Consider the following 144,179-nt stretch of genomic DNA (forward strand, 5'->3'; position numbering starts at 1 on the left):
AGAGATTATTTCAATATGTCACACTTCAGAAAAAAAATCAGATGTTAGAGAGATTGATTTTTTTGCTTTAGTTTTCTCCAAAATTGCTTTGCATATTAGGTCATAAAGATTTCCTAAAGCTAAAGCAGCCACAGTCAATTTTGTATGGTTATCATTCTTTGTTCTAGATAAGTATTATCTATAGCAATAGAAATATGGTTTAAATTATTTGATGATGTCCTGAGAAATTATATCCATTGTAGCATCAGAAACAATTTGGAATTATTCAGTTGAGTTCATGGGTTAGTTGTTGATGTTTGTTTGTTTGTTTCTTTTCCCTCCCCCCTTCCACAGTCCACGAAACCAACATCTCTAAACAATTATCATAATGAATACAATGTCTGATTGTTTCTGCAAGCTTTATTTAATTCTGAAGTATATACACACATCTCATACTTCTGAATACTACAGAGTCAATACTGTTAACTTTTAACTTTATAAGACATACTGCATGCGATAATTCCAAACATGTCTCAGGAATATTTGGAAATATTTATATTTTGATTTATTTGTTAATGCAAACTAAAGCCCTCAATATGGAATACAAATCATTCCACCATACTCTGAAAGGTCGAGTTAATGATCCAAAATCAGTATGATTTGTTTTTATTGCTATCTTCTGATTTTACCTATTTATCCAGTAAGAGTGTGTAGGAAATCCTATGGTAATCAAAATAGGGATTTTTGTTTTGTTTTGTTTTGTTTTTTGTTTTTTGGTCAGTCTTGGGGTTTGGCCCATGGGCCAAGCTGGTCTGGGCCTGGGCAGGTCTGGGCCTGGGCTTTGTACCTGAGCTCTTCAACTCAAGGCTACCAGCCTACCCCATGAGCCACAGTGCCACTTCCGGTCTTCTAGTGGTTAATTAGAGATGAGTCTCACGGACTTTAGTGCCTGGGCTGACTTTGAACCACGATCCTTAGATCTCAGCCTCCTGAGTAGCTAGGAATATAGGTGTGAGCCACAGCGCTTGGCTTCTGTTTTATATTTTTATTATCTTTAGGTAGTTGTACAAAGGAGTTGCCATTGAATAAAGTGGTCATCCCTTTCAAAAATTTCACCCATCCCTCATACAGCCCCCTTCCCTTACTTCTCTTAAATTTGGTAAGATGTACATTGAGTTTACTACATTCTTTCCCCCTCCTCTTCTCTTCATTCTTCTACCCCCTTCTATTGGTAACTCCACTGTATTCCATTCTGGTACCTACTTCCTGGTCTTTATTTTGTTGAACTATGATTTTGACTTTCTAAGAAGTTATATTGAGTTTTCTCTTAAATCTACCATATTTCTTTTTTTTTTCTTTTTTGCCAGTCCTAGGCTTGAGCTCAAGGCCTGAGCCCTGTACTTGGACTTTCTCAAGACTAGAGCTCTATCACTTGAGCCTCAGCACCAATTCCACCTTTTTCCTATGTATGTGGTACTGAGGAATCAAACCCAGGCCTTTGTGCATGCTAGGCAAGCACTGTACCACTAGGCCAAACTCCCGGCCCCAGAATCCACCATATTTCATTGGATACATTTATATATACTTGCATACTATCCAAGATATTTACTTACAAGTTTATGAACCAAATCTAGCTTTATGAGAGAACATTCATAACCTTTAACTCTTTGTGTCTGGTTTATTTAACACACTTTTTCCCCCAGGTCTTTCCAGCATAATCACATTTATTGCATCACTATTTCCTCATAGCCAAGGAATGAAATCAGCCCAGATGCCCCTCAGTGGAAAAACTGATCAAGAAAATGTGATACATACATACAATGTTGTTACCTTTCCAAGTTTTTTATTAATTACTTTTTAGTTTTATTAGCTTTAAATAGTTGTACAAGAGTTTAAATTCAACATACCCACTTATAAATACAAAGCATGCTGCTCAAGGTTACCTCTTCTATCTCCTCCCCCATTTTTCTTAGGAGAACTTCTATTTCAAAACAACTGATGTTGGAACTATGATGCTGTGATGAAAGAAAAGGCCAAAGCAATGATAGTTTTTTAAATTGAATTGCAGAGGCTATTAACTGGGTGCCTTTTATAAGCCAGGCATTCACCTAGCTATTTAGATGCACTGATAAATAAAATCTCTACCCTCAGTGACTTTACAATGGACGCCATAGACCATAGTCCTCGTAATTAATAACTTAAATATGTAGAGTATTACAGACATTTAAATGCTGGAGAGCACAGAATTACAAGAGATACAAAAGGCTGTGGAGTTTTAGTGGTGCAATTTTAAGTAACATAGACTTGACTGAGATGATGACACTTGGGAAAAATCTTAAAATTGAAAAGGGGGTGAGGTAGGCAACATAGTAGAGGGACCAACCTGTGTGCAGGTCAAATGGAAGATGTACTAGGCTGCCAAGAAGCAAGGAGGCCATTTGGTTGAGATGTAGAGTGGGTAAGGGAACCCACTGCATTATACCAAAATACTTTTCTCCAAGTTGGTTATAGCTGCTGCTGAAATTTGAAAAGTTTACCTAGCTCCTCCTCCTCCTCCTCCTCCTGCTCCTTCTGCTCCTGCTCCTCCTCCTCCCTCTCCCTCTCCTTCTCTCCCTTCCTCTCCTTCTCCTCCCCTTCCTCCTCCTCTTTTTCTTCTTTTTTGAAGCAGTGTCTCACTACGTAGCCTAGGCTGGCCTCCTGTGCTTGTCTTCCTTTCAGCTTCTTAGGATCTGAAATTACAGGTGTGCATCACCATGCCAGGCTCAGCTATTACAGTTTTTTTAATGTCCTGTGCTTTATTAAAATAATTTAATTAAATATGTTGGGCAATTGTCTACTTTGGTTTAAATATATATATGTGTGTGTATGGTATATCTTAAATGTGCTCAATTTAAAAATCTCATTTTATAAGTGAGTGTAAACTGTTTCCTAAATTGATAATTCTCCCAGGAAAATAACATTTTTTTAATGATAAGATGGAGTGATGCAGAACTTCACCCTGCCGAGTGGACCTGGCAGCTCCAGGCTAGACAATGATGGAAAGGTCACCTTCCGGTCACAAGATGTTCCTGGATGTAGATGACCAGAAGTAATCTCCCTCTAGTGTCCAAGGACAAAACTGTACAGAACTAACAAGTGCAATTTGATGGGAAAACTATTCATGTATTCAAGGAATCAAGTTCAGTTTGGGCTTGGGGTCTTGGATACCTGGGGCCTTGTGGAAAAATAAATCTTCAGAATCTTCAATAAATACAGTGCTTTTATTTGCTCTCATTTTAACTTATTTGATATTAAAATTGATCTAAGGTCAGTTCGCACTTAAGTGTGTTTGTTGATATGTGTTAAAATATGTATATAGTTTATTTTATGAACATTGAACAATATCAACTTCTGTGGATGAAGATATATTTTTAAACTATAAGAACAGAATTGGAAGGCTGGGAGTTTGGCCTAGTGGTAAAGTGCTTGCCTAGCATGCATGAAGACCCGGGTTTGATTCCTCAGTACCACATACACAGAAAAAAGCCGGAAATGGTGGTAGAGCTCTAGTCTTGAGAAAGTCCAAGGGCAGTGCTCAGGCCCTGAGCTCAAGCCCAGGACTGGCAAAAAAAAAAAAAAGAACAGAATTGGAGTGCCTACTCTTGTATACTGTATTTTGAATTTCCTATCCTGAAAAATGAGTCCTGACCTATTGTTGCTACACAATTTGTGGCTTCTGTCTTTCAGGAACTGTGGCTGTTTAGGAACCAGCAATTTTTTTTTTAGTCTAAGACAACCCAAGAAAGCAAGTCTGTGAATGGAAATAATATATTGCTTGCCCAAGTGTTACTTATGCCATTAGTCACTTCTCAATAGTAAGTTGAGAACTGCTAGGAAAAAAACTAGTGATAGATTTTTAGATCTTCTTTTACTAGTGATTTTAAAGTTAGACATTTTTCCTCATGGCCATTCAATTATTAGTATTTAAAATATTAATATAATATTAGAATATGAATAATAAAAGTTCACAGGTACCATTCTCCAGCCTCAATTCCTTTGCTTCTACCTCCCATTCACAACTTCAGTTTCCATTCAGATCTTTGACATGTTCACATACCTGCAACTGTACTTGTCTGTACTTTATCCATTGTGCTCTTTGCTTACTTAACTCTACAACTTGGATATGGTTCCATTCAATAATTATTTACCCCTACCGCTACATTTCTGTCTCCTTTTATATTTATTCCTCTGTATGCCAGCCCATCTATTCCTGCATCCATCTCATTTGTTATATGATCTAGTTAGCCATTGTTTGTATCCTTTACCTCTATATCTTTCTACTCACTTGCATTATTCTGTCTCAGTAATGGCACACTTTTTCTTCCCTTTCTGCTCATAAGATAAAATATAACCACTATCTAAAACAACAACAAAAATTTCAAAGAATGAGTGTGGTGGTTAATGTTTGTAATCAGAGGTACTCAAAGGTTGGAGGTTGAGAAGATCACTGCTGGACAGTGCAGGCGGAAAAGTAGGGAGGCCTGTCTCAATTAGATATGCTAGATGTAATAGCTAATGTCTATAATCTCAAACACAGGAGGCATGGATAGGAGAGTCACAGTCTACAGCTGGTCCTTGCAAAAATTCGCGAGTCCTAGAGGCATGACTCAAATGGCATAATACTTACAATGGCCAAACCCTGAGTTCAAAACCCCAGTACAACATACATACATACATACAGACAGACAGACAGACAGACAGACAGACAGACAGACATATGCTATTCCATATTTTTATGTATCATGTTTTAGTTTCATATGGTCAGGATTTTCTTGACTTTATCTTCCCGGTGAAATCACATTCTTCTGTTTCCCGTATCTTTGACAATTAATATTCTGAGCTAGATGCATGGTCAGATTAAATTTCAATGGTCTCTAGGTGCTGTTGGCCATACTTGTAATCCTAGCTACTCAGGAGGTTGAGATACAAAGAATCTAGTTTGAAGTCAACCTGGGAAGAAGATTCAGTGAGATTCCATCTTCAAAATAAGGAGCAAACATCCCATCTTAGAGATGTGGAATGCCTGCCAAGCAAGGAAGCTGAGAAACTTGGGGCTCTGACTTCAAAACCATGGTGCCATTAAAATAAAAGAAGCCCTATCAGATTGTGTGGAAGCACCAGGCGGTCTCAGCCTCTGCGAGGTAGTCACCACTGAAAATGATGACCTGGATTCTATTAAGTCACTAGGGATAGAGACATGGCCATATTCTGCCATTTATCTTCATCGGGAAACCTCTCAACAGTTCGTTCCGTTGTCCTGATGTGAAGCCATCTGCTTTGCTTTCCTTCTGTCATCATCGCATGATGAAAATAACTTTTTATTTTGAAAATTGACAGAAAGAAAAATTTTAGTGGATAACCAGAAAGGTTATATTCCAATCCTGTATAATTTAATGAGGGAAAAAAAAGACAAAATAAGAACTAGAAAACATCACTATCAGAAAATTTTAAAAACACAAATGAAATAACCTAATATTTCAAAGTAGTATAGAGTAAATTAACAAAAATTTAAAATTATTCATAGATATCATAGGTATAACATAGGTAGACAAGTGGTGTGCTTCAGTGTAAAAGACGTGAATTCCCTAATTTTCATCTCGTCTAATATTTCCTTTAAAGTATTGTTTTATGTTCTTTCCAATTAAATTTTCATTTCTGAGATCGTGTTTACATTATATCCCCTTCCAACTCTGGTTGGAATTAAAATTTGCTTATTAATACAAAGGTGGTATACAGAGGGGCTACAGTAACGTAAGTCAGGGAAAGACTACATTTCTTTTTTGGGCATCACCCCCTTTCCTTAATCCTAATTTCTCCCTCCCATCTTTGCCCACAAATTGGGTAGTCCATTTACAACATAACGTCTAGTGAATACCTCTGCTGCATTGATTCACCTTTTGTCCCTCCATTTCTGGGCCCCCACAGATAAACAGACAAACAAGACAAAAGGAAAATAAAAAGCAATGATAAGAAAGACTTGAGTCAGAATAACTTTTCTATCTTCATTATTCTTGGTTCTTCCTCTTAAATTATTATTTTTTGTGAAACATTTTTAAATGATTTCATGTTTTTGAGAACCATTCACTTTTATTTATTTTCCACTGGTTATATTTTCCTTGGCTCTCTCAAAATTGGATGCTATTTCTAACAGTTATTCTTTTATGAAGGGCTTTGTTTCTTGATTTAGAGCTATTATTCCCTGCATGGCAATGTGACTTTCAGGGTAGACCAGCTGAAGGTGTAAGAAGTCTCTTGTTCTTGGAACAACATGGGTTTCCTTCACAAAACTAGATACCATGGAAGCTTTAAACTTGATTTTCACTCCCTTTTCTTACCCAATTTAACTAAGATAAATACACAGATGACATAAACGCTGTAGATAGCTCTGTGTGTGCTGTGTGTGCTTTTCTTCTTGTCTTGTCTTCTTTTTCTGCCTGTTGCCATACAGGAATCATTAAAAATCTACATTGTCATAATTTCACAGATTCCATGCTTTCCCCTCTTCTTTTGCTCCATTTGACCATTCCTTTCAAGCCAGTCAAGTCATGATGAGGTGATTGAGGAGAGCAACAGCTTGATGAAGTAGATTTTGAAAGAATCAGTATAAATGACACAAATATTATTTAGGTGAGAGACATTGCAGGAACTAGAGGAGAAAAAGTACTGAAATGCTTGGACTTTGTTGCTTCTTTTTATTTTGGTAGTCAATAGAATTCAGGGAATAAGATGATTGGTGAGAAGAAGTAATTGTTAATTTCTAGGAGCTTCCTACCGTTTATAGCATCTTATCCCTATCTTTGTTTTTAGTTAGCCTGAAATACATTCTCTGCATAGTCTCCAGCAAAAGAAGATAGTCCCCTCTGATATGGCTGGATACAGGAAAATTTTTTGATACTTTCAATTTTACAATCTTTTATTGAGCAGTATTGCAATAATGTCCTGCGAGTAATAAGAGATGAGTTCATTCATTAGCTCTGTGCTGGATTGACCTTTGAACAATTTCCTCCAGAAAAATAAATAAAATTACATCATAACTATAATCTGTAGCTTTTCATCTTTTTTTTTTACCTAGAGAAGTGTTCATGACTGCCCTCTGCTGCATGAATTTACACCTCTCATGGCATTCCAGTCTGTTAAGAGCATGTATTGGTCTTTATTACATTTCTGACAGTTAATAGTATTTTCTTTTTGTCAGAGTAACACGGCAGTAGGCTGTAATTTTCATCTACTGTGTGTATTGATTTATTTAGAGGGGTTTCCTTAGAGGCATTTCAGCATTTTATGTTGAGTGAGACAGAAAATCAGATGGTCATGCCATATTCAGGAAGTGCTGCTCAAGTTAATGCCAAGTTAACAGACATACTTAGCAGTCTTAGACTCTGTACACACTTGGATAAAGAGAATGAAGAATGTTGAGCTGCAGCGCTGCTTTTGGTGGGACAGAAGCTGTAAGCTTTTAGAATGAATTATCTCCTAAAATAATGCTAACATACAGGAGAAAAAGTATATCTTGCCCTCTGATGTTCAGAGTCTCACTTTGCATTCATGGTCCTTAATGCTAGCTAGCTCCAGTGTAAACAGAGGAGAAAAAACATTTTCAAGATTAGAAAAGATTTTATATGTATTTACAATTTCATAGATATTGAGGTCCTATGCATATATTTTGAAAGATAAAGGCAGCTAATTGAGTATGAGAATTTCACTTCCCTGTTAATTTAAAAAATACAAGACTAATTTTTGGATAAAAAGGCTAGCACAATTTTAGCTGTAGCATATAAACACTTGGGGAGATAGTATTTGATCTTTGGCATATACAAATCTTCACATAAATTCTCAATACTAGTAATCAAAATTCATTTTTGGAGCTTAGAATGAAGGATGACAAAACCTGAACTAAATCTGAACTTGTTCCAACTCAGAGATTTTTTTTTGATAAGTGAAAGAGTAAGCGGTCATTTGCGCATGTTAAAAAAAAAAGATTTCATGAGCAGTTTCAATGAAATTAGATACTCCCACTGCTTTCACATATTTAGGGCTGCCTTGAATTAATTAAAGGTATTGTGATTCCAAGTAGCTATTAATTTACTAAGTAAATTGAACAAATCAAATTAAATAAATGAACAAATTAAGTTAGTAACAGAACAACTTGCTGATTGCTAGATCACTCAATTTTTGATTACCACTTCCTTTTCCTTTGATCTGTGATGATTCATTTTTAAGCCATGTACTCCTGTGTTTTATTGTTTCCATCTTTCATTAACTAGGTGCTTTTTTTTTTTTACAAAAAGATGTAGAAGTGATCTTATCTTCCTGGCCAATAGCACACATTATTTGTTTTCTTAAGATTCCCAAATGGAATCTTGATGATTGCTTTGGTAGCTAAGCTGAGTTCACATTTAGGGGTAAGTCACATATGAGAGAAATTCAGGACGTTAATGTTAATACGTCTGATAGGACTAATGCATAGAATAAAATTACCCAAAGGTCAAATTTGAATAGGAAACACTGAAGTGGTGAGTGAAGCCCAGGCTCTCCCTTTAAGTTTGGGATTCTGGTAGACTGCTTGTTTGACTTTTGTACAGAAATATTGCATTTTAAAGTTTACTTCTCTCCTGCACTGATCATGCCATGTTTAAGAGGTTGACTTACACCCTCTGCTTTAAAATGTATGTGTTGAGGCCATAGCTCTTAGTTCTTCAGAAGGTGATCATCTTTGTGGATAAGGTCTTTAAATGGGTAATAAAATTCAACTGAGGGTTTTTAAGGTAGTCCTCAATCTGTATGACTGGTGTTCATACAAGAAAAAGGTTAGAGTACTCAGAAGAAACCAAACCAGCTAATCTCAAACATGCACCTTTAATCACCAGAGTGACTGAGAAAACAAAACTCTTGTTTCAACAACGGAGTGAACAGCAGTACTTTGTTAGGATAGCTATAGGTAGCTCATACAATAAATCTTAGAACAATGGATCTTTAAAAAAAAAACCTCACTATATATGGTCATTTAATTCTAAGAGCTTTACTAGATTAATTAAAATACCTGTGTAGGCATTAGGTATAATTTAAATACCTGTTTTGGTGTTTACTACATAACTTAGCTTCTGCAGGGGCTCTGTGCTGAGTACCACTGCAAAGGCACTGTCAACATGTTTGATGGGTTGTCTTCTCCTTATGTATATTTACACTGGCAGTACACATGTGACTTCATTGCAACCAACGGAAACCCATTGTTTAAAGATATGAACTGAGTGGTTAAAACAGCTAAGATACATGTCAAGAATTAAACCTAGTGCCTACAGTAGCAAGTACTTAAAATAGTTATTAATATTAGTAGTAGTATTGGTTTATATTCCAGACCTGTTGCCTTTAAAATTCTTTAGGCTCATTGATGTCTACTAAATTGACTTTTTCATATTCAAAACTGTGGGAGATATTCCTGGAATATCTTTATTCCTATTCTTTGAGTATCAAAAATTAAAGTTTAATTATAAAATGAGTTTCCATAGAGAGAAACATTTTACATTTGCTATTACTAAACTCAGTCATGCTTTCAAACACTGATTTTGAGTCACCAACTTAGGAGCTTGTTATTCTTTTGTGAATAGTTTCCCATTATTATTTCCTATCTGCAACACACATTTTTTTTTGCCAGTCCTGGGCTTGAGCTCAGGGCATGAGCCCTGTACTTGGACTTTCTCAAGGCTAGAACTCTACCACTTGATTCCGGCTTTTTTCTATGTATGTGGTACCGAGGAATTGAACCCGGGTCTTTGTGCATGCTAGGCAAGCACTCTACCACTAGGCCAAACTTCTGGCCCTTGCAACACACATTTTTATGTATGGTTTGTGTACAGTACATCAGTTACAGGTTCAGAGGCTGACCAGTAACTGCATATTATAATATGACTGGATAAGTTACCCTGTTCTTCGTTTTGCTAATATTCTGTACTTCAAATGACCAGATCATTTCTGGTGGAAAAATTGGCCAGATTTTTGAATAGTTTCTCCACATGAGTAATGTTTGTTTTGAAAATATGTGTAATAATAACAGGATAGAAATCAGTCCATCCTGTTGTTAGCTGGTTGAGGGTTTAGAGTAGTTTACCCAATTTACTGGGGTTTCCAAATCTGAGCAGTTAGCAGTTAATTAAAACCAACCAACCAACAAACACAATCCTCTCTAGTATAGGGACTGACATAAGGAGAGAGATGATGGGATAAAAGATAGTAAAGGGCAGTAAACATTAAAACAATAGTGCTTTCTTGCTAGGGGCAGTGGCAGTTCATGCCTGTCACCCTAGCTACATAGAGAGTGATATCTGAAGATTGTGTTCTAAAGGCAGTCTAGGCAGACAATCTGAGAGCCTACTTCCAATTAACTAGCAAAAAACTGCATTAGAGTCATGGCTCAAAAGGTAGAGTGCCTGTCTTAACAAAAAATGCTAATCAAGAGAGCAAGGCCCTAGTACTGGCACAAAAAAAAACCCACAAAAAAAACAAAACAAAACAAAACAAAACCCAAACCCTAAACAGTTGTCAGTCAGTGTGTTCACATCCCATACCATTAGGGTTAAAATAACTGCTGAGGAAATAGTGGTCTTTAAAATGACCCCCTAGAAGAACAAAAGGAGGGAATGACAGAGCCAAAAGACACAATGCCTCCAGGAACATTTTCTTCTAGAACAAAGTGTCTTGTCCTTACATCTGAGTAGTCTAGTTTTCATATATTTATTCTCTAATTACAAGATCACAAATGGCATAGAGGTCTGTTATTTAAACTAATATATAAAGCTTGTTTTTGCACTTATATAAGGAGAAAACAAATGGGTTATGACAATAACCTAAAGAAATACGTTTATTCACAGTCAGTGAATTTTTTATGCATATCTACTGTCTACATAGGTTATGTGTGTTTGTGGCTGTCTGTCAAATTTTATAAAAAGCATGCAGCTCAGGAATGAAATTAGATTTTTTCCCTCCTCTTTGGTCTATGGTACAATTTGTATGTTTTAGCATTTGATTCCATGTGTGTCCTTTTATTTTAGATGGGAGAGTATGCAAGTAAATTTCATGCGACCTTTGAGTTTAAACATTCTATAAATATCTAATTCTGGAATATGCGAGGTGTTGCTTTGGCCTCTGATATCATATGTCAATGTCTAAATACACTGATTATTTTAACTTTCTGATTAGCTGAACCAATTAGTACTGTTAGTCTTATATGTGGGCTATAATTTGAGTTAGGGGCATTCAAAGAGAGGAGAGACAGAACTAACTAAACAAAGCATCTTCATTTTTTTCTCACTATTTATTTGAGGTTTTTTTTTTGCCTCAAGGTAGAATCATAGTCATTATCACTTTCAGTGAATAAATGCATGGTGAGTTCTGGCTTACATATTTAATTATATTTTGTCTTTTTTCTTTGCTCCACGATATTCTTCAAATATATTTGAGCCTGTCATGTACTAATGGCTCACACTTGTTTTTTTAATATAATTTTTAATTGTAATTAATAAAAGGGTTACATGATATTTGCAAGATAGAAGGTGCATTAATTCACATACATTGATACCCTTCATATGTCTTGGTACCCATCACCCTCCCCCCCACCAATGGCTCACATTTGTAATCTTAGCTACTCAGGAGGCTGAGATCTAAGGATCGTTGGTGAAGCCAGCCTGAACAGAAAAGGTACATGATATTCTTAATTAACTCAATTAAAAATTACTTCTAGAAAAAAAGCCAAAAAAAGGCTCAAGTGGTAGAATACCAATCCTGAGTGAAAAAGCTGAAGCACACCAGATTATGAGTTCAGGACACACACACACACACACACACACACACACACACACATACGCACACACCTGAACTTGTGAAAATTCCTAACTTATGTTCTCCATTTCTGTAATTTTCTCCACTTGGTAAATCAAAACAAAAGCAAAACATGCAACCCATTTGTATAATCTAAGTGCTGAATCTCCAGTCTTTATTTATAGTATACATAGCATTTCTTACTTATTAGAAAATCAGTTGCCTTGCTTATCCTCACAAATTTGTAAATTCTTTCTGTATAAATATAGATGTGCATGTATGTACATAAACCTACATTACTATATAAATTAATATCATATATATGTACATGTCAGTGTGTTTATAGACATATGTGTGATTGAGGTTAAAAACATTTGACCCTCTAACAAGCCTTGAAGCATAAAATACATTACAATTTACCCTAGGTTCAATGTATGTTTGTGAAATACTAGCTCCAAATCCGAACTTTAGATCTCACAGTATGTAATCTTCTCGCCTAGCCTTTGTTAAATTCAACTCCTGAACAGGCTGCTAGGAGGCTTGACCAGGTGTGAGAGCTGAGATGTGACTGGAAGAGTGCCCTGCTAGATTCTACTCGGTGTTGCTCTGGCCATCACTAAGTCCTGGCTTGGTGCTGCAGGACACCAGTGCCTGAGAAGGCGAAGGGGGACAGCTTTGGATAGCTGCCAACAGTCCGGCATTACTTTGGAAGCTTGTGGCTTGGAGGCCCAACCTCCCCCACCCCCACACCCCCAGCACAGAAGTCCCCTGGGGCTCTTATCTCTGGCCACATTTCCATTGCCTGGCCTGGTGGGAGCCAAAGGCGCCCCCCAGCGCCAGCCGCCCGCGCGTGCCATTCGCTCTCTAAGCAAGCTCTCTAATTTGGAAGAAGTGAACCAGACTTGGGGAGCCTCAAGAGCCTGTGAGAGAAAGGCTTTCCTGGGAATTCGCGGGGTCTTGGAGGCAGAAAGCCAAGAAAGACTGGGTCTCAAAGGCTCTCACGCTCTCACCTCTCTCCATCTCGCGCCCTGCTCAGTGGCGTCTGGGATTTCCTTGCAGCAAAGGGGGCATTTGCTTGGCCTTGTAAAGATGCCCAGTGGAGCTGTGAGATCCATACCCTTGGAGCATATATCAGGGGCTTCTCATTTCCTCTCCGTCTGCCAGAGGCACAGGCATACAGCGCGTGCGTGTGTGTGTGTGTGTGTGTGTGTGTGTGTGTGGTGTGCTTGCGTGTGTGGCTGAGTTGAGGTTGGGGGAGAGACTAAATGCACTGGAGGGGCAGGAGAGCTCCTCTTTCTCCTGTGGTCCTGGCCTCCTTCACCCCCCCCTCCCGCCGCGTTCCTTGCACACCTCCCTGGCGCACCTCTGTGCCACCAGCCACACACACTCCTGGAGAGAAGAAATCCAACTTGAGCGCACACGGAGTGCAGATGTTCCTTTCTCTAAAGCATCCACGAGCCTTTGCCAGCCGTCCTCGCCCAGTCCGGAGTCGTCGCAGGCTAAGGAAGGTTGGTGACCCTGGCCTTTTGTGCATTTACTCCTTGCCTAGTTCCAAGGAGCTGTGGTCAGGCACCAGGAATCCCCCATATCCCTTTGAGGGGGGCGATCCCCTTTTCCCAGTTGTTGCAGGGGTGTGGTAGAGGAGATGCAGGAGCAGCGGCGAGGGGGAGGGGCGGACGGGGAGGAGGGTGGGGTGGGGGAGAAACGTTTTCACTCTTTGTCACTCTTGAATTGGGGGCGGAGGGAAAAAAAAAACCCCACAGTGGAGAGCTATAAAAAGCCAAGAGGGAGCAGGACGCGAGCAGAGCGAGCCAGAGCTGGCGGGGCCGAGCGCTAGCCGCCTCCCGGGGCATCGCTGAGACTCCAGAAGTCTTGGGTGTCCCCATGTGAACCGGGGGGTGGGGTCCACGCCTCGGGTGGAACTTGTGTGTGAGGAGTGGGGGGGAACGGCTCTGCTTGCCTAAGATCTCCAGATTCCCATCGGGAGGCAACTCCAGATTCTAGCATCTCAGGAACGTGTGTCCCGGAAAAGTGGAGACCTAAAGGGTAGGAAAAGAGGAGAGGGGGGACACAAAGTAAAGAGTCCGAAGGCAAAGGAATTGGCACGGACGACCTGATCGCAGGACTGAACCGAAGAGACTGCGGGACGTGAGGACGTGACCACAGAGGTGCGCGGCGAGCGCAGGCGCTGGGCGCACCGTCGGCCTCGGGACCGGGTCGCCGCACCTTGGGTCACGCCTCCTTGGCCTGGGACTGTCACTAGTCACTGCACAGCTTCCTGCCCCGCTGGAGAGGCCAGCGCGTCCTCGCGCGGGTTAGCGCTGGCTCTTTGGGCTTGAACCTTGAGACTGAGTTCATCAAAGGTCCTGGGAGCCGGGACACCGGGACGGCTCGGGGGGGAAACCGTGTCTCCAGGGATCCCCGGCGCCCCGCTGGAGGGGCCGCGTGCTGGGGGGTCTTCTCTCTCCCCTCGCATTCAAGTCCTTTGGGGGCCGGGAGATGGCGGCGAGGATGCGGGGCAAGGATTCGTCCCGCTGCCTGCTCCTCCTGGCCGCGGTGCTGATGGTGGAGAGCTCCCAGCTCGGCAGCTCGCGGGCTAAGCTCAACTCCATCAAGTCGTCCCTGGGCGGGGAGACGCCGGTCCAGGCTGCCAATCGATCTGCGGGCATATACCAAGGACTGGCTTTCGGCGGCAGTAAGAAGGGCAAAAACCTGGGGCAGGTAGGAAAACCCAAATCCCTCCCTTCTTGTCCCCGATCTACTCTCGGGACGCAGAGGCGGGCGCTCCTGCGCGCGGAGGGAGGGAGCGGTGGCGGCGTCTGGGGCAGGTGTGGCGCGGTGTGTGGGCGCCGAGCGAGGGGCGCAGGGCGGCTGCGTGCGGGGCAGGGATGCCTGCGGGGGGTGTGGGGGGGTGCTTTTCCATTCTCTCTCTTATTTGGGAAGCGGGCATGGCACCGAGGGAGACCCAGTGCGTGCCCACGAGAGAAGAGGGGCCGCAACGCTCCTTCCCTGTCGTGTGGGGATGCTCGGGAGGAAGCGGTCCACGGCAGCTCAGTCGCAGCCAGCGCTTTCCACGTCCACTCGTGTAATCTTCACAACTCGGTGTGCTTGGCGCTGTTTCTTTGCCATCCTTAAACGAAGTAATGAGAAACAGAGATGACAGATCGTCCGTCCTTCCTTCCTTCCTTCCTTCCTTCCTTCCTTCCTTCCTTCCTTCCTTCCTTCCTTCCTTCCTTCCTTCCTTCCTTCCTTCCTTTCTTGTTTAGACGGTGGCAAAGTGAGAGTTCAGCCCGGGGTAGTCAGAAACCCAATCTTGGCCCGCCTTTTCCATTTTACACTCCGAAGGCACCACTCCCCCCATTTCTCCATTCTCTTCTCCCAACCACTTTGTCCCAGGCAGAAATCAACTCCAGTAGACGCGAGCGCTGTGCTTCCAGTTCAGGTAGAAGTGTAAATAAACCTTCTGGGAGAAGGAAAATAATGAGGTGACAACTGTCTAGGCGCCGGCAGGCCACACAGCAGAGGACACCACAGAGGAAACTTCCCGCTGGCGCCTCTGTTTCGTGCAGATGTTCTGACAGTCACTTAAAGAGATACACAGGGGGAGTGGAGCGCGCCCTGGGCCCTGCTGCGGTCTGCCAGCGCCCAGCGGCCAGGAGAGGGGGCTCTGTGGGCACTGGAATCACCACAGCTCCTCCTTCCTCTCCTTTTATGGACGGCCAAAACCAAAGGCCTGTGTGCCAAACGCCACAGCTCACTGAGTGGTGGTCTCTGATGGTGGTCCGTGGTCCGTGCCCAGCAGACTCGGGAGCTGTGACCCTGGCCGTGTGCGCTAGGAGAGTCCACCATACAAGCCCATGGCAGAGGAGACGAAGCCGCAGGGGAGGTTAACCCTCAGTCCCAAACAGACCTAGAGCTTCAAGGGATAGTTGGGTTCCTTTTGCAGTTGAAAAAAAAATGCTCTGAAATGTCAATCATTCCGGCTCTTCTTTCGAGAAGGTATGACCAGGTGTGCAATAGGCGGATTAAAAAAATAGAGGGCTTAAGAAAAATAAGGAACTGGACATAGCGATGGGTGTATACCCAGAGCCTCTGTACATAGGAGCCTTCCCCTTCCCCTTTCCCAATGCCTGGACAGTTCCAACAGCCAGGCACCCAGCAATGTGCTGCGAGTCCATTGTGGGTTGGTGGAAAAGGGTTAGAAATGATGTGATCCCCATAGAGGACTTACGTGAATGCTCCTGACAGAATTCTATACACTGTCAGCTTGAAGAGAACCCAATATCCCCAGTGACAGAGGAACCAAGTAATCCTTTGAGATTCCTTTGGTACTAACTCTTCTGGGAGTCTCCACAAAGCACTTGTTGATCCTGTTCCACGTGGGTTTCCTGAGAGAGCCCATGTTTCTCCACTAAAGATTAGTAGGGGAAGCACTGTCATGAGCTATGTCATTACAGAGAGAGAGGACGGCGGGCACAGCCCAGAACTTAGCTTGTCTTTTGTATTTTAATAATATACTTGTGTATAAATAGTTACGAACAGTGGGTGTTTATTTCGCCATCTCTCCAATTATCGACTTCATTATGCTTCTCAAGGAGATAACAATTCAACTTTTATTTCCTCACATTGAAGACTTATTCTGTAAATAAGTTGAGTTTCTGATATGCTTTCTATCACTTAGCATAGAAGTACAAAATATGTAGTACACTCAGCCATAATTAGTAGATCCTAAAACTTTGACCAAATCAAGTTGAAACACATGGAGTTACTGGTAAAGTAAATCGAAATGCTCGGTTGAGTACCAAGAGGACAGCTACCTTCTCAGTTGTCCAGCGGGTAATCTGAAAAGTGTATTGTGGAGAAGCGAATAGATTTTCTTCCTGATAAATATTCATAGGGAAACTCTCAGGTATCTATTCATCTATCTTCAGAGAATCTTAGAATATGGATTCATCTATTTTCTTTCCTCCATCATCATTACATAGCTACCAATTTTTTATGTGTCCTTATTTTTCAAAACCGGATGGAAATTAGAGTCATGTTAAGAGGGAAGATGCTGTTTCTTTTGTAGAGAACTCTCAGTGATTGAGATGTAGCTGTGCTGATTTTTTTATTATCAAAGTAGCAAAGTATGATTGAGAAGACCAGACACAAGCACCAAGCAAATCAAGCTAGCTAGCTATAGAATGCCACCCTTTGAGTTCCTTCTCCTAACTTTACTCAGTGTTGAAATATATGCCTTTCAGAGATAAAAGAATTAAACAAGAAAACCTTAGGCTGCAATTTCAAGTAGGCAGAATAGAAACAATCTTGCATCTTCTTTGTCTTAAATGGAAATTTAACAATTGCCTATTTAAATTTTCCAGGGTAGAAAATTAAAGTAAAAAATTATAGTCATCACAGAAGAAATAATTGAAGAAATTTATTAACCTGTAAAAGCAAAAATGAGTTCAACGTGTACTTGATGAACTATGGCTTGTTATCAGAATCATTCTTATTCAGAGTGATTCCTATTCTTCCATAGGTTAGGTGGCTCATTGTAAATTATGCTTAGAAAATGTGCCCTTAACTTTTTTCATATATTTTTATTGTAATTAATAGAAGGGTTACATTATATTCACCAGAAAGAAGGTGTATTACTTCACATACATTGATACCCTTTCTCTTGTCTTGGTCCCTATTTCCCTCCCCCAGCCCCCATCCCTCATCTTGTGTCTCCCACCCCCCCCCATGTGCCCTTAACTTTTAAGAACAATTTAAAAGATGCAGAGAATAAAACACTGTACTCAGAGTATCCTCCGAAGTGTTAGGATTCTCAGTTTTAGATCTGGTTTCAAAGGTAACCTATAGGTTAGGGTGAAAACTGACAAAGAAATTGGGAATGAGATGTCTGGTACAGGATTAACAGTTACAAGCTTTCTTGTCATGTTTCAAAGGAGTTTATGAATACAATGTTTCTTGGTCAGTGTCATCCCTTTAGCATTCTTATCCATCCCTCCTCTACCCACAGTTTTATATTCATTTCCATTTGAAGTGATTGCTAGTAGATTTGGTAAGGTAGTAAATGTGTTAATAAATGTGAGATAAATTGAAGAATTGTTACTAATATATAACATTTCATACTTGGATATTTATAGGAAAAATTCTAATTCATAGCCATTCATAATTTCATGATTAAAGTCAAAGCAGTTTTAAATAAACTCTTCACTATTATGTGGACAAATGTATTTTGATTAGATATACTGATTTGATTAGACATTGGCTCTGGAGTTTACCGAATGAAATTTTATGGGCCATCATCAAAATGAATTAAAATTATCACTCAAGCAAATAAAAAATCTTCCATCTTTACAATTCACAATTTTGCATATGTGAATAAAATCCTAGGTGTGCAATGTATTCATAAAACTTTGTAAGAATTTCCTTACTTGGCCTTACTGAAACCAGCATGTGAATTTAATTTGAATGTGATGTGGTAGTATTTTGAAATTCTCTCCAAAGTGATGAGTACAACAGTGATAATTATATTTTAAATGTAGATAAGTTTCTTGGCGTGGGTCTCCAAAAAGAAGCTGAAAATCCATGGGTTTTTATTTTAACATGAACTAGACGGGCAATGGCTTAAATGAAGTTCCTTTGTGAGATTAAAAGTGAAGTTGAACTTGAAGGAGTTGGTTAAAGAGCATTTGTATTTCAGGATTGTATTTCCTTTAATGAGGCTCTCTCTATTTGCACACAGAGACGTACATGAACATATTCCCTGAAATAAATCACATACTCTAGCTTTGTAGGCGATGGCTTCATTTTCTGAAATTGTCCCTGACTTTAAAGAAAAATAATAGCCAAAATTTCCTGCACTAGAGAGTAAATTAATTATTTCTGAGTAGCAGTGAAAAGCAAATCGCTTTTCAGATTCAATTTTCCAAAATAGTTCAAAAGATTTCGAGATGGTTTGCATTAAGAGTCCTTTTCTTTCGTTATAAATCGTAAGAATCAATAGTTGATATAAGTGGAAGTTTGCCGACAATATAGATTTTTAAAAATTTTTTAACGATAGTCTAAGTCTGGGAATCCATCATTTTATTTTTTGTGCTAGCCTAGAAAAGAGGAAGAGGACAAGTTGACTTTAACCCGCTCCAGCTGTGGCTCTGACCCTCTTGTAGTCTTTTAGTATTCCCTCAGATACAAACTTTTGCCCTTCTCCTCTTTCTTAACATATTTCAAGTCCACGGTTTCTAAGGACACTCCAGAGTACAGTGTTAGGTATATTTCGTTCTAGGAAAATGTTGCCCCTTGCACTTCTCTAAGTTAAATAACTAATATTAAAACACTTGTAATGCGGTAGAAATGTGTAATACTTAGTACATTGATCATTTAGTCATTCTTTGATATTGAGGTAAGATTAAAGTACATTATAATCTTTTTTTTATATCTGTGTCCTCCTGGCAGTCTATTGTAGTTTTCTTTTTACATCATTAAACTTCAATTTGCTTGTTATTTAAGAAAGACAAACCTGCTTCTTTTCACCGAAAAGATTTATGTGATTTGTATGGCTGCATGAGAATCTTACTAGATCATTTTTAAAAAGAAAACCTGAAATGAGAGCCACAGAGAAATAAGATAAAGAATAATTAGTATATATTGATTTTTACATTCTGTAACATTGCGCTAAGATGACATAGATGAAATATGGAATGCATAATGAAAACTTACTATTTCTATTGAAGGTAAGTGGAGGTCACTGGTCCCTTCCTCCTGGATGCACTCTTGCCAGGGACTAGAACAGGACATAATATTTTTCTCTAATTGTCAGATTTGTTGGGACAAATCTAAACCATTCTCTCAAACAAAGAGGTCAATTGATATAAATTATAAGAGGGTTTTTTTTAAATAAGAACATCTGTACACAGGAAGAAAGTCACCATCCAAATATTTCAAATAGTGGCTCTCCAACGTGTGTCTCATACAGATGACTTTGGGTCATTGCCCACTTTGGGTTAAAACCAATGACAAGAAAAGCATGGATGACACCACTAGCTAATCAGATGTCCTTTTGGAGAGTTTATCCTATGAATTGTTTCTTGCATAATGGTAAACTGAATCGGAGAAGCTTCAAGCCAGATATTTCACCATAATATTGAAATTGTTTCATCTTTCACTCAATTTATGTAGCACTGAAAACAGAATCACCATTCTCATTCTTAACTTATATCATTGAACCTGTACAACTGGTTATACTTGTGGGCTATTTATCACTAATTTAGATCTTATCTATGATCTACATATTATAGATGAAAAAATATAAAATCAGCAAAAATACAAAAGTAGTGAATTCTAAAGTGATTTCTTTCACTACCAAATAAAGTGAATATTGTACATGAATTACTCTTTTTTAATTTAATTTTATTGTTAGGGTGATTTACAGAGATTTACATTGTTGCCCCCTCTCATGCTTTTCTCCCACTTTCTCTTCCCCCAATTCCCCTTCCCCTCAAAGTTGCAAAGGTCATTGTCTATATATTGTCTTGAGATTATCGCTATAACATTGGTTAACCCTTTATCCTTTGTCTTATCATTTTGTTGTTCCCCTTACCTTTCCTAATTCAAATAAACATATATACAATATACCAGATACCAAAATTAGATGCAGTGCCAACAGGGTATAAACCATAGGGAAAAACAAAACAAAAGCCATATAACGAATGATTGTTGTCCTTAATGTACTATGTTGCATTTCTTTTATGGCCAGACATGTTGAGCATTTCTTCATGTGACTATTGGACATTCTTATTTCCTCTTCAGAGAAGTATCTAAGTCCTTAGTGTATTTTTTTTTAAATGGGGTGGTTGGGGGTTTTTTTTTGAGGATATGTTTTTGAGAGATTTAATTTTTTGAGCTGTAGATATATTTTGGATAGGAGGTCCTTGTCTGTTGTATGGCTAATGAAGATCTTTTCCTACTCTGTGGGCTAAGCTCTAAATTTAATGCAGTTCTGTTTGTCCAACCTTTCTTTGATTTGTTGTGTTTCTGGACCTTTACTAAAGTTTCAACCTGTGCTAAGGAGCTCTAGTGTATCTTCTATTCCTTCCTGTATTATTTTCAGGGTAGCTGCTTTTACCTTAAGGTCTTTGGTCCATTTAAAATTGATTCTGGTGCATGGTAACATATAAGGATCTAACTCTAGTTTTCTACAGGTATTTAACTAATACTGCCAGCAACATTTGTAGAAGAAGCTGTCTTTCTTCTATCCTATTTTTTGGTTCCCTTATTAAATATTAGATGGCCATAGATCTGTGGATTAATTTCTGGGTCTTTAGGTCTCAGGCCTGTTCTTGTGCCAGTACCAAGCTGTTTTTATTACTATAGCTTTGTAATCGAGTTTGAAGTTTGTTATTGATTACATGAGTTATTCTTTTAAATATTTAACAGTATCTCTTCTAATTTACTTGTAAATATATTATAATTTGTTACATCTAACAGACTAAGTTTGAATATTGTATACCCCTATTAAATTACAAAGTCAGTGAGTAAGTACATAAAACAGAAAAAGGAATCAAAGCATTATAGTTAAATGAAGTGTCTTCTCAAGATGAGCAATCTGTCAAACTTATCCTAAGAGATATTAACTTTATTATGTGGAGTAAGATAAAGCACATATTCTCCCTCTTCTGAGGATAGAAATAACTGAGTAATCCTTTAATGTAGTCTTTCTTTTAACTGGCTTGCAAAGAGTTCTGGTGTACATTAAACTATAGTAAGATGTATTACTGACTTATCACATGTTTAGTGTCAAGTTTGACTTCCAATGTTTCACTAGCATTAACTCTTGATGTTCTGAGTGGCCTTTTGAAGCTGGTCTCAATATCACAATAAAAACCCAGAAAGCTTATGCAAGTTGTACCATTCATCTAATAGTAGTAAATGGGGTCCACTGAAGTTCAAATCTCTGCAATCTAATAGTTGAACCTGTCTATTTAACCCTCAAGCTATGACACTACACTATTCTGGATTTTATAAGGAACAAAGACTTTTCTTTTACCATTCTCTCTTATATGTAGTAACAATGCGGAGTTTAACTCTCCCATCATTGAAATTCACAACAAAACCCAAAACCTCCTATTGCTGCCAACAACGCTGACATGCTCTGTATATTAGTGTACCAGGAATACAGAGGCTGGCAGTATATCTGTACGTCATTGCCTTCTATGCTTCTTCTAACCACCCCATTGTAGAACTTTGCTGTTGTGTAGGAAAATAAGCACCCAGCTCTCTCCCATAAAATATTGTGTTGCCACAGTAGAAAGGGCTGCTGTTGGGAAAGCTCTCTTTACCTTTGTTTTTCTGAAGCCAGTACACACTCACTCCCATCCCAATCTCTCCAAATTTAGCATCACTATAAGTCTGGTGTGTTCAGGCCTTCTCAATGCCTTCTCTATGATTTTCCTAAATCTCTTTTTTCCTCTTTTTTATTATTGTATTTTCTTTTCCTTTTCTTATTGTCAGAATAATGTACAGAGAGGTCACAGTTACATTCATTAGGTAGTGAGTACATTACTCATGGATACCCCTTCTCATGCTTTTGGCCCCCCCCCACCCTCCTCACCCTCTCATAATCATCTTGCTTCCCCTTCCCCTATTTCAAACAAACAAAAATGTATATGTAGTATACCAGGTAATAAAAATCAGATCGAGTAACCACATAAGCCATGAATATAAAATTTATTTCGATTATTGTAGTGCCAGAGGAATGGGTATTTAATCATCGGTTTAGTGGAGTAATTGAATATGTATAATTCATATTCAAAACCAGATTACATAATACTTCATAATCATTAAATCATTGATAACTCATTATTATTAGTTTGGGGTTTTATTTTGCCTAGTATTTCATTTCTTATACTGTCATGTGGGGAGGGAAGGAGGCAAGGGCTCGTTATATGCCTTGCTCTTGTTTTTGCTCTTTCCAGAATCAGATGGTCAGTATGAACATTATGACACTCCAATTTCCTATCAGGTCCTAAATATCAGTCCATCACTGATTAATGTGATGTCCTTGGAAAAGTCAGTTTTTGTCTCTACTCCTTTTTAAACATAGTTCTATGAAATAAGTATGGCAAGAATACCAACCACTATAACCATCAAAAAACTTGATTTACTGTGAAGTAATGAGATACATGAGCTGGCATATAAAACTCTTTTTAAGCAGGTGCTCAGGCCTATAGTTCTAGCTACTCAGGAGGCTGAGATGTGAGGATCACAATTTGAAGCTAGCCTGGGCAAGAAAGTTCTGTGAGATTCTTTTCTTCAAAAAGCCAGAAGTAGAGCTCAAGCAGCACAGTGTCAACCCTTGAGGGGGTCAATGCTAAGGGAGAGAGCATCCGGGCTCTGAGTTCAAGCCTCAGTACCAACACCACACCCTCCCATCCCCCACCCAATCTCAAAGCATAAACGACATGTACTGATCATTCTAATGTCTATATTGCTGTTGCCATTACAGAAATAAGCCAAGTTCTGTTCCTAAGGCTCAAAGTGATGCTTAATCTTCCCTAAAGGGAGGGAGTAGACTAGAATATGCTAGGCAGGAAGGAAACAAATGAATTCAATTACAGAAAAGCTAAGAGTTACAAAAGAGAACAAGACAAAATAAATACAAACACTCATGCCAGTCATAGCTCCCTTACTGTGATAGACTCTTAAAATGCTTGAATACTTACCACTGCATATGTGCAGTAATTGCAGTAATTGAAGGTGATCAATTATTCAAGGCAGAACCAGTTTTGGATTGACAGAAGCAGGATAACTAAGGAACCAAAGAAATGAACCAAAATAAAGTATAATGTATGGATATTAGTGATCAAATGAGTTCACCAAATAGGTATAACCTTTATTGTTCAAAATGGAAAACTTTATAAATGGCCAAGCTAACCATTTTATCATCTAAATATTTCAAGGATTTCTAAAATAAGTAAGAAGAGGCTACTGGTATCACCTTGATTTTCTAATTTGAGGCCATGCGAGCTTAGAGATGTTTCATGATCTACCAGCTCTGTCATGACTAATTCATAAGAAAAGGGAAAATCTCACTTGCATTTGGATCCTCTGACTCTTCATACAGTTCTTTCAAATAACCAATACAACTCTGTCTTTGAAGTCTGCATTGACAGAGATGTAATGGTGCAAGTGTTCAATTCAATTGTTTTCAGTTGATTAAAAAAGTTGAAGGGAGATAAATTACACATAAAGCTCTTTGGCAAGTGTAAATTGGTAATGCTCAATTACATCATTAAGATGACAATGTCTCGATGACAATTGTGTCAGTAGGTTTTAAACAAAATTAACAAAGGCAAGTGATTTTTATCGTGCTGTCCTTGCTCAGTTACTCAGGCCTAAGATCCCATCAGGATGAGATTGGAGAAGAGCGGGGCAGAGCATGCACCAGAATGCTAGAGACTCAAGGAAAGGGAAGAGAGTAATGGTGGCTGCTGAGAAGAGAACACAGATTGCTTGACCACGGTCCAAGCTTTACTAGGATAGAGGCCAATGGCTTAAAAATTCTTCTGCCAGGGACAGAGCTATGTTTTACATTGTGATTCAGTACTAACCCCCCTCTCACACTCCTGTGAGAAGTTCCAAAAATAAATTATCTGATGATAGTCGGTGCAGTATGTCATTAAAAAACTTTTAACTTTGCCTGTTCTGCTGTAGGCTATTCTCTTTGCTTCTCTCCCTGTCTTCCTCCTTCTCTTCCTTCTCCCAAGTGATGGTCACGACTCCATGAACTGTTTTAGCGAAAGCTAAAACGCAAAAGCTAAAAGTTCAGAGTATTGTATTTGGGGATCTGTCTTGTTTGTAGGCATAGTGGAGGCAAGTAAGGATTCAAGGAGAAAAGCGTACATTTTCTCAGAACCCTCCCCGTTTCCTTCTGCAATATTATCACTTGCATGGATCCCTTTGCCCCATAATCTGCTCAATCTCTTCCTCTCTCTACACTCACAGCAGTACATAGTGCATTTTTTTCTTTTTAGTAAAAAAAATATTTTGGCGTTTCAGGCATGTTTTATCTGAATCTGTCAGGCAATGCCAGTGATATTTCCTCTGGGCACGGCAATGTGTGTAACTCTACTTTGTTTCTAAGAATTTAATATGGGAGCCAGTTAACAATTTCTACATAGAATGGTAAATAAATCCAAGAAAGTATTAGATCTAGATTTTGCAGACCTAATCACTCTATGTTAAGTGTGTGCTGGACATTAAGAAAAATCACTGGACAATTTTGTTTTACAGGTTTTAAAAATAATTCTTTTTTTTAGCCTCTTGGCAATCTATAAAACTTTTTTATGCCTATAAAAATTTTTATAAAACTATAAATCTCTTTGTATTAACATCCTTGAAAGCTATTTTTACCCCAAACAACAAAAAAACCCAGATTTAAACAGCCTTTTTACTCTGAATTTATGGGGACCAAATCTGAATGAGCTAGAATCAACTCAAGAATAATATTTCCTGCTGAAACTGTACGAATGGTCTGCATTTTGATAGATTCACATTTTTGAAAAATTATAGAGAGATTGATTGAAAGTGGGAGTGTTTGTGGTTTTTTTGTTTTTTTAATTTTTATTTTTGCTTGTTTTTGTTTCCTTGAGATTATTTTAGTATTGTAATATCACACTAAATTTTTCATATTTCTGAGAAGTTAATTGTTTTTATTCTTACAGGCCGCAACTGGCCTTCTTGCTGGTAGAATATCCTGTTTCTCAGCACTAGTGAGGGTAGCTAAAGTGGCAGAGCACCTGCCTTGCAGGTCAGAGGCTCTGAGTTCAAACCTGTGCTGCCAAAGGATTAAAAACAATTCCTGCCTGTGTCTTTCAAGCATTTTTTTCCCTTTCATGTTAGGGATGTGTTACTTTCCACATAAACAGCATCCTAGGAAAGTATGATGAGGGACTTGATACAGTAATCAATGTGGTTTTAGGGTTGTAAACTGAATTTGAGGGTTATATTTTGGAAAAATACAGATAATGGGGCTCAAATTGATAAAATTCAGAGAAATGATTCATTGGAAAGCCAACATTTATTGGTGCAAAACCTTAAAACTGGGAGACAGGATGTGTTTTCATCATGACAAATCCTTTGTGCTTTCCCACTCATCTCTTCTTCCTCCTCAACTCTTTTAAACTGTCTTTGTTTTTTTCTGAGATAATTGATATTAGAAAATAAGTGGTGTTTTCTAATTGCTTCCCCCTCCCACATAACAGCATACATTTAAATTTCTTCCATGTCTTTTTTTTGTAAGACTCTGTTTTAAAGTGAAAATTATGTTTCCAAAACAAATCAAGAATACAAATTTAGCTAGCTCTTGGTGTAGTTTTTGACTTCTAATTTTCTTGGTAAAAGGGAAAAAGTCATGAATTTTGTAAATATTTTTAATGAAATGAAGAAAACTTGATAATTTTGAGAAAATTATAATATGGGAGCCTGCATTAGAAAAGTAAAACAAAATATTACATGTTGTTATGTGGTTAGATGCTCAAGGAATGATTTACATGTTTCTTCTGAGGGGTTATAGCCACTTGAACACATGTAAGACAAACCAAATGTTCAAAATAAAACATAATTTCTCTAAAACTTGCTTTCCCTATTAACTTGCTTGTAAAAGTTAGCTTCATCTTCAAGCCATTTGTCCAATCTAGAAACATTTTGGTCTCTGCTTTCTTTTCTTGCCCCTCAGTCTATTTGTCATTCCCTTTGTTCTAACTACCATTATTATTTCTCAATGGAATACTACAAAATGTTACAAAAATTTTGCACTTCTGTAAGTCATCTTTCATAATACTTTTTTCCTCCTTTGATCAGTCGTGGGGCTTGAACTATGGGCATGGACACTGTCCCCGAGCTCTTCAGCTCAAGGCTATCACTCGATCACTTGAGCCATAGAATCACTTCCATAATACTTCTAAAGCAAGCTTTTCTAGGATAAAAATCTAATTAGTCTATTCTCTCTCACTATGCTATTTTTAGAGTATGAAGTCTAAACCTTCCAGCCTGCTACAAAATTCTATTGTTTCTCAATTTTGTCTCTCAAGGTACATAGTACCTGAGTGGTAAAGTGAGCTTGTATAATTCATCACTATGGCATGGTGTCTTTTAAATCCTAAGCCAGAGAAGTCATCTGGAATCTTTTCACTGGTACATTTTAGAATCTAACCTATTATCAGCTGTTCAATGGATCTGAGGTGGATTCTCAACTGACAAAGCAGCTGTCAGATGATTCTTGGTATTCCACTTTATCCTTCCATTTATTATTTCAGCCTTAACTATAGTTCACCTTTTATTTCTCCATGAAACCTCCAGACGTGATTAAAATTCTCACGAAGTCAATCAACTTGCTAATGACTTATTTCTTAGATTATATTAGGAAATGCAATTCCACTCAACAAACAATTATTAGACAAATATCTGTGCTGGGTCCTTGGTATATGAAACAATGAAACAAAGATAGCATTCTTGAGAATCCAGTTGAAATTTGGAAGTTGAAAGAGATGCCCCAGAAATTGTCTAGTTCTTGCTTCTATTCTTATAGAGCATTAAAGTTGGACAACTTCATGAGTTTTGCTTTTTTACAAAGATTTCTAGAGATCAAAACATTGCACTTCTCAATTATCTAGCTAACTTTTTGTTAAAATTAAGCATGTCCTGATTGCTATATCACACTAATAATGAATAAAAGATGAATAACATAAAGTTAAATGTAAATCTCCTTGCCCAAACCCTTCCATTCTCATTAAGAGAGAATGTAATCAGTGTTGTTTTAATTGTAATTGCTCCAGTCATTTATGGATCTGATTGTGGCAGACATTATGGTGATAAAGAAGTTTAATCTGGGAAGAAGAAGAGAAGAAGAAGAAGAAGAAGAAGAAGAAGAAGAAGAAGAAGAAGAAGAAGGAGGAGGAGGAGGAGGAGGAGGAGGAGGAGGAGGAGGAGGAGGAGGAGGAGGAGGAGAAGAAGAAGAAGAAGAAGAAGAAGAAGAAGAAGAAGAAGAAGAAGAAGAAAGAAGAGAAGGAGGAGGAAGAGGAGGAGGGGAGGGAGAAGAGGAGGAGGGGGAGGAAGAGGGAGAAAGAAGGGGAAGCAGCAAAAGCCTGGTCTTCCTTTTATTATTCAAATATTCTAGCAGGAATTCAACTTTGATTTCTTTTCATTTTTAAATAACTTATTGCTTCTTGATGAAGTTGGATTTTAATGTTATAGCTTAGAAAGCAGTAAAGGAATATCAGAGGGGAAGCGGTATGTTTATAAAAGGAATGAGAAGCATGGAAAGAAATAGCAGAGAAGGCATACAGCAGTCATAACGAAGTCTTCGCATATTGCTGAAGAGAGTCAAATGAGGTGGAGATGCATCTTACCACTGGAACATGCAGGAATTGCATACTGAAATATGCTACACCAAAGTATAGCAAAGAAAAATTGATAAAGACAAAAGCTTAAAATGTCACTGACTTTTCAAATAAACACTTTTATATTAATATTTTCCCACTGAATCACTGCTATATTGTAATATAGACCTTTTGGGTTATAGTCTACTTATTTAGTTTATATGAATTTTAACATTATCTTTACGGAGTTAGGCAATAAAGGTAAACACATTGCATTTTTTACTTACCTAGGTAAAATGATGTTAAAATTAAGAATATTCTGTTTGCTCTAATGCTTTAATAAGATGCATAACATAAAGCTGGATGTAAATTTCAATTATGTCAGTTTCAGTTTAGCATGCCAGTTTCTATTACACAGCTTGATCGATGTACCCTCTTCCACCATTCTAGACTTTTGATCTGAAAGTAACTTCAGAAATAATTCAAATGTTTACTTTTCCTAAGCCAATGATCATAAACAGCATGATACCTACTGGTTAACATGCCATATTCAAAATACTTGGTTTGGAGATGCTTTTTGTTGTTTTCATAAGCCAAATATTCCACCAAAGATGAAGATTTAAACAAAATATGATGTCATTTCTCCAAACATCTCCAAAAATGGCAAAAATTCAAACCATTCTGATTCAAAGCAGCGTCATGATTATAATTTTACATATTTTGATGGTAATTACTTTATGATGGAAACACTCTGTTGAGATGATAAAGTCTTAAAAATGAAAAAAGGGAAAGTTTCTAGTAGCCTTTTGTTATTTTGGTTTTCTCCATTGGAAGAAACCAGTCCGAATTTATGTGATATGGTTCCTGTTTCTGAGAAACTTGCCATATTCCAGAAGTTATTAATAAGCGTGGGCCAGCAATGTGCTCCCCACCCACCTCAAACCCTCTCTGTTCTTGAAAGAAGAGGTGAGAACAAACTCATGCCCAGTGCAACTCCCTGCAATCCAATCTGATGACATACAGTACTTCATGTGTAACTTGTTAATTAAAATCCATGCATGCACAACAGAAAAAGAAAATAAGAAAAAAGAGAAATACCCATCAAAAGTTCTTTTTTTTTTGCCAGTCCTGGGCTTGAGCTCAGGGCCTGAGCACTGTCGTTGGATTTTCTCAAGGCTAGAGCTCTACACTTGAGCCTCAGCACCACTTCCAGCTTTTTTCTATGTATGTGGTACTGAGGAATCTAACCCAGGTCTTCGTGCATGCTAGTCAAGCACTCTACCACTAGGCCAAACTCCCGGCCCCCAAAAGTTCGTTTTTAATGTTAACATACTCTTTTGAAATTTAGAAAAAAGACTAAACTTCTTAACATAAATTTAAAAATGCAATTGTTCATATTAACACAATGCTTCCAAAACGCTCCATGGAAAACTGGATACATTTCCTTGCTTGCCTATTTACACTACTCTTATCTTTCTCACACTCTTTAGAAGGAAATGGCTTTTTAACAAGAAAATTTCTTAACGAGGGATTTCTGACTATAGCCTCTGCCAGGCATTATAGTCTCTGTTGGTTATTGTTGGAAACACAAGAGACCAGGGCTTTGGTTTTAGCCCACAAGCACCCCAGTGATTGATGATAAATGAAACTAAAGTATGTGCTGTGAGTTTTCTTGTCAGAAAACACAAGCTTGTAATGCAAAGGGAACAATTATATTTGATGGCCTGTAGCTTATGAAATTAAGATAAAAAATATAACATGGATTCTCTGAAGATACTAATAGTGTTGACCAAGCACACTAGAAATTCTGTGTCTGTGTGTGCACACGCGTGTGTGCGTGTGTGTGTGTGTGCGTGTGTGTGTGTGTGTGTGTGTGTGTGTGTGTGTGTGCTGGCTCTGCGGCTTGAATTCAAGCCCTGGGCACTGTCCCTGAGCTCTGTTTTGCTCAAGGCTAATACTCTCCCACCTGAGCTACAACTATGCTACTAGCTTTCTTGCTGATCAATTACAGATCTGAAGGTCTCCACCTGCTGAGTAGCTAGAATTACAAATGTGAACCACTAATGCCCCAGTTCTTATAAAGTCCATCTCTGGTACAAGTCAGAGACTAACTGGAGAGGGTCCTCTGTGGATCTATACTTAAAATATGTAGGGAACTCATGGAGAATAGCCAAAGTAATAAACAAATGATTGATTACAAGTCCATCATTGTTTCAGGGTCAAAAAGTGCCAGTGATATCTGGCTTCAAGCAATGATATTCTGCAGCTCAAAGGCCTGGAAAGAGAAAGAAGAAAAGAGCAATAGGGAGCCATGACTCAATCAGATGCAAAAGAATAGGATAAGTACAAGCCATGGTAATTGTTTGCCTTGGATAATAGTTTGATCTTAAACAGAGCGTTACTGTACCCTCCCGTATCCCTCCCTAGTGATACCCTGCATCTAGCATTAGTGTCACTGTGTCACTGAACAATACACTTAAGATAGTAGATAGAGACAGATAGCATTTCTTGGAGACCAATTTTATACCAAAGTCTAAAATTTTTAAATCTCAATTTCTTGAGGTTCTATGAGCTCCTCATGGGCAGAACTCTGTATTTCAGTCAGAGAGGAAGGATGATACTCTTAAAAGGTGACCCCAGAGTTTAGAAAAAGCTCAAAATTGATATTGTGATGGTTTGGTATCCTACTGATTCTTACTATAAGGTAGTTCTTCCTTTTAGGGTGTGTGTGTTTGTGTGTGTGTGTGTGTGGGTGGGTGTGTGTGTGTGTGTGTGTCACCAATAAAATAGCTGTTAAATCTCTGGTCATTACTAATAGCCACTGAAAGACACATTAAAGACTTAAAGACAGTTCATACAAACTCTAGCCACCCAAACCTTTGAAACGGTGTTAGTTTCTACTTTTCTAGATATCAATTTTGTGGTTGGAAGGCCATGAATACAAACTGTCCTATGGGGTCTTGATGTCCACCATGTTTTTCTCTAACCAGATTTCCATCGACAGGGAAGTGGAGGTGCAAGTCAGATGTCTGATTGTGTTTTCAAAGTGTTTGGGGAGAGAAAGAGCCCCTTGTTTGCCTGATGCTGGCAAAGGAGCAGTAGGAATATGGAGCAATTTTTTGGAATGTGCACATGCGCAGCACCTGGAATTTTCTCTTTTTTTCAGCATTAGAGTCATACTTCATCCGTCACCAGAGTGAAAAGCCAAATTGGTGTGAAGGAAGACTTCTGAGGCAATTCTTTTGGAGCTCACAGTCTACCCCTACTTGTCATCTCTCAGACATAAGCCTTTAATCCCGTCTTCCTAAAATTGTTTATTTTAAAATGTGAGAAAGTTTAAGGATGTCACAGCCGAGCTGTGTGAGCTTGCTCTTTAAAGAATATCCCATCTTTCAAGCCCATCTTCAGCAAAGAAAGTGGCATGTCATGTGCCGAGCAGATGGTGTTCCAGCAACACGATCTGGCACACAGGTGTCCTGATTTGGACCTTGTTGAAATTCCAACACCACATTCTCCTCCACTGGGAAAGGATGACTTGGGTATATGAAATTGCATTGACAACAGATATATGGCCGGCTCAGCATCACAGCTCTGCCCAAGGTGATCACATAGCCTCCTGACTCAGATAGAACTGGGACCAGTGCTGGATGGTTTGCTCTTAAGAGTCTGGGCCAACATTTTGGTTTTCATTTCCTCTTTTATATGGTGTATTGCCATTCGTGGATCCTCTCAGAATTTTTACCTCTCAGAATTTTGGGTACTTCCCAGCAAGGATGGGAACTTGGCACAGAGGACTGCAATATGACAATCATCAATCAAACCAATAAGCAAACAAAGTTCAAAATGGTACTGACACCAGGGTGGTGGCATTTCTAATCTAAATATTGAATGACCACCTGCAAAAGTGAAAGAAGATTTAAAATAGGCTCTCTCTATATATATCTCTATCTCTCTCTATCTATATCTATATCTGTGTCTCTCCGTTTCTGTCTCTGTGTCTGCCTCTGTCTCTGTATGTGTGTCTCTCTCTGTCTCTCTGTGTCTCTCTCTCTGTCTCTCTGTGTCTCTCTCTCTGTCTCTGTCTCTCTCTGTGTCTCTGTCTCTGTCTCTGTCTCTCTGTCTCTCTGTCTCTCTCTCTCTCTTTCTCTCTCTCTTTCTCTGTGCCATTATTTGGTCATGAACTTAGAGCCTGTGCCACTGATGATATTTTATACTCAAAGCTGGTGTTTTACCACTTGAGCCAACCTTCTATCCATTTTTTTGCTCTTTGTTAGGGCTGGCTTTGAACCACAGTCCTTTGATCTTAGCCTCTTGAATAGCTTGGAATACAGTCTTGAGTCACTGGTATCCAGCAGTAAGGCTCATTTTTGAATGAGAATAAGGAGAGAGAAGTATTAAAATTCTTACAGTACTTGACAACTACTGTGAAAATAAAAGGAGATTTTAAAATGTAGGCAACAGGGAAGAGACTTAGTTGCTGTTCCTTCTACATAATCTTTTACATAATCATTTCAGTCTCACCAAAAATATTTCCCAGTTCAGAGCCCAGATGTTTGGGAGTTTGGCTTATTTTTTTCATAAAGCAATATTTAAGAACTTTCCCATTCCTTTCTATCTTAGTAACAGCTGCTTCTCACAACTGCTTATAATGAATATGGCCAAGTAGAAAAACAATTGTCCACATGTTCAAGGAGTATGATTGTACCACAGTTCAGAACTTGACATTGTGTTTTTGCCCTGCTGTTGATCCTCTTTCACAAGAACACAAATTTGAAAATTATGTGTTATTTAGGAAAATCTATTCATCTTCACTCAAATATGCCTCCTCCCTCAGATTCTCTCCGCCATTCCATTAACAGACACAATTATTCAACTCACTAAGGAACTAAAATTTTATCATTTTGAATGATCCCATCATTTAGATTACTTTAACTGGAATCAGACACCATTGAAGAGAGATTCTGAAATTTGAAATATGGAGATTTATTCTGGAGAATGATAAACTTAATTCTGTAGCATAATACAAAGAAGAGTATAAAATTCAACACACAGGGCAATAGAGATTGCTAAGATCTCTGGATGGAATTGAGGTTTTAGTATCCTCCTATAATCCTAGCATTCAGGAGGATGAGGCCAGAGAATCACAAATTCAAGTCCAGCCTATGCCATGCAATACAAGAAACAAAACAAAACAGGGAAAAGAAACAACATAGGTTGAACAGAATCAATCATAATTGACTCTATTCTTTCTTGAATCTGGCGACTGACATTAATATGATTTATTGTGATCTATAATCACTCCTTCGGCGGTTTAATAATCTCCCACTTTAAAGTATCACTATATTATTCTAGGCTAGTGATATCATATATATGCAAAACCTGTTGTTGGAACTTTAGTGGTTACTTAACATTACAGGGCAGTGCCTACTTAAAATTTCTTCTAGGTGATATTTCATACTGAATGTAACCAGCCCATCTTTCCCTTTTTCTAAAACCACACACATGGATAAAACTACATACCAGGTGCTGGTGGCTCACACCTGTAATCCTAGATATTCTGAGATATGATAATCCCAGTTCAAAGGCAGCATGGGACAAAAGTCCACGAGACACTTATCTCCATTTAACGACCAGCAAACCGGAAGTGGCACTGTGGTTCACGTGATAGAGCACTAGCCTTAGCTGAAGAGCTCAGAGACAGTGCCCAGGCCCAGAGTTCAAGCACCACGACCACCACCACCAACAAAAAACTCCTTGCCCAAAAGTCTTGGATTCATCTTCAAGTATGCTCTGTACTTTCAATCTAAATTTAGCTCATGAGCAAAGCTATTGATGGTTCAAAAGATTTAGCTAAACCCCCCAACTCTGTCTTCAAAACATACTTGGAGGCAAAAAAGTGCATTACTTTAAATTTTTTTTTTTTGCCAGTCCTGGGCTTGAGCTCAGGGCCTGAGCACTGTCCTTGGACTTTCTCAAGGCTAGAGCTCTACCACTTGAGCCTCAGCACCATTTCTGGCTTTTTTTTTCTATGTATGTGGTACCGAGGAATCGAACCCGGGTCTTCATGCATGCTAGGCAAGCACTTTAACCACTAGGCCAAACTCCCGGCCCCGCATTACTTTAAATTTTATGTAGAAAGATAAGATTTCTTAGTAGGTGGCAGGACAGTAACGGGAATTTACATTAGGGTGAATAGTGTACATTTAAGGCAAAGCAGATCTTCCTAAGAGCATCATATAAATATAAAAAGCATCTTTAGAATGGTTATGCGAGCATCTGTTTTATTTTATACATTTAGAACATTTTAAAAATTGGTATTCTAGAATCCAATTAAATCATCACGTCTTCCACTGCCAGGGCAGAAAAAAATATAATTGAAATAGCATTTGTTAACCATACCCTATAAAAGGAAAAAGAAATTTAGTATAAGTTCTTTCCTTTAGAAAAAGGGAATTCTCACACACATTTGTGTGACTAGACTACATCAAAACCCTTATTAGTAGTTTTTTTTAATACTTTCATTTTTTGTATAGTTTTTATCTATGTGGGGTATCCATGGTATTAGAACATTGCTTTAAAATATTCAACTATCAAACTGCAAATGAAAGTATGAATATTGGTTTATCGAATGCATCACAGAGAAACCACAAAGAAAGTAGAAAATAGGCTACTAACTGCAAGATACAAGGAGCGCATATAGCTAAATCAAATCTTGTATGACTAACGATTAGTCTTCAGAGTGCTTCTCATTCTTTGTTAGTCATACATGTGTGGCCTAGTGGTAGTGTGCTTCTATAATTTTCAAAGCATTTCTAGAAACTCTATGTTAAAAAATAGAATGGTACACACTACAAAAGAAAGTTGTGTAAAAGAACTTGGATTTTAGGGAACCTAGTTAAAGATTTTTATGAGGTTTCTTCTCTGACCATAGATAAATCTTTCTTCCATATTCAAATTTCTCTACCTCTGGAATATACCCTTGATCTATGAACCAGAGTTCCTTTTGCTTCTTCTTCACCATCTCTGAGTAATCCTGTTTGAGGCAGTTTCTACCTATCCCTAAAAGAATTTCATTGCAGAAAAAGCATTTATGCTTTCAGAAACACCTGCTTGTGAGAAGCATGTTTCTATCCTTTTATTCTAACTTCCTAGAAATTGCATAAACATGAGATTACTTGAAACACATGAGAACAATGAATTCTGAGTTCTCAATACAGTCACTGACATATACATTGATAACATGTATTTTAATCATATTTGGAAATTATATTATGGAATTGTTCTGCTGAAAATGCTGTGAAAAAATTGTTTCCTTGGTTCCTTTCTTGTATGAGGTGTATGAGGTGATGAGACAGGTTGAAAGTTCTTTAAAACCCATATGTAAGCTTTTCCTCAATAATATTGTATACATGGAATGTAAGTTAGTTCAGAAGTTTAGCTTTTGGCTATTTCGCTGGGAGGTTGTCTAAAATGGATTTTGTTAAATGCTAAGTTTAATCTTTTCAGATGCTTCCTCTCATAAAGATCGTCTTGTTATTCTTTAAGAGAAAAGTAAAAAAAGAAATCATGTTTTCTAGTTTATTAAGTACACAGCTATCTTAGACCAAGTGGTTTTCAAAATGTGGCTCATAAATTTTTAGATGTTTCTGGGAGTTTTTTTCTAGAAAAATCAAAAGATCAAAACTTTTCACTAGCATTAAGAGGTTATCTTCTAGCTTTTCTCATTCTTGGTATTTACATAGTTGGCACAAAACAGTGTTAGGGTAAATTGCTAAAGCCTTAGCATAAATCAAGTTCATAGCACCAATTCTACATGCTATGTATTGGATTCTTTACACAGGATCATAACATTTTTATATCCATTCATGCACCTTCTCTTACTAGTTACTCTTAAGAAATATCCTATTTGAAGCAAGTATATTACATCTTGACCCTTGAGTACACATCTTTTAAATATTTGGTATGATGAATGGAAAACATTCTTTTTCATGCATGAAGCACTTTTTCTCTTGCTGCATATGAACCTGAGCACTAAGCCAAAATGGTGCTCTTTTTCCATTAACACCATTTTTATATGAAAGAATGACTAACAAACAATGGCTACTGGACTGGGGTCTATAGCATGCTTATTTCTTTTTTATGTTTTCAGAAATGGATAAAGTGAATCCATTGCTTTGAGGAAAACAACTCACATCCACTGTTGCCATCTTGACCTAAGTCTTTCATCCAACATTTTCAAACTGACCCATGAATGATGCTACACATTGATAGTTTGCAGTAGACTGGATGGTTTAATGGTCACAGTAAGAAATGTTCATTGGTTTACAATTTCATATTGCAAACAATCTTAAAAAATAACTTTCAAGTTTTGGTGTTAGTTGAAAAATCATATCCACAACTATTAGAAAAGCTATTCAAAGACTCTTCCCAGAGCCGTGTACGGAAGTACATACATATAATCCCAGCCACTTGAGAGTAGGAAGCAGTATGATTGTGAGTTCAAATTCAGCTATTCCAAAACATACTCTCTCAAAACATTGTAAATAAAGTAAAAATGACCAGTGAGGTAATAATGAAATTCAAGTGGTAGAAAGCTCTGAGTTCAGTCACTCACTAGCACAGTTTTTTTTTAAAAAGGGAAAGAAATGAAAAAATACTCAATAGTAGTTCAAGAACAATTTTTCTTAGGAAACTTGTTATTCTCTCTCATTTAGTGATTAGAGGCAAAGTACATTAAAAAAAACTTCCAGGAGTTTCAAAATTTGAATACAAATAAGATAACTTGATCCATTTTTCTTAGTTGGAATATTCTAGCTTTTGAAATTTACCTCTTCTTAGAGATTAGACTCCACATTATTTCTTTAGTATGTATTGAGAACATTTTGTATATTTGGGATTGTCCTAGAGCCAAGACTATGAGTTTCTCTGTTTGAAAAAGAGGGTATAAAGTTCAATATTGGATTTGGATTACATTTAAACTCATAAAATAATCTGTGAAAACACTGGAATGTCCTTTAATTATATCAATGTATAAAACAACTACAAAAGTATCTATTTTAATGGCTCTAATGTTTAGTGGTTTTTATAGAGGGTAAAGTTAATTTTGAAAGAGAATTCCTGGATATTTTAGAATTTTCAGTTGATGAGGGTTTTGCCCAAGAATCAATTTGTAATTTAACTAAAAGCAAACTCCCTGAATACAGACATCACAGATTTACTGGTTTTTTACCTTTCAGGAAGGTAGACCATTGGTAGGTAATTCAACTCATATAACAAAAGGAAAATATATGTTTTTTTGTAAAGTATAAAAAATACAGGCAATAAGTTATGGTAAACTTTACAGATGGCAAAATGTTTTGGGTTCCCCGGAGGAAAATAAATTCTTTTGAAGTACAATTTGTAAAATTAGGGAAGAGTCACCTGGGACCACATTCTTATACTGTGTAATTTGAGGAGAATCCCCACAAAATTAGACATTTTAGCAACTGGTTAGCAATTACTCACTTAAAGGAAAAACTCTGCTTAGTGAAGATGCCAAAAATTGCCTTTTGCATAACCAAAATGCCTGATTCAACTTTGATATTGATTCAAGAATGTCCGGTCCACTGCTGTGTCAAAGTGAAGCTTCATGCATTTTATTAAAGTGATTTCCTTTAAAAATAATGCTGTCCCTTTGCCCGCCCCCAGCTGCAAGTTCCCCTTGTTGAAATATGATTTCATGAATGTTTTCTGAAATAAAAATTTTATTTTTCCTTTGCTTTACTCTTCCCAGCTGCAGACTCCTATCTGGCTTTGTGCAATAATTAATACATGCATAGAATAAGATCTTGTGTTTTCCCTCTTTTTCTTCCCATCTGCAGATTTTTGGCACTTCTGTGTGGTTTGTAAGATATTTTTTTCCTTTTATTTATTTATTTGTTTTTTTTTTTTTGGTCAGCTGGGGGCTTGAACTCAGGGCCTGGGCACCATTCCTGAGCTTTTACCCTCAAGACTAGCACTCTACCACTTTGAGCTACAATACCACTTCTGCTTTATTGATGGTTAATTGGAGATAAGAGTCTTTAGGAATTTCCTACCCAGCCTGGCTTTGAACCATGATTCTCAGATCCCAGCCTCCTAAGTAGCTAGGATTACAGGCATGAGCCACAAGTACCTGGCAAAAATAATTAAGCAAACAAACGAGCAAGCCACAAAATTAGAATGGGTCTTAGAGGGACAGAGTCTAGATATTCCAAATTAATGTCATTTTTGCATCTGATTTCAGCTTTTTATGCCAAGATTCTATCTAAGAGTGCTGGGTCCTAGCTAATTTAGTCTTTCTTAGTTGATTAGAATCTGAGCCAGCCTGATGTTTGAACTCAGAGCCTTGCTCTTGCTTTATCTACTAGCTCTCTGCCACTCGAGCCACATCTCCAGTCTAATATTTTGCTGGTTAATTAAAGATGGAATCTCACAGACATTTCTGTCCAAGCTGACTTTGAACTGTGATCCTCAGATCTCAGTCTCCTGATTGGCTAGATTATAGGTGTGAGCTACTGGAGACTGGCAGTTTGTAAGATTTTTGTTTTGTGACAACTTCAAAAACGACAAATTCTGATACATCTATCCCGACCTCCACTGTGGTGGCAGTGGCTCTGATAACTGCCAGAGGACAGAAGCTCACGTTCTTTCTCAATTGCCATATTACTTTTAAGTGCTATTATTTATTTGTCTAAAACATACAAGTGAAGTAAGTCAGAACCAAAGAAATAGACTCCATGATTTCCCTCATTTATAACAATTAGTATATATTTAAGAATCTCCTAACAGAGGATCATAATAGCTCAATATACATATGTCCATATAGTATGAGGCTAAGTGAAATAAACTCCAGAATGTGGAAGTGACAGGTTTATTTTTGTGATTATTGTTCTTAATGTACTACGTAAAGCTATTTCTTTCTTTCTTTTTTTCCTCTTAAAGTTTATCTCAAGTTGTTACTGTATCTGACCCTTGTCACTTGGTATATTGTAAATAGGTTTATTTGTGTATTTGAAAATGGGCAAGTAAGGGAAAAATAAGATGAGTAGGAGGGGGTAGGGGGAGGGGAAGTGGGAGAAAAGCATGGGAAGGGGTAACAATGTTCAAGAAGTAATATGTCCACTACCTGATGAATGTAACTGTAACCCTTCTATGCATCTCCTCAATAATACATTTAAAAAAACATACAGAATGAGGCTGAACTCCCATGGCTAGGTGGGTACTTAGGACAATGGACTTTCAAAAAGTATCAGTTCAAAACTAGCCCAGGTGGGAAAGCCCATGAGACTCTGATCTCTAATTAGCTACGCCCCAAAATTGAAAGTGGAGCTGTGGCTCAAGTGGTCTAGTGATAGCACAAAGCTGAGGAACAACCACTCAGGCCCTGAGTTCAAACCCCAGCTCCAGTACTAAGAAAAAAAAATATGTAAAGAGCTTATCACAATAAGCAATAAGCACATAATATAATTTTCTAGAGTTGAAATGAAGGAGAACTTCCTTTTTCTATCCTTGAAGATGGTAGGACAGTTTGCCTTTTAGATAATCTGTAAGCAATCTATATTTCCCTCATTTTAAACATGGAAGTTTAGGGCCTAGTGGTAGCATGTTAGCTTAGCATGCACAAAGCCCTGGGTTTGAATCCACGGTACTACATACATTGAAAATGCCGTAAGTGGCACTGTGCCTCAAGTGGTAGACCACTAGCCTTGAGCCAAAAGTGTCCAAGGACAGTTCCTGAGCGAGCCTCGAGTTCAAGCCCCAGGACTGACAAAAAAAAAATAAGACCAAACAAAATAAAAAAATAAGAAAGTTTAGAAAGACATTATCATTGTTGGGAAGGCATACCTTCTTATGGTAATTCTTTATGCTGTATTCATTCACCACACTTGCAGACAGAAAATTTCCTTGCTACTTGGCAATTTATGAGAAGACATTATGAGTAACCAAGTATGTCTGATTGAAGACTGAGGAATTGATAATTTGCGGTTTGGGTTATATGTAATTCTCATCTTTCTATATATCCCTGTATGGAGATTTCTGTGTCCTAAAATGCAAATCTAAGACACTCTTTCATGTTATAATGCCTACTAAAGTCATTTTACTTGACATAAATTTTTTCTATTATCAAGCAGTAAACACTTGGAAACACACGTACATCACTTGATGTGTAAATTCCAATTAATGTGTGTGCTTGTGTACCTGATGTGTGTGTGTGTGTGTGTGTAAGGTTTTCTACATGTAGGAAACACTGAAGGAATGTTGGCCTCTTCCTTTGACCTTCTATACTTTGGCCTTCATAAGTGCAAACCCACTGGGTCTTTAACATAAATGTGAACCATGTTAATCCACGATTTCTACAACTTCTTATCTTTGTGAAGCACCATGGTACATTTTTTTTCCAGTACAGATTTTACTAAAGTAACTCTTACTCATCTTACAGTTTATAATGCTAGATTTCTTCCTACTGCACCTTGAATCTGTGCTGATTTCTTTTGATTAGTATCGTTCCTCATGTCTTCTGTACCATTTCTACAATGCCATGTTACACCATTTGCATTCTCACCACAGACACAGAGTAGTTGTATCTGAAATACTATTTGAATAGGACTCATCTCCTAGACCTAACTACATACCTGACACCACACTGAGGGTGGGTTGATGTAAAATCCAGACTTCACAGCCACCCTGTTCGTAAAGATGACAATGAAACCACTTATTTCAAATCACATTCAAATGACTTCTAGCTGTGATCACATTCTAGCACAGCCACATCTCTTGTGTTTGATATCTTCTCAAGATATTTCTCATTTTCTAGTAACATAACTTAAAAGTATTTTTATATTTTGATACAACACATTTCCTAATGCCACTATCTTAAGTCAAGATGACAAAGAATTTAACATTCTCATAATGATGTTGAGAAAGGAACCAACCTTCCAGATTCCCAAGTCTGCCTACATAGATCCTGTATAAAAATTCCATATTGGAGATTCAACATAAGCACAAATTTAAAAGCCAGTACAATCATGTGTGGGGGAAAAAAAGAATTACTAGTCTAAGGGAAGACACTTTGCTAAGATGGTTGAACTTTGAGATGTAGGTACAAATTTGAAATCTTATCTTGAAGAATGCCTTCTCTTTACATCTGAAACATTGTCTCTGAAAAGTTTTCCAAGTTTGGGGGATGATATTAATTTATCATATTATATGATACAATCTTTTATCATAGTCACAAATTATTTCGCTTCACTCTTCCTCTCTCAAATGGCTACAATTTATAATTGAGATCAAGTAAGTTTTCATTCCCAGCTGACTTCCCAGTTGAACTTTGAGAATGACACAGGTTCTTATTTAGCAATAATGCACTTCCTATATTTCATTTGCTTTCCTTGTATCAATAAAGGACATGAAGCAGAGATCCTCAGCAGTCCATATCCTTGACCTTGTCCTGAGTCCAACTGACAGGCTTTCATGTAGTTGTGAGGCAAACTGAATGACACTGCCAGGGAAGGAAGAAGACGGCCCTGGGGTGGTGGGTCATCTGGTATCTCCATCTACTTGACAAGATGGTATTAAAGGCATTGATAAGGAAGAAGATTTAGATGTTTTTGCTTTTTCTGATTTTTAAAATATTTTCTACATTTTTTTTATTCCTGCTAAAACAACTGACTTCAATTTTGGTATACGTTGAGACAAATGACCTCACCGGTCCATAGGTAGGAAGTTTGAAGCCAGTCTCACAGCATGAGTTAGTAGGAAAGAGTTTCTTGTTAAGTGTCCTCCGAGAGAATCTATTTCCATGCCTTTACCAGGTGTCCTACAGTTTGGGGCTTCTGGACCCCCCTTTCTCCACCTTCAAAGCTACCAACAACAGGCTGAATCCTTTTCAAATTCCATCTCTCTTACCCTTCCTTGTAACATCTCCTTTTGACAACACCTTGGGAAATGTTCTAATGACTCAGTATTAGGTTGCCTCTACTCATACATTCCAGAACAATCTTCCCACTATAATGTCTTTAATTTCATCACATCTGCAAAGTTTCTTTTGCTACATATGGTAATGCATTCACAAGATTCAGAAATTGGGATATAGACCAACTTCAGGGGCCACTCTCTATCCTTCTGTAATATATGTGACATCAGGGAAATATATTGTGTACTATCTTTTCTTTTCTTTTTTGCCAGTCCTCTCTTGAACTCAGGGCCTGAGCACTGTCTTTGAGCTTTCTCAAGGCTAGAGCTCTACCACTTGAGCAACAGCACAACTTCTGCCCTTTTCTGTATATGTGGTAGTAAGGAATCAAACCCAGGACTATGCATACTAGGCAAGCACTCTTCCACTAAGCCATACTCCTGGCCCATGTACTATACATTCTATATTTTAACTTGGATGTGAAATGAAAGGCTGGACCTTGTAGCCATTGCTTCCCCCTGAATGCCCCAAGAGGGCTGATATGTAGGGAAAGAATACAAAATGAAGTCAGAGAGCTATATGATCGGGCCACCAAAGACCGCCAGCAAAGCAACAGGAATAGGGGAGCGTCATGGAAAAGATCCCACAGAAAGAACCAATCTATATATTTTGATGAAAAATATTTTGTTCTATATTTTCATTAAAGTTATCCTTGTAAATTTGAGCCACAAAGAAAAGAGCCATGTTTTCAGTCTACTCATACTTCTGCTAGCTACTATTAACTATGTATAGCAAATGGTTGCTTATCTGGTGCTATGCTAAGCATTTTGTATAGATTAAGTAATTCAATCTCTTGAACAAAATAGAGTCTTACTCCAATTTTATTTTATTTTACTTTATTTTTTTTTATTTTTGGCCCCTTTCTCTTTCTGGCCCCGCTCGCTCCGGCCCCGCTCGCTCCGGCCCGGCTAGGCCCCCTTTCTAGCTCAGGCCCGGCTCTGCCCCGCTTGCTTCCGCCAGGCTCGCTCCAGCTTGCTCTTGGCCCGCTCGCTCCGGCCCGGCCAGCTCTCGCTTGCTCCTGGCTCTGCTTGCTCTGGCCCCTTCTCGCTCCGGCCCGCTCTGGCTCTGGCTCGGCTCGCTCCCGCACGCTCCGGTCCTGCTCGCTCCGGCCCCGCTCGCTCCAGCCACCACTCGGTTGGGCTCTGTTCACTTCAGCTCAGCTCGCTTCTTTTGGCTCTCTGTCGCTTGTTGCAGTCTCATCTCTGCCACTTCCGGCTTGGTTGTGTATGTGGGATACCGAGGAATCGAACCCGGGTCTTTGTGCATGCTAGTCAAGCACTTTAACCGCTAGGCCAAACTCCCGGGCCCTTACTCCAATTTTATATAATAGGAAATGAAGGACACACACACACACACACACACACACACACACACACGATGTGTCCAAAGGCACACAATTCCTAAGGGGCACAGCTAAATTCACAAAAACCTGTAGTATTTCAGGACCAGCAATCATTAGAAAATTAAGTAGACCCAAACATCTCAGGTCAGCAGACATAATAATAGAATGAGCTTGTTTTAAATTCTTTTTCTACCATTTTAGCCTGTACCACATTTGATTTTCACTCAACATTTACTCATTGACTAGTGGTTTTCATTTCTTTTTTCTTCTCTCCCTCTCTCCCCACCCCTCTTTTTCTTTTGGCTGAAGAATTCATGGAGCCAGCAAAGCAGAGGCATGTGAAACCCTGCTTTGATAAACATTTTCCGTTCACTTTTTGAAAAGAATAAAAAAGCCAAATAAAAGAACCCAAATGGCAAACACTGCAAAGCCATTCCTTCATAAAAATAAATTTTCGGTGAAGAGGTCTTTCATTTGAAAATTAGATCCAGCTTCTGCTTATGGAAAAAACAAGTAAAAGGAAGAGACAACCAGTATGTCTGCTAACTATATAGTCTCATAGTGATACTTAGAAATTCAGCAATACTGAAATGAAGGCTTATAAAGATCTGTGCAATTTGTTTGCATATCTGTGTGCTGTGAAATGAGGCATTATGAAGGAGCCATCTCGCAAGGAGTTCAGAATGATATAATTCAGCACAGATTCCTCTCCACCCTTCTAACACATGGTTTTAAAATAGAAAATTTCTTTTCTTTTCTTTTCTTTGAAGGAAGATGGAAAAGTCATTATGTTCCAAGTGCAAAAAATTAAGTTCAGGGCATGGAATGTAAAAATCACTTCCGTCTTAACTTTGACTGGGTAAATATATTTCTTGTCATTAAAAGGAAAGGTTTGAGGTGGTTGTTGGATGATAGAAATATAATGATGTTACTTTCGTATCACCCACAATGATCATTTATACCTGTTGGGAATTCTAAATGTTTGGTTTCTAATTAGTGAAAAAAGAGTTGCTGTCCAGCGCTGGTGGCTCATGCCTGTAATTGTAACTACCCAGGAGGCTGAAATCTGAGGAGAGCAAATCAAAGCCAACCCAGGCAGGAAAGTCCATAAGACTCTTATCTCAGAAGTGCGCTGTGGCTCAAAGGGGGAGAACACTAGCCTTGAGCATAAAAGAAAGCTCAGGGAGAGTGCCCAGCTCTTTGTTTTGTGTAGATGCTATTATCTGTGAGTCATACAATGTACTGAATGGGTAAGAGATGGTACACCAGAGGCTTTGCTCTCTAGGACTTTTAGATCTGCAAATAATCTGATTGAAGTGAAAAACTGAGAATTAACTTTTGGTCACCATATACTTCCCACGCTGAGGAACAAGGACTTTAAATATATTATCTGTATTTAGTATAAGAAACCTTATTGCAGCATTATTCACCATAGCAAAGATATGGAACCAACCTAGATGTCCCTCAGTTGATGAGTGGATCGACAAGTTGTGGTATTTGTACACAATGGAATTCTATGCTGCTGTCAGAAAGAATGACATCGCCCCATTTGTTAGGAAATGGAAAGACTTAGAAAAAATCATATTAAGTGAAGTAAGCCAGACTCAAAGGAACTTAGGCTCAATGGTTTCCCTCATTTGTTATAATCAGTAGAAACCTTGGGTTCTACTAGCAGAGATCTGCAATAGAGCAAAACCTTGATATATAAGGCCATATAGTATGAAGCTAATTGAAAGGACCTCCAGGATACTGAAACAAAAGCCATATAATGAATGATTGTTGTCCTTAATGTACTATGTTATCTTTCATCTCCTTTGCTGTCTCTTGGGTATCTCATATTGTTACAGTATCTCACTTTGTTATCTGATATATTGAATTTATTTGTATTTGGATATTTGAAATTTGATAGGGAAGGGGGGAAAACCAAGACGGGGGGTGGATGGTGGGTGGTGGGGGGGGGAGGGTGATGGGTACCAAGACATATGAAAGGGTATCAATGTATGTGAATTAATGCACCTTCTATCTGGCAAATATCATGTAACCCTTTTATTAATTACAATAAAAAAATTAAATTATAAAAAAACCAAAAACCAAAAACCAAAAACAAAAAAAGAAACCTTAGTTGATGTAAACTCTAGTTCATCCCCTCCCAAACATTCCTTAACTGAATTGTGAAAGTAGAAATATTGTAATATGAGTATTAGATTATTTGCTTAGACAATTCTTATGGACTTGGCATAATGGCGTGTGCCTTCCACCCCAGCTGTTTGAGAGGCAAAAATGGGAAAAATCATAATTTAAGATCAGTCCAGGCAAAAAGTTAGTGAGACCAATCAAGCTCAACATGGTGACACAAAGCTGTATTGTTGCCACATGGCAGTTGAAAGTAGAAGAATCATGAGCTGATGCTTTCCCATGCCAAAAAGCATTAGGTACTACTGGAAGTGCAAATTAAAGTAGAAAGTGTTGGAAATGTGGCTCTGGTGGTAAAATGCATGCTGAACCAGTGCAAAGCCCTGAGTTCAAACCTCAGGGCAGCACAAGCAAATTCATAGAAAAGGTTGTGGGATTATTAAAATCCTTATTATTTTTATAGAGATGCTGTGAAAAAGCACCCTAAACCAAGTAGCTGAAACAATAGAAATGTTTTCTCTCATGAGTATGGAGGAGAGAAATCTGAAGCGTCTTATTCCTGAGGGCCCAGCTTGCTTCTTTCTGGCCTCTAATGTTAGTGGTGAAATTGACATAGGATCATGGGATCACATGTTCCTTTATCTATCTGTACAACTGTGATTCTGGAAAGTTATAATGTCTGGTGTCACGGGGGCTTTCTGTGTGATGATGAGAATGTGTGTGTGTGTGTGTGTGTGTGTGTGTGTGTGTGCGCGTGCGTGCGCGTGTGTTGTGTGTTAACTGAGCAAAACTCTAGCCTTGTAATATGGAAAGAAGTGAGTGGTCAGTCCACCATTTCCCTCTCAGCAACATTAGAATCAGTAGCAGTTAGTGTAGGTCATGTGGTTGCAAATCTGGGAATATTTACCTCAACTCTCAGCGGTTTTGAAGGTAGTAAACTTTGAAGTTGCCCTGTATGACGTAGAATAGGAGAACTTCACATTGCAGTCTCTGCATTCAGAAGATGGAGACAAAATCCCTTGCATGGAATTTTCTGAGATGATGCATTGCATAGTTTGGCATCAATCTTAGTATGTAATAGGTCAATTGCTTGTTTCCTTTCGCTGCTTTCTGACCTAAGTGGGTATCCTACATTTGAAGGGGTTATGTTTATAATCCTGAGGCAGCTGCTTTGATTCACAGATAGGATAGGAGAAACAGTAAAGAGAAAAAAAAGGGATTAGCATAGAACAATATTGAACAGTTACTAAATGCTTACAATATACTGAGACGTGCAGGTTTGAATTGTCTTCCTGCTCTTCTGGTAGAAACCTTCAAAATGAATAACTCATGTTTCAGGCACTCCAAATTCAGTGGTAAGTATGACATACTTGATGCTACAAATTGTGCTTATCTAGAAAACTCATAATCATGTTGTCCAAATGTTGTAAACAACATGTTTTGTTCTAACTGAAATAAGTACTAAGTTGTTGATGAATTCAACAGAAACATTGCAATTTGATCTCCAGACGACAACATTTCCAAACTATTAAGTGTAGTTTGTCAGTAGATAACACCAGCAACGAGGAAATCATAGCCAAAGCAAAAACTGCCATCAATCAAGAAAAAAAGTTGAATAAAAGAATGTATTTGCAAGAAATCTTAAGCCTAAAAATCACAGACTGCTGACAAATCCATGCATTGCTTTAAATGTGTTTCTGTCTATGCTTCTATTTTATCATTCCCTTACTCTCTTCCTTCAGTTACTCACTGTCTATCACTCAATTAAGTATTTTACACAGGACCTGCTTTATTAGCCCTTATTCATTTTTATAGAGAAAAGATTTCAGACTCCTTTGCTTTACAAGCACAGTTCTTCCTACCACAAGTCCTGAAATACCATAATCTTAAGTTTCAAATATTCTAATTTGTTCTGGAAGTTTATATTCTCTATGACCACAGGTACCTCAAAAATTAAAGCAATGAAAAAAAAGAAAAATGATTTTTAAAATTGGTTATTTTTGTGGCTGTGTAGTTTTGCTTCTAATCAAAGAAATAAAACTTGACTTAAAAAAGAAAAATGTACATGGGCTGGTTGTGCAAATGCACACCTATAATTCCAGCTATTCAAGGAAGAAGAAATAGAAGAATTAGGGTTCAGGGCCAGCTTGATAAAAAGTCTGAACACAACCCCAAAGCAAGTAAAGTCAAGGAATAGAGTTCTTCCCTAGCAAGCATGAAGACCTGAATTCAAGTTCCAGGGCTGCAAAAATAATCACTATAAAAGATTTATAGATATATCTTTGTATACATACCTATGTATACATACACACGTTTATTTTTAATAAGAGTCTTTATGAAGGTACTACTAATGCATTATTAAAATGGCATACTCTACAATGACACAAACCTTTTGCAGAGTGAGTTACAAATTTCAGTTACATATTCACAGCAATTCTCGAAAGAAAAAGCCACAATTATCATCAGAAACTAAAGGACCTTGTATGTAACCAAAGCACTAAGCTAACACTAACACTAAGTAACATAGTGAGAAGGGAGCAGAGGTCAATTCACAGGACAGCTACACCTCCCATTTTTCTCCCAGCATCATCAGAACCAAGAACAGTTAGTGCAGGTCACACAGTTGCAAATTTAAGAATATTTACCTCAACCCTCGGCGGTTTTGAAGGTAGTAAACTCTGAAGTTGCCCTTTATAACGGAAAACAGGAGAATTTCACATTTCAGGCGCTTCATCCAGAAGCTGGAGACAAATTTGCAGGGTGATGATATGAAACCAGGCCTTGTTTCCAAAATTTGTGCGATTTCCTTGAATTCTTTTTTGTTTGCTTATTTTAAAGAAGAACTATGCCAATAACTTTAGGATGTTATTTTATGTACTTATTTGTTAAGCCAGTGACTTCCCAATTTTAGTGCCCCAGTTTCTTTCTGAGATCGTTCACATGGTATTCACAATCCAACTTCATCACTTGTAAAATAATTTTAAATTTACAGGAAAACCTATTTATGACATAACCTTGAAAAGTTCAGAAATTCATTGCTTCAAATATGTTCTCTAAGGTGATTTTTATCAGGGAGGATTATTTTATATTTTCTGGAATTGGTACTAACTAAGAAGCAGGTTTCTTTTAGCCAAAACAATTGTATTTTTTTTTATTCTGAGAGGCAGCTGTATTGATATGGCTCTTATTAAGAAAATATGACAACAGATGTATTAAACATGCACTTTGGGAAAATATAGTTATTTGTGGAAGAATTTCTTATACACGAGAGATTTTTATTTGAAATTATTATAATCTAAAAAATCAATATCAATTTTTGGTTATGCCTATTGTCCCTTCTGTCCTTCTTTCTTTTTTCCTTCTTTCCTTTCTCATTCTTTTTATTTGGGTGGGGGTGGCATGATACTAGGATTTGAACTCAGAAATTTGTGCCTAGTAGGTAGGAGCTCTACAACCTGATTCATGCTTCCAGACCTTTTGCACTTTTATATTTATTTGGTTGTTTATTTAAATAAATATTTATTCAAATCAATTTTTAAATACTTTGAGATAGAGTATCCTTTTATTAGACTGGACTTCCATTTTCCTTTTTATGCTTCCTCTTATACGTGCAATGACAGGCCTGTGTTACCATGTCCACCTTTTCCTGTTGAGATGGAGTCCTGAAAATACTTTCACCAGATTAGTTCAAAGTTTTGATCTTTCTGGTCTCAGCCCCTCACTCAGCTATGATGACAATTGTGAGCTACCTTATTGATCGTGGCGGTGTCTAACAAATGGTCTTGTGATTAGCTAGGAACATGAGCAGGAGACAATAGCACCTGGCTACCCACCACTTCTTATGCCCATTTCAGAGATTGCTTTTAGAAGGAATAGGTTGTCCTTATTGCATACACATATATACTCCATGGCTTTCAGTGACCAACATGATCACAACAATTTGACCAAGAAATGTGATTGCACTTATGTACATCTAGAGGGAGTTGAAGCAAAGTAACTTGTTTGGGAGCCAGTTAAGAAATACTACATATTTAAAGACTGAAACAGAAAGGATTGGAGGAGGGGGAAAAAGTCCAATACATTCAAGGTAGATTAGAAAAACATGATTCATTTACTTGGTGGAAAAACAGGACGTCTTGGCAACAGAGAAAAAAGATGGAGAAATCCTTTTGCTTGGACATTTTAAGCTTTCCAGGCCATTTTTTTCAGCATCCGGATCCCTCACCTGTTTTGATGTTGGTAGAAGGGGTGTTTCATATGTCCAGCGAGCACTGGATCATCCCTGCTCTTAAGTAGTTTTGACAGCTTTAAAACTGTAATTCTAGAAACAGGAGCCTGATGGTAAGCATCTGCACATGTTCCCCATTATTTTCCACCAGAAGAAAACAATACTTGGGTAAGATTACACTCTAATGGAATCCATTTTCACTAAATAGGTACATTTAGTCAGTTGTAATTTGGTAGACCATAAAAGAGAGGAAAAAGAAGCTATTTAAAATAAGGAAGGCAAGTGTAAGCCTATTTAAAAAAAACTTGTCTGAGCAACTGATTACAAACACATGCACAAACAATTATAGATCTGAACCTTGATTTTGATATACCTGAAGTTTTGGAGATGGTTGAGAAGAAAATTCCATATTTAAGTTACCAACATCTTTCTGGTAATGTTTTTGTTTGTAATTTTATTATGTTCCTACCCAGTTCACTTTTTTTAAGTAAAATTGCAAGAAAGATTTTCAGTTGGCATGGTAAAAGAAGACTTGAACTGGAAAAAAAATTGGAAAAAACATTTGAGTTCCTACAGAGTTGGTTGACTGTCCACTATCTTATTGACACTACTGAAGATCTCTTGCATTTTGGGAAAAATTTAATCCATTTTCATATTAAAAGAGTAGGCATAAGTGTCTATATGATGGTTATATATCAGGCATATGATCTATTCATTTCTCAAACACACACAACACTTTCTGTTTCTTTCTCTTTCTCTTTCTCTTTTTTCCAGAGCTGAGGCTTTACTCAGGGCCTGAGCACTGTCCTGGGGCTTTCTCAGGGCTCTACCACTTGAGCCACAGCACCATTTCCAACTTTTTCTATGTATGTGGTACTGAGGAATTGAACCTGGGTCCTTGTGAATGCTAGGCAAGCACTCTACCACTAGGCCAAACTCTGGACCCCACACAGCACTTTCTTGATGAAACATCTGACGATCATTTCATAGGATGAATTTCATATCAGAAAATGCACATATGTTAATCAGGAAAGAATAGCAACATTCTAAGCATTAATATGAAATCTTCCTTCCTTCTTTCCTTCCTTCCTTCCTTCTTTCTTTTCTTCCTTTTTTCCTTCACTTACTCATTGCCTAATCACATATTCAGATTTCATTCTTTTTGAGCCCTATATTAGATGTTGAAGATATAGAACAAGCTCCTACTTAGCTTTATTAATATGATGAGAATATTTGTAATATGTCTAATTTACTTCTATTCAAATCAAGGTTATGTTTTTCACAGTTAATGTTAGACTTCTAAGAAATGCTAATCTTGGTATAAGACATCGTTCAGAGAAGGAGAAAAACTACACCTCTAGTTTAATTCCTATCATATTCCCTTAGAAGGAAATTATGTGCAACTCTCTTTTTCTTGTTTTGCTAATTTTTGAACTTGAACAGCAGATCTCTGAGGAAACTGAAGTCCTGACTCTATCCCATAATCTTGTAATTTTGTGCATGAGGTTAATAACCAGGTGTTACCCTTTCTTTGATTTTTTTAGGGCACAAGAGTAGCTGTGGCATCTGAATTCAGTTAGCTTTAAAATCTACCTGCTTTCATGAAGTTTCCCTTAGAATTTTAATCTACCTTAGAACTCTGGTCTCAAAGACTTTCATCCAAAACCCTTCTTGGTCACATACTGACCTTACAGCGTGCTATGGACTAAGCACATTTTATTGCCATTCTTTCCAGGACACAGAATGAAATTCTGATCAGAACACATGAAACAAAATATTTCCATGTGTGTATGGTGATTTTTTATATATTCTTTTGTAAAACACAGAGCCCAAATAGAAAGAATTTATTCAGCACAGTTTCATTAATGACTGTAGCTAAGGAAAAGGCAGGCTACACATTTAATGGCTGATACCATTCTCGAAGGAGTTGTCTTTGGAAATGACACCGGGAGTATTACTCTTTTTTTTTTTTTTTCAGTCATGAGAGTTGAACTCCAGGCCTGGGCTCCGTCCCTGAGCTCTTTTTGCTCAATGGCTTTTGCTGTATTACTTTGAGCCACAGCTTCATTTTCGGGTTTTCTGTTGGTTAAGTGGAAATGAGTCTTATGGGCTTTCCTGCCTGGACAGATTTCAGCCTCCGAATAGCTAGGATGACAACTTTGAGATACCAGCACCCAGCTGACTCATTTGTTTCTGTTTGTGACAGGTTTTGTATTTATCCCAGGATTACCTCAAACTCACTATCTTCCTGCCTCAGTCTCTCAAATAATAGGTTTATAGGCATGTGTCTCTTAATACAATATTTAATAATACTAAGTTTTAGAAATATTTATCAAATTGGATTGGGGAAATTTCTAAGGAAAGTAGTATTTCTAGGATTGTATATCATTCATACTGATCTTATTGCTGTCTATATTGTGGGAAACCATAATTTTATAAAATAGTGTGACTTCCCTTGAAAGTTTTTGTGATTTATTATCAAGATACATAGGACATTAGTTTTACATTGAAAGTATGGGAGTAGAGTTAGCTGCCTGTGTCCCACACTGCGGTGTGACAGGGACCTTTGGATTCTTCTCTAGTATGAGGGGCCTGGGACAATTCCCAGTGTGCCAGGAAACCCAGGAAGAGTCACCGAGTTCCAGACAGGCCAGCATGGGCAGTGAAGGGGTTAACTGGTAAGTTCCTTCCCAGCACCTAGTTATTCCTCCAGAATTACTATCCTGTTGTTTGTCATGCTATCAGATTATAAAACGCTCCCGTAAACTTTTTTCTTCAATAACAAATGCTTTGACTTTTTTGGGGGTGGGGTATAGAATAAGTACTGGGGTTTGAAATTGGGGCCTTATGCTTGCCAGGCAGGTGATCTACCACTTGAAACATGCCACTCCCTAATATTTTATTTTTTACTTTTGTTAGTTTTCAGATAGGATCTTACTTTTCCAGGATTCAGCTTTAGATCAGGGTCCTCTTATTTATAGTTCTCATTTCAGTGGGATCACAGAGGAACTCCATCTTTCATGGTCTATTTTGTTGAGTTTGGGGCTCAGTAATAATTTGTGTCTGTCTACAATTGCCTCTCAAGTAGGTGGAATGGAATTGTGATACTCCATGCTCAATATGTAATTTCTTTTACCATTAGAAGTTGTTTCTTTTCTTTTTTCATGGTATTGTGGTTTTGAATTCAAGGTCTGCTCCTGAGTCACCCTATTAGCACCTTGATTCTTTAATTACAACAATAATTATAAACTTAAAGTATGAACTTTTACCAAGTACCTACTTGTAGTGTGTGTGTGTGTGTGTGTGTGTGTGTGTGTGTGTGCATAATTGTTTTGTAAGACTTCTTGTGGAGGAAAGAATGATGATTCTGTCTAAACCATGGACTAATATTACAAAAGTAAACTGTACAAATTTATTAAATATATACAAGAATAGTTTTAGATATGTTTTGCTTTGCAGAAATAGCACTAAATGCTCCTAGCATGCTAGTTCTGAGAACTGGATTTCTCTTTACAAAGTCATTGTTAGATTGTCTAAAAACTCAGAAGAGGGGCAGGAGAGAGGAGGGGGGGAGAGGGGGGAGGGAGGGAGAAGGAGGGAGGGAGAGAGGGACAGAGAGAGAGAGAGAGAGGTCTCAGTGGGTGTGGTTGGTAAGAAGAGAGCATGTATGTGAACTTAATGACAGAGACCCTACAAATACAGTGTCTGTTGGTAATTTACATAAATCACAAAATGCTCTTTAAGTTCTTCAAGCTAAATTACTTCTACCATAGATAAGGTTACAGTGCATGATATTATTCTGCTGCAGGCTTGCCCCTCCTACCTCCACCTCCAAGTTAATACTTTGTTTGGACTTTGGCTGGGGAAGTTCCTTTGTTGGTCAGTCACATTCCCATTAACTCACATAAATTCCTCATCTCACAGCTCCTGCCAGCTTTCTCCCCACCCAAACAGGACAGATACCATTAGCAGTGTTGCATGAAACAGCTGAAATTACAATCAGTTTTCCCACAGCTTTCAACCACTGCATTGTGAATAACTTCAGTATAATTTACAGTGCTCATAACCCAAGCAATGAAATTAGAAAGACTTTATTGCCAGTAGGAACTAGATCTCCCTGCATTATACTAGAAACTACTGAAATCTATTTTACTAAAGAAAAGAGTACCAGAGTCACTTCAGAGATGGCTTGCTAATATTGTGGAATTCACTTTTTTCTTCTTAATGTCCAGTGCTCTGACCTCAAGCCTCATATGGTCCCTTGTGTCCTGGAATTACCCATGAGCTTTCAAGGGGCCTAATCCAGCTCTCCAGGCTGGCAATATTTTTACTAACTAGCCTCAGGTGTGAAGCCCATTTGTCCTTGTGGATATGGAGGCAGTAGCTTTATGAGTAACATTACTTGGTATTTCACAATTTGAATAAATCAGGGGTGGCGAGGAGCCTGTATTTATTGAATATTTACTACCTATCAGGTATGAAGATCAATGCTTGACAACCATTATTTAATTCCTGATAACATCCAATGGACAGAAATCAAATTCCTAAAATTTTATAGATTGGTAGGCTCAGCTACTGTAAACAAGTTCTCTAATAGAAATTCTTCTCACTAATAGAAGAACAAGATTAAAGCAAGGGCAAAATCATCAGTCCATATTGATCATGGAACAAATTCACACAGAAAACAGATTCATTTTGTCTTATCTCAGAAATAAGCTAGCGAATGTCGACTGCTTTGCTCTTCCAGCTCTCAGAGCTGATGCAGTCAATTCAGCTTCATGATACTGGCCCAGTTTTTCTATAGGGAAAACTCTGAAGTGTTCATTGCTATCTTGATGTCTGAATAGTTTTTCTCTTGCCTTTTGCGATCCTTCTCCAACCAGTTCAGTGCCTCAGGGGTGCTGACTTATAGAACAAATCTCTGGGGTTCCCATGGCTTTGGTAAACAGATGACCTTGGCCAGAGAAGCATCTAGCAGGAGAGGCAGTGATGTTGATGAGAAAGACATTTCTGAATATCTTTCCCCAAGTCTGTTTTCAGTGATATGTGCTCAGCACTACGTTTTACTTCAAGATTTATTATTGGAATAGATGAAGTAATTCAGTTTATTGTTTGAATAGATATAATCTTTGAGCTATAAATGTAAAATGTATCCCAAATTTCAGGTCTTCATGTAAAAATAGATCTCATTTATAACTTTTTAATATTCATTTCCTGGTAAATAATATTTTGGATATGCTGAGTTTTACTAAATGTATTATTAAGATTAAATTATTACTTTAAGCCAAACAAATTTAAATTACTATGAGTTTCCCTGTACTAGATAGTCCAGCTTTAAACTCTATTCCGATTCCTCTGAAGAACCCTTTATTAACTCTCCTCAAATACCCAGTGGGACTAAGCTATCAATACCCTTCTGGGGACGCTAGCCGAGACCATCAAAACCCAAGCCAAATGGAACATTTTACTGTGAGTAATTCATTTCACTTTTTTTGAGCTATTTTTAAAGAGAAGTGTAACAGATGTATTTTGTGGAGTACAATGAATGCAGACTATTGGCTAAGCAATATTTGGCTTCTCATGGCATTTTCGAACAATTGGTAGGGAAAAAAATCCTCAAAAATATTTCCTCAATAGACTAGGCTGGTGATATATGTCTGTAATTTGAGCTTCTGAGAAGGCAGAAATCAAGAGGATTACAGTATCAAGCTAGACTGAGCAAAAAGCCATAAAAATATATGGGGTAGCATATACCTGTGATCCCAGCTAAAGAAAATCACAAAGGGAAGGGCTGTGATCTGATACAGGCCTTGGACAAAACCACAGGACAGTGCTGGAAGTGTAGCCTAGAGATAGAGTGCTCGCCTAGCATGCACAAAGCCCTGGGTTCGAAGTGGTGCTATGACTAGCCTTGAGAAATCTCAAGGACAATGCCCCAGCTCTGAATTTAAGCCCCAGGATTGGAAAAAAAAATAGCTAAAGCAAAAGCAGGCTAGCAGCATAGTTTCAGTGGTAGAGTGTCTAATATATGTGTTCAAACCCCAGCATTGCCAAAAATAATGCTTGAATGGAAGGAAATATTAACATTATAAGGTAGCTACCATGTATCAGTTAATTCAACTCCTCCAATAATCCTGCGGGATAGGTTGGCATATGAAATATCTTCATTTTACTAAGAATCAAGACCCTGAGATATTATTTATCTCAAGCAGCTAATGGGCATAGAGAGATGTACAAATCAAGACCAGGTTTTCTCAGTTTTCTATCTGGAATATTTCTGGAATACCATACACACAGCAAATATTCCCTACTTCCAGGCATTTGAAACAAAATTTATGGAGAAAGTCATTGAATTTATTGGATATCGATTCTAAAACTTTCTTGATATGTACATGGTCTTTATCCCTTCTCCCTTCACATCAGTGCCTCAGTCCACATTCCACTTCTTCCTTGGACCCAAGGGATACCGCCCTGAAATACAACTATCAAAGTCCGGAGCTCACACAGAACTGCCATGAGAAGTTCCTTCCAGAGCTGGCAAGTTATGTCATTTACAGGAAAACTACAGGTTTAGTAGACCCAGCCTAGATTGCACTCACATCCTCATTGAGCCAGGCCAGCCCCAACTACAGGTTTAGCCTTATCCCACCTTGGCTTCTATCTTTGAACTTCAGTGCTGTATGGATCATTATTCAGGGATGAAAACAGGTATGCCAAAAAATAACCTGTACTCAAGTTGCAAATGAGGCCCTAGTTCTTGACCTTAGGATGGAAGACTTCACCTTGTGCTTCCTATCCTTAATTTGAATCTGGACATAATCTGAGCCTTCTACATTTGACCCTGCCTTACTAGTATACTTCTTCATGAAAGTTTAAAAATGACATTTTTATACATGTTAGCACTCTTTAACTGAACTTTGAGTATCTTCCCTTACTGCATGGATGGGAAATGGGAATATTTATTAATATTCTTATGCAAATGGGCTCTGTACTTGAACCCTTTACACTTGGAGTTGTTCACACTGTGACACCAAACACTAAACGGAAAAGACAGGAACCTTAGAGGATCACTGTAAAACGGGTTCTGTGTTTGGACTCCTTATTAAGTTTCAATCCTTTGAGAGCCTAAGAGATAGTGACTGAATGAAACAAAACAATCCATGTGTCACTCTACCCATTTAAAAAATATTGCTCTATAGCTATCTTGGTATGCTATCACTGGAACTCTTGGTAACAGAAACAGAGTCAATGTTACTGGGAGTTTGAAAGAAAAGAGTGAAATCAGAGCTGAGTTCATTCACATCAACTGAGTTGTACCACTGGGCATCCATTTCTTTATTTTGTTACACCTCAGATTCCTCATCTGCAAGAACAGACTAATATGCAAGTTAGGGTTTTTTTTTTCAAATGTGGGCAATAGAAATAAATCCTTCAACAACGAATTTGTTTTCATGTTTTTTTCGTGCCAACCCTGAGGTGCTTTCCTTGAGCTTTTGAGCTCAAGGCGAATGCTCTATTTGCCTCAGCTCTTGAACCATATCTCCACTTCTACCAGAGCTCACAGACTTTCCTGCCCAGACTGGTTTCTTAACTTAATCTTCAGATCTCAGCCTCTTGAGTAGCCAGGATTATAGACAGAAGCCTGCCTGCCTGCCTGCCTTCCTTCCTTCCTTCCTTCCTTCCTTCCTTCCTTCCTTCCTTCCTTCCTTCCTTCCTTCCTTCCTTCCTTCCTGTCTCCCTTCCTTCATTCCCCTTTTCTTTTCTCCCAACGTTCATAGTTTTAGTTAGATGTTTTGTTTTGATGTACTTGTAAATTAATGTGTAAATTAATACAGAGATCAGGGGAAACATCTTGGGAAACCCAAGGACATGGGACAGTATCCCAACTAGGAAATATGAGATAAAGGGATCAAAGAACAGAACTGACCTAGCAATGATATGAGGCTATGGAACTATAGGATTGTAGGGAACCAGAATGTGTTCACATTAAGGCACCACAAACATAATGCTGGTTGAGTTGTATCCCTGTCTCTACTCAAAATATAAATTTGGTAGGAAGAATCTGATTGGCCAATTGGGGTCCTTCAAGCTGTTGAGTGGTTTGGCAACTTCAGGGTGTTAGGTAATTAGACATGTTGAGTTTACTTACATACTTGTGAAATACTCTAAGAATTGTAAAGGTTCCACACCCCCGTCCCCGTAAAGTACTGGCTGGGGAAGAGAAGGCTCTTTAAAGTCTGGCTGGAGCCAACACGGTGATTTGTAAGGCAGTACACATATAAAACCACAGCTCTAATTATATGTTAATGAAATTTCTAGCTGAATTTTGTACAGTCGTGTGCAGATACTTAACAGAAATGAAACAAAAAGCCACAGGGTGGTGGATGTGTAGAACTAGCAAGTGACAGAATGTGGCACAGAGGTGTTAAACCAGGATGTGGACAGAACATAAAACTGAGTGGAGCACGGGAGCTATGGGTGTTTCCAGTGAGTAGCTACTGTTGGGCTGATTCTATCTCCCTGTGTAAGTCCCTCTGAAACAGGCATAGATTCCAGGACAAACCAAAGAAGTAAAAGTATTTTACAGACTCTTGATAGTCAGTGGGATGTTCAAATGAGATAATCAACCTAGGCATACTTTCAAGTGATTGGTAAAGATGATTTTTAAACATCAGTGTGAAGAGCTCATGCTCCTACTGTTTATTATTATCTCCTCACAATGATCCCATCTTCAAAGAGGTTATTTTATGCCCATGCATGTGTTTGAAAAGTATTTATTTTCAGAGCATCCTCATAGATTTCACTTAATAATTTATGAAGAAAGCAGTTCAACAATTTGCTAACGAGACAGAGATAGATGGAAAACAAAATGAGTAATAATTATGCCCCAAGTAGTTAGCATGCAAATATTCAATTTAAAAATCTGCCTTTGCTATTTCAAACAAGCCAACAATAAATCTCACACCATCTATTTTAGTTATGGTAAATCATAGTCATATGTGGTCATGATTATGTCTAATTGTGGGATAGAGGGTTTAATTTTAGACTATGAATGACTATGAATGAAATATGTTCTTGGTGACATTTTATGCATGACTGTCTTGGAATAATAGGAGGAAAGCTAGCAGCTATGCAATATAAATCCCCATACAGAGAAAATTATAAGGAACCTTCAAATCAAGGATTTTGACTTTTTAAATGATCATTGTTAGAAGCCCTGGGTTCTCTATATTTAGAAGATACAGCTGCTTCAAATTGGAGAGAGGCTATAGCGTCATCAAACACGGGTTCGTTGATGTTGATGCTATTTTGTATATAAGTCATTACTGTTGTATATAAACAGAAATCTAGAACAGTTTCCAGAGCCATTATTCTATACAAGTATATATCATCTGCTGACGTGTTCTCCACTAAAATATCCAATCTACATTGAAATGTATGATCTTTCAAGGAACATGAAGAGCGACTGCCATGAAGTACTTGATCTGAAGTTGTTTACAGACTGCATGACAACAACCGGAACTGGGAAGGAGCCAACTCTGTATTTAAAAACCAAACAAATGAACAACAGCCACAACAACAATAACCAAAAAAGAAAAGAAAAACCTTCTGCTGTTCCTTCACAGCCATGTCTTTCATTAAAACTAAACAATTAGTCCTTTCAAAGCCAGGCCTTAAGCAATTAAAGTCACATTCCAAGTTATTCACTTCCTCAGAAATCTTTAGTAAAGAGCATATTCGAACAATATAAAACAAGCTGGAGTATGCGTGTGCTCCCTTAATGCATCTCAACTCAGGGACACCCCAAAGCACCCAAGGTGGGCAGTTGGCCTGACAATACAATCCCTCAGAGGATATTTTTTAAAAAAAAATGATTTCTGGTTAAAGGAAATTAAAACTTATGCCATTCTATAAGTGCCCCATGTGCAGTACACCATAGGTATTCTCATCTCAGAAAGAGCTTAGTGCTTAAACAATGGATTGGAGCCAACAGTTTCCTTTCTCCCTCTTTTTTCTTTTCTTTTTTCCTTCCTTCTTTCCTTCCTTCCTTCCTTCCTTCCTTCCTTCCTTCCTTCCTTCCTTCCTTCCTTCCTTCTTTCCTGTCTCCCTTCCTTCATTCCCCTTTTCTTTTCTCCCAACGTTCATAGTTTTAGTTAGATGTTTTGTTTTGATATACTTGTAAATTAATGTGTAAATGAATACAGAGGTCAGTGGAAACATCTTGGGAAACCAAAGGACTTGGGACAGTATTCCAACTAGGAAATTGACCGTGTTGTGAGGCAGAAGTCATTTCTGCAAGTGGTGTCCCTACATCATTTGTCTTCTGTCCAGTTTGTTTGGAAGTCTCCTCTGTGTTGAGTTTTGAAAGTTGTTTATGTAATGGAAATACAAATTGCATTTCATATCTTGCCATTGTTCATCATTCCATTCTCTCCTGCCCTCATCTTGACATTTTGAATGTCATATAAACTGAGTTATGTGATCTTTTGGGATTATCTTTTCTCAGTGAGGATTTTTTTTTGGAGATTACAGTCAGGGGAGGGTGTCACTTGTGTATTGCTTTAAACTATAAAGTAACATTCTATGTGGTAGATGTGCCCAGTTTATTGAATCACTTACATGTTCAAGGACATCTGGGTTTATTTTTATTTTTATTTTTGTCTATTGAAATAAAAGTGCTGCAGACTATTGCGCATCCATGTTCAAACAATATATTTGTTTGTTTGTGTTTTTGAGTCAAGGACTCTCACTTTTTACCCAAGGCTGGCCTCTGGCACACAATCTTCTGGCGTCAGTGCCTGGATGACAGGCATATATCACCATGCCTGCTTCCACAGTAGCACTATCTACGTTAGCCAAAAGGCAAAATAGACAAAATATTTCAGAATTTGTTGTTTCAACTAACTTTGGTAGAATACACAGGATATGGTAGAACAAGACAACCATTCTCTAGCCATACAACAAATACCTGATTAAAGTTAAGACCTCCATGTTTTTCCCTAAGGAAGAAACTATAGACTATGGACTACAATTATAGAGAGAAGGAATTTTATATGTAGATTGTGGTTGAGAACTTTGCACTTAGGGCCCCAGGGTTCTTGAAGTGACTAGCATAGGGAATTTTACCCAAGTGATCTTATCCAATTGTTTAAAAGGTTTTCTATGCAGAGTCAAAACAAGCAAACATGTGCAAACCGTGGTGCGTGGATAGAAAGAACTGCACCTGTGCCTGCGAGCAGCGATCTGAGGAAGTTGGTAGTAAGTCTGGTAGCCCGAGGAGCAACACCACATCTGTACACTTCGAGAGCAATCCAGAACACGTGCAGGCCCTCACAGTTTGGGCCATAGTCCGCAGAGCTATCCAACAGTGATATGATGCTCCTTCTAGGATAACTCCTGAGTGTGTAATTTACCATGGAAGGGCCTATTTATGAGACACTGGAGGATACCTTGCTGCTTTCTCCCCATAGTTAGTAAATCTTCGTGGCAGTTAAAATCTAAGCTACAATATGACTTTGTGCAACATGACAAAATGCTTCCTATACACTTCTTGTCTGAAAAGAAAAAGAAAGGAAAGAACAATATTAAGGGGTCTGATTAGAAGTCAGGGCATGGAAAAGAATGTGAATTTTTAATGTGATGCATGTGTCTGCCAATTCCAGCTCCTTGTTTTAACCTTTGTTACTGTACTTTAAAAAATTAGTATATCATTTTACAAAATAGAAAAAACCAGTTGTGCCTTATGTGATCATTCAGAGGATTAAATGGTATGATGGAAGCAAATGTGCTTCTGGAACACTGCAGGTCTGTCAGGTGATTATATATTCCCTCACACTCCAATTCCATGCCCTATGTTCAATTCCTTTCTTCCATAGAGATAGTAATAAAAAGAATTTCAAAGTTTTTGTAAATTCCAAAATTTAAAAAGTATGTTAAAAATACTTTATGTGTATGTGTGAAAACTAATCACTGAAGAGTGATGGCTGAGAATGGTGTGGTAAAACTGGGGACTGAGGAGAGAAATATAGGCTTGAGTTTGAACAAGGTGTTTATATAGACACATCAAAGTGGAAACCCCTCCACACCAGTGTACAACTAATTGATGCTATTAAAAATGTGAAAAAAAAAAACAACAGCCAGGCACTGGTGGTGCACATCTGTAATTCTACCTACTCAGGAGGTTGAGATCTGAGGATTATGGCAGGACAGGAATGTCTATTTAGACTCTTATCTCCAATCTATCACAGAAAAAGCTGAAAGTGGAGCTGTGACCAGCCTTAAGCAAAAATAACCAACAGACAGCTCCCGGGTTCAGAGTTCAAGCCCCAGGATCATCACCACCAACTACAAAAAGTAAAAAATAGAAATGGAAACTTTGAATGCTTTCTTATGCAAGATTGATGCTAACTTACATGGTGAGAATAAAGATAACTTTCTCTCATATATTAGTGTTTACAGGGAAAAAGATAGCTATTGTGCTAGGAGCTTTACAGATGGGAGTTAACCTTACACTAATAAGAATCTTATTTTGTAGATATTATTCCAAGCACTTCAAGGATGTATCAGCTCACTTATACTGGCGATAGAGTAAGAATGCAAACCCTGCAATAATAAATCATTTTAGTGCCCTTTATGTTAACACTACCTTATTTTGCACTTACTAAGTAGTTGAGAAATATTCCCACAGCGTTTTCTTTTCTTTTACTTTTGCAAAATATACTAGCTCACGCCTGCAGTCTCAGCTATTTAAAAGGCAAAGATAGAAGGATCACAGTTCAAGGCTAATCTGGGCCAAAATCTAGTACAACATTATCTCAAAGAACAAGTGTGTCATGGAAGTATATGTTTTCGCAGCTACTTGGGATACAGATGGAAGATCATATCTCAGGCTGATCCAATAAAAATGTGATACTGTATCTAAAAAATAACTAAAGCAAAATGTGCTGTAGATATGGCTGAAATGCTACACTGTTGGTCTACCTTAGTTAAGAGCCCTAAGTTAAAACCTCAGTAGTACTACAAAAAATTAATGAAGGAAGGAAGCAGGAAAGGAAGGAAAGAGAAATAAAAAAGAAATATCAATGGCAGATTTATTTTCTTGCGACTTTCATCAGGGAAACCCTAACTCAATTTTGTAATGACATTCTTGAGACTTCTTTTATGTAAGCATTAATCAAGCTCAGCAGTAAACATCTACCTAGGCAAAAATGCAATAGCAAAAGTGTAGCTCGTAATCTGTGACTAACCTAGATAAAATAATTTCTGAGGATGAATTACTGGTTTGAATTAAGATGTAGAGTAGGGGAAATCACTGGTAGGGAAGAAGGAAAGAGAAAAATATTTCTAAGTTTCAGTTATGAGATACAATCACTCAAACGGTCAGATTGCATTTCAGTCGGTTGCACTGGAAAAGGTATGTCAGGAAAAATGAATTACAGTATTAGCAACCAAGCTCCTTCCTTATGCAGACCGATTAGTATCATAAAGAAATAGCTGCTTACAGAAAGTGGGTTCAAGTGACCACATCTGGATTATTTTCAGTGGTGGAAAAATCACATAACAATGATGCCAACTGGGCCACCCACTAAAAAGTCTGGGTGACCAAGTGAGCCAACAGCCCCTCTAAGGAGTATTTACTCCCAAGGACGCTATGTATAATTGACTTCCAGACTGATGTGGTGCCAAGCTTAGAAGAGTAAGCCTGCCCATGGATTTGTTATCAGTAGCCAAGGAGAGGAGAGGTCTCCTTACTAAACATATCAAGAACATGGCTTTCAGACCAGAAGAATGCTGAACATAGATCACAGAATGCTATCAAATAGATGGAAGACAGTAGAAATAAGTAATAACAGTCTCACTCGTGCTCTGGTGGTACAGTGATTTTGTTTAGTTAAGGCATTGTGGGGTGTTTTTCCCCAGAAGACATGAAAGTTTTGCTTAGTACTTTTGTGGTCTGATCTACATTATAGGTAGCTGCATGCTTGTCTTTGATTTGATGTTACTGGGGCGAGGGGGGTATTTCTCTGTTCTATTTAGTAGTGTATTCTTAATCTCATAGTCCTTTTCCCTTTCAGTACTAAGCAGAGTGTATGAGACTTAACATTAAGTTTTGAACTATATTATTGTTATATACGTTTTCAAATATATTATCTAACATAGTTGAAATGCATCAGAGAGACAAGAGTCAGAGCCATCTCCTTCTTAAAATAATTCTGAATGGTATTGTAATTCTGAATAATAATTATAATTTTGTCTGGGTACTGGTGGCTCGTGCCTTTAGTATTAGCTACTTAGAAGGCTGAGAACTGAGGATCACAGTTCAAAGCCAGCCTGAGCAGTAAAGCCCATGAGCCTCTTATTTCTACTTAATTACCCAACTAAGCCAGAAGTAGAGCTTGTCTCAAATGGTAGAATGCCAGTCTTGAGCAAAATAGCTCATGGACAATACCTAGGCTCTGAGTTCAAGCCCCAGGACCAGCATGAAAAAGACATAATTCTCTATGCTCAGCATGAAGAAGAATATAGCATACTTTTTTAGGGAGAGATAGAAAAAAATTACAGTTTTAGGGAATAGTTCAATAACATTTCGAAAGTTAGTGTCTTAAGTTTAGCCTAACTTATGGATCTGTATATATCTCAGGCAAATCATATTCCCACAGCTAGTCAAATGAGAGGCCATAACAAAAATCACATTCTGTATGTATTTATATATAAAGCAAGAAAGTATTTGTACATTGTGATAGAAGTCATTGCTATACTAGATTCTAAGAATACCCCAAAATATGTTTACATCAGTAATGCAAAACAAAGTCAAACAAAACAAAATCTAATTTAGCATAGTTTAAAAGTAAAATACAATAACAGCAGCTGTTTGATTCATTTTTTTATTTCCAAAAGTGTTCCCAATAGTTAGCTAATTTTGTCAGTGATGATTTTCTACAAGCCCAACATGTACTTTATAGATAGATATATTCAGAAACTAGACCAACCCAGTGACAGTGAGGTGAGATTTAGCCTGAAGGCATGAAAAACCTTTTCTCAGATTATATCATCCCAAAGGGACTACTGATGTACATTCATCTACATTGTACTATGGAAAAAGAAAACGGCCTCAAAGCAGCCACCTAATGATAATGGTAGTCACAGAACAGGGCAAAATGCCTAAGCACTCCTGAGAGAGTTAGCTAGCTCTGATGGTGCCCTTGAACCATGTATCTAACCCTGTTTCTGCTACTTATTTTGGAGGTAAAGTCTCACCGACTTTTATGCTTGCACTAGTTTTGAACAATAGTCCTGCAGATTCCACCTTTCTGTGGCTATCACCACAGGAACAATCCACTAATACCAGGCTAGACTTGGTCTTGAGAGTTAGGAGAGCTAGAAAAATAATCATGGATGGGTAAACATATGGGAAGAACCCTGAGCTATATGAGACGGGAGAAGGGTAAAAGGTCCTCAGCAGGAGTCTTAAAAAGTTGAGCCAAAGCAGAGTCAAAGGAAATCCAGTTTCAATTCACAGCAAAGATCATAAAACTGCTTCTTGGAGGCAATTGATTCCAAAATTAAAAACAAAACAAGAAATAGAAATCAGTCTTATTGTCCAGGAACCTAGCATTCAGCTTAATTCCAGAAAGGAACAGAGATTTATCTGAGGTTAAATGGTAACATGCCTTTCTGAGTACTTGTGAGTTTGAAAGTGTCTCTAACTTGGCCAGGTAGTCTTCTGTGGAATGCAAGTGGGTAAAGCGGAAAAGGGTGAATCTGAGCATGTGTCTGGAAGTAGTTTTGCTAACATTTCTCATCTTGGGCAGGGCCTGTTCTCTGGATGCTCTATGTGTGACAGCTGCTCAGAAATGTGCCAACACATTCAAACCAAAATTGCCCAGAAAATATTCCAGGTTTTCATTATCCAGGAAATTTTAAACACAAATAAAATATATATTCAGTGTTAGGTATGCTTTCAGAATAACATTAAATAAAACTAAGTCTAATATTTGCATTCATTTAAAAAGATACAAAGCACTAGGTACCAGCAGCTCACGTCTCTGATCCTAGATTCTTAGAGGCTGAGATGAGAGGATTGCAGTTCAGAGCCAGCTGATTGAGAAAGGCTGTGAGACTCTGATTTATAATCAGTTCTAAAGGAGTTGGGGCTGTGGTTCAATGGCAGAGCACTAGCCATGAGTACGAAAGCTCAGGAACAGTGCTTAGGCCCTGAGATCAGGCCCATTCACTGACATATACACACATACACATATGCCACACACATTTTATCTATCTATCTATCTATCTATCTATCTATCTATCTATCTAATCTATCTATGTTTCATTATGTTGACTCTTATTTTAAATATTGATCAGAAAGCATCTGTCAGAGAAAATCTGTCATCTGTCTATATGTCTCTCTTTCATCTATATGATGTATGCTAAATATGCAAGAGAGAGGTGAAGTGTGAGAGCTGGTTATATCATTGAAGGTAAGGTTATTTTTTATTTCATTGGGGTTTATTATCCCTAGTTATAAAAATAGGACTGGCAACCAAAATAAGTATCTTTGTGACGCTCTGGAAAATGTTTGAGGAGTCAAGCCATAGACATAGACTTTATTTAATTTAGAAAACTTCAGAGCTTACTTATATATCTGTGCCTACCATTGTGAGGTTTGCTTTCTTACACTGCTGCCTTTTCATAGCCTCCATTCCTGCTTCTCTTCCTTACCTTTGTAAAGTATTAATCACCTCTTTTGTGACAGGCAGTGTGTGCTACAAACCAGCGTGATCACACCACACACACACACACACACACACACACACACACACACACACACACACAGCCAAAGATCCTGTCCCTGCCCTCCTTATAGTCCTGTAACTTCCTGTCCCCCAGGATAGAACAATATTAGGATGTGGCTGTGTAAGGCTGATCTCACACAGGCTCCTCCTCGCTTTCTTCCCTCTGGCACTTTTCCTCTTTCCAATCAAGCTGTCTCCCATCTCAGGGACTTTCCAGGAGCCATATCCACACTTTCTGAAACTTGGCCTCTGCTTGGCTTTCCTCCTTCAGATGGTTACCTCCTAGGGCATCCTTCAAGTCTCACCTCAGATGTTACTTCCTCAGAAAAATCTTTCTGTGATCCTTCAGCTATATTAGATTCTTTTGCTCCATTTTTCCATAGCCTTGTGCCACATTTACATAGAGAAATTCTTGGTACCATTTATTTATTTATTTGTTTATTTTCTTTTTTATATTTTATTACTTTCCATTTCGTACACAAAAGGGTGAGACCTGATGTGTTTGTCTTCTCTCATGGCTAATGTCTGACACCATGCCTGACTCACTCATAATAAATGCACAATGTTTGCTAGCTAACTGACTGATTGAATGAGTGAATGAATGGGTGGCTGAATGGATGGATGCATGGCTGAGTATCTGAGTGATGGATTGATGGATGGATGCCTGCATGGATGAGTTAATGGCTGAGGAGGTAGGATAAATGGATGGACTGATGGCTGAGTGGATGGGTGTAGAGATGGATAAATTGAACTACTGAGGAAATTTATTGCCATCAATTCTTTTTCCTATTAGTCGTTGAGAAGCTTTCAATAAAGTAGTTCTTTCCTTCAAATTAAAAACTTTAAAAAAAAATAAAAAAATATGTTGTGGGCTCCCGTAATACACAAACAGACTGTAATAATAAAAATAATTCTTTGAAGGCAGTTTCTAGTTGTACTCTTTCATAAACCAGAAACTTCCACTGCAAAGCCTGGAAGCTGTGAGGCAGTCTCCAAGGAATTAGTACTCACAGGCCCTTCATTAGAATGCATATTGCAGAAAGAAAGAACAAGCCCAGAGGTTCACAATACGCTCCTTCAAACATGACTATTTATGAATAATGATCAAGACATTCTGTTTACTTCCTCACAAATGGGATTTAAATAAATAACACAGGGATATTCTTGGGAAATGAGAATGCTTAAAAATGAGAAAGGACAGAGGGATGGTTATTCAGGAGAAACCTGGAGGAAGTCAATAAAGTTGGGTGTTTGTGGCAGCTTTGAAGGTTGAAGTTTGGAGTAACTGCTACATAAATTGGGGCCTATGGGAAAATTTTTTTCATGTTTTTATTGTAATTAATAGAAGGGTTACATTATATTCACCAGATAGAGGGTGCATTACTTCACATACAGTGATACCCTTTCTCATGTCTTGGTCCCCATTTCCCTCCCACCACCCCTGCCCCTCATCTTGTTCTATGGGAAAAATTTTGTATGTGAATTCTATTATGTGAAATAATACTCTTCCCTAAAGGCAGTCTGATTCCAAAGTGAAACATGTTGGTCACACACCCATCAGTGAGGCCTGTTACCTCACCAAGCTCCTGTTTTGTTAGAATCATTTAAAGGGAGACTGGTCAGTTATTCTCTAATACTTAATTGTTTGGGACTTATTGAAAACACTGAGATTTGAGATCATTTCGAAAGAAAATTGTATTAAAAAATGTACCCAAATTATGCTTGAGCTCTTAAAGTACTCAGTTGTACCCTGGATTTCCACTGGAATTTAAATACAGCTAAAAACTTCTCAGAAGCACTAATAAGGTTTAGGATGAGACTAGAAGGATTCTATAAAAGATGAAAAATAATTGACGTGGGTTACATATGCTAAATTTTATCTCTAGAGCATTGCATGTGGTATTGCTTTATAATGGGGAAAAATCTGTGTAGCTCTTGGCTTTGACACTTTGGGGGAAACATTTCTTCCAAACGTTTAGAAATAACAGAAAAGATGATATTGCCATCACTTTAAAACGAAAAATTACTATTAGCTATTTGAAGAAATATGATGTGTTAATTCTGTGGGTATTAGTAGAACAAAGGTACTTTCATTTTGTGTCTTCAAAATTTCTATCTTAGCTGGTATCTACATATAAAGAAAACTATGTATGCAATATGAAGAATGTAATAGTACAATAAAAATGTAGAAAAATCCAACTAGTTTTCTTTTAACTTTATTTAAAATCTACTAGTTCATAACTAATTTTAATTTTTATACTAAAACTGAAGCCAGGGCCTCCAGCTTCCTAGGCAAATACTCTACCACCGAAGCTGAAATTTCAACCCCTCTGTTTTTAATACTTCTTTCTATAGGTACGTCTCATTAACTTTGCCAAGCTGGCCTGTAACTCAGCAATGCCTTGCCCCTGCTTCTGGAATAGGTGAGATTATGTGTGTTTGCCTCAGTTTAGCCTCCAATATTCTATTCGTTTTTTGTTTTTTTTTTTTGCCAGTCCTGTTGAACTTAGGCCCTGAGCACTGTCATTGGGCTTTTTTCTCAAGGCTAGCATTCTACCACTTGAGCCACAGCACTATTTCTGGCTTTTTTTCTATGTATGTGGTACCAAGGAATTGAATCCGGGTCTTTGTGCATACTAGGCAAACACTCTACCACTAGGCCAAACTCCCAGCCTACCTCCAATATTTTTAATATCCTATTCATTTTCAGCCATTCAAGTCTCATTCTTTCTTAAACTTCTAGAAAACTCTGGTACCTGTGATAATTTTATCTTCCGTAATTTGTCATCTTTATCATTTTGCTTGTATCCTGACACATCCACCTGGGACTCAGAAGTAAGAGTATAAAAAAAAATTAGTAGGATGTGGAGAGGGGACAGGATAGATGGCTTGTACCTGAAATCAGCAGGGAGGCAATCAGAAGAGGTTCAGTTCCAGACTCAATGGTACAAAACTTTAGGAAGACCTCATCTTGACAAATGGGGTATAGTAGTATAGGTCTGCAATCTCAGTTGTGGGGGAGATAGAGGTCATGATTCAAGGCCAGATGGAGAAAAATGAAAGGACCTATACTAAAAATAAAATTTAAACAAGTAGCAGTGGGTCTAATTGTGGAGGGCTTGATTAACAAGGAGAAGGCCCTGGATTCAAATCCTATCCTGGAAAAAGCAAAGATCATTGGGTCAGGTACAATAGGACATGTTCACAGTGTGAGATCTTAGGGTTCTGGTTGTCATAAATAATATCTGTGTAAATGAACAAAACAAAAAGCAGTTCCATTTATATTGAAATGCAACTAGCCAAGTTTGTGATGTAGCAAGACATGTATATATTTATTCATGTCCTAAATACCAAGAATGAGCTGTAGCTTTAATAGCAACCATAACTTTAAGAGGGTGATGAGTGGAAACAATATTTTGAGATTCAGAAAGAATCTGAATGAGACATGGATAAATCTGTTGTTGAAAATATCACAGATCTAGCTCCGCGTATATTCCCAGTTAGAGGACATGTACTTACAGTCAAAGAAAAATAATGATATCGTATCCAGTCAAGATGAGGGACTTCGGCTTGAGAATTAGTCCGATGTTTGATGAGAAAATAAATGATGGTTTGATCAATGGAGAGTTTAGGATTTTTTTTGCACTTACTTTCTTAAGCCATACTCTGATGATAAGAAGAGCAGTAGCTAATTCTTAGAGCACTCTGCTCTAAGTAATCTGCCTGTGTTCTATGTCAGCAATCTCACAAAAACTCCACATGGTCAGATTTCACAGATGCACAAAGAAGTGAAACAACTGTTTGGTCAGACAGCCTTGCAAAGCCTGGATGCAAGTAGCATAATGTCATTGAATAATAGACTGCCGATTTCTTTATCTCCTTGAGTGGTCAAAAAAAAACAAAACTAAAATAGAAATGAAGGAAGAGTAATATTATGTAATATTTTTAGGAGAAAAAACTCAAAGAATATTTTGAATGCTGATAAATCTGCAGAAGGTGTTTGTTTTTGTCTAATTCACAAATGGCTGCAATTCAATTATGGCTATCAGAAGCACTAGAAAAAGAAAGCCCATAAGCACATGCTTCTGAGAAATTCTTTTAACTATTTTTCAGCTCTGAAAGCTTTGCAAAAGAGCTAACCCGCAACATGTACCAGCTTTTCAACAGACTCCAAACATGTTTTCCCCCATGAAAGATTTAATGAGTTTTGAATTGTTATTTCAGAGCAGGCAGTTTAGCCAAGTCTTAGAGTTTCCAGAGAAAAGGGAGGAAAATCATGAGGAACGTGCGCATGGACTTAAAGCCAAAATCGAACACTCTCTTTGATGGAAGCATTAGTTAATCATCAAAAAAAATTTAAAAGTTTAAAAAAATTTAAAAGTTTACTAAGATAAATTCTTTGAAAATTAAAGTACTCATATATTAACTTAAAAAAGAAGAAAATAGAAAAATGGTTAGACTGGCCTAAATATGTATAATTGTAATGAATCATATATATATATATATATATATATATACAACAATCATATCATTTAACCCCTTTCTTTACCTAGAATAGGCCTATAATAGTAAGCTGAACAAACCCAGGAGAAAGAAAAAAATAAGAAAGTACGACAGTCCATTTCATTATTCTCTTACAAATTACTCACCATTACTGACTTTTTAGAAAAAAATAATCCAGCTATTTCTCCTAATTATAACTATTTCTCCTAATTATAAATTATAACTAATAGAAAGGAAAACACACTTTTTGACAACATGAATGAAGTATGAAACATTCTGAAATTTCAGGCTATGTGTTATAAGGCTATATGTTTTTTTTTAGATGTAACCCATTGTTCATAAAATGAATTTATAATAGATACCTAGACATTCAGGTTTTTCATTCTTTGGAAAATTAATTTTATCTTTTTCTTGTTTAAGTCAGTACCTCACAGTTTAATTTTCATGACACTGAGAAGAATGTCAGAAACTGATGATATGGTGAGCTAATTTAGAAATCTTATTTAACAAATTACTTGAATGTTAATCTATACAAGTTCAGTTAAGGATTTGTACATTTTCTGGAAGGATGGATGCCGAAATATGTTTGACAAGGGGAAAATGCACTTGCTGAAGAAATGTATAGATGAATGAATGAGTCACTTAGAAGAGTTTAATTTCTCACCTATAACTTTTAAAATTATATGTTACTGCATAAGATTTATAATTGTGGACTCGCTCATATTTTGGGTTTTTACTGTATTTCTTTATCATACACATTGAAGTTGTCATGAATGTCTGTTTTGTTTCAAAAGTGGAGTTGTTGTGGAAATTTTACAAATTCAGAATCTAAGACTCAGTCAATGTCTAGGTATTCTTAGGAAAAAATATTTTTAAATAGGTGTAAAGAAGCTGAGTGTTGGTGCCTCATGCCTGTACTCACTTCTGTATTCAGAAGTCCAAGATCTGGCGATTGTTGTTTAGAGCAAGTCCAGGCAGGAAAGTCCACGAGTCTATTATCTTCAGTTGAAAAAAAAAACTGTGGCTTAAGTGGTAGAGTTGCTACTCATGGACTTTCATGCCCAGACTGGTTTTAAACTGTGTTCCGCATATCTCAGCTTCCTGAGTAGCTAGAATTACAAGTTTGAGCCACTGTCACCTACTCAAGCTATTTCTTTTTCCTTGTGATATAGAAAGAAACTTGGAAAATCTCATTACTACTAGGCATGCCTTTTTATATGTTTTGAATATTTTTCCTATGCAGGGAAAAAAAAGTATTTTTGAAGGCATGCTGTGATTTCAAAAAATTGAACACAGCAATAGAGCTTCTACTTTTACATTTTCCAAAATATGTTGTTTTATCTCAACAACTACTAAGAAAAGAAATTTAAACAAGTCTGTGTTTATTGTTCTTTTATCTCTTAAGCTCTTAATTATAACTCATTATATAACTCAATGTATATTATATCATATATTTTTATTTTTATTTTATTTTTTCATATATTTTTATTGTAATTAATAGAGGGTTACATTATATTCACCAGATAGAAGGTATGTTACTTCACATACATTGATACCCTTTTTCATGTCTTGGTCCCCATTTCCCTCCTCCCACCCCATCCCTCCCTTCCCTATCCAACTTCAAATAACCAAATACTCATATATAAAATATTTCAGTTAACCAGGTAAAATACTGTAACAATATGAGATAACCAAAGTACAGCAAAAGAGATGAGAGAGATAACATAGTACATTAAGGACAACAATCACTCATTATATGGCTTTTGTTTCTATATCCTGGAGGTCCATTCATTTAGCATCATAATATATGGCCTTATGTATCTAGATTTTGTTCTATTGTAAATCTCTCCTAGGAGAGCACAAGGTTTCTACTGATTATGACAAATGAGGGAAACCATTGTGCCTATGTTCCTTTGAGTCTGGCTTACTTCACTTAATATGATTTTTTCTACGTCTTTCCATTTCCTTACAAATGGGGTGATGTCATTCTTTCTGACAGCAACATAGAATTCCATACTTAACTATGGAGAAAACATGTTTGGAATGGGGTAGATGGTTGAACTGGATACTAAGAAATAAGAAGTAGTTATGCGGGGCCGGGAGTTTGGCCTAGTGGTAGAGTACTTGCCTAGCATGCACGAAGACCCGGGTTCGATTCCTTGGTACCCCACATACATAGCAAAAAGCTAGAAGTGGTGCTGAAGCTCAAGTGGTAGAGTGCTAGACTTGAGAAAGTCCAAGGACAGTGCTCAAGCCCTGAGCTCAAGCCCAGGACTGGCAAAAAAAAATCATAAAAAAGTAGTTATGCTTCAATGTATAAGTTTTATCCTTTTTGATTAAGATTGAAAATGTAGTTAGGTATGTTTGTTAATTTAGACTGATCTCTCAGTGACTACCATGTATTCATTACAGGTAGGTTATTATTATTATTTCATTTCTATGGGGTAGAGAGTAATTATAACAGTTTTACTCTTGTTTCGTAGAAAGAGATGCAAATTATGTAAATGAGAAGAGATGTTTCATTCAGGAATATTTGTATGGATCCCAGCTTTGTGTCTATTTTTGAATGATTACTTTTAGAAAAGGTTGTGCCCAGGATTCATACTTGAATTGGGGATAGTTATTAGCTACTTCATAAAACATTAAACAAATAAAAGATGAAAACAGAACACTGTAAGAGTCTACAAAACAATCTCTACATAACACAGCTTTAAATATATAGTATCTTCCCACTAATAGTGTATCTTGTGGAGCATAGTAATGGCAAAAAAATGTGCAAAGGAGAGAATTCCAAATAGTTTTATCACTTCAATAAATACGATTAGGTAAACTTTTAAAGAGCTCATAGTAGATTTTAAGATTCTATTTGAGCATCATCTTAAAAAAGATTAACTGTGTTTTCCTAATCTTTTGGTTAAATTGTTGCTGGAATACAGAATTAATGTGTGCAATCAGCAGTTATTGACCCATTGTTCTCTTCTTTGCAGCAGCAGAAATTAGTTCACACTTACCTGCTGAGATGAGCTAGATATCTTAGCTGTAATTAGGGAATATGGTAAATTTCCTTAGTAGAATCTGGTGTTACAGGAAAGAGAAAGCCATTGTTCAATGTACACAGAGCTGAGAAATCTATTTCTGGAGCTGAGGTGAAGAAGGAGGGCATGGAAAAGAGGATTCTGGAGAATAGTAATGTTAACTAATGTTCTCTACAAGGCTGTATCATGGCTTGGATATAGGATTTCCATTTATTTCCGGTTTATAGCAAAAAAAAATAGCTCCCCATAAAAGCCTGCTTTCCATTTGCTCCCCTTTTATATTAATGATGGCAAATAAAACTATTTGGTAGATTCAGCTGTGGCTTCAATTTTGCCAAAGGTTTCCATGACATATAGTATCTTTGTTGGCCCTCAGACAAAAAGGGATCAGGTGATTTTACTTTTTTTGTTTTGTGAAGTGTGTAAAGATCAAATGTGAGGAATCCAAAGATGAATGTCTAAAGTGTATTTGGAGAATGCCTGGGAGGAAAACCATGATTGCACAGTCAGTGGAGCGATTTGCCAAGCCCTGTGACTCCCATTCCTGGAATTATTACTTTATACTGGTTCCAGAGATTTGCCCATAATATTCTTTATCTTTTTAACTTCAGATGGATAGAGAAGAAAATATAGACAAAAAATATATGAAAAAGCTACCAGCCAGGCAGCACCAGTGGTTTACATTTGTAATCCTAGCTATCAGGAGGCTAAGATCTGAGGATTGTTGTGAGAAGCTAGCTCAGGCAGGAATGTTTGTGAGACTCTTATCTTCAGTTAAGCAACAAAAGAAGCCAGAGTGGAGTGGTAGCTCAAGTGGTAAAGCATGAGCATTGAGCAAAAATGCTGAGAGGCAGGGTCTAGGCCTTTTTAAGCACCAGATGTGGCACAAATATGTTAATAAATAAAATAAAAAGCTACCAGCCTTCAGCTTTGGGGAAAGGCATCAGGAAAAATTAAAATAGAAAATAATAGCCTACTACATTTCCAGTAAGTTGTTATTTCTAAGATCATTACCATGAAAATGTAGCACACTATGTCTTGTTGTTATTAGTTGATTTATGAATAAAGCATATTTCCATTGAGAAGACATGTGAAGTTGCCCCACTGAACAATTTCTCAAGGCTCTTAACTGAGGCAATGTTATTAATTATGAACTAGCAGGGTCATATTCTGCAATGGGGAAACCCCCGAAATTGTCCAGAAAAGATTCTATTGTGGTTCCAGCAAACATAGCCTTCTTTTTAACAACACTGAAGGTGGTTTCTGTACACCATAAACTGACAAGAATCTGCTTTCCTCTTACATAATAATGGAAAGTTTTTGACATCTGATTTAGGCTGGCCTTTGAAGTAATGGAGTAATGGAGTAGAGAACGTGCTGGCTCTTGATTAAAATGCAACCATCATTTCCCTCTCCTTTTCCGTGAGAAAATAAACTTTTTGATAGGCTTAAAGTAAAAGCACAAGCAAGCAATTATAATATCAGCCGAGGAAAGAATAAATAAAACAACTCACAATTTTGAAATTCTTATGCATATACCATAGGAATATCTTAGTTCAGAGGCCTTTGGAATCTTCTGTATGAAATTTTAGCTGTACCACACAGAAACAACAATTTGAGAAGAAACAAGTTTTTCATCACATAGTCTATTTTCTGTTCCAGGGATTTATGCAACACAATGAATATAGCAAATGCTTTTATACTTCATGATAAATTTTGAATAATACATTATCACATTTGTTTAGTCCATGATGTAGTAAATAGAAGAATAGTTATTTTATATTCATTATATATTTGCAAAAAGCTAAGGTGATCCTGGTAATTTGTAAGAGATAGAACTCAGTTTTATTGAACACCTGTATTTTCTTTTCCACAACACATAGCAGGGTTATATCAATAACTACAAGTCAAGAACTTATATTGTTTAAGGGTCAGAAAATAAGATAGTAGAGGGCCAGAATTATTTCATTACCAGAAAATAATTTGAAATACATTACATTATCATAAGCTTAATATCCTAAGACAGTATGATTTTAGAATGTCAATTTCTTTCTGTAATAAACCTCACAGATAATATTACATAGACACAGAAAAGCTATCTTCCAGCAGCTTCTGAACTTCAAAGAGATGGGAAATAAAAATAGGATGACTTCAAAGCTTTCTGTTTTCTTCCAGTAAGTGGGGTAGCTCAGAACCTTGAACACATAATCACCAATCCAACATATTCCATCCTCTGAGTGATAACATCTAAGGTCTCCTCTAACTCCTCTAACCCCTGTTCTTATTGAACACTTCTTCCATAGAGTAGAGTAAAAGAGGGTAGGAAGAAACTTGCACAGGAAAGGCATCCTAGACTTTAAAAACGCATGCTGTATTGTGTGTTTGTCTCATTTCCATAGAGAAAGGTGGTGCCATTTCCCCTTTGGAGCTGGGAACCAGGGATGGGGAAGGCCAGCAGAGAATGTGAGTTGCCATGGTAATAGCATCTCAACTCTTCCACTAACATCTGGTGTTCTTAAGCTCAACAGCTGGTTGTCTACAGAAAATTCGAACAAGGAGTTGAAACACAAATGGGAATACCACAAAATAAAAGTGGTTACCTAGGAGGAACACTGAGAAATATCTAAGCAAAAGCAGGAAATTAGATGCAACTTGCAAGATACAGAAATATACCAGGGATTAAAAACTAGATAAAAGACCATCACTGCCTTAAAGGAAAAAATGAAGATTGTGCTTTTTAGTTTTTGCATTATTAATAATTTTTATAAGCATGTCAACAAGCACATGTCAAGAATCGGAAAGATTAAGTTTGGGGAGAATTTAGACTAGCAAAATTAGACTTTTTTTTGGAGTCTCTTCCAACTCGATCAGAGGAGGTAACTGTGTAGTTTTGTTATGAATCTTGACCAACCTTGAGAAAGTGTTGGAAAATTATAAACAAAATATATGAGCTTGTATCTAAAATATAACTAAAGTATTGAGTAAGGAATTAAGTGGTAGAGCCTCTGCCCAGAGAGTGAAGGATTTTTGAGTTCAAACTCCAATACACAAAATAAGTAAATATTCAGTCCTTTCCTCAGAACTGATTGACTATTGTTTTCTTTTCTTTTTTCCTTAAGTTTTATTTTCTACTCATGAAATCAAAGACATTATTCTTACAGTTTTAAATTTTTGAGGCTTGTTTTATTTTTGAGAACATAGTTTTTACTTTATGGATTCAGTAAATACATATTGGAGAAGCACCCATCTGAAATTGTTACTTTAAATACAAATGAAAGTTTTAGGCTTCAATATCACTCATCATTTATAAGAACATGAAATTATCAGTTATGAAAATTTATAGAGAGGCACGGTACAGGTTTTTAATATTCATTTATTTTAAGCTGGACTGTTTGCTAATTTGGGCAGCTAAAATATTCCAGACTGTGGGCATGGTTCCAGTGGGAGAGCACCTGCCTACTAAACTTTTGGTTCTTTGTTCCAACCAAGTATCATTAAAAAAAACAATCCTCGTCTATTTATTTTCACAGTATATGATACAATAATAACTAAAATAGAAGTTCTTTCTTGTAGAGAAATTGAGCCAAAATAAGAGGATATTTTCTTTTAATTTAAGATAAACCTAAAAGATTTAACTCACTGACAGTTAAAATATATCTTTAGGTTAATAAAAAAAATAAAACTTTTACTGTGAATCAATCTGCTAGGAAGAACCAGGAAGACTAGATAAGAATTAGTCTTTTACTGTACACTGAGAACAGCGATTTACTTCTGAAATGGAATGGAGTTCATGACTTCCTTCTCAAGCCAAGCTAACGTGACTACATAGCAAAGACACAGAGTAAAAGATAGCTGTCCACTCAAAACTCTGGCGCTGTGGTTCAACATGGTAGAGTACTAGCCTTTGGCTGAAGAGCTCAGAGACAGCACCCAAACCCAGAGTTCAAGCCCCACGGCCAAAAAAAAAAAAAAAGTCTGGCACAATTCACATCCAAATCTGAGATTGTTTAGTTTTATTGTTTGTTGTCAGTGCTTCATGAAACAGCCATATCCAAATATACGCATATGTTAAATGGCATTAAAATAAATACACAAACTGCACTAATTTTCTATTTAACATAAATGATTTTCTAGATTGGGAGCACGCCAATCCTATTGTGCTTACAATGGAGATTTTTGAGAATATATAAAACACTACAAATTTGAAAAAAATAATGATGTCCCTGATTGGCATCAACTAGAACTAAGAACTGGTAATGTCATTCCATATTTGCTTGAAAAAATAAAGCTCTTACAGCCCTGAGGTGAAAGCTGAACAATTAATTCTTTGAACAGGATGTCCCTCAGGGCCACAGTTTATGTAGGTACTTTTTTTAAACTTTTATATATGTATATAATTATTTATTTATTTGCTGAGCCTGCCACTTGCACTCAGGGTCTGTGCACTGTCCTTGAGCTTTTGTCCTCAAGGCTAGTGTTACATCACTTTGAGCCACAGCTGTAGGTACCTTTTAAAATCTTTCAAACCCTTTCTACCTTTTTGGAACAAGGAGAGAGAGAGACATCATGAAATTGAGAGGAAAAATGTGCCTTTGACTGAATCCTAGTAAGTGTGCATGAGAACACATGGCATTTAGAATGTCAGAGGATTTCTGGTGAGCAATAGGATTGGTCTTTAGTCTCAGGAGACAAATTATCATTATTCTTGCTTCAAATGCCAGATATACAAAGCCCTAGAAGTGGATAGAATTCTGGAGTGAAAGGTTTGATACCAGTGTAAGAAACTGGAGCCCAGAGTTTGTGAGAACTGTTGTTAGGAAGGTGAGAAAAGGTGAAGGATATTTCATGACAAAGGTGAAAGCCAGAGTGATGTGTGCCAAAAAAGAGGGGAAATGATTTCCCATACAGGGAATTATGTACAAAATACAGACAGCAAGCCAGTCAAAGATAATTCTTTGCATTGAACCTCATTTAAATATACACAGGACAGAGTACATTTTTTTCCTGAAGTCCTGGATTCCAGATGGGTACAGTTTATATGATTTCAGTAATGCAGAAAGAAACACAGACTCATGATCATGAGATCCCAGGGAATATGGAATTTTTAAATTAAACTAGATAGCTTTTACAACAAACGTGAATGTTTTAAAAGCAGATCTTTGTTTTATAGATGAAAAATGAGACATATACAAATGTGAACTGATAGGTGCCATGTAAACATACCAATGGTTATCAGTCAGAACTTAAACCCTACATCCTGCCTTGTGGCACACAGCCACATTGACCTTAATGTCTTTCTACTCCAATACATGTTACACTATCTATATAAAGCTTCTGTGTGTTTGCAAGCAATTGCTTGTATACACATAAAAGTCATGAGGGTTGTCTTCTCCTGATAATTTGCGCTTTTATTTGATGTATGAGAAGCAAATAGTAGAAATCAGAGCAGTACGACCAGAGCACTTTGTTTTACACAAGGTTGAAAAAAAAATCCAAATTGCCACCCACACACAGAACCAAGATCTAGAAATGTGTCAATAATTCCAGTCACCTGGTACCAACAATGTGGCAGGTGTTTATAACACAGATGCCTTTCCAAGAGAATGGTTTCCTGGTGTGGCATTGAGTCCCAGTGTCATTGCTCAGAGAAGGAAATCTCAGACTTCAAAGGTAGAAAGATTAAAGGATCCCAGCACATTAGAAATAAGACATTGTCAGCCCCACTATTCAACTCTTCTGTAATACTCCACCTCACTCAAGCTCTAACTCAATGGCCAGGAGGGCACACACAAATCTGGTGAGCAGATGTTGGTTATTTTTTCAGGTTTGTCTATACGCATGTATGAGAGGAAGGGGAATAGTTTTGAGTCGGTGCTAAAACATCAATATTAGCTTATATAACAGAGACTGAGAAGAAAAGGGGAGTCCTCGACAATGTGATCTACAGATTTAATTTTTTTTAATATAGTAAGACTAAGAATCTGGCCTAGAACCAAGTTAGATAAGATTCAACAAGCAGATAAAGCACTGTGTATAGGTAGAGTTTTGTAGTTAGTTTCCCAACTACGTATTTGCTTGCTTTATTTATTTATTTTTGAACTCAGGGCTTTGAGCTTTCTAGGCAGGCATGCTATTAATGACCTCTATTCATTCTCCAACCATGTATTCAGAAGTACTTCTAATGCTAAACAAGACCTTTTACCTTTAAAAACAACAGCTGTATATTTTTTGTGTGTGTTTTATTGTCTGGGTAAAGAGGTGTTACATACAGTTACATTCTTCAGGTAGTGGGTACATTACTTCTTGAACAATGATACATACCCTTTCTTATGTTTTTCTCCCACTTTCCCTTCCCTTACCCCTCTCAGTCATCTTACTTTTCCCCTTCTCTTACCTATTTCAAGTAAACAAATAAATGTATACACAATATACCAGGTAACAAAGTCAGGTACAATAACAACATGAGATTAAACCATAAGAGGAAATAAAAGAGAGAAGAAATAACTGCACATAGTGCATTGAGAACAACAATCACAAAGATAAACATATTATTTCCATATCTTGGAGTTCATTTTTCTTAGCCTCATCCTATATGGACATAGGTATATAGCTATTGAGCTATTGTGGTCCTCTGCTTGGAGAATCCTAGATGTGTACTAATTGTTACAAATGAGGGAAACCATGGAGCTTATGTTTCTTTTGGGCCTGGCTTACTTTAATATGATTTTTTCCAAGTCTTTTTTTTTTTTTACAAATGGGGTGATGTCATTCTGATGGCAGCATAGAATTCCATTGTGTATAAATACCACATCTCCTTGATCTACTCATCTACTGAGAGGCAACTGGGTTGGTTCCATATTTTAGCTATATTAAATAATGCTGCAATGAACATTGCTGTGCTAGTACCTTTAGGATGCCCTTGTTTCTGGACAATTGGGTAAATGCTCAGGAGTGGGAATGCTGAGTTATAGGGGAGCTCTATGTTTAGTCTTTTCAGGAATCATCATACTGCATTCTAGAGTGTCTGAACAAGTTTACACTCCCACCAACAGTGTAGTAGTGTTCACTTATGGCCATAGCATCTGTTGTTATTAGATTTCTTGATAATGGCCATTCTAACTGGAGTGAAATAGAATCTCAAGAGTTCTTTTGACCCTTTTAACTTTGTCATTTCACATTTCAACAACCAATTAATGACCAATATACACCAACCATATTGTCAATACCACTAGAGGAAATATTCATCATCTATCATTTTCTTTGGACAATCCTTTGTCAGAGAATAAGATTCTAATCTATATGATTGTTTATTAATCTGAAAACAAACGTACTTTAACACACATGATGTCATTTTGGTAGTGATTTGGACCAAAGAAACCTATGACATAGAGAAAGAAAGTGCCTCTTATAAGCTTACTTGGAGTGAATAAACTTGTGCCAGTCTAGTGGTTCTCAACAATGTTGGCATAGAGACTAACAGCCCTAGGAGAATTTGTTAGAATTGTAGATGCTTCGGCTTCATTTCAGAGGCTTTGAAGGTGAAACCCTGTAATCTGTGTTTCACACATCTACCAGAGGCTTGCCATAGAGGCAAATGTTTGAGGATCTGTTATCTGATAGTGGATTTAGAATTAGGAAACCTATGTTCTCTGTTCAGCTCCAACATTTACTTGCAATTTGTCATTTAATGACCTTTTCACCTATAAATATGAAGTTCACAATGCCTACCACAGCTATCTGGTAACCGTAGGAGTATATGGTAGAGTCATTAAAGCTGTGACACAGTCAGTCACTTGTGCCTCACACCTGTAATCCTAGCTGCTCAAGAGGCTGAGATCTGAGAATCATTGTTCCATAGTGAGCCCAGACTTATGTCCAATTAATCACACACACACACACACACACACACACACACACACGAGTTTTAAAAATGAATAGAAGTAGTAGCTGTTCAACTGCAGATGTGTGAATATATTAAACTCCACTGAATGATTCATTTTAAAAATGGCTAACTTTTTGTTATGTGAAGTTGATGTCAATAAATGTTTTAAAAGGTCAACTCAATTTGCTCTCCAAATGGGTTGAGAGCATGTGTGTGAAGGCTCTTGGCCCTTCAAAGGCTCTATAGAAATGTGAGTTTATGAGAAAGATATTCTAAAAGAAACTGCTCTTGGCAATTTTAAGGTTTTTGAAAATCACTGGACTCTATCATTTCATTTAGAGAGACATTTTGGAAATATGGTCAGCACTGTGGCATTTAAAGAAATCACTATGTTTATAATTTTTGTGGAAACTGTCACGGAGTTAGGATGGAAAGGGGGGGAGTTGCAATAGTTACAAGGGGCATGGTTGTGTAGGTCTGTGTCTTCAGCTCATATATTCTCTTCCAATTGGTCTAAGACCAAAATTCCAGCTATTCAGGAGATTGAGATCTGAGAATCACAGGCCAAAGCCAGTCTGAGCTAGAAAGTACATGAGAGTCATCTCTAAAACTGGAAGTGGAGGTGTGGCACAAGTGGTACAATGCTAGCTTTGAGCACAAAAGCTCAGGGAGAGTGCTCAGGTCCTGAGTTCAAGTCTTAGGACTGGCACAGATTGGCACACACGCACACACACACTAACAGGTCAAGACATTTCATTCACCAAGAAACATTTCTTTCAATCCAGTCTACCAGTTCTCCTCTACAACCTTTGTTTTCCCTCTGCAGCATAGTACAGTTCTGGCCTAACCCCCTAGAAAGATGGGTTAAAGGCATCCTATCATTACTTTGCTTGTGATAGCAGTAATACTTTGTATTCTGTCAGTCTTAAGGGGAGTGACTTTTCTTACTTCTGCTAAGAAGCTTGCATGAGTGAGTCTTTTAGAAAAATAATCAGCAAATCCTATTGGTTTCCAGAAGGGATATTTTCCTCTTGGCTCAGGATAATTTCACCTAAAGGGATTTGAAGGACACAGGCTAGAGTACCAAACAATGGATTGTGAAGCAGAGACATTTCATACCCCATACACCAGTCTTTTCAGCTCAGAACCTGCACTGTCAGATGTTGCCTCTTGGTATTTTCAAGTGGAAAATGGAACTGGGGAAAATTTTTGAGGCTACTTTCTCAGGATGCTGCCCCAAAACTTATGGGCAGGGAGAGCAATGTGAGATTATGTCTGATGATAGATGATAATTGAAGATGAATTTTGAAGTTCTACCTCACAAATAATCTTTTGCTTCTTTAATGTAGATTCCAAGCAGACACAAAAGTAGACAGCATCATATCGTGATCCCTCCTTCATTCAGTTGTCAGGTTCAACAAGTTTTAGCTCATCCTGTTTCATTCACATTTTCCAATTTGTCCTTATCTCCCAGAGAGCATAGTGAAATAAATCCTAGGTAACATCATAATTCATATATGTTTTATTTTATTTATCATTATTTATTTTAATGTTTAGCCCTTATCCTTATTTATTTTTATATTATATTATCCAAATATGTTTCATAATAGAAAACTTAAAACAATAACTTCTAGGACTGGGAATGTGGCTTAGTTGATATGCATGAAGATCTGGGTTTGATTTCTCAGTACAATATAAACAGAAAAGACTAGAAGTGGTGCTGTGGCTAAAATGATAGAGTGCTAGCTGAAGCAAAAGAAGTTCAAAAGAAGGGTCAATGATCAGGCCCTGAGTTCAAGCCCCAAGACTGGCAAAAATGTGATAATAATAACTACTATAGCATTCCCTAGAATAACATCATTATAAATGTAAATGATACCTGCAAATATATTTTTATAGAAGCAGTATTCACAATAGACAAACCATGGGATCAGCCTATAATTCCATGAACCTATGAATAAAACATGGTGTATATATACACAATGGAGAATTATTCAGCCACAAATAAGAATGAAATTATGTGTTTTGTAGGAAAATTGAAGGAACTGGAAATCATCACACTAAATTAAATAACCCAGACCAGAAAGGACAAATATTGTATGTTCTCTCTTATATTCACAATCTATACCTAAAAATATAAATAAAATAAAAATAAATAAAAAGGAAAGATGGGACTGGGAGCATGAACTAGTAGTAGAGTGCTTGCCTAGCGTGAATGAAGCCCTGGGTTCAATTCTCCAGTACCACATACATAGAAAAAGCTGGAGGTGGTGCTGTGGCTCAAGTGGTAGAGTCCTAGCCTTGAGAAAATTCAAGGACAGTGCCTAAGCCCTGAGTTCAAGCACCATGACTGGCAAAAAAAAAGTCATCATAGCCAGGTGCCTGTGGCACCTGCACATAATCCTAGTTACTCATGGGCCTGAGGTATAAGGACTGTGGTATGAAGCCAGCCTGAGCAAGAACATCTGGGAGACTCTGATCTCCTAAACTCCTAGAATAAAGCTGAAAGTGGATCTGTGGTAGAAAGTGGATCAAGTGGTAGAGTGCAAGTCTTGAGCAAAAGTGGCTTTAGGAAAATGACCATGAGTGCATGAGTTAAGTCTCCAGGCACAACACACACACACACACACACACACACACACACACACACACACACACACACACACACACACACACACACACCCCAGAAGTATAAAATGGTGGTAAATCGGGGGTGGGAGGGAGACCATTGAGAGGAGAGAGGGATGAAGAAGAGGGTAGAGGTTAATGAATGAGAAAATAGAACAATGAAAATTGTCAAAGTTGCTTGAAAAGGAGGTGATGAAATAAAGTAACAGAAGGAGACAGAGAACTAAATATTCATTGGGAAATATCCCAGTGAAAATCCCTTGTACAATTAATTTGTGCTAATTAAAATAAAAAGATAGCTGAAACAGAACCATCAAAGTGAACGATTAATAACAGTCCCCTTTGTATCGTTAGATATTTGGTGAATGGGAGAAATCCTGAATTTTTACAAGTTTGGAAATCACCAAGGAAAAGTGGTTGCAATTAAAATTTGTAGATTGTCATAAAGACCAGTGGTTGATTCATATTCCTCTGTCATGTAACGCCAAAATGAACCAATAAGTAAAATGCCTAGGCACATTGTGAAATCATTTTGTAACAGGCACAGCTGCAAAGTATCTGCAGTTTCCAGGAGCCTATTATTTCCAGGATCTCATGGAAATCTGTGCAGTCTGTAGCAAAGCCTGGGCAACAGGGCATCTGTTCAGAAGGAGGAGTCTTTCTTTGGCTGGTGTGATGGTGAATTTCAGAATCTTGACTGGGCTGAGGTTCTGTGATGTCGTGCTGAACTGGAGGCAGAAATATGTGGAACTCATCTTTACCACACCCAGGTTATGCACCCAAATTCCCAGACAGTTTGTCCTCCTCAATGAAAACCATACCCATTCTATCACTTAGAAGATATTTTTGCCTTTGATTAGGTATTGATTGAAGAGTCAGCAGTGAATCAGACAGATATGAGATGCGAATGTTTGTTACCCTCTCCAGGAATATCTAAGCTTGTTTATCTACACATGGCAACATGCCTCTGCAGACATGATAGCACACATGAGTATGGAAGTTCTTAGAACATCTTAGAGTTCTCCAAACATGTGTTGTCTGTTGGAGACAGAGTTCATTTGTTAATGCTTTGAAGGCACAAAGGTCTCTATAAAGTTGTGGTTAAATATTAATAATAACTATTATATAATTAGTAATTGATTCTTCCTCTAAGTGAATCATTCTGTGAATCTGCTTTGAAAATCCCTGGGGTTTTGGGTTTTTTTTGGAAGGTTCTGTAAAAAAGACTTTGTAGTGACTGCTGATCTTTATTTCACTTATTTTACTGGGAAAACATTTCAATGTCTTCTGGAAGCATCATTTACAAGTTGTAAGTGATTTTCAGCATGCCATTGATAGCAGTACAGCTCCATTTCTCATTAGCACAAGATGAGCAGTCTTGCTCTAGCCCATGCTTGGCTATCAAAACCATCCTACTTAAAATCACAGGCAGCATTTGATGTGCTCCTGAAAGGCAGATGTAAACCAGCACTGAACAGACCCTCATGCTTTTGATCTGGTCTCAGTCAAGAGCCTGGCTAGCCCTGGCTTTTGTAATGAAAAGCATTTCATCTAACCTTAACGTGGGCACAACATGACTTGTTTGTGTGCATCAAGTTGATGATGCACCCAAATATCTAAATGATCTCATTTAAACCCAGGAGAAGTTATAGTCAGACTGTAATCCATCCTGTCTGATACCTGCTGAGCTCAGTTGTGGCTGTCTTTCTGCTTTCTAAGGTACAAGGGAATCTAAAAACTCCATTCTCTATTTTCACCAGCCAAACTGTGCAAGAATCTTAAGAAGGACTTAACCCTTTCAAATGCACAGTGACAATTTGGCTTGAACCAATGACATGTATCAAGCATGGAATTTAAGTCATTTAACCTACAAAGCAAAATTCTTTTTTTCCATATATTTTTATTGTAATTAATAGAAGGGTTACATTACTTTTGCTAGATGGAAGGTGCATTACTTCACATACATTGATACCCTTTCAAAGCGAAGTTCTTATTTCTTGCCTTTTGCATAGTGTATCACCTCATATAATCTCTTTAGATATCAAATGTGAATTCAGATTAAGCTGAAAGAGTTTTGACAAATTTTAGCAAAGTCTATACATTTTCATCCTCTGTGCCAAAATGTAAGGTCTTACAAAAGTTCAGACTGTGATATTGCTCAATGACAAATTTTCTGTGAATTTTAAATTTATTTAAATTTTGTATCTTTATTTTTTGGTGCTGGGGATTGAACCCAGGGCCTTAGTCATTGAGCAATATCTCAGTCTGAACTTTTGTAAGACCTTACATTTTGGCACAGAGGATGAAAATGTATAGACTTTGCTAAAATTCCAGTAAATGTGGGAGTAATTATAGGTGTTACACGATGTTTACAAAAATTGCAAACAATATTTGAAATCAATTTGGTTAAACTAAGACAGATATATCATATCAAACATCAGTGTAACTACAAGTAGATTTTGGCTACATGAAATCTTATTTGTTTAACTAGGGTATATTACAAAGAAGATTCTCAGATGTCAGTCTCCTGAGTAGCTATGATTACAGATGTCAGCTACCAGTGCTCAGCTGAGTTAAATGTTATGTATCAATTTTCACAAAAATAATGTAGACAGTATTTCTGTCTTAGTATAAGACTTTAGAATGATTCTAGAAAAGTTGTCTTGAAACTCCATTTTGATAATGTTTTGTTCATTCTGCCTAGCCTCCCTCTTAATGGAGAGTTAAGACCGAACATCCATCTCGATCTCAATCTCTGAAAAGGAAGTGTCATTTGGTGGCTATTCATTTCTTTTTCCCATTCTTCCTCTTCCAGCTCACATATTAAAGACCCATACTTATTACAAAAGTTGCTGGGATGTGAGGTCAGACATGGAGGTATGTGTAGGGGATCCATAAAAGAAACATCAGAAATATGAAGGAGTATAATCTTTGCACAGATAGGAAAGACCAATGGGATGAAAGAAAAGTGACATCAGAGAGACATGATTTCATCTCTTTTTTTCCCCCATCTGGTAACAAATTACTTGACCTCTCTTGCACTTCTGAGACTGTGCTGGCCACCACACCAAAGCAAATGGAGAGAGAGGTGGGTGGTGTGGGGTCCTACCCTCTTCAACGTTCTCCTTGTGATTACTAACACATTGAGTGTGTCATCGCAAGATGGACTGCATTGTTGAGGCTGATATTTGAACACGAGGGTCCCACACATCAAAATATCCATCATCTGGCTCATAATTTCCTCTTCCCCAATCCTCCAGCAAAGCATTGACAGGGAATATTTCTATCGGAATTGGTTTCAATCTGATGAATGATGTCTTTATATCAAGCTACTTATGAGACACAGATTTACCCCTTCTTTGCTGCCCTGTCCTTCCTTTTCCCACGTAGTAAGAATTTAGATGAGGGTAGAAGTCTGAGAAGTAACTTCCTCATGTATACACAGATATCAATGATTTCTTTGGAAAAAATATTTTTATTTTAATAAACATATGGCCATGTTTTTGTTATCAACTTGAAATATTTTCCTTGTGAATGCTCTTCTCCTCAGTCACCTTGAAACTGTCTGATACAAATGAGTGGCCTCAGCCATTGTAAAATTTCATTTGTCAGAAAGTTAAGCAACTTTTCCACTGGGATGCTTTGACCTTGTCCTTAGGTTGAGATTCTCAGGTTGGTTTGAATTTTCTCTCTGTTTCCTGATTCTCAGAACCCAGAAACGATGAACCTACAATCATACATAGACTTCTCCTCACATTGCTGTGTAATCCCCTTTCACTACTGACCACATTTCACACCACAGGAGAACAAAACACAGAAATTGAGCTCAGAGTCTGATTTATTATAGTTGAGATAAGCACAGGCTTGTGATTCCCTAGAAACTGAGGAATCAGACTGAAGAATAGGAAAAAATAAGGATGATCAAATTATGGATCATCTAATATCCTCGTATTGATGGACAAGTGGATTCTTCTAAGCTTAAGAATTAAAGTCTTTGTACTGCTGCAGTTATCATAGCTCAGAGATGTAATAATTATGGTCCCAAAATGTTCACAAGCTTACTTGTGATGGAACCATGTACTACCTTTTTGTTCTACATTGTTAATCAAAATGTTTCTCAGTTGGTTCAATCTGTTTTGAGTAAAACAGATTCCTCTAAAATTCTAATCATATGGGACCAGCTTCTTTCAAGCCATTCATTCTGTTACTCTCCACAAAGCCACTCAAGGAGGGTAAACCACAGCCTAGATTCATGCTTATCTTTAAGATCAAATAAGAATATTTTCTCATTTTCAAGCAATGTTTATCTATGGCTTAAAATATCTTAAAGAGAAATGAAAAGCTCTGCCATTGAAGAATGAATACTGAGAATTATATTTTGCTGTGCTTGCCCTCTGCCAATATTCTTGACTACAATACAGCAATCTCTCAAATTTTAATCTGCTTCCATCATCTGTTTCCTCAAAATCATAATAAAAAGTGTCCAGTGACCACTTGACTATTAGTCTGGCCTAATTCCTAAGGGAAATAAAAAAAGAATTAAAATAAGATTAGAGAATTATATCAGTGAATGTTCTATTCTATGCAAAAATCAGACAACACAGAAGACAGTAGCTCAATTAAATAATCTTTGTAGCAATATATTTTTTGTGTGTATATTTGTCTTTTGTGCAATAGCCTTATTGCACTAATAAAGTTACATTATGAAACAAATCAGAATTATTTTTTGCCAGTCTGGGAGCTTGAACTCAAAGTCTGGACACTGTCCTTGGGCTTTCTCAAGGCTAGCGCTTTACCATTTGAGACACAGCACCACTTCCAGCTTTGTTTGTGCATGTGGTATGAGTAATCGAACCTAGGGCTTCATGCATACGAGGCAAGCGCTCTATCATAGTCCATGCTCCTGACCCCAGAATTTTTTGTTTTTAATAGAAGACTTTATGCAGGGTGTGGATACTTCTTGTGAAAAGGGAATAATCTAGAAAAACCAAGGTCATCCAAGCTTTCTCAACATAAGACCAAAAGGCACAAATGATCAGGAAATAAGAGACATCACACTGACTCTTGTAATTAGCTCTTTCAAAATTTGTATTCATTTTAGTTGGTGATGCATGCATCCAGTGCAAATTTCAATTAGAAATCATATGGAAGTGAAGTTTTTCTCTTTTTTTCTCAATAACAATAGATACATTCTTGCAGGCAAATCCTGTTGCATATTTCTTCAGCTTGTTTACAGATATATCTTTAAACACACACACACACCCAGAGGGACCTCACATGCTCATTTGAAAATCAATGAATTCATAAACATTTAAAACAAACATTTACATTTAGGTCACAGAAATTTTTAGCAACTGAGGTCAGTTATGTAAAGATACTCATTTTTATTTAAGTAGTGCTTAGAAAGCCTGTTTTCATACCTACCTGGATATTAAGTTTTGAATTTAAATAACATTTGCATTGGAAACTAGACGCTGTGCAGTGTATAAATGAATGAAAAATGCATATCTACTATTTATCCTACTTGGTATGGAGTGGAGATGTGTGTTTTAGAAGATTCATGGGATACGAGAAAAAAAGAAAACAGCCAATTATAGGCACTGCCAGTATGACACAGGTGTATTCCACATGCAGAGAGAAAGCAATCCAGCCACAATGCATGTGCTGAAAGCTCAGAGTCCACAGTGGAGTCATCTCAGAGAGCACTGGTTGTTTGTTTTGTGTTATTTTACTTTTTCATACAGCTTTAGGAGTTCTCAAGCCCTCCTCGAAATCTAGTGGTGGTGCAGGAATAAAGATGAATCTTCCTGAAAAACAGTTGTGGTCTCACAGTCTCTTAGATTCATGTTGTCAGGAAACCAATCTCTCACTTAGAATCATGTCTATCCGGAAATAATGTAGAATCTGTCTTATATGAACTGGCATGTCACATGCACAAGAGGCATCATTTATCTTTGTTCATCTGGAAAAAAATAACATTGAAATACAGATTTTTGTGGAGATGGTAGTTTAGCCTAGTGGTACCAATTCCTTGGTACCACATACATAGAAAAAGCCATAAAGTAGTGCTATGGCTCGAATGGTAGAGTTCTTGCCTTGAGAAAGCCTAGGAACAGTGCTCAGGCCCTGAGTTCAAGCCCCCGTACTGGCAAAAATAAATACAGGTTCTTTCATCTTATCCAAAACTATAAAAATAAAATCTCTAGGAAAAAGGTGTGTAAATAAGTAGTTTTAAAAGATATTGTGTAGAATTTTTATGATTAGCTAAGTAGGGAACTTTGCTGAAATTAGGAGTTATATATCCATTTTATCAAGGAGGAAACTGTTTAGGATCACAAACAAAGCAAATTTTTGGAGGTATAATTCAAATTGTAACATCACACCCAAATTTTTCCTATCATATGAACACTTTTGAATGTCATGAGCTCAGGTCAATTTGTAATGCTGCAATGAAAACTGTATGTTATGGAGATTCACAGATTTAGAAGAAAATTGGGGCAGTTTCTTCCACTGATTAAATTAGAACAATTATAGTCAACCAGTCACAAAACGATACATGACTTCATGACTCCATATGAATTACAAAGGTTTCCAACAATACTGTAAATCCTTGGCTACTTCTTTTGAGCATTGGTAGACTGGTGCTTTGTCCTATGTATTTTAAATTAGGGATGATGGGTTAAAAAAATAAACAAAATAGTCAAGAGCCAGGTAAACCATGTCCTGTAGATTTCTCTATGTGAGACAATCATATGGAAAAGGTTAGCTGCCTGCATTTGCTTCATGATCAATAGCAGTAATGTATAGGTCAGAGTTGAAAATGTGGGCCATGTTCAAAGTCAAGAATTCCCTAGAAACTTTTTCTTCTGCTTAATGACATACAGAGAACAGGGTGGAACAGTCAAAGCCAGGGAGTAATGTGTCAATATTTCATAGAGTTATTGTTTCCTACAGATTAAGATAAACTTTGTCAATACATTAGGGAAACTAATAACTCACTGGAAGAAATTCACTAATATTAATTTATAATCTAGGCTATGTTAGTAGATATCTGCTTACCTTTGAACACGCGCATCAAAAAAATATATGAGTTCATATCTGTAATTCTAGCTACTTGAAAGACTGAGATCTGACTATCGTGGTTCGAAGCCAGCCCAGGCCAAAAAAGAAAAAGTTATTCATGAGCGTATTATTTCCAATTAACTACCAAAAAGCCAGAAGTAGAGATATGGCTCAAGTGGTAAAGAACAGCTTTGAACAAATAAGCCAAATGAGAGTATGAGGCCCTTAGTTCAAGCCTTATTACTGCCATGTAAACACACATACAAATACTCAATATGCAAGTACGTTTCTAATGACTTTATAATTTAAATGAATATATGTCAATGGGGTGCACAGGAAGATATATTTAAATGGGATCAAATTCCAGACCTTAACTTCCCTGAATTTTTCTTCTTAAAATTAGTATGCCTATGTTTGTGATTATTCTTTTGTCACTTTATGGATGGTGAAAAGGGGGCAAAACTTAAATAAAAAAGGTTTTGCTCATTTATAATAATTAATACACATCTAGGACTCTCCTAACAGAAGATTACAATAGCTCAAAACCTAGGTACATAAGGTCATATAGAATGAGACTAAATGAAAGGATCTCTAGGATATGGAAACAAAAGCTTTATCTTGTGTACTTGTTGTTCTTAATGTACTATGTTATTTCTCTTCTCTTTTTTTGCCCTTTGGTTAATCTCATATTGTTACTGTACCTGACTTTGTTACCTGGTATATTGTATATATGTTTATTTGTTTATTTGAAATAGGAAAAGGGAGGGGGGAAAAAGATGATTGGGAGGGGGTTGAGAAGGAAAATGGGAACAAAAACATAAGAAGGGGTATCAGTATGTGAGAAATAATGCACCTACTACCTGGCAAATTTAACTGCAACCCCTCTATACATTACCCTGACAATAAAAATAAAAAATAACAAAAAGAACTTTGTGGATGACCCAACAAAAATGAAATTTGAAATTTTGATTTCAACAATGATGTCTTCGAAACTTTTCATGTCTTATCCTTAATTCTTTTTTTTTTTTAGAAGAAACAGTGATTTATTGGTTGGCTAGTGCCTAAGGGGGAGAGTAGCACTAACACAGGGTTGGGCGTGGGTTTTTAAAAAATATTTTATTAGCATTGATTTTTACATCATATTTCAAATATCATGTTTAACAAACAAGTATTCAAGAAAAATCTATATACAACCACTGGCACATAGATTTTAGAACATAATTAAAATTAAGCTGAGGTTTTGTATGTCATAGATACATATTAATATATGCAATAAAAATTACATCTTATAGAGTATAGAGCCCATCATAGATTTTTATGTCTATGTAGTTATGTTTATGTCTCCAAGACCATATCATGAAGTATCTGTAAATTCTCCCCTGTGTAGCTTAATCCTCCAGGCCTCACAATCATGAATCTTCAAAGATACTTTTAATATTCCCCAATCCCTAGAGGTTAATTAAAGACACAGAAAGGGCTGTGATGTGGCAGCCTGTGGTCAGGAGTAGGCACTGAACACAGCCAGATCAAATTACAGATCGCGGCAATCTCTCCACACACACACCGATTTTGAAATGACCGTCTTAAGAGTGGTGTTCCTTGTACATTCATGGTGATATAGATCTATTCTATATTGCCCTATTCGAGGAAATTCATCTTTTCTCGAAGGCATTAGGGCATCAGTCTCTCCAAAGGAATTACCAATCTTCTACTCAGACCCCAGATGTATTAAGATCCCCAGGCTTTCTCAGCTCCTCCCTCTCTTCTACTCAAATGTGTTTATTCCCACAGCTGGATCTTCCCCTGCAGGCTTTCTTCTGCCTGCCCAGCTGAGGATGTTTTCCTGGCTCCAGAAAACTTCCGAGAGATGGTAACAAATAGTGCTTGCGGGGACAAAGGACTTGTCCCCATTGGAACAACAACAAAACTAGGACTGTCTCGCAAGAATCCGGATGGGTGGTCATTCCACATGAACACTGTAATGTTTCTCTTCCCCCCGCCCCTTTCTCTCTCTCTCTGTCTCTGTCTGTCTGTCCCCCCCTCCTCTTTCCCTTGTTCTTCTTAAACAGGAGCAATATCATCATCTTCATAGCTAGGGAATAAAGCTAAGTTTTTGATTGTGGCCAAAGGTCTATTTAATAGTTGATGTTGTTTTGATACTCGGAATTCTTAGAAACAGATAGCTTGGTTTGGGTTGCATTTATTCATGTTTAAAGGGATTGGGCAGCTTTTTAAAGTAAGAGTACGTTTAACCCTAAACGTAAGCCCTGAATTAATAAACATTTTATCCCTGCAGTGCTGTGAATAGTTGGGAAGGGAGGTGGACTAATACTCAACTAGTTCAACACTATTTTGTTTTTCTCGACATTTAATTGTCCTTATTTGCATAATGGGTTTCTGTTTATGATGATGATTTACATTGAGTTAAAATGAGATGCCATGGAATGAGACATGGAAGGAGAAAATATGTTTACAGTGTTCTCAGCAGTTCCTGCCAGCTCTCCGGCTTTCCAACAGCTGCAGCAGGATGTATTATTGCTGGTGTTAAAAAGAAAATGCGGCCAAGTTGACTTTTTCCTAATCTCTGAATTCAGCACATAGATCACCAGTGAATCACCTTGTCTGTGTGTGCATCCAATCTCAGGATGACATGTCACTGCGAGGTCTGAGTACCAAGGCAGGTCCCAGATTCCCTAAAATCACTGCTCTTGAGAGTGTTACTGACACTGTCCTCATGAGATTGGTAGAACTGAAAATAAGGATTCCAAACCAGCACAGAAAAAAAATAATAAATTCAGAAATGCTCTTTGTGCAAGTATGAAAATACCACAGTAAAACCTGTTCATAACACACATGTATATTATTTTCTGTTATACTTGATTTCTACGCCATCCTCAATGTGTTCTGTATTTAGTTCAGGTTCTAGTTGTAATGATCATGAGGATTATTACTTATGGAAATCACTCTATTTTTAACTTAGCAAGCTGGAGAAGTATTGAGCAAGTGCCTTTTGTTGTTTTGACTTGATCTTGGATAGCTCTGATACATTCTTAATTTGTAATGAGTCATCAGTAATAATTAGGTGTTCCATAATGATTTATCTCCTAAATGTGGCCATGGCTGAGGAGTGAATAAACTGAGATTCCCTAGATACTTATAAAATCCAACTTTAGAATCAACTGTGGAAATTTTAGTAGGACAAATGTACTAAGTCTTATACTAATTTCTTCATTTGACTATCATTTGACTTTCAGTCTTCTACAAAGTTTGGCTCTGGTTCTTATACAATAGAGAAAAGTTAGTCTATTTACCTGAAGGCCAACAGAATAAAGAGCTACACAAAATTCATTATTAATAATTTCCCATAGTGACTTTTATAAACCAGTCTTTTAATTCACTTTCCAGTTGTATGCCAGGTAAACATTTTATTGATTTTATTAAATGGTTTTTCTAAAATATTCACACTCACATTATTTTTCTTTTTTTTGACTTATTATTTTTTTATTGTAATTAGTAAAAGGGTTACATGATATTTGCCAGATAGAAGGTGCATTAATTCACATACATTGATACCCTTTCACATGTCTTGGTACTCGTTTCCCTCCCCCCCCACACCCCCCACCCATCTTGGTTTTCCCCCCTTCCCTATCAAATTTCAAATATCCAAATACAAATAAATTCAATATATCAGATAACAAAGTGAGATACTATACCAATATGAGATAACCAAGGGACAGCAAAGGAGATGAGAGACAACATAGTACATTAAGGACAACAATCTTTCATTATATGGCTTTTGTTTCACTATCCTGGAGGTCCTTTCAATTAGCTTCACATTATATGTCCTTATGTATCAAGATTTTGCTCTATTGCAAATCTCTGCTAGTAAAGGCCAAGGTTTCTACTGATTATGACGAATGAGGGAAACCATTGAACCTAAGTTCCTTTGAGTCTGGCTTACTTCACTTAATATGATTTTTTCTAAGTCTTTCCATTTCCTAACAAATGGGGCGATGTCATTCTTTCTGACAGCAGCATAGAATTCCATTCATATTATTTTTCTTTTGGTGTTCTGGAGGTACTCCCAGGACCTTCTTTACACATGGTAAGCAAAGGAGCTACAAGCCTAACCCACTTTCTGATACTTTATTTTGAGACATAGTCTGACTTGTATAGCTTATTTGATTGGCCTCAGACTTACCATCCTCCTATTTCTGCCTCCACACTATTGGGTATGTACTCCTACTCTTGTCTTCAAAAATCATTTTTTATTTGACACAAAATTATCAACAAATGTGACCAAGAAACAACTTTTGGAGGCCAAAGAATTGAAAATAGTTTCTGAATGGGCATTTTATTAATGCAGAGAACACCCACCAACAGCCTACTTGCTGCCACAGTTAACTCTTCGTCAAAGTCTCTCAGAAGTGCTGTAAGCCACATGCCTGCCATTTCTAGTTTGGTCTGTCCATCTTTCTCTTTCTCTCTTCCCTACTGCAGTACAATTCCATAACACTTTAAAGGAATTATTGATGAGAAAAAAACAACTTACAGAGTCATTCTGTTTAAGTTGAAAATGCTTTGTTTAAAATTCTTTATCAAGAAAAAATGCATTACTGCCGAAGACACTGAGAATTGTAACGAATGAAGTACAGGCATATTTTCTCATCTTCTGTTTCATGCTAATGGTGAGGCCATGGAAAGCTTTGTGGCTGAGTAAATCAGTTCAGAAAACAGTGATCTGAGGTGAAGTCTGCCTCTGTATCTCACTGCCTTCCCTCAAACTTGTGCCCATCAATTTACCTTATTCCTTCTCATTTGTATTCATACAAATGAGTTTCATTAGCAAACTAGAAGCCATGTAATGTAAATTTGCATCTAACCTATTGCCTTTTATTTTTTAAATTCCTAAAGTATTCCTCCTAAAATTGATGTCCTGGGATTCAACTCCAACTATGAGTTCACAACAGTCTTAGCTCTCATATTTTAATAAGTTCCTACATATTCTCTTTTCTTGTATCATTTCCACCTTGAGCTAATTACAAGTTATATTGGCCATAATAAAACTACACATTCTTTAATGGATTTTGTCTCAGATACAATGATTTTCCTTCTTAAAGTTTAAATGATGAGGCCATAATATGGTTGAATTCAAATAATGGACTATTCTGTATACCACTTCTAATATTGTCTGCCTTGATTAATTATTTGTCATTTCAATATTTTCCATTTCTCATCAATGTGAATAGGAAAAGTATGATGTATCTTCTATCATTTTTTTCACATAAACAAATGCCCACTTTTAGTCAATGACTTGCTCTCTACCACTTAGGCTAATTTTTTTAGAGACATACTGTTATTCTATAGTCAGAATCATTTAGAGCCTTATTGTTCTAGTTGTAAATATGACATGACGTTTTAGGTGACACATGTTTATTTCCTCTAAAAGGACATGTCCTATTTTTGAAGAAAGGAAAGAAATTTGTAAGACATCAAATGTTTCTTGCAAAACAATTTGATGAAATAGATGTAAATGAATCAGAAACATGTGACTTGAATTTCAATGAAAATTAATGGGTTGAAATATGAAAGGGATACAATATTGTGGGGAAGGAGTGTGGTAAGGCCGGAAGTGACATTTGCTTTGTTTTCATCAGTCTTGGGTTGTTGAAAAATGGATTACTACTCAGAATTCAATTCCATCCAGATTCTCTGTACCCTGGTGATAGAAATGCAGAGAGGAACAGAAACATGCAAAGTGATCTAATAACAGCTTTATCTGGCTCCAATTATAATATGTGCATTCAACACTGCCACTGTGCAGCCCGTTAAAAATCACTTCCAATCTAAAGCTGGTGGTTTTTCAATGTCATTCTTTCAAGGGTAAACAACACATTGTATGTGCTGTCAAAATATATTGTGGTCCCCAGACTCACGTTTAAACTTCGTTTTTATATCTTCTTCCTAACTGAAGATGATCAGTCATAAATGAAATCATGTGTGGGTTGAATGTGAATATACACATGACAGGCAAAAGGAAAAAGTGTTGGAGGGTTGAAGAGAAAAAGAAAGGAGAGAAAAAGAAATGGAGGAAAGAATAAGTATTGTAATACACAGTTCAGCCATCTGATGCAATTTCAAAGGCAAATATCCAAACCATATTGATTATCTGAAAGTCACAAAGATTTCAGCTCAGTTTCGTACTCATATCATTGAAGCTTAATTATATACAGAGTATAAAATATCTGTAAATAACCAAGTACCTATGACTTATTTTGGTAATTCTAGCTACTCAGGAGGCTGATATCTGAGACTCACAGTTCCAAGCAAGCAGGAAAGTCCATGAGACTTAAAAAAAAAAATTAAACAAAACTCAGGGACAGCATCCAGACCTGTGTTCAAGCTCCAGGACCATTACAAAAAATCTGTAAACAAATACACATCATAAAAAATTATATATATATATACGTATACTGTGCTGATATCAACTGCTATAAATTTAGAAATAATTCTGCTAACTATAAAACTATCAGAACAAGAACAAGTGATAAAAGACTTGTAAAATATTGGTCTCCCTGTCTCAAAATATTAGTACATTGGTAGGTGCTAGGAGAGCTCAGTTTCCTCCAACAAGGACATTTTAAATGTTCCAGAAATTTCCAAGAGTCAAAGATTACCTAACCGGGACAAGTATACTTTGTATGAATATTTTAAGGTACTATCTGATATGGATTGTGCAGCTTTTAGGACCTGGCACTTGGTAGAGAAATAGGTGAGGGGCACTATCTTTATTAATTGATGGTGTCCTGGCTGCTGGGCTGTTGTAATTGGAATGGCTGGTATAGTTGGAATCCAGTCTTTTCAGTTGCTCAGAGCCCAACTTGTGCTCACAGAAGCAGAGAAAGTAGGGAGGCCGCTGTTCGTTGGGCTTACTTGTGCCAAATATTTCATTCCTTACTGTGCTGGAAAAGTTTCCCCTCCTTGCTTTTGTGCATGAAAGAAGTTTTAGGATTGCTCTTAAAAACATTTATTTCAAGTCAGGCGCTGGCGGCTCACGCAGAAGGCTGAGATCTGAGGATCACGATTCAAATCCAGTGCAGCCACTAAAGTCCGTGACTCTTATCTTTAATTAATTACCAGAGAACTAGAAGTAGTGCTGTGGCAGGAATCGAGCACTAACCTTGAGCTAAAGAGCTCAGGGACAGCACTCAGGCCCAGAGTTCAAGACCCATGACTGACAGAAGAAATTTACTTATTTCATAATTGGACAGGAAATACGATTTGGGGGGGTATGTCTTTTAAATTAACTCTAAGTAGTTGTGCAAAGTGACTTCACTTAAACATGTCAGTTTATGATCAATGTCAAAGAGATATATGGTAAGTTCTAGCATAGTTCTTGTTCCTGGAAATTAGAGTGGCTAGTATGTCTGTTTTATGAGTACTTTGAATAGTAATAATATAGTAGTTGCAACTGTTTCTGAGTCCTTGATGTCACTGTGTATGTGAGAGAGAAAGAGAGAGATAGACACAGAGACAGAAAGAGAGACAGAGAGTAACACACACACACACACACACACACACACACACACACACAAGGAGGGAGAGAGAGAGAGAAAGAGAAGAGGGAGGGAGGAAGAGAGTGAGTCCTGGGGCTTGAACTCAGGGTGTAGTCACTCTCTGACTGTTTTTCTCAAGGCTAGTACTCTACCATTTGAGCTCCATTCCTGGCTTTTTGGTAGCTAACTGGATAGCCAGGGCTGGCTTTGAACCTCACTCCTCAGAACTCTCAGCCTCCTGAGTAGCTAGAATTGTTACAGGCATGAGCCACCAGCACCTGGATTCAAAATCACCCCTAAAGTTTTACTAATCATCAGCAACAAACTTCATAAACAGTATTGAGTGCATGTTTTGTCACCATCACAATCACTCTCTCTAAAGTCCTCAGCCAAGTGCCACCGGGAGCCATCTAGGCTCAGAGCATGATAGTCCTGGTACAGCTTCGTTCAGGAAGGGCACCTGTTTCTTCGTATCCATCATGATTTTCTGGAGTCTCATCTCTCTCAAGTGTAACAGGGCCTCATCCTTGGCTTTCTGTCTTGTCCCACTCCCTCACAGGCCTATCCATGCAGCAGTGACAAGGAATGTGAAGTGGGAAGGTACTGCCACAGTCCCCACCAAGGATCCTCCGCCTGCATGGTGTGCCGGAGGAAAAAGAAACGATGCCACAGAGATGGCATGTGTTGCCCTGGAAACCGCTGTAATAACGGTGAGAGGGGCTACTGTGTGGCCACAGGCCTCCTTTCCCATGCAGGAAGCCTGTCCACAAGTTGGTCTAACTTCTGACTTGGGCCCTTTAGGATTGGGAAGGAATGAGGGATCATGATTGATGATCTCATGATTTATGACTTCAGAGGTCACCTGGATTATCCCCCAAACTTTATTTTTCCCTGGCTCTGACCACCTTCCGTGTTTTATACTGTATGCTCATCTAAAAATGCTACAGACATGTAAGTCTACACCTGTGAGGATTCCATGAGTGAATACAGGCAAAAGAGCTGAAGAGAGGAACCAGCTGCAACTCGATAATGAAGCCCTGAGCCCTTTTCTCAGTTCTGTAGCAGCTTTATATTTTATTTGTTTCCAATTAAGATATCTCCTGGTATCCTCATCTGGCGATGGGGTGACTGATTCTTGGTTTAAGCCCCAGCCTAGCTTCACCCATGTCAGTAAATATAAGCAGAAAAGTCAGCATACCTGATGAAATGGAGCATCACAGACAATACACAAGAGAAACCTGACTTACAGAAGGTGATAATAAACACATATTACTTAGTCCTGCTAAAGAATGTAAAGAGGCTCATATTCATGCCTTGGACAAGATGTGAAGGAAAGATAATCCCACATCTTTAGGGAAATGTGCAGTATAGATTAAGAAGGTTCCGTTACTGAACAAAACCCTGGATCCTAAGAATAGATGTCTGGTCAGATGATTTAAAAACTCAACAGCTAGTATTAATTCCATATTGAGTCACTATTCCAAGTGTCTCATTTATAACTACCATAACCCAATGCTCTTAATTCTGTCTTCCCTCCCATGTCTATTTATTTGCCCAAAGATTCAGAGTAAACAGGGTGAGCTTCAGAGCAAAAATATTTTATACTCTCAAGAAGTAGTTCAATGAATAAATGGATAGATAGAAAGAGAGGAGAGAGAGGGAGGGAGGGAGGGAGGGAGGGAGAGAGAGAGAGAGAGAGAGAGAGAGAGAGAGAGAGAGAGAGAGAGAGAGAGAGAGAGAGAGAGAGAGAGAGAGAGAGAGAGAGAGAGAGAGAGAGAGAGAGGCTTACAAAGACAAAAAATGATAAATGTTTTCCCATCTTACATCAGAATATGATTTACAGAAGTAAACTGGTTTGGTTGCTTATATCCACATCCCTAGGAATCTGCATTCCAGTCACCGAGAGCATCCTTACCCCTCACATCCCAGCTCTGGATGGGACCCGGCACAGAGATCGAAGCCATGGTCATTTCTCCAGCCATGACTTGGGATGGCAGAATCTAGGGAGATCACACACCAAGATATCGCCCATCAAAGGTAGGAGTGTTTCTCTTTCTAGGTTTCTTTCCTTTTCTCTCCTCTTCTTTTCTTTAGTGGTAGCAGGGTGGAGTCTTTGTGAAGCTTTAGTTCCTTCCAGATAAGCCTGTGAGAATGAATTCCAGCCTTGGATCCTGACTCCAGCCTCAAATGCTACTGTCACCTGCCTGATCGGGTCCTCCAGCTTTTCCCCATTCTGTGGTAATTCTTACTTTGGCCTCTATTCATATAACTAACCAAAGAATTTCTTTTTTAAGTACTCAGAGGTTTCTGTTTTTCTGTCTGGACTCTGATACCTGGTTTTAGATGTCCCTGAGAATTTGTTTTCAATTTGAAACTGAGGTTTGGTTTCATCTGTCCTCAAGGTAACCCATGAATTAGTTTTAAATCAATTTTTTAGTAATTTTGTTCATTCATATAACAGAATAAAAAGACTAATGACTAGGCAACTAGCATGAGAAGACAAAGCCCAGTCTTGCTGCTTATTCATCTGATGTTTAGAAGAGAGGGAACCAGACAGTATGCAATCCAAATATTCACAATTTGAGGGGATAGGTGAGGCTGGGAAAAATGGGGGAGAATGGCGAAAGGGGTGCTGCTGGCTGGGATCCACTGAACCCATAAACTGACATCATTGTACAACTCCTTAAAGAAAGCAAAAATGGAAATTTTGAAAAGAAACTTGATAGTTACATTGCACCCTATGGAAACTTCCCATAATGGATTTCCTTGGCTAAAAGGAGAGCCAATGGATACAAATCCAAGATTGTATTTTGTTTTTGTTTTTATTATAACGGTGGAAGCCCGTAAGATAAGTGAAAGAATTGGACATACTTCCGATCACAAAGTGTAATCGTCTCTAAGGTGTCTTCGGCCATGCTTTCCACAGGGCATGAAGGGGACCCCTGCCTGCGCTCATCAGACTGCATCGAAGGGTTTTGCTGCGCTCGTCATTTCTGGACCAAAATCTGCAAACCGGTGCTTCACCAAGGGGAAGTGTGCACTAAACAGCGCAAGAAGGGCTCTCACGGGCTGGAAATTTTCCAACGGTGTGACTGTGCGAAGGGTCTGACTTGCAAAGTATGGAAAGATGCCACTTACTCTTCCAAAGCCAGACTCCACGTGTGTCAGAAAATCTGACCACCACTGGGGGAACAACTTCAGTAACAGACTGTGAATCTGTGTATTTAATGCATTATGGCATGGTGGAAAATAAGGTTGTGGAATGTAAAGGAATGGCTCGGGGGAGAAACAGGAGAAGAATAGGGAGATCACAGAAAGATAAAGGAAAGGAGGAGTAAATGGACTAGAATGGGCATCTTTCCATTATGCAATTTCTTCCTGTAAATAATGTACACATTTGTGAAAATGCTGTTATTAAAAAAAAGCACACAGTGGAAATTACTGACAAATACCATGTGCCTTCCCAGGAGTTTAGGTTGTGCCAAAAAAGAAAGTTCCTTTACATTGATGATTACCTATACAACTAATGTAAAAGCTATATTCCCATTCAGAATTATAGTTTCACAAAATAAGCCCACTAAAAACATGACAAGCTGATAAACAGGAAGTGGAAACATACAACATAGTTGACTTGTGTAATTAAGTTGAAACTGACAACTCAATGAAAGGTCTTTGGGAAACAAGATTTTTAAAAGCAGTCAATATTTTCCAAATAATATTAAGATCTTGACAGAAGCTTTTTAAGACATTTAAAGAAAATCAAACTTGCTTTTCCTGAAATTGTTTGTTTCCATTTTTATTTTATTTTTTTAAAATTTCACCTGTAATTCATAAGAAACAAAAACAGATCTTAATTGTGAAGGACTAACCTTGTATTTATGCTGATTGGATGTGATTCCTACTGTGAATAGATACATTTTCTTTTCCAAACCTTACACATTAATTGTGACTAGTGCAATATATGCACAGTGCAGAATTTTCAGAGATTGCAGAAAAAATATTAAAAATGTTCAAAATGTATGGGAAGGAAAGCTATTTTTAAACAGCTTTGATGTACCCTCCATTTTATAGAAGTAGACTGGTAAGTACATTTGTGTTTTACATGCTCTCCAGAGGAGTAGGATGAAACAGATTATAGGCAATATTACTGGGCAATAGAGAGTTGTCCCATGAAGAAGCACAGCAAGGAAATGAGAAAAGTTGTCAATGGCAAAGGCTTTGGCAATCCTCAGATCCTTTGTGTGAAGCACAAGCTGGTGTCTCAGCTTTGAAGCCAGAGGCAACACTCCCTAAAATAGAAGTTCTCCATGGAGTTTGCTACTGGAATATTTACTATGCAGAGGAGGTGAGTTTGAGAGCACATACCCCTCTTACCTTCAGAAATACTTATTTTACATTTTTCACAGCTGTAAAATAGCACAGGAGATTTTGCAAATTGGACTCGCAAGGTGGTTGAAATAGGATTTTCCACTGCTCTCCTTAAGCAATTTTTCAGCTAAAATAAAATTTATTGTTATCTTTAGAAATACTATGCACAAAATGAAAAGATTTAGTGCAATTAAAAAAAACTATGGATACAGAAAATCAGTCAAAAATCAACCAAATGACCAAAGTAAAGGGAAAACGCCTCTATCTCATTGATGTTTAATGTACTGATTCTTTACTTGTTACAGAAAAGTACGAATTATTACAGATAGAAGCTTGTAAAAACATAGCTAAGGGAAAAGAATCTAGAAATTTCAGTAGAGTTTCCCATCCTATAAATAAATTTGAATATTTTTAATATAATTTAAAGAATTTTCCAGGGGTATTGCAAGGAGACAGGCTATTTCCTCTTAAATTCATTTATGAATAAATGACTTGGTTATCGAAGTTCTTTATAATGCTTAACCATTTACATGATCAAAGGTACCATCTTACTTTTCTACAAGCACCTATTTTATTGACAAAGATGGAATCAGCATTTTCTGTAGCCATTGGGGTTACAAAAATGTAATGATTTGTTAAATCTAAGTATTGCTAATCTATAGACAGACACCACATGTTCTAATTTTTTTTTAAAAAACTCACTTGACATAAAAATTATCTCAGTACTATTATGCCTAACTTCTAGTTAACCCCTCTCTGAGGCCTCAAATCCATCTCCCAGTTAGACACTGAATCTGAGTCTATTCAAAATTTCATTTTTCCCTTTGCACACTCACTAGAATAATCACAATTTTATGTTTTTCATACCTGTCTGCAAAAACAAAATTTATAATCTAGTTGTGCAAGCAAGTGGCGTTAAATGTGTTGAGATAAAAGCAGAACAATTCAGTGAAATATTTCCTCTAGGATAATTACATTTTGCAATCTATTTTCTATATCACTTCCCTTATATTCATCCTTTCAAAAGTTATTATTTGAAGTAATTTATTTACAGGAAATGTTAATGAGATGTATTTTCTTATAGAGATATTTCTTACAGAAAGCTTTGTAGCAGAATATATTTGCAGCTGTCGGCTTTGTAATTTAGGGGAAATGTATAATAAGATAAAATATATTAAATGTCTCTCTTTTAAAAATTGAATTTGAGTTTCCATGTGTTTTGCTTATGGGAAAAGTGTTTATAGAATCATTCGTTCTCAGAGTGCAACTGTAAATATTTCAGGTTTGGTTGGAGTCTTTCAAACGACAGCTCTATAAATTTCAAGGCATTTTCCTACTAGTGAGGCTGCTCATGTTATGGTAGGACAGCTGTAATTGTTAAAAGTTATTTTTTTATTAAACCAAAGTACTCTGGCTAGCAATTTCCCACAATTTATTTTTTCTTGGCCTTTTGGAATGTTTTAGAAAAAGAACACTTCTAATTTCTTCCAAATACTTGATGACTGGGAGCAAATCCCCGCAGTCTTCTCTCTTGGTGGAAATTTTCCAAAACAGATGTGCCAGCAGGCTTCTGGGAGTGTTGCAAGTCCACATGGCACAAAGTTAAAGATGTCCAGGTTTAGATGCTAATTGACTGCATTACCAGGCCTCCGTGATCTCAGATCTACTTTCAGGGAAATATGTCTTTCCTCTGTTGAGTTACGAGTATTTGACCAAGTGTACTCATCAGCTATGACACTAGGGATGGTTGTAAAAGTTCACATTGTGTTAAGATGTGAAATGTAGAAAGTATTCATCCTATGACATAGTAGGATGAATTAAATGTAGTTAGGATAATTTAACGAAGCCAGGACAGTCCCAGAGCTAGAGGTAAGAGCTGTAAATGCCACCAGTCCCTCTGAGTTAGGTTCACATCAATTTAATTAGTCATGTGGGGAAAGTCCTAGATATTCCCTTCATTGAAAGGTTTGTATCACCTGTTTGATATGTCTATTTAACAATATGACAACCAGATGGGTGATAGTTCTCTTTTCCAGTACACCCGGTGACACACCCTAAGAAGTGAACAACTGTCTTTACTCCCCTCTGAAGCCAAAAGCCGAAGAAACCAAATACTGAGTTGTTTCCATTGACTTTCAGGTGGAAAATACAACTGTATTTTTCCTTTTTTTCATTAGAACTCAGGCCATGTAAGAAAAATTGACATTTTTAAAGGCCAGATGGTAGATTACTCTATTGCAGATGAAACTAATATGTAGTATGACTGTGGACCAGGGCCAGTCCTGACACTGAACACCAGAAATAAGTTCTAATGGTGATAGGAACTTCTATTAGTTCTACCCAATTTTAAAATTTATAATATCAACAGGCAGAACAGAATAAGTTTTTTCTAGTAGTTGGTATCAAAGATGGTGGATTGGAATAAGGAGAAGACTGGTCTATACATTTAACATTCAAGAATTTTCTGTGTGTGTGTGTGTGTGTGTGTGTGTGTGTGTGTGTGTGTGTGTGTGTGCCTGTCTCTGTCTCTGGGTGTCTGTGTGCTGGTATTAGGACTGGATCTCAGAACCTGAGAGCTCTTTCACTGAAGGTTAGTGCTTTATCACTTGAGCCACAGCTCCACTTCTGATCTTTTGCTCGTTAAGTGGAGATAAGAGTCTCATGATTTCTCTGTCTGGATCTCCCCAGGATGGCTTCTGAAATCTAGGATTAGAGGTGTTAGCCACAGTGCAGGGTTTCCTTCAAGAATCTTATTCATATCATATAATAAGACTTTGTGAGGGAAGTAGAAAGACAAATATTGTGATTTTATTAACATTAACACAATCACTGAAGACATCATTCCCCAGATTATTACATGGTGAAGACACAGGCTTAAAACAAACCCTGAGCTGGGCACCAATGGTTCATACTAGTAATCCTAGCTACTTAGTAGGCTGAGATCTAAGGATCACGGTTTAAAGCCATCCTGGGCAACAAGGACTGTGTGACTTTTATCTCCAATTAACTGCCAGAAAACCAGAAGCGGAACTGTGGCTCCAAGTGGTAGAGCATTATCCCTGAGTGAAAAACGTCAGGGATAGTGTCCAGTTCAAACCCTACAACCAACAAAACAAACAAGCAACAACAACAAAAACCCTCATCAGCAAGGCGGTATTCTGACTTCTGACTTGAATATGGTTGTGTCCCCTCAAAAGTTCACATGTAGTGAATCGGGTTTCTTGGGTGAAAATACTGAAGGAGGTGTGGACTTGTAAGAGCTGTGGCATATTGAGAAGTCAGTAGTACACTGAGGATTGTCCTCAGAAGGGATTCACAGCCTCTCTGTTCTGAGATGTATTCACCTGTGTGCTCTTTCAAATGGTCCCAGCATTGCTATTCAGGTCATAAATTGATGTGCCTATAGGACAGACCTCACCACACAACTAATGTTAGACTGTCCAGTTTTACTGTCCCAAAATAAACCTCCCCTTTTTCATAAGTAGCTGTGTCTGGTATTTTGCTATAGTAATGGAAAGTTGGCTGATATAGAAAGTCCCTGAAAATGTCCTCCTAATATCAGCCACCTCTTCTTTATGGATTTTCTCAGACCATTTCCCCCATTCCACATAGATTTTGCTGCCAAGAGTTTCAAAAATGGATGAAAACAGTCTGTTAAATAAATTTCAAGATCATACTATAACGAGCACTGGAAATATTTCTCTATTTTTTAATTTACCACCTCAGTTATATCTGTTATATGTTGCATTGCCTATCAGCAATTCTGCAGTAACATTGGATAACACTTGCAGTATTTGATTGTATAGTGTTTAAATTAATTTCAATAATAAAACTCCATGCCGGGCATGGTGGTTCATGCCTGTAATCCTGCCTACTCAAGAGGCTGAGATCTGAGGATCTCAGTTCAAAGCCAGCCCAGGGAACTCAACTGTCCGTGAGGCTATTATCTCCAATTAATCACCACAAAACCGGAAGTGGTGCTGTGACTCAAGGGGTAGGGTGGTAATCTTGACCTGAAGAGCTCAGGAACAGTGCCCGGGCTCAGAGTCCAAGCCCCATGGCTGATAAAATAAATAAATGCATAAATAAATAAAAAAGTAAAACTCCAACAACAAAAACTTCTTACATAGATCACCTCTACCACTGAAAATTCCCTGGGGAGAAATTAAACTACAAAAATCAAGTCTCCCTATATGGTAAAGTTAAATGAGCTGAAGTCCAAAGTAATTAATGTTTTCAATCATTATCTTTTTAAGGGATAAAACAAAGAAATGAAGGTTCAAATTCTTCAAGTTCATAGTTAAATTTTTTCTCCCTTACTTTTTATTCATGTCTACCTCTGCCAGAGGGTTTCTTGGTGCAGATGTGAAATGAAACTCCTTCAGCAGTGGTGGCTTAGACAGTGACAAGAATGAGTGTGTGTCTGTTGGAACCTTAAAGGATTTAATTAGCTCAACAGTAGCTTTTGATGTAGCTTACTTGTAATGAAGGACAGCAAACTTGTAGGACACAAAAGGTTAAGTCAAAGATGCTATGTATGGTATTTAGAAGAACAAGTCAATGTCTAGTTCTTAGGCGTATGGAAGAGATGCATTGTCCAAAAGCCATAACAGAATCTGAATGAAGGACCCAAACTTTGCACTAAACATTTTCCCTTTTCAGAGTTAGAACCTGCTGAATTTCATTGTAGTAATTCAAAACTGAGTAACATAGCTCCAACATACCATAGTTTCCCAAAGAGATGACGATTTGCTCGCTAGTTTTGTGGGCCTAGTCAATTAAAGCAGAGAGTCAAATCAATGAAATCTACACTCTCATCTTGACATTTCAGCTGTTGTCTTAGTGCCATGAATAGAAAGTAGAAAACTAAATCAAACACCTTTATATGACAAGAAAGTTGAGCAGAAAGAAAACTGAAGGTGAGTAACAAAAAGAAGGAGTTGATTGGTATTGCTTTAGAGTCTCTAGTCAGGGACGTAATCTTAAGAGAAAACAGCATTTGAACAGAAACAAGAGTCAGCCAGGGGATCAGTAATGAAGAAGTCTAGAATAAGACAGACTTTGTCAGAGGAAGAAAAAACTGTAATCATGGAGAATGGAAGATGGTGCTAGGAAGAGCAAAAGACAGAAGGCAAGGCTAGAGAGAGAACTGGGGCAAACTGTAGAACCTTAGCAACCTTCATAAGTTTTACACTAAAAAGATACAGAGCTTTGGCATAGAGAAGCAGCATAAGTTGATTTATATTTTTCAAGGATTGCCAGCACTGCTCTGTGGATGGCACTTAGGCAGAACTTTTGGTGGTTTGGAATAGTGAGAGAAGGTACAGATTCAGGGAAGTAGCTGGACTTAAGTTACCAGAGAGGCAGAGCCATGGCATTTGCTATGTACTGGATGAAGGTTGCTAAAGAAAAGCCGTCTTGCTGTGTCAAGTGGTTCATGCATGTAAGCGTGATGATGCAGGAGGCTGAGAGCTAAGGATCATGATACCAGGCCAGATAAGGCAGAAAGCCCTGTGAGACTTTTATGTCCAGTTAACCAACAGGAAAGCTGGAAGTAGAGTTGAGACTCAAGTGGTAGAGCATCAGCCTTGTGTGAAAATCTGAGGAACAGCATCCACACCCTGAATCCAAGCCCCAGTAATGAAAGGAAGAAAGAAGGAAGGAAGGAAGGAAGGAAGGAAGGAAGGAAGGAAGGAAGGAAGGAAGGAAGGAAGGGAAGAAGGAAGGTAGGTTAAAGAAAGGAAAAAATCAAAAAGAAAAGAAAATCTCTTTAAGTTTAGCATGACAATCAAGAGCACAGAGAGAAATCCTTGATAAGAAAAGTATGAAAATGCCTCTCTGCTAGATGAGGCCCTTGCATTTAGGATATAGAAAAGAAATGCTTGACAAGTCCTTTATAGGTCCTTCACCAGTCATTTTGAGATCCTAGGAAAATCTGTATGAAGGAGCTCTGTATCAACAGAAAGGCTTGCTGGATGCATGAAGGAAGTGGATGAAGACAAATGCAGGGAGGGCAGGATGATATAGAGCCTGTAAGAGACTGAGGTCAGAGCACAGGGACTGAGCGTTACAAGTGAGAGTGCAGGAAAGATGCATCTAGTCAAGCAATGGGAATCCTAAGAGGTGCTAATAGGAAACTTCAATGTGATACATATGTCAAAGGGTGTCAAAGAAAACTTACAGGAAGAAAATAGTTGATTCACAGCAGTAGGTTCAGAAAATTACTTTAGCAAAGGGTATAGCTCAGGCAACACTTACACTGACATCAGGCCAATGAATTACATTAAAGGCCAATTTGTTAAAGTAACCCAAGAGTTCTCTTTGAGTATTAAGTCATCGTAGAGTGCAGGGCCTGGGAATTCTAAAGGAATTACAATATGCAAGTAATTGAAGTACTTTCAGGAGAAATACACTTGCCATTATACCTCTCACACATACGTCATGAATACCACAGCACACAACCTTTTAAAATTTCCTGGAGGGTCAATGTTTCTTATAGATGCCATGGACTTGTTTTATTCGTTCCACACCTTCCCACTTCACTGCACCTGCTACACCAGTCATCATTCTGTGTTTAATGGCCAGTCAACCTCCAGGGCCTGGTAACAGATGGAGAACATCACATCAGCTAGCACATGTAAGATATTCTGAGATCTATTTAAGCGTTTCAGGCAGAACTTCAAATTAAGATCATTTTGTCTTCTTCCATTACATGTACTACTATCATTTCTTCCAGCTGTAGTCTGGACTGTTCCAGCAGCCATTGATTCTGTGCCCAATTGTATGCCCTATTTAAAGCTGATTTTAGGCAACAGTAAGACAGAGTAACATTCAGGCTATTAAACACACACCAATACTTTAAAATTCTCCAAGTTGCAAATATGGTGACACTGTATATTGCTACAGAAAGCAAAGCACTGAGATTAGTGTTTTACATGTTTCAAGGGAGTTCAAATTATCTATGAGGAGAAAACTCCTCGATACACTGTCACTATGGCATTCATTTTGAAAGAGGCAAATACTATTGAAATAGCTAATGACAGATGTTCACCTTAGAAAATAGAAATGTGGAACCATTAAACTGCTCAAAAAAGAAGGGAAGAAAGGGCAATAAAATGGGTGAATTTGATTATATAGTGTATGAATGCATTGAAATCACAATGCAACACTTTTGTATAATTAATATACGCTAATAAAAAGGAAGTGTTGCTTTTCTTTAAGAAAAGCAATAATGTAAGGAATCAATTTTAGAAAAAGGAAACTTTACATATTAACTTTCCTTTGCTACCAACATTAAAGTTTAAACAGAACCTCTCACAGCTTATATGTTAATCAATTTTAACTGGTTTCCATAAAAGTGATTCATATTGGAAAAAATATTTAGTGCTTACTGGATCAATATAATTCTTAAAGGTTATAAGCAGTGAAATGTCCTAAAGATAAAATGTATGTCACTTATGTGAAAACAGCGAAGGTACCTTATTGTGTTGAATAGTGTACCTTTCAGATGTAGAACAGTGAAAGACTGCTTCAGGGGTCTGAGTTTTTACTGCATAATGATCTTCTTGCCTGGTTGGGAGACAGTTGAGAAAATTCTAACAATGAGAAGAAAGGGCACAGAGAAAATGTCCACTTGGCTCTTGCCCTAATCTAACTGATATGCACTGACAATGGTTCTTTATTCCATCCAGATGGATTTTTCTCTGGATTTCAGGAATGGCTCTTCTAGACCCGGTGGTGATGTCTATGAATCTAAACTTGGTTCTTCAACAGTCCCTATTGCCTTTTCCTAACACTCTTTATATCATTAAATTACAAAAATATAGTCTCTCCATCTCTGGCTCCCCACCCAAGCCATCCCTGTCTTTCATTAACTTTTCTGCCCTAATTTAACTTGATGTGTTAGTCTACCATTCCTTCTCACTGCTCTCTCGTACAATCTATGAGAGTCAAAATTATGAGAATGGTAAATAAACAAAACCAGGGCTTCATCTGGCTTCCAAACATGTTTAGTTTTGTCTACAAGTGTTGGCTTATATGGTGATTCTGGGAACATTGGCATTTTTGCCAACATTTAAAAAACTGAAAAATTATTCCACAAAATATGTTTTTTTCAATATTCTCTTGAAAAGCAAAGCAAAGTGAAATACAAATCTGAACTATTGGAAAATTCTGAGCCTGACCTTCTACCTAATACAAAAGTAAGAGTTCTCTCTATTTCCCATCAGCCCTTGATATTTTGAGTATCCATTTTCCTTGATAAAACAATGTGGATCGATCATTCCGTTTGAACATTAGGGGAGAAAATTATCACATCATTCCTTGTTTACAAATACTCCAAGGTCTCTCAGACCTCTGTGAATATAGACCTTTTCAAAGTCCTGTTCTTGACCTGGCTTCCTATCTCTTGCTTTCTCCATTTCAGCCAAGATTATTGTATTTCTGTTTTTGAATTCACCCCTTTGTCTCATCAACTCTATTCTTTTTCTAGTCTTTCAGCCTGGTCAATTCTACATATACATCCTTGCTAGAATTGCCTGGCCTGCTTTCCTCATTATATAAAGGATCATGTAGTGTTGCCTTAAAAAAAGTCCTCTTCTAGAACCTTAAGGCCTCCATTCTAAGGGGAAAATCCTTTGTTCAGTTTCATGTTTCTTCTGATTTCTCTTTCTTCTTTAAACTCCAGCTACTACCCAGCCTCATTCACCAGTAAATCCATACATCCTAGCAGCAAGGGAATGAATCCAGAATGAGGGTTCTATGGTTCAGATTGTAAATGCTTCTCCATTTGACGGATTAAGAGGTATAGGAGTTATTGCACAGTATGAAAACCAGATGGAGTTATTTTAATTAGACTAATGGGTGTTATTCATCATGAACAGTGGGCTAACATGCTAGAATATATTATCTTGATCATTAAAAAAATATTGACAAGGAATTGCAAAGCGATTACTTTAAGGTAACCTTACATTTTTGCTATAGAAAAATCCGTTTCCATTACCATGTACTTGTAAAGATTCTCCAAAATTTCTTTCATAATCTTCCAGTTTTTTCAATGATGAGGCAAAAAGTGGTTATGTCTGAAAAAGTATACAAATACAAACATAGAGATTTGATGCTTCATGTCGTGTGTGTGTGTGTGTGTGTGTGTGTGTGTGTGTGTGTGTTCTATGTGTAAAAGGTATATTTTCCTCAGAAATAAATAAATAAAAGACAAATCCTCCCTTTGGAATCATTACCCTCAAAAGATTCCTGTGAGAAAAGTGAAATTTAATTTGGGAAGGATGAACGGAACAATCTGGTCTCCTAAGTAGTGCAATATACTTAGCTCCTCTCCAATCATTTTAGTAACTCACACCCACTCTTGATCCTTTTCACTTGCTTGTGTTTTTAGCACTTCTATGTACATCTCTAGAGACCTAAGCATTCTTTCCATGTTTCTAACACTTGCGGCTTATACAGATTGAGCCTGCTCTTCTCTACTCCATTAGATTTTGAATTTATGGTATACCAAGAACTTTATAACTCTCCATTCCGCTTTGTGGGCCTACAGTTGAGGATTTTCACCCTCCCCCACCCCTCCCACAAATCCTTCCCCAGCCTCTTCTGACTCTAGGCATTCCTTCACCAAATTCATATTTTTACTGCATCACACTCTACAGATTTTTGCTATAAGAACATTTACTCAACACTTGTTCTATCACACATGCATATACATATTCTCTCTCTCTCTCTTTCTCTCTCTTTCTCTCTTCCTCCCTTCCCCCTCCCTTACTCTCCATATATATAGGAATATCCTTGCTGAATTCACATAGTAACTCTATGCACGAGGTACTGGAGGACACATTTAAATGTTTGCACAAGCTACATATTTAATCATGTTAGCTCTCTTCCAAGTTTCTGAATTGGAACTTTTTTTAATTAAAAAAATGTTTAAGTAGTTATAAAAAGAGATTTAAATTCAACACATCACTTGACAAGTAAAATACATCTTAATGCTAACCCTATCATTATTTTCTCTCATCTTGCCCAATCCCATTCATCTTCTTAAGTTACCCTGGCTCCATTTCTTATATGTATATTGAATATTATGACTGTGTTTGCCTGCCTTTTCATTCTCCTTCTGCCTGCCTTCTCACACCCCACTGACAAAACAGGTTTTGCCTTCCTGGCACACTTTAGCTAATTTATTTGTGTATGTATGCATATGACCCTATAAACATTTTCATGTATGATTATAATTTAGATCCAACTTCCACATATGAGAGAAAACAAGAGCCCTTTGTTTCTCTCCGAGTTATTCTCTTAACATAATTTTCCTAATCTATCTACTTCCCTGCAAATAATATATGATTTTTCTTGCTGGATGAATAAAATTCACATATTTATATGTATAGGCCTATATCTGCCTATCTAGCCTTCATCTATTATCTATCTATCTATCGATCGATCGATCTATCTATTGATCTATGTCTGTCTTACATTTATTTCCTTGATCTATTTATTGTAGGGCACCTGGGCTGTTTTCAGAACGTGGCTGTGGTCGATGGTGCAACAATAAAATGGATATGCAAGTATCTTTACTGTACCTTGCCTTCTAACCTTTTGGATTACAAGAATTAGAGTAATTCTATGATTGCATCGTTTCTGTATGTAAAGCACTCCCACTTTTTCTCACTTATGATGAGAAAGCCACTTGCCTTCCTTTATGAATTTTTAATCTTTTCCCAGTTAGTGATATTTGGTATTATAGACATATATACAAACAGAAAGACAATATAATTATGCTAGCACTCATGCCAGGCAGCTGCAGATCCCAGTCAGCTGCACAATCATTGTTGAGGGGCAACCAATAGGATACCAGGTGCTTGCTCACAATGGGTATATTGGTCATAACCGGTCCTTAGCTCAGGAACCTCAGTACATACTGTATATTTTCACTTACACTATGTCCCATAAATTAGTCGAACCTCAGTCAAACATCATATTGTATTCAAATAACCACTGTATTTCCCAGATCTCTATTTTAAGAGACACTCAATAAATGTATCTTAGTGAATTCACAAGCTGTCAATCTTTGAAATATCTCAGAAATGAATTTATGCTATGCCATTACATGATTACTTTTGACGCTCTAATAAAAAAAGAGGTGAGCCAGCCAAACCTCCAGCATGAACAGGCACACTCATTGCTTTCTGCTGCAAATGAATTGTAGGATAATGAGCAATGTGCCATCTTAATTTATGCTGGGAGAAAGAAGACACAAAAGTCTAACCGCCTGAGTCTACCTGGTCCTTTCGTCTTTGAAAGCTGCACTATAGAACAATGAATGTGAACCACATTAAACTCAGTGTTGCTTTGTCCTTATGAATGAATTCTTAGAAACACTTAAATCTTGTAATAGGTACTGTTTTCTCATTTGGTCCAGGCTTTTTGGAAAGATGAGATCCAAACAGGACATTCCCTCTGCAAAACAGAGTCCACTCCCCCCTGTGTTAACAATCTGAGCTACCCTCTCCACTTCCATGCTCCATGTCCTCTTCTCTTTACTTCTATTTTGTTTACTTCATCTGACTATATTGTATGCATCTTTACAAACTCGCTTAAATCCTTTTGGGAGTAAGACAGAACATAATATTTAAAGATACAATAACCACCAAAAATAACAAAAAAATCCTTAAATTGCCATAAAATTCTGAGATTGAGGCAATATTTCTTAAATTAATTTAGTCTGGGATTTGTTTGTGCTCTTTTTGTTCATTTCCTCCTTCTTTGGCTTTTATTTTTATTCATCTTTTTTATAGACTTTTAAGTATATGAGGGTGTTATACAACATGTCAATTTATGATTCCAATGATCAAGATGCATTGTGTTTTGGATTTTCTTTTTTTATTTTTCTTGTCAGTCCTGGGGCTTGGACTCTGATCTGGGCACTGTCTGTGAGCTCTTCAGCTCAAGGCTATTGCCCTACCCCTTGAGCCACAGTGTCACTTCCGGTTTTCTAGAGGTTAATCGGAGATCAGAGTCTCAGGTCCTTTTGTGCCCAGGCTGGCTTTGAACCAAGATCCTCAGATCTCAGTCTCCTAAGTAGCTAGGATTACAAATGTGAGCCACAGCACCTGGCTTGTGTTTTTTATTTTCTTAGTGCATTGTCATGAATTTATCAGAAAAAGCAGTGACTTTCAGCAACTAAAAACTTGTATAATGCAAAAATTCTAAAGAAAACTATTTGGGTCAACCTTTACAGAGAAGGGGTAACATAAAAATTTCTTTTTGTTTTGCTTTATTTCTCTCAATTATTAGATACAGACTTGAAAAGACTCATTTAGCCTTTGTTATAGATACTACCTCGATAGAATTACAAGCTATTCTATCATACTTTTGTTGTTAATTCAATAAATATTTTGATATTTCTCCTACTCCACTGAGCCATGACACCATTTTCCCCGTGGTTAGTTTTTAATGGTTGATAAGAGAACTAGAGGCCTTGAATGAAAATGAGAGAAACATAAGTAGCCAGTACCTATGTCTATGGACTATTTGTCTCTGGCAATAAAATAACTTATCTTTCATTTTGTGACTGGTAGCTTTCTCTCCCTGTCAGTAGTCCATTGTTAATGATAAATATTTGAAAATACAAGATTTCTCCCATGCAATCATAAATCGGTGTCTGTGGTACTGCCTGATCTCTGTTGTGGGAGTGAATATGACAACACCATCTGAAAATGATGACTTCTCTCAACCCCAAACCAGGATGCAGATGACGACAAAGACAAATTTCTCCTTTGTATTCAGGCAAATGTCACAATTGTGGATAATTCTGTTACCCAAGTTGAGAGGCAAAATGGACTTAGGGTTTACAATCCTTTAATCAGAGTTATCTCATAGGCGATGTCATGGTTTATGTGTTCACTAAAGCAATTGACCTGAACCCTTCCTTCCCCTCCAGCTAATCCGGAGCTGGAGAATGCAAATGTCAACACTATAATATTACAAGTCATGGAAACAACCCAGAAAAGAGGATTTTCCTCCAAGGGTTCAAATCAAGTCCATATTTCCAGGTCCCCAATCACTTTTCCATGTTCTTTCTCCCAACGTTTCCATTGTATCTCACACCTTGCTAGAAAGAGTTTTTAAATTCCACTTGTCAGGATGAGATGAGGCAAAAGTGGTAAGAAAATAACCTGCCACTTACTTATCTGTTCACCCTTCTCTCAACCCCTGACTCTTGTCTAAGTCGTCCACCCTCCTTTCTTGACATTTGAGCTTATATTGGAGACCATGATGTCATGCACTAACCTTTCTGTGCCTAAGAATGCACACAACACCTTGCCGGCAAGACGCCTGGAGCCGTGTTAATCATGGAGACCATCTCTGCCGATTATGATTAACGGTGTGGTGTTCACAGCACCACAGAGATCACTTGGTGATCTGATGGTATTGCTGAGAATAGATGCCAGAAATTCTAAATCTTTATAAAATATCCTAACTCAAAAATTCTCAGCTTCTTTCTTTGGGAAAATAAAAAGTATTCTCTGAGAAGAGACCAAGGATTTGGTTGAGGTAGACATGGTCAGGGCATTTGATCTCTGAGTCATCATCCTTACAGGTGCTTTTAGAGAAGTCCTTGGTCAGGTATGACTTTGCTTTGTCAATATTATTTTTAAATTTTGTAATTGTATTACAAAGGTGACATACAGAGGGGTTACAGTAATGTATGTCAAGTAAAGCATGCATTTCTTTTCAGATAATGTCACCTTTTCCCTTGCTTCTCTCTCTGAGAGTCTCTGTCAGTATTTTTATCAGCACAAAGTCAATGTTTGATCATTGTTCGAGGTCAGTATTCACCTTTTAAGTGAATGTCCAAAAACTAGAGAAGTGCTGCTCTGTCTATAAAGTCCCAAAACTGGCTCTCTGTCCCATAAAATATATTTTAAAATAACAAGTATATACTTCTACTAATATCTGGCAAAAATATGTTCGCCTTTTAGTAATTAGTACATTTTTGTCACTTTACATTGTGTGGGGACTGCAAAAATTGAAAGATTTTGAACTTTATTAGGCCACAGAATCTAAAAGCTTCAATGAACTATTCCTAGGTCTTTCCATTCTTCACTAGCCATCAGAGCCTCAGTAGCACCAAAGGGAAAAACATTCAATTGGTAGGAAAAAAACTTAATTTGTTTTCCATCTGTATGTCTAGCATAAATGGGTTCTTAATAAATATTTATTAACTATAATAACAAAAATTACTGTCAAAACCCTTGCCTCTAAAGGCTCCTCATTTTGTGGGGGGAGAAATGAACCATTATAAAGAAATGAAGAACTACTTGATAAGATCTGCAGCATATTTTGAGAGATTACTTGGGCAGATATGAGGGTTATTATTGAATTTAATGTATCCCTAAACTTGATCATGCTTCCTATCCTGTGTAATTATTCCTTTTCGATGTTGCTCTGCTTAGTCAAGGTAAATGGAACTGCCGTGTATGTTTAATTTTTGTTTTTCAAAAAGGCAAGACTCAAAGGAAGAATAGGAAAGTCTCCATATACAGTATAAATTGAATATATGTGTATATAGATATATGGATAAAGTATTCAATGTGAAAATCAGATGTATATATATATTCACTGTGAGAATCAGATTTTAAAGTTATACATATTTTCTTATTTATTAGGTTTCCTCTACTCTAAATTCACTTAAATAATGTGTACAAATTTAAAGTTAAATACTGAAGGTATATAAACATAAGCAAATAATCAGTAGCCTAGAATCCAGACATATGAACTTGTCTTAAGGAGTGATAAAAATACAATTTAATTAATAACTCAATGAGAAGGGACTAGAGTGAGAAAAGAAAAATTATAACTCAAAGTAATTTTTAAGTGAGTAACCTTTCACCTGACTCGTGTTGGTCAGAATCCAGGACTGACCACAGAGACTGAAATGTGTTCTGATGATGTGATGGTAAAGAGTCATGAGTTCAATGTGTCTGGTGGTCTTGGCATCATTCCCAGAGAACTCAAGTTCCCAGCCTATAAGTAACGGACTGCAACTTTGGCCCAAACATGGTCTTTGTTCTCTTTTTTTTTTTTTAAAGATTCAGTGTGGAAATGGGCTCCAGGGACATATTTTTTTCCTTCTTACTGACAGACTTCATCTCTGGATGAGTGCAAGGGACTGTAGCCATCACCTCTGGAAAAGGGGTGGCCAGAACCCTTTTCTCTCTTACACCACGAGGTGGTAGACTCAAGGTTTGAAGGCATCCTTCTCAAGGCCTAATGATCTCTTTGGGGGAACATAAAGACACATAAAATTTATCTTTTAGAAAAATAGAATGATTGCATTGCTGCCTTCACATCAGAGTCCTCAAGGAGATATGATGAATCAGCTGAGAAATTTTATTCAGCAGATCTATGCTTTTGGGGATAGGGAAGAGCAAGCCACAGCCATCTTTATTAGAAATAATGCACCTGAAGGCTTCCAGACAGTGAGAGAGAGCATGTGCAACTTCAATCTATGACACTGTTAGAGACCTTTAGAATGCATTAGTGCATTCATACTGATTGTCTGGTATGAAAATCCCAGTTGCTCACCTTTAAGAAACTAACTCTTGTCATTATAAAGTACTTCCTCCCTCCCCACACCACATACACTATGGTTTTCCTCTTTGGTTGAATTCATGCCATTACCTAAAGACCTAATGTGGTCCCCATGGTTTCTAAAACTACTACAGGAAGAAAGTTCCCTAAGGTCACAGCACATGTTCAAAGTAAATGACTTCTGCTTGTAGATCAAGATTCCTTTCTGAACATGGATAAGGAGAAATTTTGTATCTATCTCTCCCTAGGTGTCCTTCTGTCTTTCTATCTCTGTCTGTCTAGCTCTACAAATCTTTATCTCTATCTCTCAAGCTGGGTTCTGGTCAAATGGTCTTGGCCAATAATCATTCAGTACAATTACTCAGTTCTTTGGGGGTGGGGTTCAATCCTAGTTTAAAAAAATATACAAGTAAACCTGAAAACAAACCATGAGATAAAATCTATAATACAATGAAGTCTATAGTAATTGAAGCATATTATGTAATAACACCCTAGAAAATTGTCATAAAAGAAAAAGTCACACACATTGAACTAGCAGGCACATGCTGGAAATTTATGCAGGTCCTCTAGCTTGTATCTTACGTGATCATTGGTTTAGTATAATGTGATGTTTCTGCCTTCTGCCTTGAACTCTGTTACAGTGATCTGTTCTCTTTTGGATTTAGATTCTATGTGCTCTCTGATACCCTCTCATTTGGTTAGGTTAGATGCTAGCCCCAGAAATCCAAATAAAAACAATCATTTTTCTTTTTTTATATCTATTTTTTATTGTAATTAATAAAAGGGTTACATGATATTTGCCAGATAGAAGGTACATTAATTCACATACATTGATACCCTTTCACATGTCTTGGTCCCGATTACCCTCCCCCCACCCTCCCATCTTGGTTTCCCCCCCTTCCCTATCCAATTTCAAATAACCAAATACAAATATATCCAATATATCAGATAACAAAGTGAGATATTGTAACAATATGAGATAACCAAGGGACAACAAAAGAGATGAGAGATAACATAGTACATTAAGGACAACATTCATTATATGGCTTTTGTTTCAAAACAAATCATTTTTCTTAGGATAAAAAAATTTACTGGTTCACACAGCTGAAAAATCTAAGCATAAATTCATCATACTTATTCATTCAATGATTTTTTTTACAGAGGACTTACTAAAAGCTAAACAATCTAAACTAACAAAACAGACTTCCCTCTATTAATTTTTCAGATATCAAGGTGGAGTCTACTTCTTGTACAACATATTTGAAATTCTTATCTCTCATTTCTGTTCATCTGGGTTGGCCTTCTCTTCTACAATTCACCTGAGCACTGCTTAGACAATATTTCATGCTATTAATCATGAGAAGTAATTAATATTTAGGTTTAAATCTTATGAGAGTAATGAACATGTCTATATTGGTCATTGCATTTTACTAGTCAATATATCCTATGAATCAATGAATAAGACACTCTCATTTCAACTTCTGAATAGATAGAAGATTCAATGAGATCACACCGAGAACACATTTCAGGAAAGTCTTGTTTTGATAGTTCTGATTGTTTCAGTATATGGAGCTTGTTTCTAGAAAATATTGGATGGGCGTTATTTCAAAGACTGATTTAAAACTGTGAAGAAAGAAGAGAAAATGAGAGAAGAGTTATGATGGTGTGAGTCACTATATCATGATAGGCAAATTTCCATGTTATTCTTTATGGATCCGTTGGGACAGCAGAGATGTGATGAGCATTGTAGGTAATTTATTGTAGCAATTTCTTGTAGGGAATTGTGGGAAACAGTCTATGAGGTGGAACAAACAGCAGGTAATCCAGCAGCAATAGTGATATCACGCACTGAGAGAAAGCCTGTAATATAATGGGATTCATGGACAGACTTTATAGCATCTGTGGAGTCACATACTAGTGACCTGAGACCACTTTGAGCAGCAGGATTCCAAGTAGAATAGATAATGAACCCAGAGCAAAGATAGCATAAATGGGACCTGTTGGGCATCCTTAAATCCAACCTTCACTGTCCTTGCTGGAGACATGCTTCATTTCTGTCTACAACTTAAGTTTCTCTTTCAGGCTATACTAACCTGGACTCATTCAGGAAAGGAAATTCTAGAAAACACATTGCTCAGGTTTAAGAGTTTAACCAATATCAGCCAATGAGCACCAAATACTTTCATTAGATGCTGGAGACTCGTGTGGTTTGCTTTCTACTGAACTAAAATCTGGAAAAGAGCACATTCGTTTGACAAATCACATTGTGGTCATAGCAGGGTGGCCCTCAGCATGTAGTGAATGGAAAGAATGAGAAGTTTAAATAAACTCATGACATATGGGAGCAAGATCTAGTGTGTGTGTGTGTGTGTGTGTGTGTGTGTGTGTGTGTGTGTGCATACACACACACGTGCATTGTATGCATGTGTGTATTTGTTGTTTTTATTTATGCCAATGTTGAGTCTTGAACTCAGGGCCTTGGGTTCTCTTTCAGCTTTTTGGCTCACATTAGGCCTCTACCACTTGAGCAATGCCTCAAGTTTCATCTTATTTCTTCTTTTTTGCAAATTTTATTGTGAACTCTCAAAACCTACCATAAAATTGTTCTCCTCAGCCTATGGATATTTTTTCATATATTTTTTATTGTAATTAATAGAAGGGTTACATTATATTTGCCAGATAGAAGGTGCATTAATTCACAAACATTGATACCCTTTCTCATGTCTTGGTCCCCATTTCCCCCCCACACCCCTCATCTTGTTTTCCCCCCTTCCCTATCCAATTTCAAGTTTATTTGTTTATTTTTCTTTTTCCAGTTAAGTGAAGATGAGAATCTTCCACTTTTGTCTGCCTGGGCTACCTTTTAACCAAAATCCTCCAATCTCAGCATCCTGAATAGCCAGGCTAATTGGCGTGAGCCACTGCCACCAAGCTAGTCTTAAATACAACAGTTTTAGATCATTCCACTAAGACATAAAGATCAACAATGGTTAGACTGAATTTCACTTACACTCAGAAAATAGCATGCAATGTGGCAGAAGTTTTCTTTTCTCGTGTTAGAAATTAAACCAAGTGTCTTGTGACATATAGGCAAGTGCTCTACCACCGAACTCTATCAACTGAACTAAGAACTTTTAGATTGACTTATTCATGTGAAATAGAATAATGAAATCCAGTAAAATATGATAAAATTGAGGGGCTGGAGGTGGTGCCTCAGTAGTACAGCATCTATCTAGGAAGCACTGAAACCCTGAGCATCATCTCTAGTATCACAAGTGGTAAAAGAGGGAGCAAGATTAAGAAATGTTAATAGTGAGTGTGAATATAATCAAAGAACTGTACGTATGTATGTATGTATAATTCGCAATGAATCCCCTTTGTACAATTACTATATGTTAATGAATGCTTTCAAAGCTGTTTTGCCATTAACTTTCTAACCAATGGTTTCACACAAGTCCCTATCTGTCCCATCTGTTGCTGATGAGGAAACTACAGCATTGTGTCCTTGCTGGCTACCATCCTGGTTGAACGTGTTGCCAGATTTCTAATAAAATCTTTCTTTCTTGTTCTTCATGGCCTCCTATAGATTCAAGGGGCCTCTTGCTAGAAAATACTGGAAAGATCAGTAACACAAAATACTTTCCATAAGCACTATGCTTCCCAGACTCAAGCATTTTTATTGTGTTTCAAATGTCTCCAAGATCCTGATCTTTCCAAACACATAAAAAATTAGCAAGCAAGATGACCAATGGGGCCCATCAATAAAACAGTCAGAAGGTCGTATTGCCAGGCATAGGTGGTGGCTCACACCTGTAATCCTAGCTACTCAGAAGGCTGAGATCTGAAGATCACAGTTAGATACCAGCCTGGCCAGGAAAGTCTGTGAGTCTTTTATGTCTAATTAACCAGCAAAAAGCCAGAAGTGGAGCTGTGGGTCAAGTGGTTAAGTGGTCAAGGGACGACTTTCATGCCCTGAATTTAAGCCCTAGGATCATGGTACACACACCCACACACACTTGAAAAAACAAAGAAGGTCATATTGAATATGATTTCTACCATTCCCTCTTTACAGTTATGCAATGGCAATTTGAGGCAATTTTATAAGTCATTTTTTCCTGACAGTCAGCCAATGAAACTTCAGATATATTGAGTTACGGTCTCAGAAATCTGTAATAGGTAAATGATCAAATTGAAACATCATTCTCATAATGAAGTTACATCGAGGTTTCCCACTGATCTTTTTTCTTTTGCCAGGTAGAACTTCATCTAAATTACCTAGGAAGATATTTCCTGAATAGATGAAAATTTTACCTCTCTCACTTATTTCCAAAACAAGGATGGGAAGCTTAATGTTTTTTCCAGTTCAGTTCCACAACCATGGCTCTACATTTCACCCTGAAGAGACCCCTACTTGAGTGCACACCAGATCATTTCAAACCAACTGGCGTGGTTACGCTCATTTCATTGTTTGTCAGAGCCCTTCTTGTCCTTTCTGCCTTGTGGTTTTTCCTGGAGATTTGTATTCTGGCACTTAAAGTGTAAGTATCAGAGTATAAGATTCTATCCAGGAGAGATCTTCCCTACCACAGATCATAAATCATCTCCCAACGCATCAACAAGTCCTGCGTCTTAGCACTATTTTATTGTAATTAGTTTTTCATAGAACTAAAGTAGTTGTACTGAGATACTTCATTAACAGTGATGTTGCAGACCAAGTGCAAGAAAGGGTGCTTATCTTTTCTCCAAGGCAGACATCCCAGAATCTCACTACAGACTTCTTAAAATGATTTAAAGGTACAACAGCAATTTGAGAAGCAAGTTCTATATAAACTTGTATACAGTTAACATATGTAACCTATTTAACACAGTTAACCCAAGATATACATTTTTAACTCGTGTGTGTGTGTGTGTGTGTGTGTGTGTGAGTGCGCACATGCACGTGCGGTATTACTGTGGCTTGAACTCAGGGCCTGGTCAGCAATGTCCCTTAGAATTTTCACTCAATTCTAGAGTTCTACCACATGAGCCACAGCTCCACTTCTGAAATTTTTGGTGGTTAATTGGAGATAAGAATCTCATAAGCTCTTCTTTCCTGGCTGGCTTAAAACTTCAGTCCTCGGATCTCATCCTATGAGGAGCTAGGATTAAAGTCATAAGCCTTCAGTGGCCAGTCAGGAGAGAAATTTGAGCCCTGAACTTCAAGTTATAGTTTTCTCTATGTGTTGGGAAACAATTAAGGATATTTATTGTCAAAAATTTAAAGAAAATTATGATATCCTTAGCTTTATAGCAGTTTAACTTATTTATCTTTCTATTTGTTTTTTAAAAAAATTAGTATTTGACACCTTCGTATGAAAGAGAGAATTTGTCTGCCTTGAACAGGTAGCTGATATACTTTACTCAAAGAAAAAAAAGTTTAGGATTAAAGTTTCTATAGAGTGATGAAGGCCATAGTACTTAGAAAATGCCTTTTTCCTGGTTTTTAAGGAAAACAAATGGCATCATTAAACAAATGCCAATCCTAGAAACTGGTCAAAGAGGAAGAAAAACAAAAAGAATAATAATTTAAAATCTTAATGCATCTGAGATAGGAAGAGTAAATTTAGATTTCAAATTTGGAATGAATTATTATTATTATTATTATTATTATTATTATTGAAAAGAGCTATCTCAAAACAAAGTGAAATTCACTACACACACACACACACACACACACACACACACACACACACAAACACGTGCATCTGAAATAGGATTATCTTAACTGCATGAACTTGTGTCATTGGCATGAGTGAAGATTCCCTATTCCAAAGTAAATCTGAAAACACATGAACGTGTATTCTAGCATCAAAATTCTAGAAGGCTCATATTACCTATGGTTGACATTGTTTTTGAGCTAATAATAATGCTAAGTTTAACTTTGGAACTTGGGGGCAAAATCAGACCTTGAGGCAAACAGGATGCTAGATGTTTGTCCAGTAGAGGGCAGTGGTGCATGCTTGCGGCTCAGCTCTGACTGCAGGAGTGAGGACAACTCGTGGAAAGGAAAATCGACTTAGAATTTACAGTCATCATCTTCAAGTTCTGTGAATAATGGGAGAGAGGCATTGAAGATCTTCAAAGTTTTTTTTTTTTGAGATGCTAGTAAAAGGCCAAGGAGAAGGAAAAAAAATCAACTTCTGAAATTCTCCCACTTCAAATTAATTTCACAACCAGCCAACTTCACAATAGTGGAAATGTCTGGCTTTTTATTTTTCTTTCTCTTTAATCTTTTCACTTCGTTTCTAGATTTTTTTTGCTTAACATGATTAAAATCACTTTACAGGCTACAACAAAAGGTCATTAACAACTATTGCTTGATTAGTTATGATTTTATCAGATAGCAAACTCCTTACATATACTGTAGTAATGCATGTACATTTTCAATAACTCTATTACAGTATTTTCTTTGTTTGTTTGTTTTTGTCAGTTGTGGGGCTTGAACTTTGGGACTGGAAGTTGTCACTGAGCTTTTCACTTCATGGCTACCACCCTACCCCTTGAGCCACATGCCACTTCCTTACAGTATTTTCTTTACATAGTTGAAAAAAACTGAGGTGCATCTGATTTCCTGGTCCTTGATGTTTAATTGTATTTTAGAATGTTAATTCTAATACTTTCCATGTTATTTTACTATAGAGATACAGATCGTCTCACATATCCCACTGCGCAATCTCAAGTGCTACAAACCCATTCAAGTTTTCTTCCTGTCCACATGCATCATTATTCACTCTAAAATATATCTGTACTCAATTTCACTAAGAACTGAGTTTCCTTCCAGATTGGCCATAGTAAGTTACAGAGGGAATTATTGTTTTTTCATATTCTTAATCATTCATATTTGAATATGCACTTTCAATGTGTTCATTAATTTGCACTTTTCTCCTTTCTAGCTACCTATGTTATATCAGCCATTTGAATTTCCTATGTTCCATTCCAAATAATTAATTTTGATGAGTACAGTTTTCACCTTCAGGTTTTTATTTTTTTGTTATTTTTAAGTCATTTTACAAAGGGGGTTCAAGTCAACACATCAGTCTCATCAGTTTATGAGTACAAGGCTTTTTTATTTCTGCCAATCCTGGGCTTGAGCTCAGGGCCTGAGCTCTGTCCTTGGACTTTCTCAAGGCTAGAGCTCTACCACTTGAGCCTTAGCACCACTTACGGCTTTTTTTTTTCCTATGTATATGGTACCGAGGAATCGAACCCGGGTCTTCATGTATGCTAGGCAAGCACTTTATCCACTAGGCCAAACTCCTGGCCTGAGAACAAGGCATCTTAATCAACATTACACCACTCATCATTTTCCCCCATCTCTCCCAATTACACTTGTCCTCTCAACTTTCCTAATTCCATTTTGCATATGTACATTATGACTTCATTCTCTCCCACATTCTGTCTTTATTCCTCTACCCTCACTCCTTAATCCCCCTCCCTAGCACCTCCCATTCCAGGTTCTTGGTATTTCTTTTGTTAGACTATAAGTGAGCTAGTGGAGTTATACCATTGAAATCCTCTCCTACATATATCATAGTTGAATTAATATCTATCCATATGACACTGTGTATGTTTTTGAATATATATATATATAAATATACAACCTAAACCTAACTTCCACACATGACAGAAAAAAACAAGTATCCTTGTCTCTCTGGGCATAACTTATTTTTACATAACATAGCTTTGTCCAGGTCTATCATTTTTTCTGCAAATGATGAAATAGTCTTTTTAGTAAAGAATTTATTAACATTGATTTTTATATCATATTTCAAATGACGTGTTTATAGTCTTTTTGATAGATGAGAAAAATACACACACACACACACACACACGCACACACACAGACATATTATAATTTCTTGTTTCATTCATCTCCCGAAGAACATCTGGGCTATTTTCCTAGCATGGCTGTGGACATGATTGTGCAAGTGACTTTAGTTGTATCTTGACTTGCAATCTTTTGAATAAATGCTCATGAGTGGTAACACTGGTCACAGAACAGTTCTACATTTAGTTTTCTGAGGAATCTCCAGACTGCTTTCCAAAGACATTGCACACGTTGGCTTTCTCACCAACAGGACCTTAGGACTCCTCCCACCAGCACAGGTTGTTATTCTTGATGGTGGACTTCTTTCTGAGGTGAGATAGAATCTCGGTGCTTTTCTTTTTCTTTTTCTTTTTTTTTCATTGTCTTTATGGTCAGAGATATTGGGTATTTTTCATGTGTCTATTGGCTATTTTTACATTTTCCTCTGAGAAGTATCTGTTTAGCTCTTTTGCCCATTTATTAATTGGGTTATTGAATCTGTTAGTCCTAATTAAAGTCTACCTTATTCTTGAAATCACAAAAAGCACTTTTAAGAAGTACTTTTGTGAAGGGCTGGGAGCATAGCCTAGTGGTAGAGGGCTTGCCTAGCATGCACGAAGCCCTGGATTTGATTCCTTGGTACCACATACTCAGAAAAAGCCTGAAGTGGTGCTATGGCTCAGATGACAGAATGCTAGCCTTGAGCAAGATGTGTCCATCCAAGGACAGTACCCAGGCCCTGAGTTTAAGCCCCAGGACTGGCACAAAAAAAGTACTTTTTTGAAAGTTATTTTTATGTATTAGTCTATGGTTTTACTTTACATTTTTTGAGTCTAAAAAGATGTGAGTTCTTTCTGGGTGCTGATGGCTCCTGCCTGTAATCCTAGTTACTCACAGGGCTGAGATCTGAGAATCACAATTCAAAGCCAGCCTAGGCAAGAAAGTTCATGAAAGTCTTACCTCCAATTAGAACCAAAACAGCCAAAAGTAGAGTGGTGGCTCAAAGGGTAGAGGCAGTGCCCAGGCCTGGAGTTCAAGCCCCAGGACTGGCACAACTGAACAAAACAAAGCAAAAAAGATGGGATCTCCATTTTTATATAAAAGTAGACTACCACTGAAAAATAGCTCTAGTGAAAAGAAAAAGGAGGGCTGGGAATGGTGGCTTATATCTGTAATCCAAGCTATTGAGGAGGAAGAGATCTAGAGGACTGCTGCTCAAACTTAACCATAGGTTAATGAGACTCTAAATCAATCAAGGAACTGGGTGTAGTAGCACATAACTGTGCAAAAGAAGTGGCATCCATGTCACGTTCTCTTAGGGGAGAGTTCTCAGACTCTGTCAAAAAGATAGATCACAGCATAGATACTGGATTTTACTCTCAAAGAGCTGTGAGCCGTAGAAAGTTTTGGAAGTGGGATAAGAAGTTTTCTTCTCTATTAGATATCGCTTATTGAGTGATGAGTGCAAACTGGCAATCAAGTAATCACCAATGAACTGCAGGGCAGGTGGTGAAACAGCATTGGATTGAAAATACGTTTTCAAGATGGTGTGAACAGCTTCTATGATAGATTCAAGGCTGGGAGTGAGAGGAAAGGAGAAGTGCCTGCTTCTGTGTTATGGGATAACAGAGGTAGTGAGGATAATGCATTTCAACCAGGTAAGTTTCTGATTCTCACTAATCCACTGGATTTCTACATCAAGAGACACTGTATGCTGCAGGGATGGACAATCGCGGGTATTTCTGTAACATGGATGGAAAGCCAAAATAAGGGGTCATTTTCATGTGCTAAGGTATGGCTCTTTGTGATCTATTCATTTAGTCTTCATTATTTAAATTTTCTGAGAAGGCTTGCACATCTGCTTATGATTAAAAGTACAAGCCATTGAGCAATGCCTCTGCATTAGTCTTCTTTATTTTTAAATATTCTTTGATATTGATAGCTCATCATGGCCTAAAACCCTGAATTAAGCTGAGTAATTGTATCTTTGTGATGAACCCCTCCTTCCAACCTACCCACGTAGAGCGTTTATCAAATACTGGAAAATGACTTTAATACGACTGAGACCAGAGGCTTTACCATATTGACAGCACACCACCTTTCTTGGTGCCCTTCCCATCTTCTTTTTGTCCTCTGTTCAGTTGCTCTTCAGAGAAGCGTCTTCCTTATGATAACAACAGTGAATCCTGGTATTGACAGGTTCACAGTGCTTACTTAATTCATATTCTTACTTGTAATTAATATGACACTAATCCCATGTGCTTCATCATTCTCCCTTCAAATCATTCTGTTTTATGATTTTAGGGTTTTACGTTTCCCCAGACTGTCTCTCCAGTCCTAAAGAAGTGAATAAGCTGATAGTTGAATGGGGTTAGAGGAATTGGTGTCCCAGTTCTCCACATAAGGAAGCTTTGCTACACATTTCTCAACCTGGCCAGCATTTCAGAGTTGGGAAACAAAGGTGTATAAGTAAAACAAGGGTGTCCTATTAGCAGAGAATGCTAGATGGAGGAACAAAAGACAAGGTGCATGGAGTTCTTTGGGACTGCTGATACGAGAGTAAAGAGGAGAGGGGTGGATTTCACTAGTGACTCTTGGAAACTAATTTCTAGATAATATGAGCCTTGAGAACTCTGAAGAGGGTTTGTTATCATTCCAGAAGAGCCATTGTACAATATGAGAGAATGACGCTAGCACAAGTCCAGAGAGGCAGCAAGTTCCAATTAGAGAGTATAAGAAAGCAAAATTAGCTTCTTCTATCACAGTACAATGTAGTGCAGGATTTGGGGCTGAAAGCAGGCAGGTCTTCATTTCCACTGTGGTTTTACCACTTTCCAACTATGCGACAATGAATTTGTCACTTCATGTTTTCCTCCTTGGCAAAAGATAGAGCACAACAATAGCATCAACCCCAAAAATCTTGAATGGGAGGAAGGAAATAACTCAAATGCCGACATTTACTAACTACATAAAACATGTATCATTTGTAAAATAACAACAAGACCAAAGAGTCACAGCTCTCCTAAAAGTGTTAACTTTTTATAGAATCTAAAAGTTATAGAAAGCTTAAAAAAATTAAGCCAACTCAAATATTTTACCATTCAAATTTCATGACTGAATGCATGAGGTATTAGTCTGATTTCCAAAATAAAGTATTTCCAAGGAATACTTCGCATTACTGAAAAGTTCCAAAACCTACACTCCAGTGAACTTAGTGTTACAAAAGTTATCATACATAAAATTAATGAGTTATAAAGTGTCTAGAAGAAGAAAGTATGATAAAGGAATGTCAAGAAGCCTGGATTGTTGGTTCAAGACTGGAATCCCAGGTAAGGAAGGACATTTCAGGCAGTTTAAGCAAAATTTGTGAAGCTCCATTTCAACCAATAAAAGTTGGGTACAGTAGCATGAGCCTAAATTTTCACCTAGTCTGGGAGAATACATAGGATTGCAATTCAGACCAGCCTAGCCATTAACATAAAACCTTATTTCAAAAATGACTCAAGCAAAATGGGCCTGAGGTGTTGCCTCGAGTATTGGAGTACCTGTTTCATAAGCACAAGGATATAAGTTCAAATCCCAATATTGTTCCCCCAAGATAAAGTAACAGTGCAGTAAGTTCTGTACTTTTATCACTGATTCATTATCCCTATTTTGTTGGACCATGAAGACGTAATCATCTCTTATTTCTCACTTTATTCCAGAGTTTTAACCATTTTTACTCCAGAAAATACATTCTTATGCCAAAGATCTTTCACATTGTATCAACTCATTTACTGTTTTTGCAGCATTTTATTGTGTCACACTTTAACTGCTCTTTCCTAGATTCTATTGAACAAAATCTGAGAACAGAGGGCTGACTTTATTATCAAATCCATTTTCCAAAAGTTGGAAAGTCCATATATCAGCAGCTACTCTTACCAGTATGTAGACAGGAAAATCAGAAATAAAAGTGAGGCTATGAGGGTGTCCATTTTTTAATCCTTGTTCCCAGGTCAATCAAAAGGTATGAGGTTTCTACAATCTGCTTCTCGGTCAATCACCCATGCGCAATGTTAGGTCCTTATTCTCAATGTACTTTTTCCTTCCATTAGTACCTACAACAGGCTCAGACCCATTGGATTTTATTTTCTTGGCCTAGCTTCAAGACTCAGAGCTTTTCTCACTGCTGGCCTGCTGCTAGCTGATCAAGAGCTCCCCAGTGAACATGGATCTAGATGCCTGTTTAACTTCTGTCCTCAGCATTTCAAAATTATTAGTCAGGATCTGGATTTAGGCCAAAAGAATATGAATATTTTCTACGATGCACACTTACCCCCAAACTTTCCTTACCCCCTGCATCTGGAAGACAGATAATGACTCCCCCAGAGTCTTGGTCCTCCATATTCCATATTAATTTTAGTTATGATTCTCAGTTAATAGCTCATCCCTGGCTATTAAGTTCAGGAAAGTTCCGGTAGATCGGGAGACTTCTGGCATGTGGGGTTACCACCAGGGGTCTTTGGACATTCGAGAGACTGGTGGAACTGAAGGCTTGTGCCATGGAATACTAAGAGTTTATGGCATTCCTCGAGTCTTCCTCCACATGCATTGGCTTTGCCATTTCATTCCCATAAACCCCCGATAGGTCTGTGACAGCTTGGATTAACTGTAAGATAAGTGCAGGTTCCAGCCAATTTACTTTCAGTGGGAGCTTCCATTCTTAAAACCCCACAGACCCAGTCTCCACCTCCACCCAAACACACAGATGCATCACTATAAATACAGAGTCTGCTCTCCTGAGGAGCACAACTGGTAAACTCATCTTCAGGTACGCACAGCCTCATAGAAGTCTTGTGCCTCCATAGGATTTCTTTAATTTCTCTGGCCTCCACTATTTTCTCTCTGGGGAAGGAGAACCCTCATCTCACAGACTTTTAATTTCTGGGGCTATCCAGATCATGAGCTGAATCTGTGGCTCAAAGAATGATCAGCAATCATTCTATAGCATTTCCCTCTATTTCTTCCTGTGATCACTTGATTGACTTCTTTCCCTTCCCATGTCTTACCTTTGCTACTGTCACCTAGCTTTAGGCCTGGACATTATCCTTGGGCTTTCTCAAGGCTAGAGCTCTACCACTTGAACCACACCACCACTTCTGGCCTTTTCTGTATATATGGAGCCGAGGTACTGAACTCAGGGCTTTGTGCATGCTAGGCAAGCACTTAACCACTAGGCCATGCTCCCAGCCACTATTCTCCTTTCTTATTTTATTTTTGGGGGTATTAGTATTTAGATCCCATGCCTCACACCCACATGATTTCTTGCTCAATTGGTAGTCTACCACTTGAGATAGGCTTCCATCAGACCTTTCTTGCTGGTTATTTTGATGATGGAGCCTGCAGATTTTCATGCCCAGGTTGGTTTTAAACCATTATCCTTCAGATCTCAGCTTCTCAAGCAGCTGGGATTATAGGCATGAGCCACTAAGCTCCATCCAGGAGATCATTTCTTTAGGTAGCTTCCACTGTGCTAGATTCACGAGAAATTGCCATTCACAGGAAATATTTCTAGACTTTTAGAACTTTTCAAAATTTGGAGTCAGGTCAATGCCATATTCTTTTGAGGAAATGAGCCAGTCATTATGGTACATTCAGTTGCACAATAAAACATGAGAGAAAAAGTATCTCCCTGTCTCCATTTGACCAAACCATCACTCAGCTTAGAGGAATTGACACTCTTCATATTTTTCTTTCTGGAGTGATGACTGAAATTTGCACAAAAATATTTTGCAGCTTTTCAAAAGAGTCCTCTCATGTGTAAAAGTGTGGAAAATCAATTTAGCATGGTGAAAAAAATGTCATTGTGATTTTGTATGATAGTTTTGGTTGAAGTATTGACAACAATTAGCACTTGCATAAAATTTTAAGTTCTGAGTCATGCTCAAGTACTTTGTGGTCTTCCATTTCACTTACTCAACAAATATAGATTGATCGTCTGCCAATCAATGCTGGAGTTACAGCAAAGAACACAAGCACAAAGCCCTCCCCGCAGGGGACACAATCTCTCAGTCACCCTAGGAACGCACAGGAAAAGCATCATGCCCATGTTACAGATGAGGAAAGTGGACCTCTGAGACATTGTATGATTTAACAAAGGCATACAGTCAATAAATTTGGAAACAAAGCCTTGAAGGTTATTCAGTACATTTGTTTTGGTCCAATCCTCTCTTTCCCACCCTGCCAAAACAAACAAAAAGAACATTAAGTATGATTTTCTCAGAGTATGTTTTGGTAAACTGGAGGAATTCTGTTGGAGGAGAAATTTCAGATCATGCTCTAAAACTAACCTAGAAGTTTTAGGACACTGGTGATATCTGGAGTGAAAAAATTGAGCAATCCACACGGGAGGGGGAGGAAGGAGCTGTTTTAGCTTCTGACGTTTGGCAGGTAGCTCACTGCTGCTTTTGCAGCCTCAAGAACAGGAGACAGATGATAGGGCATGTGGCTCTGCTATCCAGATTCCTCTTAAGCTATCATTTCCCCATAAAGATTCAAAGAGAGAAAGAATAAAGAAAATGAAAATGACAAAGGGAGGGAGGGAGGGAGGGAGGGAGGAAGGAAGGAAGGAAGGAAGGAAGGAAGGAAGGAAGGAAGGAAGGAAGGAGAAAAAGAGAAAAGAAGGAAAAAAGAGGGGGAAGAGGAAGGGAGGGAGGGAGGGAGGAAGGAAGGAAGGAAGGAAGGAAGGAAGGAAGGAAGGAAGGAAGGAAGGAAGGAAAGAAGGAAGGAAGGAAGGAAGGAAAGTATATATATATATAGTGTCATTTGATATACACATCATTGGAGTTATTTTTTAATTATTTTAAAGTTTTTATTCCCTTCTAATTGGTCAGGTTTTCTTAGAGAGCTAAGTTGCTTCATTCCCTGAAGTGATTTCTTTTTCTTTTCTACATGTAGTAATCTTGGATGATTCCTTTCACAAATGTGTTGTGGCTAGATTTTAAAGACTGCATATGGAGAAAATAGTAGAATAGTTTGAGAGTCGTTTGGCAAGTCAGTTCTCTGTGAGGAAGTTAAACTTCATAGCAAGCCACAGTATCATTGCGAAAATTACCTTTAAACTCTGTGACATTTTCAGCTTTTAAAAAATATCAAGTTCCAGAGCTAAAATTAAACCTCATTAAGTTTTCAAGACTGGCTTCTTGTTTCTTGGTAAGAGGTAGATCTTTCTGTTTTTCTGTTCCGTTTTGCTGCTCTTCTCCATAGTGTTGAAGGTGTTTGTCACATAGCAATAGTCCTTGTTTGATGTACAAGGATTTCTTCTCGGAAGTATTGTTACATTTTCCCCCTGGGTTTGTAGGGAGGTTTTCGTCTGGTTTAGGATGTATATTAGGTTTTTCTTGTGAATATCCTGTAAGTTCTGTGGAAGAAAGTCTGTGAGTGTCTGGAAATTCTCTGAGTTCCTACAGCTCCCTCTGATTTTGTTTTCTCAGGATAGTTCAAATTTGAACTGTGACCATTTCTCATGCTTTCTTGATTCTTCTCACCAGCTTATGGGTTGCCTAGCATCTGTCCAAGTTAAATAAATGATAGGGTCTTGTGTGTCTGCAGAGGTATCAGCCTTCCTTATTGATTGCCTCAAGATTTAGCTTTATGATGAATAAAGCACAAATGCTTCATTGTTTTGGTTTGGTTTTTCTGTTTGTTTAGAATTTGTTAATTTTTTTCCAGATGACCTGTGTCGGTTTTATTTTGTTGTCTGCTTTTGAGAGTCCTTTTCAGAACTCTCAAAATATCTTAAGTGAAAGCCATGATTCTAGATTTTTTTTTCCTTTGAGGGTCCATTACTAAATTGATGATACATCTTAAAATTGAAACTAGGGAGAGTAAAGTAGTGAACCAAATAACTGGTGGTTAGACTTCTGGAAGTGTGAATACTGTTAGCTGTTTTATCCTTGGTTGGGGAACAGGTTTGTTATTTTCCTATGGGGTACAGGTCACTCTTTATGACTCTCAGTGGTCATTTTTGAATTGAGGAAATTACAATAAATTAATAACTATTTAGTTCTACCAATTACAAATAAAGCCACAGAGGTGACTCTCCTGTAATGTGCTTGAGTGGATGTCTACATAGAATTTAAGCTGTCAGAGAGAATGACAGCCATGCTACAACTTAATTTCCCTTTGTAACTTGTATAATGCAGTTTTTTAAAAAGTGATTTCTAAAATGTGTTTTGAATTGAGAAATTACAGCTCTTTCAAGTACTTCAATAAAAGTGACTTGATATTCTTTGAACAGTTGCAAGAGGCAGACTTTCAAAGAAACTTCAAAGAGAATGAAAAAGTGCAATGCACACACACACACACACACACACACACACACACACACACAACTCTAACACTTTTAGTTTCTTTAAGAATTTTATCTCTGAAAATCCCAGGCCACGTGGACAATTCTGTTCAGCTTCACTGTCTCATTTTCTGCCTTTTGATCTCATTATAACACTTACTGGTCAGAAAATAAGCATTTTAACTTTTCAAAGGCCAGAAAAAGGAAGAATTTTGTCTAACTAACCTATTGTCTTTTTACTCCTTTTCTCCTATGGTTCTAGAGTCCATGTTTTCTTCTCCCTTCAGACACAATATGAAATACTTGACAGTTTTTCTTTCAAAACCTTTTTTTCTTTTGTGTTTTACAAAAGGTAATTTTCAAAAGAAACTATCACTCTACTTCATCAAGAGAAAAATTTTTTCTCATGCTTAATTCTTCTTTAAAATACATAACTTTATATTTATCTGCCATGTTATTTTTTATGCTAATAAGAAGAAAAAGGTTTTGTGCTTATTTAGATTTTAATTGAACTGAAATAAACAATTGCATGAGAAGTACAGATGTGGTACAAATAACTGTCACATAACATGAATTACATTAAGAAAAACAACCACAGACAGTCATAGATATTTGTTTCCTCCAAATAACACTGGTTGATAATCCCTCTCCCTCTCCAGGAAACTCTCCTTCATAAGCATGTAATTTTTGAAATAATTTCTCTGTGTTTTTCATTATCTCCTTAGTCTTTTTGTGAGAGCTTCCTTCCCACTCCTACATTCCAGGCCCACTTCATGTAATCTGCCTTTTTCTTACATATGGTTTTCACTTGATTTCAGGACATTTGGCAGATTTTTCTCTTGGGAAAGTTAAACTAATTAAGGGAAGTCAAATGAAGCAAATGATATAGTTTTGGGGGAAAATATTGAGACATCTGCTTTCCCTTTGGACCCCAAATTTTCTCTAGCCATCTTTTTCTAGCCACTTAACTATTTTCTGTCTAAGTAGTAAGAGATTGAGCAAACGAGTGCCATTTCTTGGCCCTATTAGGAAGTTCATATTCATTTAAATGAATGCCACATGTAAGGATCTTAATGTGATAGCAGGTATAAGATTTTTTTTCTTTTTACCTAAGAAAAGGGAGGGAAAGTGATCATTTATGAAATGACAAACTTCCTCTCTTTCTCATCGAGCAAGTCTTTTACTTGAATGTACCAAACACTCTTTTTTTCCAACTTCAGTAGTTGGACCTCTTGTTAATTAAAAAATAATGTCTCTGTGGTTTGCTGGTATTCCAATCATGTGGCAGATGCTTATCATGCACAGAGAAACCAGGACTGCCTGCGACAGCAAGTTTCGTGGCTTCACCCCACTCCCCCCAGCACTTAGTGCCATAATCGGACAGATTTTTCCCTGAACAGCACTGAAGATAACAGGTGTTGATGGTTGTTCACATTGACAAAAGATGTTGCTTGCATGTGTCTTACATATTTTAAGTAGTCATGAAGGAAAAGTATGGTGTTTATAGAGATCCATGTACATATGGCAAACAACTGGAATTTGCACAGAGGCTTTCTAAGTGTAAACAATCATTGAAATAATGAAATTGACTATTTTAGTTCTTTCAGTTGCTTTGGGAATCAGAGCAAGCAATTAATCATTTCCGCCATCCTCATTAAGAAAAACGCCCTAAAAATTGGAATTTCTAAATTATCTACATGGTTTCCTTTATTCCCTAGCAGACACAGCTGATTGATTTGCACTATGGAAAAAAAAGCACTTAAAAATGAATGGAGCTGGATGCTGGTGGCTTACACTTGTAATTTTTGCTTTTCAGGAGGCTGAGATCTAAGATCGCCATTCAAAGCCAATGTGGGGCAGAAAAGTCCCGGTTAGACTGTTATCTCCACTCAAAAACTTGACCTGTCGCTGTGGCTCAAGTGGTAGAGCTCTAGTCTAGGCTCATGGACAGCACACAGATCCTGAGTTCAAGCCCTGTTACAACCAACCAACACACACAGCAACAACAACAACAGCAGCAACAAAAACAATGTGCATGCAAACAATGTCTACTCTGACTTCCTGCAGTAGTGAAGAGATAATTCATGTGGCTTCTCATAGCACTGCATTTATATTTCTATTATAACCTAACTCCTAACTCCTAAGTTGATGGCAGCATGGTTTGTGTCAAAATTTAGAAAAAATAAGAAAAATCAAAACCATGGTTATTCAATAAAAATAGGAATGCTTAAAAAGAGAGTTTCTTTTCTATTATTTTCCTGAAATTGATTTTTTAAAAATCAAAGGGAGAAAAAAAAGCTTTACATTGTATTTTCCAGAAAATAAAAATACACATATAATCTATGCTAAACACAATGCCTAGGAAATCTGTCAATGCATCTGAGATCAGGTAAAAGATATTTAAAAGGAATTTTAAAGAAATAGAATGGAAGAAAGACAGCCTCTTCAACAAATGTTGCTGCCAGAACTAGTTAAGCACCTGCAGAAAACTAAAGTTGGATCCTTCTTTGTCACCCTGCACTAGGATTAACTCCAAATGGATCAAAGACCTCGAAGTAAAAACTAATACACTGAAAACTTTACAAGAAGGAATTGGAGATACTCTAAATCTCCATGGCACAGGTTGAAACTTTCTTAATAAGGACCAAGAAACACAACAAATCAGAGAAAGGCTGCATAAGTGGGACTGCAATAAACTGCAGAGCTTCTGTATGGCAAAGGATATAGCTAGCAACTTAACTAGAAAGTCTACAGAGTGGGAGAAGATGTTCACTAACCATACAACAGACAAAGGCTCATATGTAAAATATATCAACAGCTCAAAAAATTGAATCACCCCAAAACTAATCTCCAAAGAAACAACCATCCCATTAAAAGATGGGTCAAAGATTAAAGAGAGTCTTCCCTGAAGAAGAAATAAAAATGGCTTATAGACACATGAAGAAATTCTCCACATCTCTTATCATAAAAGAAATGCAAATTAAAACAACTCTAAGATTCCACCTCACTCCAGTTAGAATGGCAAGGATCAAGAAAACCAATAACAACAGATGCTGGAGGGGATGTGGACAGGAGGGATCACTATTACACTGCTGGTGGGAGTGCAAACTCATTCAACACTATGGAAAGCAGTATGGCAGTTCCTCAAAAGACTAAACATAGAGCTCCCCTATGACCCAGCAATTCCACTACTTGGCATTTACCCAATTGTCCAGAAATAAGGACATACTAAATCCACTAGCACAACAATGCTCATTGCAGCTCTATTTACCATAGCAAAGATATGGAACCAACCCAGATGTCCCTCAGTTGTTGAGTGGATCAACAAGATGTGGTATTTATACACAATGGAATACTAAGCTGCTGTAAAAAAAAAACCGATATTGCCCCATTTGTAAGGAAATGGAAAGACTTAGAAAAAGTCATATTAAGTGAAGATAAGCCAGACTCAAAGGAACATAGACTTGATAGTTTCCCTCATCTGACATAATCAGTCGAAACCTTGGGCTCTCCTAGCAGAGATTCACAATAGAACAAAATCTAGATAAATAAGGCCATATAGTATGACCCTAAATGTAAGGGCCTCCAGGATAAAGAAACAAAAGCCATATAATGAGTGATTGTTGTCCTTAATGTACTATGTTATCTCTCATCTCTTTTACTGTCCCTTGGTTATCCCATATTGTAACAATATTTAACCTGTTATCTGATATATTTTATATATGCTTAATTGGTTATTTGAAATAGGAGAGGGTAGGGGGGAAATCAAGTTGTGCGGGGGAAGGAGGGGAGGGAAATGGGGACCATGACATGAGAAAGGGTATCAATGTTTGTGAAGTAATGTACCTTCTATCTGGTGAATATAATGTAACCCTTCCATTAATTACAATAAAAAATATATGAAAAAGGAAGTATAAAGGAAAACCTCTTGAGAATTCTGGTAATTTCCAAACTGATGAAGTGTATTTACCATAAAAAATGTCTCTACAAAGAAAATGAAAGTTTTTAATTTTTCTCTTCCAAAATTAAAATGATATTTTTCTCTTAGGAAAACTGAAAAAAAAATTCGTCAGGGAAGAGAGATAGCAGTCAGAACATAAAGATGTGAGCAAGTAAAACTAAAGAGAGAAATCAAAACAAATGTCACAGTATTAGAGGTAATTAGAGTACTCAAAAAGTGAAGTACTGTTGACAGCACTCAAAGAAAACAGAGAATGGAAATGAGAAAATAATTTTTTTCTTCTTAAGACAGGTTTTTGTTGAATTCTCTAGACTACCCTCCAAATTTCAATCCTTCTACTTTAGCCTCCATAGCGCCTTTCAAGTAACAACAACAAATAACTAAAAGTAGCTTTCTAACACTAGACAGGAAATATTAGAGTAGAAGACAGGAAGTGTAAGACTAGATATGAGCTGATTCTTTGAATAAGATATATATTTAAAAACTTCACTGAAATAAGAACCCAAATTTACTAATTTAAAAACCACAATGTGTGCCAGAGAAAACAATAATAAAAATTATTAGGAGGTAAACAGAAAGATATTCTAATGGGAAAAAACTGAACAATAAACATTATATTATAGCAATACTTAAAATATGAGATCACTAAGATATGATCACTAAGCCCCTCAAAATCTTTACAGTAATAAGAATACATAGGCTTGGGGTTTGGCCTAGTGGTCCAGTGCTTGCCTAGCATGCACAAAGGCCTGGGTTTAATTTCTCAGTACTACATACATAGAAAAAAAAAAACGGAATTGGTGTTGTGACTCCAGTGGTAAAGTCCTAGCCTTGAGAAAGCTCAAGGACAATGGCTTAGACCCTGAGTTCAAGCCACAAAACTGGCCAAAAAAAAAAAAAAGAAAAAAGAATACAAACTTTTGAATATGAGATAAACAGAAATTGATTTTCTCCTGTTTTTTTTTTATTGTGGGGGTAATCTATAGAGAGGTTACAGTTACATTCATCAGGTGATGGGTATATTACTTCTCGAACATTGATACTCCTCATGTTTTTGTTCCCATTTCCCTCCCCCACCCCCTCCCTATTATTTTGTTTGCCCCCTCCTTCCCTATTTCAAATAAACACATAAACACATAAACACATATACAATATACCAGGTAGCAAAGTCTCTCTTGTTTTTTGAGAGAAATTCTACAGTGCAAAATTTAGCAAATAGAGAAATAACTGCAGAAAGAAAGAACTAGGATGATAATTTAATATCTTTACTGTACAACTAAGCCTAATATGAAATTAATGTCCCATGACAATACATTGTCTAAGTGATAAAACAACTTGGTTTCAAAAGTGAAGAAATTTGAAAACTGATTAAGTGCTAGAAATTAAAATGTCTAAGATTGAAAGTTATTGTTTATTATTAGTACAGTCACATTATTACCACAAAAGTCAACGGTAAGAAATAAAATCCTATCAACAACATAGACTGTAGGGAAAAAAGGGATATGGAAACATTCCCAAAATATAATTCTGCAAAAAGTGGGAAGGTACAGCATTATTTAAAATAATCACCTTTTGTGCAAAAGGAAGATGAAATACAAAACAATTAATTCAGTTTATTGGTCAAAAGATTTGGCTTCTGATGGAAGAATTACTTTTAACTTAAGGGACACATGGGAAGGATTTTTTGGGGGGAAAGATATTTATATATATATATAAGCCACTTGAATATCTCATTCTTCAGAAGGTAAAATAAGAAATATCATTATTTTTTTATTTCTAGGATTGGAATACTATAAAAACAGAAAGACCTGATTACCAGAGTGAAAAGCAAGCTGTGTGACCAACAGGAAGTTATATTGATATTTAGTAGGACATTGTCTCTTAGGGTAAATATTAGACTTTGCTTAATCAGAAAATATTATTTGCCTTTCTATTTATCCTGCCTGTCGGTCTGTCTGTCTATCATCAGTACAATGTTCAATTTCTATCACATCTCCAAACACTCGAAATTAATGTCAGGTCTCAGGAACAATATCAAATTGAAGAAGGGATTAAATCTGGGGACCAAGACATGTGAAAGGGTATCAATGTATGTGAATTAATGCACCTTCTATCTGGCAAATATCATGTAACCCTTCTATTAATTACAATAAAAAATAGATGAGAAAAGAAGGGATTAAATCATCTTGTGCTATAAACATCTGTGCTTCTCCCCAGATTTTCTGTTAAAGTTTGTAACCATTTTCTGTAATAACTATGCACCAGGGAAAAGAAATATGCAGGTCTCTAGGAACAGTAAGATACAGAATATATGGCATTTCTATTACATATTTAGAAGGTCCGCATGATCCCTTCCTAAAAGGACATCACCTAAGGGAACTAATCGCCCAAATCTACAACATCCACAGACAAACTGCTCATTTGTGGAATCCCAAATGCATAACTGTGGTGCCTATCTCACTATGGACTTAAGGTTCACATGAGTTCTTTGATTAATGGAGTAAAAAGCATTGTGGTTGGAAGAGCAGATTGAAAGCCAAAATGGTGTCAGAAGAAGAGTCACATCCTGCACTGAAGGACCAAGATGAGTGCCACCCTTTCAGTCTTGGGTGAAAGTCCTCATTGAATGTAACTGAATAGTCAGAATGAAAACTAGATATATTGAAACAGATAACCATGTTCTTATTCAATTCGAATGTCAATGCCTATGCTTGTTATAATAGTTTTATAGGAGGGTTATAACAAAGTATCCCCAAACTTGGGTTTTTGAAAACAATAGAAATACATTCCTTCATAGTTCTGGAAACTAGAAGTCCCAAATCAAAGTACTGAGGGGTGGGGGGACAGCCAGCAAGGGATAAGTGTGTAGGTAACAAAATTCCTCTGAGACTCTGGATAGAAGCCTTCTTTGTTTCTTTCCAGCTTTGGCGGTAGCCATTCTTTAGCTTTATACCGCTATTTTCAGTCACCCTCGTCACACGGCATTGCTTCTGTGTGTCTGTATCTTTTTATAAGGACATGAGTCATACTGGATAAAAGCCCACACCAATGAGCTCATCTCACTATGATTACATCTGCAAAGGCACTCTTTCCTGAGAAAGTAACATTAAGAGGTAGTAGGGTTAAGACCGCCACACATCAACATAGGTGTCACCATTCAACACATAGCATGGGATGGCTTCACTGGGAAGCAGAAACTTGACCTTGGAAACTTGACAAGTATGTATGAATCTGATGCATCACTTATTTTCCATTACCTCCTCTTCAAAGATCAGAAGTAGATTGCCTTTCCTTGGGAGGCACAACAGTATAGTTTCTGCTTCTTGCCATACAATGCTTAACTCTCCTGCTATTTGTCACAATATTCTGCAAAGGTCTTGTTTTCTTTGATAGTCCACAGACTACCATGCTGTTTCAATATGCTTATGACATCACTCTAATCAGACTGGATGTATACTGCTAGTTTTGATATCGAATGTCTCTCCAATGGCCCATGTGTTGAACACTGACCACTTCAAGAGCGGGTGTTGTTGGGAGATGGTGGAATCCTTCTGAGGTGAGCCTTGGTGGAAGCATGTCCTTGAAAGGGATTGGGGAGTTCCCCTGGATCTTGCTCTTTTGTATTCTCCTTGCTTTCTGGCTGATGAAGTGCATGAGTTTATTCTCATACATTGTCACGATGATGGTGGTGCCTCATTTCAGACACATAACAACAGGGTGGAGTAAAACCTCTAAGATCCTGAGTCCCAAATAAACCTTTTCCCTAGTCTAAGTTGATTGTTGGAGATATTTGTTATGGTAAGGAAACCTGACTAACGTGGAGAACTAGCAAGTTCTCTTAATATCCTAGTATGACGTGGATGCAAGAGAGACACTCTGCAGAGTTCCATGGGCCTTCTATATCCAAGGTGTTTTAGAAATCAAATAGTTTGGAGCACTATGACTTCTTTAAATAAAGGGTCACTTGTTGCAACACACATTTCCTAGCCTTAAAGCAATCCTTTTTATGCATACCTTAGCTTTTCTGGAAGTATATACACACTTGCAAGAGTGTTACATTTCAAATAGTTCTAGAAAGACTCTTAGATCCAGTGAAAAAGAAGGCTCTGTACCAAATTGAGGCTTTGATGAAACTGTAATGATATTAATGCTTCTAATTTTGAAATGTTGCTCCTTTGAGGCACAGGAGCAAGAATCAGGACAACTTTTAATGTTAATGGCTCAAGTAGAATTTTTTGTCAGGCAGCTTTCCTCTACGCGAAGTGTTTGAGTGCCATCTTTGCCCTTCTCACTGGGAATTTCCTTGCATTTTTGTTCTTTCTATTTACTGCAAACTAAATGGCCCATCCCACAGGGGATACTAGTGAACCTCAACGTGTCCAGGGAGCTCATCTACCATATCTTCATTTCTTATATCCTCCACATGCAAATAATAGAACAAAGTCTATTCGGTCCCTAGGAGTAAGGCAGGGAAAGACACTGATTGGTTCAGAAGAAGTAGATGATTTGAGAATCTGGGCCAGTTCCTCCTGTGAGTTATTTTGGCCCTTGAGATCAGCTTGGATCCAATCCCCCAAATATTTTTCCATTTTCTGTTGTCTTACTGCTTCCATGATGATATGATGTCTAGGCAAATTTGCCAATACTTGGTTCATAATAGGCAGGTATATTCCTTTTATGTCATTTTCAGTCACCCAATCTTTCCAATACATAGCCCA

The 144,179-nt window shown here is 37.4% G+C and overlaps 1 protein-coding gene across 1 annotated transcript; it reads left to right on the forward strand.

Annotated features, from left to right (window-relative positions):
- The first annotated feature begins 14,328 nt into the window (after window positions 1-14,328).
- On the forward strand, window positions 14,329-104,045 carry Dkk2 (dickkopf Wnt signaling pathway inhibitor 2). The gene is made up of 4 exons (XM_090356567.1): window positions 14,329-14,550; window positions 99,914-100,064; window positions 101,236-101,391; window positions 102,281-104,045. The coding sequence occupies exons 1-4, from the start codon at window positions 14,329-14,331 to the stop codon at window positions 102,529-102,531; spliced, it is 780 nt and encodes a 259-aa protein (XP_090212693.1). The 3' UTR covers window positions 102,532-104,045.
- Window positions 104,046-144,179: the final 40,134 nt, after the last annotated feature.

Source organism: Megascapheus bottae, chromosome 23 (genome assembly GCF_031878675.1).
Source record: "Megascapheus bottae isolate mThoBot1 chromosome 23, mThoBot2.hap1, whole genome shotgun sequence".
Classification (NCBI taxonomy): domain Eukaryota; kingdom Metazoa; phylum Chordata; class Mammalia; order Rodentia; family Geomyidae; genus Megascapheus; species Megascapheus bottae.

Excerpts from the sequence above, each read along its gene's own strand:
- Dkk2 (XM_090356567.1), top strand. The coding sequence starts at position 14,329 with ATGGCGGCGAGGATGCGGGGCAAGGATTCGTCCCGCTGCCTGCTCCTC. Across the intron at positions 100,065-101,235 it reads TGGAAACCGCTGTAATAACG|GAATCTGCATTCCAGTCACC; the intron begins GTGAGAGGGGCT and ends CCACATCCCTAG. Across the intron at positions 101,392-102,280 it reads CAAGATATCGCCCATCAAAG|GGCATGAAGGGGACCCCTGC; the intron begins GTAGGAGTGTTT and ends TGCTTTCCACAG.